The 115,987-nt window shown below is 39.1% G+C and overlaps 2 protein-coding genes and 2 long non-coding RNA genes across 6 annotated transcripts; 2 read left to right on the top strand and 2 right to left on the bottom strand.

Moving 5' to 3' along the window:
• Nucleotides 1-7,460: 7,460 nt before the first annotated feature.
• Nucleotides 7,461-8,945, bottom strand: LOC132106185 (uncharacterized). Its single transcript, XR_009424056.1, has 5 exons — nt 8,911-8,945; nt 8,593-8,654; nt 8,434-8,504; nt 7,642-7,783; nt 7,461-7,523 (listed from the first exon to the last, which is right to left on the bottom strand). It is a non-coding gene; the product is annotated as an uncharacterized LOC132106185 (long non-coding RNA).
• Nucleotides 8,946-21,519: 12,574 nt separating this feature from the next.
• Nucleotides 21,520-75,084, top strand: LOC132106017 (NACHT, LRR and PYD domains-containing protein 12-like). 3 transcript variants are annotated; one of them, XM_059511605.1, is made up of 9 exons: nt 21,520-21,794; nt 21,899-21,967; nt 22,276-24,022; nt 24,275-24,448; nt 25,547-25,720; nt 25,837-26,010; nt 34,985-35,158; nt 73,811-73,857; nt 74,205-75,084. In XM_059511605.1, exons 1-9 carry the CDS (start codon nt 21,536-21,538, stop codon nt 74,726-74,728), a joined length of 3,342 nt encoding a protein of 1,113 aa, XP_059367588.1. In that variant the 5' UTR covers nt 21,520-21,535; the 3' UTR covers nt 74,729-75,084. The 3 variants fall into 3 exon arrangements, with proteins under 3 accessions (XP_059367588.1, XP_059367587.1, XP_059367589.1); XM_059511604.1 differs by having other exon boundaries at nt 22,276-24,082; XM_059511606.1 differs by lacking the exon at nt 25,837-26,010 and having other exon boundaries at nt 22,276-24,082.
• LOC132106174 (uncharacterized) lies at nt 52,324-55,857 on the bottom strand. The gene is made up of 3 exons (XR_009424043.1): nt 55,721-55,857; nt 54,996-55,030; nt 52,324-53,107 (listed from the first exon to the last, which is right to left on the bottom strand). It is a non-coding gene; the product is annotated as an uncharacterized LOC132106174 (long non-coding RNA).
• A 3,118-nt stretch (nt 75,085-78,202) lies between the features above and the next one.
• LOC132106004 (macrophage mannose receptor 1-like) lies at nt 78,203-97,186 on the top strand. The gene is made up of 4 exons (XM_059511586.1): nt 78,203-78,230; nt 78,881-79,171; nt 80,081-80,428; nt 96,746-97,186. The coding sequence occupies exons 1-4, from the start codon at nt 78,203-78,205 to the stop codon at nt 97,105-97,107; spliced, it is 1,029 nt and encodes a 342-aa protein (XP_059367569.1). The 3' UTR covers nt 97,108-97,186.
• Nucleotides 97,187-115,987: the final 18,801 nt, after the last annotated feature.

Raw genomic sequence — 115,987 nt, 5'->3', positions numbered from 1 at the left:
TGGGGCAGCTTAACCTACACGTGGTTAGCTAAGTTTGAGACAGACAGAACATCTGACTCAATCAAGTACTTTTGCCTCTCAAAATAAATTATTGACCCATCTTTTGAATTGATATCGCATCAATCGTTTATAAATAATAAATGTTGCATCTTTACAATACAATCAACAATAATATCATTGGCAGGAAGTCACGAAGTTACCAGTATATTACCAATAAAGTACCTATCTGGGACGTGCTTGGTAACATTAAAATGTTAGGACGACATACTGACAACGTTGTGAGTTAATAATGTGATGGTAATAAAATTACAGGCATGCGACGTCGTAGTTACATTGTCAATTGGTAAGTCACGGAATTACCAAAAATTACCAATACGTTACATAACTGATACGTTATGTGTTAGCAGGGAAGTCATGGTAACGGATTTTGACTTTATTTATTCAAAGGTGGCGTATGGAAGTATCTTTACAGAAGCAGAGCGCCGCGTTTGTCACAATCATTGTCCAGAGTGGCCGTGCGCAGCTTCAGAGCCACACTGCACTGCAGACATGTGCAGTGTAAATTGACTAAGCATTAATGGTAGGGAAAGCCCTTTTAATGGAGAACGTATGAAGGTTATAGTTTGGTTATATTTTTTGGAGGTTATAGTACACTGAAGAATTATATGACTTTTTTTTTGTATACATGTGACCTTTTAAATGCGAAAACACAGTTTCCACTGCAGTTTTGCAAATTATTCATTTTTCTCATTGACTGTTTTTGCGAGATTGGTGTGTTTCCATTAGGCATATTTTCAATACGCAATGTCAGTATGTGCAATCAGAAGGGAAATGGAAGAACGCCTATATGTCTGTAACCAACAAAGCCAAAATTAGGACTGTAGCTTACTCATTAGAGGGACAACAATGTATAGATCAGAAATGAAAACTGTATTTAGATGATTTGCCTGAATTATTTTAGGACATTTGAGTTAAGTATTGCTTCTGAAAAGTTAAAGGCCAGTTTATATGAACAGAGGGAGCCACAAGGGAATTATATTGATGAATAAACAAATACTGTTATGTTAAATAGATGTTTTCAGAGAGATGGTTTGCATTACATCTTATCTTTACGAGCATGAAGTTTGTGTCTGTTATACATGGGGGACAGCCTGAAATATTGTGGAGATTGAGACTATAGTTTTTGTGTTAACTAAAATAACTTGTGCATTGTGATCAATGGGAACAAGATTGAGTGACTATATGGTTGTTATATTTGGTAGACTATTTACAAGATTTCAGTCTGAAGTTATAATACAATGCATCATGCTGATGTATTTATAAGAATTATAGTTATAGGAAATGCTCATATCAGACAGAATAGGTTACTGCTCTTTTCTGCATCCTGCAAAGAAAGAATTGCGTGCTCTTTTTCCAGCAAAGAAGAACTTGCTTATTAAAATAAACTAAATAACGGTTGTTAACTGGAAGAGATTCCTTAGATTTTGACAATTGCACAAGATGACTGACCATATCAGAGATTGCTTTATGCAGTTGTGGTCAAAGTTTATAATGCGCTTCCCTTTAGTGTTCATTTTATGGAAGAAACAAGTCGATATCTTGGGCAGCTGCCAAAGGGCGAGACAACACGAAGAAAGAGACATTATGGCTGTGGAGAACAGGAAAGGCTGAGGAGCGATCAGCTACACCCCCTGAAAGAGTAATCCGACACTTCTAGGAGGGGCTGGAATGGAGAAGTCTGAAAACATTGCTTGATTTCTCAATCAGCTAAAACTTGGACTGGATTTAATATAGAGAGGACTTACTGTGAAATATAGGGAGAGTTTAGACTCTGGTGTAAACAGCTTCTTGTAAAACTGATAAACATAGATGTTCCAATATTTCTATTAGAGGGAGTAGAGGGACACAAAGCGTCCAAGATCAAAATATGACTTGTAAAGAAATGATACTAGTCACTCCATTTCTTGAGGCTTGTCAAATCACAAATGCTGTCAAACCAAGAGGCTGTGGACCATGGCCATGGATCCAAGATTACGTGGAGATCTCCAATCTTTTAGAGCAGCTCATTAGCAATAGAAAAACTAGAAAAGTCAAAACTAAAAAGTACACAGGTAATTTGTATCTAAGAAATTTAAACTGGTTCTTTCAATAATGGCATATATATTATGTATAAAATTTTGGGGTTATGCACAATAAGAAATTCTACCCCCTTGTGATGGACATCGTCCAACTATTTTAGTCCAACGTTTAGACACTGTTGCAAGGTGAATGCCACAGTGCCTACGTTGAGCAGCTTCTGTTGTTACCGAAATTGTTTCTTTTGAGAAAGACTTGGTGGTTTGATTTGGCCAATTATCCTGGCCTGGGATATTGTTTTTGTGGCAGAAAGAAAAGAAAACCAGTGCCCCACCTGTGCAGGAACGCAGAGCAACAAGGCTTGCCCTGTCCACCCCACACTCAACTTTTTATTTTTCCTTTTCAGGATGTCATGATAGACTTCATCAATCTGTCTATGTGTCATATTTATGAAATACATTGTGCTTGTTAACATGTTACATGTGGGCTGAGTGTTCCACAGGAAAACAGATATTGATAGGTTAAAAGCCTGAATAAAAAGTTCATGTTTAAGAAATTATTTGAGGATAGTGAGATTATTTGAAACAAAAAAACAAATAGTTGAGTTGAATTGAAATTTAGTGTATACCACTTCAACGTGGTATACAGGGGGAAGAGGAAAGAAATCAGATGAAAAATAAATAAATAAATAATTAATATTGTTTGAAATTGGAATGATATGGGTTCTAGTCCTCTCACTTTACTGCTGTTATTGGGAAAATGGACAGCCGCAGTCCACACGATTTTTTCCTCACAGGTAAAGCATTTTAAGATCTCCTATCACAGGTAGTTCTTCTGATATCAAGGATGGTTTACTCCACCAATCTGGACTGTCCGAGTGACAGTGAGAAACATGGCTTCGGTGTTCCTCAATGTCGTTGTAATGAGGACAGAAGAGTCCCTTATGGGGACCAGCGAGGAGAATGAGCAAATTCAACTGGTGGATTAAAAGCCCGCTGTGTGCTCCAACTGATCAAGAGCCTGCTGGAATCAAGGAAAGATTGAGGAGCAACTCTTAGCAGGAAAAAGAGACTGATTAAATCATCCTGACCTCACTCTGATACAGCATGGAACGAACAGATTACCACGTGGTTTAGATGTATCAGAAGATGTATTTTTGTGTATTTGTTTGACATTACTGATAATGTTGTTGTTTTAGTTGACTCGAGTTACTGCATAGGTCTATAGCACTGATAAAGACTTTAAAAGTTATTTTTTTTAGATTAACTTGATTTTTACAATATAATTATTAATAAGACAAGCTAAAATTAAAAGTGTAGCACAAATGAGATGAGTTGAAAAATTGGCCCACATCAAGAAGTCCACCTGACATTAAAAATCTAAGAGCTGTAGCAAGTCCTCAACCCAGCAGACATCCAGGTGACATTAGGGGTTAGTTCTTATATTAGCCCGAATCTGACTGTCCTTGTTAAGGTCTCATACATTAAGCATATCCGGTTGGGGATAAAGAGGTATTTAAAAAAAAAACAAATATGTGAACAGTGAAATGCAAACCATTTAATTTGTTCGCAGACTAAGATCTTATGTTTTGATAGAGAATTATGTGAAGGAAACTAGAACTTGTAAGAACAGTTGTGGTAAATCACAACTTAAAACATGTTTTCATAAAAATATTAATTGCTAATGAACTTTAGTAATTGTATAAGGCAGCGTGAACACAGATTTTGGATCAAATATTTGTCATTGTTTGCAGACAGTAACACCATGCAAATAGTGAAACCACATACTAAATAATCGATCTACAAACATTTCTAAATTCATGTAAAACACACAATTTTTTTTATTATTATTATTGGTAAGTTCATTTATTTTATATAGTCTATTGTTAATTCTACAGTAGCCTATTGAATAATGCAATCATTTAAATTAGTTGTTTATTTGCTTCACTTAGGCACTATATTTGTATTATTAAATATATCTCTCTTGTCTCTTATTAAAATAATGCTTATGTGTCTGACTGTACACCTTAACCATAATAAACAAATCGGTAACACGTTAACTACATTAATTAACATTAACTAATAATGATCTGCACTTATACAGCAATTGTTCAACTTTGTTCATGTTAATTTCCACATTTAATAATACTTAAATTAAATTAAAATCTTGTTAATATTAGTTAATGCACTGAACTAACATGAACAAACAATGAACAGCTTTTTTTCTATTAACTAACATTAACAAAGATAAATAAAAATTAAATAAATAAACTAATGTTTAATAAATGAACCTTATTGTAAAGTGTATGAATATTGTTCTCCCGAGGAATGCTGTCGCACATCTGACAAGCCACCGTGCATAACAGAGAACACTCGCCAACAAATTGTGCTTGATACTCAGTTCCGCTGACACTTTCCAACCAAGTATTTGATTCTTCCCACTTTCGTTGGTACTTCTGCTTCCGCTTTCGTTTCAGCGCTGGACGCGGAGTGTATCTGGAGCAGCCTCCGCGTAGTAGCCCAGAGTGCAGTCTGGACGATGGGGCGGGGCGACACGTTGGGGCGGAGCAAACGGTTATTGGTTTATGATTAAGATGAGCTTATTGGTGTACAGATGAGTGACGATTTTACAGCTTATTGGTATAGAGAATTATGACGCTGTGAGCAAGATTGGAATGCGGAAGTAGACACTCAGATGAATAAAGTTTTAATATAAATTAAAAAGCAAATATAAATGTTGTGTTTTTGCATTTATTGTTGCGTTTCCACAACATCCCGTATAAATACAAAGAGTTTTGGATTACGACGAACAGAACAGAAATAAATGGTCTAATTTACAATTACTCCCTCAACGGCTGTAGGCGCTACCTCGGCATTACTCGCTGGTTTTTTAAAATGTCACGGCAATATAATGCGAAGTATGGTTATGTAGATAGTCATGGAGTACCTTGATTTATATATTCAAATTATATATATATGTATGTATGTGTGTGTGTGTGTGTGTGTGTGTGTAACAAATTGTCACCAGTCTCTGAACGTCACCAATAATATACTGAACATTCCCTTAGCCCCTACGAAAATTAACCATGGTTCTGCTACAAAAACTATAGTTAAACTATGGTGTTTTTATAATTACAGCACATGGTAAATAATATGCCAACAAATATTTTTACTACAATAAGTCCATGGTTACTTTTTGCAAGGAAGGAACTATACAGGTTCTAAAGAACTTGCCCAAAAACACTCGTCACTTTCTGTTATTTGTTTTCTGAACTGCACTACTGAAAACCTCATTAATCCTGAATTTATTTAGTTACCCGCTTCTATATAAAAACATAATACATTTAATCACCCCTTTAAACACTTCATTGTTTATCAAAATCATTGGTAATTGAAAAATTACACCGAATTGTCACAACTAAATTAATAATTCATTATGAGCAATGCATAGCAAATGATGTTACCATCAAATATGAGAAACCTTAAAGAATGATAGACTGATGTAAATGACTGAAACCTGTTGTCATGCACGTGTTTGCCATAGCTTTTTTATTAAAACATTATACACTGCAAAGTTAAACTTTGAATGACATCAATTAATACATCAAAACCAGTTGATCTCAGTTCATTCTATATTTCCCTTCAATGAACACACAAATATGTTTCATGCCGCAAAAAAACAAAACAAAAAAACAGTCCTTAGAACAAAATCCTGTGTAAACAAAAGCCCAGAAGATCACCACGACGGCCTCTTCCCTGTACCCTGGTGGGTTAAACTTGAAAAGGGCTCTGCACTGCAAGCATTCCCTGATGCTGTACAACCCGAATTCCGGAAAAGTTGGGACGTTTTTTAAATTTTAATAAAATGAAAACTAAAAGACTTTCAAATCACATGAGCCAATATTTTATTCACAATAGAACATAGATAACATAGCAAATGTTTAAACTGAGAAAGTTTACAATTTTATGCACAAAATGAGCTCATTTCCATTTTGATTTCTGCTACAGGTCTCAAAATAGTTGGGACGGGGCATGTTTACCATGGTGTAGCATCTCCTTTTCTTTTCAAAACAGTTTGAAGACGTCTGGGCATTGAGGCTATGAGTTGCTGGAGTTTTGCTGTTGGAATTTGGTCCCATTCTTGCCTTATATAGATTTCCAGCTGCTGAAGAGTTCGTGGTCGTCTTTGACGTATTTTTCGTTTAATGATGCGCCAAATGTTCTCTATAGGTGAAAGATCTGGACTGCAGGCAGGCCAGGTTAGCACCCGGACTGTTCTACGACGAAGCCATGCTGTTGTTATAGCTGCAGTATGTGGTTTTGCATTGTCCTGCTAAAATAGACGTTGTTTGGAGGGAAGCATATGTTGCTCTAAAACCTTTATATACCTTTCAGCATTCACAGAGCCTTCCAAAACATGCAAGCTGCCCATACCGTATGCACTTATGCACCCCCATACCATCAGAGATGCTGGCTTTTGAACTGAACGCTGATAACATGCTGGAAGGTCTCCCTCCTCTTTAGCCCGGAGGACACGGCGTCCGTGATTTCCAACAAGAATGTCAAATTTGGACTCGTCTGACCATAAAACACTATTCCACTTTGAAATAGTCCATTTTAAATGAGCCTTGGCCCACAGGACACGACGGCGCTTCTGGACCATGTTCACATATGGCTTCCTTTTTGCATGATAGAGCTTTAGTTGGCATCTGCTGATGGCACGGCGGATTGTGTTTACCGACAGTGGTTTCTGAAAGTATTCCTGGGCCCATTTAGTAATGTCATTGACACAATCATGCCGATGAGTGATGCAGTGTCGTCTGAGAGCCCGAAGACCACGGGCATCCAATAAAGGTCTCCGGCCTTGTCCCTTACGCACAGAGATTTCTCCAGTTTCTCTGAATCTTTTGATGATGTTATGCACTGTAGATGATGAGATTTGCAAAGCCTTTGCAATTTGACGTTGAGGAACATTGTTTTTAAAGTTTTCCACAAATTTTTTACGCAGTCTTTCACAGATTGGAGAGCCTCTGCCCATCTTTACTTCTGAGAGACTCTGCTTCTCTAAGACAAAGCTTTTATAGCTAATCATGTTACAGACCTGATATCAATTAACTTAATTAATCACTAGATGTTCTCCCAGCTGAATCTTTTCAAAACTGCTTGCTTTTTTAGCCATTTGTTGCCCCCGTGCCAACTTTTTTGAGACCTGTAGCAGGCATTAAATTTTAAATGAGCTAATTAAGTGGATAAAAGTGTAAAATTAAACATTTGCTACGTTATCTATGTTCTATTGTGAATAAAATATTGGCTCATGTGATTTGAAATTCCTTTAGTTTTCATTTTATTAAAATTTAAAAAACGTCCCAACTTTTCCGGAATTTGGGTTGTACATCTGTCTGAACTCGTTCTGGTAGACAGGAGGACAATTCTTCCAGCTGGCCACAACTTATAGTGTAAAGACAAAATACAGGAAAGATAATAATAATAATAATAATAAAAGTTTAACAGCCTCATACTACAAAGTTCAATTGGAGAATGAGCATTAAACAGGGGGAAATCTTACTGTCTAGCCAGGCAAAGTGTGCCGCTTTCCGGAAAACTTCTTGAGTGACCACATCCCTAAACCATCTGCAAACCAGAGAAAGTGTCAAATATGCAGAGTCACCCACTGACAAAATAACTTCACTGAGGATTTCCAGGGGAAGCTGTTGATTCGAAAACATACATAGGTTTATTTATACAAGTATATAAAAGTTATTAAACATTATATAAACACTGACTACAGACAACCTTGCTTTAAACAAACTCTATAGATTGTTGTCACAACTGCATACTCATTCTTTTATAATACCACTAATAAAATGTTAATATATACAGTACTGTGCAGAAGTATTAGGCATGTTAGTATTTTCACATTGAAAAAAATTGTTTTAAGCCAATTATTTATATCTTTTGCTGTAGTGTGTCAGTAGGATATATTAGTTTACATTTCCACACATTCATTTTGCCATTAATTGTAATAATCCAGTGAGATATTTGTATATATTTGTATGCATGATCCACATGAAGATCTTTTACATTGAATATAAATATTTCTGTCTTATATGGTGAACAAAATCCACATTAGATCGCAAACAGAAGTTATTTAAAACACTCGCTGCTGTCTGAAAATGAATTAAGATGAAATGTTAACTGATAGCTATATATAAAATAATACACGATGTTGACCAATATAGTACTTGTACATAATCCCAATTTCATATCTGAACAACTATGTAGCTGTAATAAATAAAATACCTCTGCATGTACACACATGTAATGATTAGTTCTTAATAAATGTATGTGCACAAATAACCTGCTTTGCTGGACTCTGCCTGAAGACATTGTCTTTTGAATGGTGAAGTTCCTCCCCTCAGTGGTTGAGCTCTAAAAGAACAAATGTCAAGAGCTAGGTATATTGCTAGATATAGTACAGAGTAATGTTTCATGTAGCAACATTCAAACAGCTACATACATTTGCGGAGTGAAGCTGTCCAGGAGGAGAACAGAACACCACCACCTCCTGATCATGTCATCCTGAAAAATAATAATATACACACAATAATCATGCATGTCTGTTCAAATAACTTGACAAATGTAATGGCATACCTCTGTAAAATCAAACCTAAGAACTAAAGCCATGTACAGAGTGTACTGTTACAATCCACAAAGAACAATAAAATGAGCAATTTATAACAATTATTAACAATAATTATTCAAATTGAACGTACAATGGATAAATATCACATCACATTTAATATTATAAGATATTTACACAGCCACTTTTACTCACCTCATGCAATCAACGTGGAATAGCGTTATTACTCTGCTGCTGCAGTTGGCACCATTCTGTTTATTTCTACGCAAACTGCCCCCTGCTGGCTCGGAGCAAAATGTCAAAGGCGGGGAAAAGTGTCGCCCCACCCCATCGTCCAGACTGCACTCTGGGGTTACTCGCCTCCGCTATTCTTTGAAATCAACTCTCTGCCAAGAGACCCGCCTTCCTCCGACTCTGATTGGCCGTGAACCTGAAACAAACCAATCAATCCAACGATGGCAGCGGGTATTACCCAATCAGGGGCAGAATAGGACGAGTCTTCACAGAATGCCGATGGGATGATTTGCATGAGATGCTGCATTGAAGACAACTCCGATAATATGGGACAAACCCCGTCCCGCATTGATTCAAAACGGACGCGCTATTTTATTCTCAAATACGGGACGATTCCGTATTTTAAGGGATGGGTGGCAACCCTAGAAGTAGCGACTACACAGAATGATTTTTGCCTTGGTTCACAACTTGGTAAAGGATGCTCGAAAGTGCCTTGATGAATAGAATTGTTGAATGTGCTGATCTTAAGTGGAATGAGAAAAATGCTAATTTAATGTTAAGAGAAGGGGAATTAGAGAGCCTTTATGTTGTCTATTATATAAACAAATTGGGGAACTGTTATATTATATCATGATCTCTGTCAGATATTACTGTGAGTTTGCCTCTTTGCAATCCCTTCTCCCATCTGGGTGCTCTCTCTTTAATTCTTTAATTTTATGCAAAGCTACCCACCGCCAGCAGAATGTCTAAAACAGACCACCAAAACAAACTGCATTTTCAAGTGCTCTTACTCATCCTTTGTGGATATCAAAATATCAATGTAAACTGTATTTCTGATCAATTTTCCAAAATTGCATTTTGAAATAATAATCTTTGATTAACTTCTGTTTTCATCTTTTACTTTCTTTTTGTTTGACTTCCTCTTTTTCTACACTTACTTCTGCTTTTCAGTCTTTTACCCTGCCTATTCTTGTTTCGGGTCTGCTTTTTAGTCTCTCTCACATGAATGTAATCTTCTGTGCTACTTTATCTGTATCTGATTTATGACGAGCTGAAATCTGTGAGAAATATAGTGACCCAAAGACAAAAATGAGCTGTTACAGGAGCAAAAAGACATTTCAGAGCTGCTGTTCAACACAATGGTTTCAGAGGAGGAAATAGAAAGACCTACAAATATTATTTGAGGTGAGTGTTTCATCTTTAGCTGTTTTCATGTACTGTCATCTTATGATGGTCATTGTTCATTTTGTGCTTCTGAGACTTTAATACTGTGCCTTGAATTTTATTTTAACATTTTTATTCCATAATCAAACAGATGCTCAAGTGAGTTGTTATCCTGGCTGAAGAAATATACATAAAACCTCTATGCACATCTTTGTTTTCCAAGAGCAAAAGCAACATAAACCATCGCTCTTATCTTTGTTGTTCTCTCTGAGGTAGTACAGATTTACTCATAATAAATTACTCAGAGACTTGTTTAAAAGATTTTGAACGCATCACCATTTGAAATGGTTTCGCTTTATTTAAACAATAACTCATAAGCAAATAATAACAAAAAGTAAATAGCGTAAGTCTTCACCCAGGGAAGCGGTGAGGGATGTGTTCAAACCATAACATTATATAGTCTCAAAAACAACATCCTTTTTTCCAGATGCCTTTTTCGGTGAAAAAACACTCACACTCACAGTCACACGCATACACACGTTTCTATGGATACAGGAAGTGTGACATTTTCTTTTGTAGCATCCCCTCATCAGCAGATGTTCATATTAAGTAATTGCTGCTTTATTTTCTTTCATTAAAGCAAATTAATCTATCTCTAGCTTTAATATTAAACCGTTACAAGCTAAGTAAAAATAACTATTTCTAAACTGCATAGCCTCATTTCTTTTATGATAGGATAAAACATATCACAATACAGCATTTAGAAAGAAAGTCCATACTGCAACATAGCTGCAAAATGCACTTCCTCGCACAATCATCATTCAGCTAGCAAAAAAGCAGGAATACGTGACTGGTTTAACTGTTGAGCAAATTTTAACATCATGCATTCCTTATTACTGCCTTTTAAGTGTCCCATCTAACAAATTGTACATCTCACTGTTAGCTTTTAAGGCTTTTCTGGTTTTGCAACAGAAGTTTGCAATCTCAAAGCTTTGATATAATTAGCAAGAGACTGCAACTCCAAATTAAAGTTAACCAATTCAATCACTTCTTTCAGCATCTTCATCATTTTTGTGATAGCAATCCGTCAAATTTTTATCCTTCTTGCTTCTTCCTCATGTATAAGCGTGATTTGAACTCGAATAACATTCCGTAGTCCAGAAACTTTCTTTAGGTAAAGTTTAATAACAAAATTAACTGGAAAAATGTTACACGGTCAAAAAACTGTTTTGCTTCAATATTGCATCACAAAAAAAACTAACGGTCCTGGCCGGAAATGACATCATTGTCAATATGAAATATAATGCACATATTCAATTATTTACTTTTATAATTATTTTCCAATTCTTAACACACAATTATTTATTTATTCCACATCTATATAAAAAACAAATAAAATGAATAACATATGGCTCTTACACATCCGGCCCCTAATTGGTTGGGCAGGAGAACAAACAATTATTATAGACATTAATACTAAGAGCCCTTATACTTGGACATTTATGCATAAGAAATAGCTACTTAGTTCTTCCACATGTTTCTTTAGTTATCTTTACTCTTGATAGTTCCTTGTTAGTCCTCATGCTTAAATTGCTTCTTGAATTAAGCACAACTTATTTACAGGTCTCTCCAGTACATTTGTTTTGTCTTTAGCTTTACACGGCGTACAGTTCCACTGGAGTCTGGTATGGTTTGAATTACTCTTCCCATTATCCATGAATTGCGAGGGGAAGAACTGTCCACAATTAGAACCACATCACCAGTTTCAAAGTTCCTTTTTAATTTTGACCATTTACTGCGTTCTTGTAGAATGGGCAGGTACTCATGAGTCCATCTGCTCCAGAACAAATCAGCAAGGTATTGGATCCTCCTTATTAAAGACACCTGGTGGTAAGCTGGGTTGAGTTTTCAGCAACAGTAAGTGGTTAGGTGTCAGAGGCTCAAGGTCATTTGGATCTTCTGAGGTACTAGTTATCGGTCTGTTGTTGATAATGCTTTCCACCTCGCACATGATGGTATGAAGACTGTCATCATTAATAGTCTGTTCCTTTAAGAGAGCGTTGAGTATCTTTCTTACAGTATGGATTTGACGCTCCCAAACCCCACCTTGATGAAAAGCAGCTGGACTGTTGAAGATCCATTTAATCCCCTTCTGTAGCATGGTGTTTTCAATTTTGTTATGGTCCAGGTTCCTCAGTGCTTCTCGCAATTCTCTTTCTGCGCCGACAAAATGTGTTCCATTGTCTGAGCGCATGACTGACACCTGTCCTCTTCTACTTATAAAACGTCTCATAGCGTTTATGCATGAATCAGTGTTCAAACTATCCGCTATCTCAATGTGTACTGCTCTGATTGTTAGGCAAGTGAACAACACTCCATACCTTTTTACTGTACTCCGACCCCGTTTTATGTCGAAGGGTCCAAAGTAATCTACGCCCACGTTCGTGAAAGGGGGTTTATTAGGTAGCAAGCGGTCTTCTGGCAAGCTTGCCATTTTTTGCTCACCAACTCTTCCATTGAGTCTGCGACAAATTGCACATTTGTGGATAAGTTGAGCCTACCTCCCACTCTTAGTATCCCATCCTGAAGTACAGGGTCAAGCTTGAACAACTTACTTCGTTTCTTAACAGGAATATTCTTTCTCAGAGCCTCAATTTCATCCTGAAAATGTTGTTTTTGACTGAATTGAATGAGCTGAATTTCTGCTTGGTTCAGGTTTTCCAGGCTCAATGACCTTTTCTCCATTGTTGATCTGTATTTTTGCATTTGCTCCTGTAGAAGATATGCTTGTTTTTCTGGGTCTTTCTCTGATTGTGCAATGGACTCTTGAAATTGTCTCCTTACTTTACATAATTGTAAAAGTGTTTCTTTTAGTCTTATCATCCATGCCACTGCCTTTTTCAGACGAAACCAGCTTCAGTAGAAATCAGTTAGCTTGCTTACAATGTCCTTGCCTTCTTTAATGTTAAGAACATTGACTTTGATTTCACCTTTGATTTCAGGGTCTTGTTGTGTTCCTTGATTAATTTGATCTCGGCTTTGTGGCCATTCTTCTTCTGGTTTCCACAAAAATTTGGGCCCTTTAAACCATCTTTCTTTTTGCACAAAGTCCTTTGCTTTAAGACCTCTAGTAGCTTGATCTACAGGATTATGTGCTGATTTGACAAACCTCCATTGTAATGAAGTAGTAGCATCCCGTATGAGTGAGATCCTGTTTGCTACAAATGTTTTGAAGCGTGCACTATCATTGCCAATGTAGCTGAGCACTGTAGTGCTATCTGTCCAAAAAACCGACTGCTGTAGTGGAATTTGAAGCTCTTGTCTTAGTATTTTGTCTACTTTGACGGCTATGGTTGCTGCTGTCAGCTCAAGTCTAGGGATTGTGATTTGTTTGAGATGGCTAACTCTTGACTTTCCTATCAACAAGGAACAATGTTTCTGATTTTGTTCATTTGTAAGTACCAGATAAGTTGCTGTGCCATACGCACTCTCACTTGCATCAGAGAAATGATGCAGTTGCACTTCTGTTGTGTTACCAAACTTTTCTGGTTTTACACACCTTTTGATCCGAAAGTCTGAGAGGTGATTTAAATCTTCAAGCCATTTGACCCATTGATCAGCTCGTTTACCCTCAATCTCTTCGTCCCATCCATATCCTTGTTTGCACATATCCCTCAGAAGAAGCTTGACTGGTAAGATGAGTGGCACCAGAAACCCAAGAGGGTCATAAGTTGAGTTAACAACCGAGAGAATACCTCTCCTACTGAATGGCTTCTCTTGTACCTTGATCTTATATGTGAAAGCGTCATTTTCTGTACACCACTGGATGCCAAGTGCTCTCTCGATAGGCAGAAAATCCTGATCTAAGTCAAGGTCCTTTATTCCACTGGCCCTTTGTTCTTCTGGAATAGACAATAGTACTTTCCTACTATTGCTTACCCACTTGGTTAGGCAGAAACCTCCTTCAGCGCACAACTTCCGAACATCACTTGCTAAGTCAATAGCTTCTTGTTCTGTAGACACAGATTTCAGGCAGTCATCCACATAAAAATTGTGTATAACTGTCTCAACAGCCTTCGGAGATGCTACTTCTTTTCTGTCCTCAGCAGTCCTTTTCAGTGCATAAGAGGCGCAGCTAGGTGACGACGTGGCTCCGAATAGGTGCACCATCATCCTAAATTCTTCTATAGGTGCATTCAAATTGCCCTCTGGCCACCAAAGAAAACGAAGCAGATCTGCATCCTCAGGAACCCTCACCTGATAGAACATCGACTCCACATCTGCCATCATGGCTATTGGTTCTTCCCTAAATCTGGTAAGGACACCAATGAGTGTGTTTGTGAGGTTCGGACCTTGTAGCAATTGGCTGTTCAAGGACATGCCTTGAAATGAAGCAGTACAATCAAAAACCACTCTTATTTTCTTTTTCTTTGGGTGGTACACCCCGTGGTGTGGTATGTACCAGACTCTGTTGTCATTGCAAACAAGCTGTTCGGGGGGAACTTTAACTGCATATCCTTTGTCTATTATACTTTTCATGAAGCTACAGTAATCTTCAAGCAAACTTGAGTTCTTTTGAAGCTTTCTTTTCATGTTAGCAGCTCGCAGTTCAGCAACACATCGATTATTTGGCATTTTGATTGCTTCATTTCTCAGGGGTAGTCTTACACAGTAATGCCCATTCTCAAACTTAGTCTTTTCCTGCACTGACTGCATGAACTGTTTGTCCTCCATTGACATTTCCTCTTTCTCCTCATAGTGTCGCTCTGGGAAATCTGTGTTGTACTGTTGAATCAACAATTTCTCTATCTCCACCACTGAGAGACGATTAACTGTATGATGTGGCAGTTTGGACTTTTCTGCAGTGTTTCTTTCTTTCTTGATGGGTCCATTCACCACCCAACCCAGTGCCGTTTTCACAGCATAAGGTCCACCCTGTTGACTGTTTATGATGTACCATGGCTCCATCGCTTTTGCATTGTTGGCTCCAATCAGAAGGTCTACATTTGCATCAATATTAGGTATGCTTACTTCGCTTAAGTATGGCCATTTTTTTTATGTGTTCTTGTTTGGGAATGTTCTCGCTTTGAACAGGGATACTGCTGTGTGTGAAGACTTTAGGTAACTCGTAATATTTTGTGTCTTCCAGTGCACACACTTCCAAGTCTGTGAGAATGAAACTGTTTACTAACTTCTGCTCACCTGTTTTATTTTGACACATAGTGCTCAGTAGAATTTGAGTTGGCTTCCCTTTCAGGTTCAGTTTCCTTTGCAGTTCACCAGTACAAAATGTAGCTGTGCTTCCTGCATCCAAGAAAGCATATGTTTCTACATATCTGTCACTCTTCTTCGACTTGACTTTTACTGGCACTATTGAAAGCACACAGTTATCTCCTCCACACTCTGTGTTCTCACTTGATTGGTGGTTAAGGGAGACTTGGGCACATGAGATCTTCTGTTCTTGTGTTTAAACATCTTTTATACCTTTTTGGTTATCTTTAATGTGTAGAATGTCTGGGTGTTTTTGAGAACATTCTTTACATTCCATTCTCTTTTTGCAAGTCTTGCTAAGATGGCCTTGTGTTAAGCATCCAAAACATAAGCCTTTAGACTTCAGGAAATCCACACGTACATTATGTGGCTGCTCTTTTATTTCACTACATGACTCTAGAGCGTGATCCTTGGTGCAAAACATACATGGTTTTTCAAAGGCGTTGAGGCTCTTCGGGGGACTGACTTGTTTCCTGGACACAATTTGAGGCATCCTTTCCTCCTTGCAAATGTTGGTTGCAAAGCTGCTCTTTATTACTCCTTTTTTAGTAGGATACTTTTCTTTCTGATTCCCCTTTGCTATTACAACATTGCGATGGTCCAGTATGTCACCAAAGAGAGGGTCCATGGCCACTTTAGCTTGACGATCAATGAAGTCAACTAAATGAGTGAATCTTGCTCTGACTCCTTGTCTCTCTTTGATGTCGTAAGCTTCTGATCGCCACCTTTCTTTCATCTTGAATGGTAGTTTTGAAAGTATAACTCTCATATTGCTAGGATTGTCCATTTCCTCCATGAACTCTCCATCTTCCATTGTATTCCGACAACCAATCAGGAACAGAGCATATGCACTCAAAGCTTTACCATCATCAGACTTGATCTGAGGCCACTCAGAGCTGTTTCTATTTCAAATTCCTACATTTTTGCTCTGAGCTGCATTTTTTCAATTTCAAGTTGTTGTTTCTTCTTAAGGGATGCTGCCCTTGCTAGCAGAGCTGCACGTTTTGATTCAACTCGTGCGCAAGCTGATGATACTGAGGAGGAAACTGATCCACTTCCAACATCTGAATCATGTTTTTTAGATTCACTCTTGTTTGCAGATACCTGTGAGGCACTGTCGTGAGGACTAACATCATCCTCCATATCAACATTGTCTTTTTGGCCTTTTTTATCACCAACAGCAGCTATCCAGTTTTCTGTTTTCTTTTCAAAATCTCTCAGGGAGTCCAATTTAGGCTGAAACCAATTTTTGTTGATCTGCAATCTTTTCATCTTCAGGCAAAAGATCTTGAACTTGCAAATTTATCTCAGTAAATTCATTTAGCAATTGTGCAAAGTCAAGTTGCATCAACTCTTGTACATTCTGCAGATTTTCTTCATCAATCATCAACTTTTCAATGGCTTTGCTTTTACTGGTAAGAGCAGATAATTTCGCCCTTCTTAGTCCAATGCGTCGGTGAAGCTGCTCTTCCAACGCTCTTTCAGTAGGTTTAGGCGCCCTCTTGTGTTCAGAAAGTGCAACGTCCTCTCCCTCTTCAGCCATCTTAATTCCATCAATGCACAAACTGCTTGCAGACGATTAAAAGTATGCAAAACACCTTTCTGTATCAATCGTATACATTTCAGTTTCTTCAAACATGCATTGCCTTTTTTATAGCTGATTTAAAGTCCGTTACCTCAATCAAAGAACCGAACTTTAACAAGTAGCGACGTTCTTCTCTGTGACGCAGTTTTAAATCCACTGGAGAATAAAGCACTGTCCACTATTCATACTCCACAATCTTTAAACATTTCAGTGTTCAAACACCGACGTTGATTCCTTGATGATGTCTTTACCGTCGATTCAAGTGCGCACCTTCCGCACAATTTCACTTTAGTTTTCCATTTTCACTGCGAGTTTTTTGACTTTCTTTGTGATAGCAATCCGTCAAATTTTTATACTTCTTGCTTCTTCCTCATGTATAAGCGTGATTTGAACTTGAATAACATTCCGTAGTCCAGAAACTTTCTTTAGGTAAAGTTTAATAACAAAATTAACTGGAAAAATGTTACACGGTCAAAAAACTGTTTCGCTTCAATATTGCATCACAAAAAAAACTAACGGTCCTGGCTGGAAATGACATCATTGTCAATATGAAATATAATGCACATATTCAATTATTTACTTTTATAATTATTTTCCAATTCTTAACACACAATTATTTATTTATTAACAATTTCCTGCTGCTCCATCAGTTAATCTTTTCTGTTTTTTTTCGACATTTGTCTTTCTTCTTTTGTTGTTTGACTTTCTTGCTCCAGCTTCTTTTTGAATCCCTTCTACAAGGAGGTCACCCAAATCAATCTTTAATTTACCTGGTTCATTATCCCATTTACCCAGTGACAAACGATTGTGAATATTGTAAGTGGGAAATCTCATTTCTAAATTGGTAGTTCCAACAAACCCGACAGTGTCTAAGTGAATCACAGAAAGCGGGTCAGTCTGATTGTTGTCAAATGCTGTAAAACCTGTTTCTTATTTTACTGTTTAATAGTGAGTCTATGATTTTTAAAGGGCTGCTCCACCCCAAAATGATAATTGTAATTTATTACTCACCTTCATGTCATTCAGAGATCTCTCTGACCCTCCATAGACAGCAGTGTTCATGATACGATCAAGGTTCAGAACTGTAGCAAGGAGATTGTAAAAATAATTTATGTGACATCAGGGTCTCCACCATAATTTTACAAAGATACAAGAATACTTTTTGTACACAAAGAAAACAAAAATAACGACTTTATTCAACAATTTGTCTCCTCCGCATCACCCTAGTGCCATTTAAGAAAATATCCACTGAATGCAAACAGCATATGTTGTCCTGTGTCAGCCGCACCACACACTACATTTATTTATGCTTTGATTTGAACAAAAACAATGTATCCGTGTGGTATTATTACACTATTGCAGCAGTTAACAAACCATTCGTGTTAGGTACGTGGTTTGTAAAGACCTGAATATGTACTCATGATTGACGAAACATTCAAACATTTAAAGGTTAACCCATCAGCACAGGTCTAAAAACGTTTTAAGTAAATTAAGAAATGCAGCTGCATGAATCACACAGATACAATTACTCATTTGACCATTAGAGGTTCACACAATTCAAATAACTAGTAGGGTAAGATGGGGAAAGAGGCCCCTGAAAGAACAGCGAGGCTTTACTTTTAAATTATAACATTTATATACAGGCTTTAACTGACTAAATCTCACCTGTGTTAATATACAGATGAAATGTGACCTGGACCACAAAACTAGTCATAATCTCAAAATTGAGATTTATACATCATCTGAAAGCTAAGTAAATAAGCTTTCCATTGATGTATGTTTCGTTATGATAGTTATGAAAATCTGGAGTCTGAGGGTGCAAAAAAAATCTAAATATTCAGAAAATCACCTTTAAAGTTGTCCAAATGAAGTTCTAAGCAATGCATATTAAATTCAAATTAAAATTAAATTTATGCATTTAGCAGACGCTTTTATCCAAAGCAACTTACAGTGCATTCAGGCTATCAATTTTCACCTATCATGTGATCCCGGGGAATCGAACCCACAACCTTGCGCTTGATAACGCAATGCTCGAACACTTGAGCTACAGGAACACTATATTACTAATCAAAAATTAAGTTTTGATATGTTTACAGTAGGAATTTCAAAATATCTTCATGGAACATGATCTTTACTTAATTTTCTAATGATTTTTGGCATAAAAGAAAATATATCATTTTGACTCATACAATGTATTGTTCGCAATTGCTACAAATATACCCCAGAGACATAAGAGTGCTTTTTTGCTCCAGGGTAACAAATGACAATTAAAAATAGTGTAGTCATTCATGAAAAGTGTTAAGATGGAGAGAAAAATTAAGGTGGGGCTGCTTACCGCTCATCTTTCAAAAGTAACAGAAAGAAAACCAATTCTTAATAAAATAGACAACTCTACTACTACCTCTACTAAAAGACTTAAACACTTTCTCACAGCCTCCAGAATAACCACAGAATCCATTATACTCTGCCTCCTCTTAAAACCACTCTGATATTGGGAAATTAAGATCTGTTACCGCTGAACATGAAGCGGATCTGACAGGCATCATATTTTCTCACAACTCTTTATCTTTTCTGACCCACTTCAGGTTTAAAGTCTCTACTAAGGAGCTGATGAGTTAAATTGGGCGAGTTAGATCAGGGAGTTTTAAAAAACCATTGCATTTTAGAGACATGTTCCAAAATGTGACTCATATGTAACAAATACGTACATGCATGTACAGTTTAAGGCAGCTTTAATTGCTTTTATAATAACTTCATGAAGTTGGAGTGCACGTCTACCTTTAGATGAGGTCTTAAGACATTCGGCGTCAAAATAAATGCAATTCTTCTCAAGAAAAAAGAGCAAGAAGAAGCAGTTAGGAGTGGGGTGGCCAACTCTACCTCTGCCCCTGCGTTAATTGTGTTGTGTAAAATACTTTTAACATGTTAAACTGGAAAAATTTAATAATTGCATACGTTAACATTGAATTTGACAGCACTAGTAATAAAATATATAATACATAGACGATTTTCAAATCTTAAATGATTTTAAAACCATGGGAGACGATGGACATGAAGATAGTTCAAATGATTTTCAGCCTTATAATCTTCTGAACGCACACACTAGATGATTTGGCCTTAAAATCGTCTACCTATAGAATTATAGACCTGTGTATTTATGGCGCAAATAGTAATATCAAGATTGGTGCATAAGGGGATTTAAAGCAGCCAAAATAACATAATAACCAGCAGCTGTTATATCTGTTCATCAAAGAACAAAAGAAAGAAGAGGAAATCAATAACTTCTGTAGCTTTAAAGATTCATCTATATTTAATATAGAATTTAGTGTTTGATAACTTAATTAAATGTATTTTTCATTTCCTACTTGGTGAAGAGTACAGGTAAATATGACGTATATTAAAATGGGGTTTAAAAGTTGTCATTCTTTAAAGTTTAATAAATGTTCGGATTGATAGCTCTCAATTATATTATAAAGTTGAATGGCTCTAGCGAATGGTTCAATATTAGGGGAAAAAATCATAGAGACATCAGTAGTATTGATATCAGTGCTACTTAACTTCAGTCATAAAGAAATTTGCGTTTAAACAAACATTTGAAGAATATACTTTATATTGTCTTAATATTGTTTCTACATCAATTTGAAAATTGTGAAATTATTGCAATAAAAAAGTATATTTAAAAACTTTAATATTAGGTAGATTTAATCTTACTCATGATTAATTTCAGGGGAAAAAAGTGTGGTAAGTTAATTTCTTAACTCTTTCCCTGTAAGCATTTTTGAAGTTTTATTCCATCTTCAAGCATTCTTTTTTTTTTTTAATCAACACTTCAATGTGGGTAGATTTAAAAAAAAAAAAATTAAACATATTGAGCAACAGGATGAGAACATCGCCTTTTAATCAAGCACTACATTTAGATCATTTTCAGTACAATGATACAGTAGATGGCTTCCATCAGCATATTCAAAGCTTACACAGTCCTTTACCACTTCCTGGATCAACATTTCACTGGGTAACAGCACCCTCAGTGTATGAACACCTCCAGGAACATTCTGTGTTTACGGGGAAAGAGTTAATCAGTACTAGTTAATACATATTTTATTAAACAAACCAAGTGTTGTCTTGCCCATACTTAATGTGTGTGGTATATTTGTTTGTATCCTGATTAAACTTTATGGCCAGTTCGACTTGTTATAAGGCAAATTCTGGTTTAACAAGTTTAAGTTCTGAAGATAACACCCCCATCCAGAGTCCTAAAAATGCACAATTTTAAACTTTTCTGTCAGACACAGTTAACTGGAGAAACAAGAAATAACTACATTATCATTTATGGTTGGCAAATATTACTTCATAAGTTACTGACATATAGATTTAAAAGTGTCATGTACTACATTTATTCTACACTTACGGTATCATATACATTTCTATTTTTTTGCTAACAAAAATAAATCATTTAATAATGTTCAATTTGCCTCTGCTCACAGCTTTATAATCCTAATAACATTTGCACTTATATCACAATATTTCAGATCTTCTTGTTCTGCAGCTGTTAATTGGTGAAGGACGATGGCGTCTTTTAAAGATCTGCTCATGGAATCACTGAAGGAACTGGTAGAAGATGAACTGGAGGAGTTTCAGTGGCACTTAGAGAAAGATCATGAGGGTATATCAAAGTCTGAAATTAAGAATGCAAATAGGTTAAAAACAGTGGATAAGATAGTGGCGTGTTTTGGACCAGAAGAAGCTGTGAAGATCATGGTTGACACCCTGAGGAAGATGAATCAGAATGAACTGGCTGAACAGTTAGAGAACAAACACAAGAAAGGTAATGTTTCAATCACTGACTGTAATGTGATTGATTGTTTACCAGTCTGACGGTTTGACTAACTTTCCTCTTGCTGATGTGATTGTGTGATTCATGTTTCTCAGCAAGTGTTTCTCTCACGGCTCAGGCTGATGGCAATACGAACACATCTGTCCGTTTTGGAGCTAACTCAGGTCAGATCTGAAGTAAATAACAATCACTGTCTGTAAATGGAAACGAGAAAATATAACTCCAGCATTCATCTGCTTTTGTTAACATTGGTCACCATGGTCTGAATAAATCCAACAAGTCATCTGGCAAGAACATAAACATATTCAGAAGTTGTAAAATTCAAAATCAAGTTGTTAGGGGTAGTCTGTGCAGTATAAATTTAATCTGTCTGCAACAGTTATTTATAACGATCATGTTGGTAGGAAAAAGTATGTATACATTTTGTTTAATGCTTTTTTTGTCAATCGTATTTAATTGTTTTTAATCATAGAGCTGCAAAACTTCTTGAGAACTCACAAAAACAAGAAGAAGAAGAAAGCAAAATATATTTTTGAGGGCAACCAAGAAAATAACACGGATCTCAAGGCTGTTTACACAAAAGTGTTTATCACAGAGGGAGATATGAAAGATGTCAATCAGGAACATGAGATTCATAAGATTGATGATGCTTTCAAGAAGAGAAAAACACAGGATAAACCAATTCAATGCAATGATATATTTATTGAACTAAGGAAAATCGATGAGGAGAAGATTGTGCTGACCAAGGGAGTCGCTGGCATCGGAAAAACTGTCTCTGTGCAAAAATTCATCCTGGACTGGGCAGAAGGAAACACCAATCAGGATATAGACTGTATGTTCCTGCTTCCATTCAGAGATATCAACAAGATTAAAGACAGAGAGGTCAATCTCCATGAGTTTCTGCTGAAATTTTATCCTGGATTAAAGGACCTGGAGAAATCAAAGCTATATGAGGAATGTAAGCTTGTATTTATATTTGATGGACTTGATGAGAGTCAATTGCCATTGGACTTTAAAAGCGAAACACTGGACACTGTTGAGGAAAGAGCATCTGTAGATGTGCTGTTTACAAGTCTGGTCAAAGGGACTCTGCTTCCATCAGCTCTTGTGTGGGTGACATCACGACCAGCAGCGGCCAATCAGATCCCTCCTCGGTATGTGGGTTTGTTCACAGAGGTGCGAGGATTCACAGACCAACAGAAGGAGGAGTACTTCAGAAAGAGAATAACAGATGAGAGTCTGGTCTCCAGAATCATCTCACACATTAAGACGTCTCGTAGTCTCTATATCATGTGCCACATTCCTGTGTTCTGCTGGATCACAGCCACAGTACTTCAAGATATTCTCATCAACAACGATGCAGAGAACATCAGCACAACACTCACTGAAATGTACATTCACTTCCTGCTGATACAGATGAACATGAAGAACAGGAAGTACGATGAAAAAGAACAAAGACAACGCACAAAGCTCTTACATTCAAATAGAAAAATGATTCTTAAATTAGCTAAGCTAGCATTTAAACAGCTACAGAAGGAAAACATTGTGTTCTATGAGAAAGATCTGGAAGAATGTGGTATTGATGTGAGTAAAGACACTGAGTTCACAGGAATGATTGCTGAGATCTTTAAGAAGGAAAATGGACTTTATGAGACAAATGTCTTCTGCTTTGTGCATCTGAGTGTTCAAGAGTTCCTCGCTGCAGTGCATGTGTTCATCTGCTACCTGAACAAGAACATGCAGGAGCTTCAGTTTTTCTTTGAAGATTCACAAACTACACTCAAACAAAAGCTTCAATTCTTCTTTAGACATGTCACATTTCATGACTTAACAAAGAGGGCCACTGAAAAAGCAATGCAGAGTAAGAGAGGACATCTGGACCTGTTCCTGCGGTTTCTGATGGGAATTTCACTGAAATCCAGTCAAAATCTGCTCAAAGGCCTGATCACACACTCTAAAGACACTAATGTGAGCATCAGAAAAATAAGTGCACACATTAAAGAATTACAAAAAGACATCAACTACATCTCAGATGAAACTTCAGTAAACCTATTTTACTGCTTACTTGAGCTCAAAGATAATTCACTCTATGAGGAAATAAAGAGCTACTTCAGTTCAGAGGAACATCCAGGAAGAAACCTCTCATCTTCAATGTGCACAGTAATGATCTACATACTGCTGATGTCAGAGATGGTGCTGGACGAGTTCAACCCAAAGAGGTTTGTATATTCAAACTTCAGGAGACTCCTCCCAGCTGTGAAGTGCTGCAGAAAAGCACTGTGAGTAATTTAACTTTAACTTGATTGCTGTTCAAGCAAATATTTTGTTCTGTCACAAAATAATATATGTCAAAATGCTATATTTTCCTGCTCTGATTTTAAATAAAGGCTATATTAAGTTATCGCAGGAATTAAAAACACAATAAATATCAGAAAATAACTGACTAAACTGAACATTGGTTTATTTTCTAGATTTGATGGCTGTGATCTCAATGAAACATGCTGTGAAACTGTGTGTTCAGCTCTACAACTGTTAAACTCCCATCTGACAGAGCTGGACCTAAGTAGCAATGACCTGCAGGATTCAGGAGTGAAGCTGATTTATGATGGAGTGAAGAGTCCATACTGTAGACTAAACATACTGAGGTTTGCAAATCACATTCACCAAATCACTATTAGGGGTGTGCCTGAACCATGAATCTGTAATAAGAAAGACACCGACCCGGTTTGTGGGTGGGGTCTTGAGCTCCTGCCCCTTTGAGGTCCGACCACTAAAGTGCGCTTGCGGTCCAGTCTGTCCTCGGCCTGCGATTTCTGCGAAGGGTAGGGATGTGCAATATTAAGATTTTTGATCGTGGATGATAAAATGTCTCCACAATCTGCTTTTGAAGAAATATTGTTGTATTGTGCTACAGTTCACATTCTATCAGCTGCAGTTCTGGTGACACGGAATAAATATACTGCGACTAAATTAACATAAGTGTTAATTCAGCGGTAGAGTTATTCTCACGGGACACTGCTTATTCACAAAAGTTAATTTTTTTTGCATATTATTTTGCTTTAACCCCATAACTGTCACTGTCCCACCTGTGGGACGCTTGGCACTCTTTTTTGTTGTTGTCTTTTTCTCTATAAAATCTTTTAGTAATCATCATAAATCATATATCATTTGAAAGCTTAGAAGCCCAAGATCCATCCCGTGAAAACCATTTTGAAATCGGACATTGCTTTACCATGGAAATGGTACTTTAAAATCTAATGGCGGTCACCTCACCCCTTAGTGGGCAGGGCCAAGTGTCATAAAACATAATGCATTACGGTCTTCTAGAACCAAAACTTTTTATAATCTTGGCAACAAACATATCATTGGAAAGGTCTGAGTCTCAGGATTTCATATTTTGAGATAGAAGTAAAATTCACAGAGAAATCTAGAGAAAAATTAATTAAGCAAAAATCGAAAGTTTATATAAATCTAATTCTTTACATTTGTGCTAACTAAACAGTAACACTGTGCTTATTACATTGACAACGAATGACAAACTCACTATTTGTGTATTGTCTCTTTATCTATTAACTAGAGTTTATAAACTACTAATGAACTAAAGTAGTTTTTAAATTAGTTATGTGTTGTATACTTAATATAAAGTGTCATCAAAAAGTCTAATTACACTACACTGCAGATTATAAACTTTATAAACTGTTAGATTTACAATAACATCATTGTTTTTTGTATTATTTACACAGGCTGTGTGGGTGTAGTCTCACTGGTCATTCCTGTGAAAGCCTATCTTCAGCTCTACAATCCCCAAACTGTGTCCTGAGAGAGCTGGACCTGAGTAACAATGACCTACAGGATTCTGGAGTGAAGCTTCTTTCTGAAGGACTGAAGAGTCCAAACTGTCAGCTGAAGACACTGAGGTTTGAGTTTTAAATACTTGATTAATTCTTTATAATTCTTTTGGAAGTTCATTACAAAAAAACATGCACTTTAAAAAATGTATTCTACATGTAATTACTCTATTCTTCTTGTTCAGATTTTCCATATGTAATCTCACTGCTCAGTCTTGTGAGAATTTGTCTTCAGCTCTACAATCCTCAAAGTCTGTTCTGAGAGAGCTGGATCTGAGTAACAGTGACCTGCAGGATTCTGGAGTGAAGCTTCTTTCTGAAGGACTAAAGAGTCTAAACTGTCACCTTGGTATATTGAGGTAAATAGATTTCCATAAAATAACTAACAAAATACTACCACAATTAATGGCCAGGTGGCAGGTAACTTTTTTTATAAATTCTATCAATGCATGGTTGTGAGAATGTCACATGGCTTAGTGTGATTATCAGATTGTGAAGTTTGTAATGTAATTATAGAAATGCATGATTACATAGATGGTGTCATCGGGCACATGCCCCTGGCCCAAAGTTAACTTCCGTTCTCTTTTTGTTTATCATCTGGCTAGTGGCGCTGGCTACAAATGCAGTTAAATTTGAAGTGATGAGTAATGAAGTTGGGTTCAGGTTGATATGTTGTGGGATGTGTTTCCCATAAATTTATTTAATTGTGGGGACCCGCCACAATATCAAAACTGATTGATTTTCCAAAACACTTTGTTGAATAAACATGAGCATGTACTGCACATTTAAAATTCAAAATAAGGCACGGCTGTTTTTATATCACTAAATCTCTGAAGGAAGACTGTCTTTAAAATATTTTTGATGTCATCTTGCAAGATATATGCCTGATCAAGCAGCATTTGTAAGCTAAGCACTGCTTTGTGTTCAGCTGACACCGGGGAAACCTCTTTTTTTCCTGCTTTAAAGCACCTCCTGTTGGCAGAGAATGATTTAGCATTTTCAATAAGTCCGTCTGCTTTACAATGAAAACATATTTTACTTATCAAACATAATATATTCTAGAGGGACTAACCTGTTTTTACTGATTCTATTTGGAAGTCTACCGGAAGTTAAGTTAGGGCCACAAACACATGAATACACAGTAACATTTATTTATGTTGTTGCAGTTAATGCCATCTACACATATTCAATATAGGAGTGAAGTTTGATGCCTGTCTCACACATACTCTGTTTGCAGTGCTTAAGTGGTGTGTGTTTTTCCCCTCAACCAAGTTAACAGATTAGAGCTTTCACACTGCATGTGTTTGCGGTCCAGCAGTGCGTTCCAGGAGCAGTATGCCTGCAGCAGAGCAATGTTTCTGCACAAGTCTATGTTTGCTGTGCTGCACATACTGAAATAAAGTGACAGCTCATTGATTGTGGTAAAATATAGATATACAGATAGGTGTACTATGAACATGCTATACAGATGGATTATGTAAAAGTGTAAACTATAGGCAGAACTATGAACATATGAACATCATTTAGACTATTGCAATGGACAGTAAAGTGCATAGAAAATATTTCAGTGTGCAAATGGATTACTCAGTGTTTCTGGATGAACAGACAGTAGTGCAAGTAATAACAAGTTTACTGTTTTTAGCTTGTTGTAAATAAATAAATGAATCAGTCAGATGTAGTAATGAGAAGCGGTGAGGAGTTAGTGTGTTTATTGTGGGGGATGTCAGAGGGCAGAGTTCAGGAAGGAGACCACTGTAGGGAAAAGCTGTTCCTGAATCTTGTGGTCCTTGTCCGTAGGCTCCTGAAGCGCCTCCCAGAGGACAGGAAGTTAAACAGTCATAGACAGCGTTTCCTCTGAATGTCCTCAATAGCAGGAAGTGGTGTCCTTGTTATGCATTGGACAGTTTTCACCACCCTCTGCGGTGCCTTGCAGTCAGCAACTGAGCAGTTCCCATGCTAGACTATAATACAACTGGTCAGGATGCTATCGATCACACACGGTAAAAGTTCACCATGATGGCTTAAAACAGCTGGTTCTTCTTCAGTGTCCTGAGGAAGAAGAGGCGCTGGTGAGCCTTCTTGACCAGTTTGTTGTCCAGGACAGGTCCTCCAAGATGGTGGTTCCCATGAACTTGAACCTGGAGACACGTTCAGCAATCATCCCGTTAATGTGTCAATGTCAATGTCAATGTCACCTTTATTTATATAGCGCTTTAAACAAAATACATTGCGTCAAAGCAACTGAACAACATTCATTAGGAAAACAGTGTCAATAATGCAAAAATGATAGTTAAAGGCAGTTCATCATTGGATTCAGTTATGTCATCTCTGTTCAGTTAAATAGTGTCTGTGCATTTATTTGCAATCAAGTCAACGATATCGCCGTAGATGAAGTGTCCCCAACTAAGCAAGCCAGAGGCGACAGCGGCAAGGAACCGAAACTCCATCGGTGACAGAATGGAGAAAAAAACCTTGGGAGAAACCAGGCTCAGTTTGGGGGGCCAGTTCTCCTCTGACCAGACGAAACCAGTAGTTCAATTCCAGACTGCAGCAAAGTCAGATTGTGCAGAAGAATCATCTGTTTCCTGTGGTCTTGTCCTGGTGCTCCTCTGAGACAAGGGGTTGTGGATGGGGTTGTGCATGCTTTCTTTCTTCCTGAAGTCCACAATGAGCTCCTTTGTCTTACTGGTGTTAAGGAGCAGGTTATTGTCAGCGCACCATGTGGCCAGGTGCTGTACCTCTTCCCCGTAGGCAGTCTCATTGTTGTCATTAATGAGGCCAATCACTGTGGTGTCATCTGCAAACTTAATGATGTAGTTGGATCCATGCACAGGGTTGCAGTTGTGGGTGTAAAGGGAGTAAAGGAATGGGCTCAGCACTCAGCCCTGAGGTACGCCAGTGTTAAGTGTGATGGTAGTGGAGTGGGTGTGGCCTGACCTAACATGCTGAGGTCTGTTGGTCAGAAAGTCAATAACCCAGTTGCAGAGGGAGGTGTTAATTTCCAGGTCTCCAAGTTTTGTGGTCAGCTTGGAGGGACTGACAGTGTCAAATGCTGAACTGAAGTCAACAAACAACATCCTAACATACGTCTTGGTATTGTCCAAGTGTGTGGGTACACAGTGCAGCACTGTGCATACTGCATCCTCTGTGCTTCTATTCCTATGGTAGGCAAATTGGTGTGGGTCCAGTGTGAGTTGGAGGCAGTCCTTGAGGTGTGCTAGGACCAGTCGCTCGAAGCACTTCATGATGGGTGTGAGTGCTACAGGGCAAAAGTCATTCAGGGATATCGGGCAGGAGTGTTTCGGCACTGGCACAATGGATGTGGACTTAAAACATGATGGCACAGTTGCTTGGATGAGGGACAGGTTAAAATGTCTGTGAATACCCCTGCAAGCTGCTCTGCACATGCCCTAAGCACATGTCCAGGAATGTTGTCCAGGCCAGCAGCCTTGTGTGCATTAATTTGGCTCAGTGCAGTGTGGACATCTGTGGAGGTGAGTTTAAGGGGTTGGTGGTCTGAGGGTGTGATTTTGGTGGCCGTCTCCTTGCTGTCGCTGTAAGAAGCGAGCATTAAAGTAATTTAGCTTGTTAAGGAAGGAGACGTCCATTATCGTTGGAGCAGAGTTGCTTGACTTGTAGTCACTGATGATCTGTATGTCCTGCCACATGCGTCGGGGGTCAGAGTTGGAAAAGTGTTCCTGCCACTTTAGCTTGTAGCAGTACTTGTGGTGGTACAATGGTGGTTTTGATGAAGTCCAGTACAGAGGATGTATAGATATTAATGTCCGTGTGAGAGCCACAGGCAGCCTGAGAAGCAAACATACTCGAGGCCGTGTATTGAAATCTGTCCTGAAGTAAAGAGTCTGCTCCAGTTGGCCACACTTTGATGGTCTTCACTGATGGCTTCACACGGTTAATGAGGGGTGAATATTTAGGGGTGAGAAACAAAGAAAGGTGATCAAACTGTCTGTTACATCCTATATTATCAGGACGGGCTTGGCAAGCATTTTGTTGATAATAACAGGAAATCAGCCCCAGCCGAAAGATCACCAACGACACCAAAACTAAGTTCCACAAAAGTATAATTTTGTCACGCTGTCAGTCTCTGTTTTCCTGGGTGTCCACTAGTGAGCTCACTTCTCCTTAGGCACTTCACCATAGGCACTATAATTCCTCCAGTCTGGTCCTGTCTTCACAGTAATTGCACTCCAGTTAATTGCACAGGTGCAGGCAATCTATTGTCATTAATCTCCTTATAAATAGCTGTCTTTCCCTGTTGTTTGTATGGAGTCCTTACCCTTCGTGTACCTTTGTTCTCGTCTCCCGAGACTTCCCCTTACCTTCTCGTTCCTCCGAGTTCCCGTTCCGTTTCATCCGGTTACCTCTTTTGTTTTGTTTGTCTACTTGGACTGTTTGTTTTGTATTACCTTTTTGTGCAATAAATTACCAGCAATTGGATCTTCCCCTCTCCTCGTGTATTCCTGATACACAATCATCACAGAAGGACTCCATCTACCAAGATCCAGCGGTATGTCTGCTACAATTTCCTACTCAGCCAGCAAGCAGGAGAGAAATGGGTTTGAGGGCACTCGCCAAGTTGTTTTCCGTGGAACCAGGGGAGGACGCTCCGGAGCAAGCAGTCGAGAGGAGGTCCGGCAGCGATCTCCACTGTGGATTCCCATTGACCCGGGGTTCAGTTGGGAGCCACCATTTCCCCATTATGTCCAGAGAGGGGAGAGGAGACGCAAATCGGCTGAGTCAGCGCTGCTGTGCAAGATGGCTGCCAGTCCTGTGCTGCTGCACAAAATGGCCGCCAACCCAGCGCCGCTGCGCGGCATGGCCGCCAACCCAGCACCACGAGACAAGATGGCCGCCAACACAGCGCCAAAGCACAAAGTGGTCACCAGTCCAGCGCCACAGTGCAGGATGGCCGACAGCTCAGCACCAACGCACAAGATGGCTGCCAACCCAGCGCCAAGGGGCAAGATGGAAGCCAGCACAGCGCCAAAGCACAAAGTGGCCACCAGTCCAGTGCCACCGAGCAGGATGGCCGACAGCTCAGTGCCAACACACAAGATGGCCGCCAGTCCAGCGCCACAGCACAAGATGGCTGCCAACCCAGCGCCAAGGGGCAAGATGGAGGCCAGCACAGCACCAAAGCACAAAGTGGCCACCAGTCCAGCGCCACCGTGCAGGATGGCTGCCAGCTCAGCACCAAAGAACAAGATGGCCGCCAATCCAGCGCCACAGCACGATATGGCTGCCAACCCAGCGCCAGGAGGCAAGATGGACGCTAACATAGCGCCACAGCACAAGGTGGCCACCAGTCCAGCGCCACAGTACAGGATGGCTGCCAGCTCAGCGCCTACGCCCAAGATGGCAGCAGTGACATTTTTGGATTATTTCTTCAGGCTGTCAAAAATCCTAGAGATTCCCAAGACTGTTCATGTCCCATCTGCGGAGCCAGCACCACTGCACAAGATGGCCGCCAGCCCGGAGCCACTGCAGAGGAAGGCAGTTACAGTGGGCTTTCCTGAGTTGAGTCAGATTCCTGTTGACCCTCCAGAGTCAAGTCAGGTGTTCATGGACCCTCCAGAGTCAGGGTTAGTCACTGTCAACCTTCCTGAATCAGGGTTAGTTCCTGTTGACCCTCCAGAGTCTGGGCTAGTTCCTGTTGACCTTCCAGAGTCGAGTCAAATTCCAGTTGACTGTCCAGAGTCAAGTCAGGCTCCTGTTGACCATCCAGAGTCGAGTCAGGTTCCAGTTGATCCTCCTGAATCAAGTCGGATTCCTGTTGACCTTCCCGAGTCGAGTCAGATGCCCGTTGACTTTCCAGAGTTGAGTCAGTTTCCGGTTGACCCTCCAGAGTCGAGTCAGGTGTTCATGGACCCTCCAGAGTCAGGGTTAGTCACTGTCGACCTTCCTGAGTCAGGGTTAGTTACCGTTGACCCTCCAGAGTCAGGGCTAGTTCCTGTTGATCTTCCAGGGTCGAGTCAAATTCCAGTTGACTGTCCAGAGTCAAGTCAGGCTCCTGTTGACCATCCAGAGTCAAGTCATGTTCCAGTTGATTCCCCAGAATCAAGTCAGATACCTGTTGACCGTCCAGAGTCGGGTCAGGTGCCCACTGGCTTTCCAGTGTTGTGTCAGTTTCCGGTTGACCCTCCAGAGTCGAGTCAGGTGTTCATGGACCCTCCAGAGTCAGGGTTAGTCACCATTGACCTTCCAGAGTCAGGGTTAGTTACCGTTGACCATCCAGAGTCAGGGCTAGTTCCTGTTGACCTTCCAGAGGTTAGTCAGGTTCCGGTCGACCCTTCAGAGTCGAGTCAGGTGCTCGTGGACCCTCCAGAGTCAGGGTTTGTCACCATTGACCTTCCTGAGTCAGGGTTAGTCACCTTTGACCTTCCAGAGTCAGGATTAGCTACCATGGACTTTCCAGAGACAAGGCTAGTTACTGCTGACCTTTCACAGTCAAGTCAAGTCACTGGTGATCTTCGAGGACAGAGTCAGGTCACTGGTGATTTTCGAGGACAGAGTCAAGTCACTGGTGATCCTCAAGGACTGAGTCAAGTCACCGGGGATTTTCAAGGACTGAGTCAAGTCACCGGTGATCTTCGAGGACTGAGTCAAGTCACCGGGGATCTTCAAAGACTGAGTCAAGTCACCAGGGATCTTCATGACCAAATGCAAGTCACCAATTATCTTCGTCCTCCCGTTGGTTTGGCCAAAAGGACGTGGTGTTCTTCTGCTCCGCCCTGGGGGACTCCGGCATCGACCACTAGGATGTGGTGGTCTTCCGCTCCGCCCTGGGGGACTCCGGCATCGACCACCAGGATGTGGTGGTTTTCTGCTCCGCCCTGGGGGGGCTTCTTCCTTGACCACATGGGTGTGGTGGTCCTCTGTTCCGCCCGGGTGGGCATCACGTGATGTCCTTTATGGACCCATGTTTTTGTGTTTTTGTTTTCTTTTGTTTTTCTGTCTGTTTCCTTCTTTGGACTTGGCCCTCCGTCCCTCCCCCTGATTCTCCGCCGGTCCACCACCCTCCTGGACTCCTTGTTTTGTGTTACACTTCTCCTGTCTCTATCTTTCCATCTTACCTGGTTGTTCTGTCTTTGTCTCCCCATTCTACCTGGTTCTCCTGTCTCTGTTGTCCCATTCTACCTGGTTCTCCTGTCTCTGTATACTATGTTTTCTGACCCTCCGTCCCTCCCCCTAGTCCGCCGCCGCTCCACCTCCCTCCTACTTCTTTATCTGTTGGGTTTTCCTGGGTTTCAGGTGGAGCATCTGGAAGCTGCTCCGTAGGGGAGGGGGTAATGTCACGCTGTCAGTCTTTGTTTTCCTGTGTGTCCACTAGTGAGCTCACTTCTCCTTAGGCACTTCACCATAGGCACTATAATTCCTCCAGTCTGGTCCTGTCTTCACAGTAATTGCACTCCAGTTAATTGCACAGGTGCAGGCAATCTATTGTCATTAATCTCCTTATAAATAGCTGTCTTTCCCTGTTGTTTGTATGGAGTCCTTACCCTTCGTGTACCTTTGTTCTCATCTCCCGAGACTTCCCCTTACCTTCTCGTTCCTCCGAGTTCCCGTTCCGTTTCATCCGGTTACCTCTTTTGTTTTGTTTGTCTACTTGGACTGTTTGTTTTGTATTACCTTTTTGTGCAATAAATTACCAACAATTGGATCTTCCCCTCTCCTCGTGTTTTCCTGATACACAATCGTCACATAATTTATTTAAAGTGGAAAGAATAATTAAATTTAGGAGCCATGACTTCAGGGTGCCCTAAGGCCAAAATAATAAACTAAATAAACTTATAACCAAACATATATAAATTACCTAATCAGGGAATAAACAAAATTACACAGTAACTTCCCTAACTCCCTATATATAAACAATTCACAAACAAGATCTAAATAAATGGCAGGACACTCCTACGCTCCTAAAACAGAACCAAATTAAATCATCATAAACAAACGAACGCAATAAACTGAAGGTTATGGGATCCAAGTAGATCCACCAATCAGACTCCACCGGCGACAGCCAATCTCTGCACATATATACAAAACAACACCCACACAAAACAAATAGCTAGGATCATAACACTGTCTGAGGTGGGGGAGGGGGGTCGTGATGTAAGCTCCATCAATGTTTGTGTAAACATGATCCAAAGTTTTGTCTTTTCTGGTGTTGCAGGAAGCATGTTGATGGAATTTGGGGAGCACTGTCTTTAATTTGCAGTGATTAAAATCACCCACGACAATAAAAGCAGCCCCTGGGTGAGCAGTCTGTTGTTTAATAATGGCTACATGAAACTCGTTCAAAGCAAGCTTAGCATCCGGTGGAATATAGACTGCAGTTATTATGGTGGAAGTGAACTCCCGCGGCAGATAGGTCTACATTTAACCATGAGAAACTCTAGGTTAGCTGAGTAGTGTCTTCCAATAATGACAGTGTTTGTACACCAAGCTTTGTTGACATAAATACACTATCCACTACCTCTTGTCTTGCCAGAGTCATCTGCTGTCCTATCTGCCCAGAGCGTGTAGGGTCGGACTAGCTCAATAGCATTATTGGGTATGTCGCTTTGTAGCCATGTTTTTGTGAAAACCGCACATTAGCGAGGAAAATGCTGGGTAAAGAGAGCCGGAGCGCTGTTAGCTTTAGCTTCCCTCTTAGACCTCCGTGCTTACCCCGGATCTCGACGCCACCTGCGAGCACTTCCGCCCGGCCAGGTAGAGTGCGTAGCCTTGGGTGTTCTGGCGATCTCAGGGATGAGTCGAAGATTGGTGATACAACTGTTGGAAAAGTCTTCACCGATATCCAAAAGCTCCTGTCAGGTGTCATCTTGGTCTATATATGCATCTTACTGGAATGACGGCCGTTGTAGTATACATATGGCTTTTTGGCTAGGTTTAAAACAAGAAAAAGTGTTTCAGATGAACAAGGCAATATGGCATTCATGGAGGTAGGAAAACGAAAGTTTTTTCTGAACCACAAAATTCCTTTCATCAAATATTGAAATGCAAAAGAAAAGGCAAGAGGGTGTGACTTTGTGTCAGTGGTAAGTTTTAATTTAATAATTTTGATAGCTTAATACTCTAAAACATAAAGCAAGTAGACTGTAGGCTTTATTTAAATGTTTTGCCACTTGCTTGAGCAATTGTATATATAAATGCTCATTGAAAAACTCATGGAATAAAACATTGCTTATATTGATTGCATTTAAACGTGAATAAAGCAATGAAAGATTGTATTTCTGTACTGTGTAAAAAGACAATCACAATGCTGTAGAACTACTGCAATGTGATGTGGACTGTTGCTGTATATTTTTGTAGGTTGTCTGGCTGTATGGTGACAGAGGAAGGCTGTGGTTATGTGTCTTCAGCTCTGAGTTCAAACCCATCACATCTGAGAGAGCTTGATCTGAGCTACAATCACCCAGGAGATTCAGGAGTCAGGCTACTCTCTGAAAAACTGGAGGATCCAAAATGCTCATTGGAAAAACTCAAGTATGTTGAGCAGGAGGAGTTTTTAGTGGGGATGTAACTATCAAAATCTCACTATACAATAATATCGCAATATGAAGTCAATGCACATTTAGAGTTCAAAATTAAGAGCTCCAACTCATGTTCTTAACTAAGAAAACTTAAGTCAGAAAAACAAACAAATTAGAATAAAATAATAATAATAATAAAAAAATGAGAGTAATAGACATATATTGTAAGCCATTTGCACTGTAAAATAAATTAAATAAAATATTTTATAGTTGTATTACTTTTGCTATGCACTACAGTAGGAAAATTACAATTATTCTTTCCTAATTTTTACACTTGAAAGATATATTTTGAATTTGGACTGCAGTAACATTACCCATTTAAACCACTAGCTGTCAGCAATTCATACTGCATTTTTAAGCTTTTATTTTGAATGAGAACTCCAGCTTCAGTGAAAACATGCTTACAAAAATGTGTCTTACTACAAATCTAGTAAAATGCTGTAATCTACCATAAAATGAAGCCAAATTGGTAGCTGTTGCATTCCCAAATGCATGCTAAACTCACAGCATATGCAATAAACAAGATCACTGCATTTATTCACTTTAATGGAGGCGTTCTGCAGCGCAGAAAACACCAGATCACAAGCTGATGAAACAATGTGTGCACTTCGCTTTGAAACACGCAGCGAAAACTGACTTGATGAAGGGATTAAGCCATATTGTGCTTTCAGTTTTAGTTCTTTTTTTACAGATTCTGTGACAACGCATAATGGCCCAAAAACAACTTTAAATATTGTTTATTTTAGAATAATAAGATGTTATAATATATTTAACAAACTATACTTTTGCCTGGAAGACCTATTGTTTCATATAGTCTTGTGACCACAGTTTTGCTATCGCAATACCATGGTGGCTAGCCAAAATGAGCCTTCTGTGCCGGGATTGCCGCAGCCGGCATGTCTGCAAAATGCTTTATCAGATTTTAACCGTTGAGTTGCACTTTAACCACAAGTTATCAAACAAGCGCATTAAAGCACATTTTTGCAAACAGCCGTCAGCTTTGCCTCAACGATGTGTTACCTTTGATGGCTGCAGTCGGGGAAAATTAAAGAAAAACACTGTAGTTAAAATATTTAATATTCATCAGAGATGCTCACAAGTCTCTGAGCTAGAGTCCAAGTCAAGTCTCAAGTCTCTGAGCTAGAGTCCAAGTCAAGTCTCTTTATTATTTTAAGTCTCTGGTTATAATAAATGTTGCATCACGTACAGCGACCCATCCAAGCTGCTTAGAACACTGCATAGCTATATATAAGGAATTCAAAGCATGTAATATGTTATTATGACACCTCTATCTATTAGCATACAGTATCAGCTTTGGTTTTGGTATATAATCAGTGTAAACAGGCTATTGCAACATGACAAAAACACCAAGAATGCTTTACTTTTAAGTTAATATCTGTATTTTGCATTGTAGCATGAACATACAGTACAGTACAGACTAAAAATTAAGAAAGCCCAAATATGGTCAAACATCACATTGTAGCTAAATGCAAAACGCAATTGCAATGCACCAAACAATGTGAAATATATGAAGAGTTCAGATGCAAAAGCCTCTAAGTGCAATCTGAAATTTTCTTCTAGAATGATAATTTTTATCAAGCTCGTATATTTAAGTTCAATAATTTCACTTAACCCTCTGGAGTCTAAGGGTATTTTTGGGGCCTGGAGAAGTTTTGTCATGCCCTGACATTTGTGCTTTTTCCAGTTTCTTATAAATATCTAAATGGGTAAAGTCTAATCTCACTGTAATCAGCACAAACTAGGCTGTTATAATATGTGAAATGCATGTATGTGCATGATTGTGTTTTTGAGAAAAAAAACACTAGCTGTCAGCAATTCATACTGCATTTTTAAGCTTTTATTTTGAATGAGAACTCCAGCTTCAGTGAAAACATGCTTACAAAAATGTGTCTTACTACAAATCTAGTAAAATGCTGTAATCTATCATAAAATGAAGGCACATTGGTAGCTGTTGCATTCCCAAATGCATGCTAAACTCACAGCATATGCAATAAACAAGATCACTGCATTTATTCACTTTATTGGAGGCGTTCTGCAGCGCAGAAAACACCGGATCACAAGCTGATGAAACAATGTGTGCACTTCGCTTTGAAACACGATGTGAAAATCATCTTGTTTACTCACACTTGTTTAGACACTTTTTGTTGGTAAAAGTCATATGCGAGTAGGCGTCAACTACCATGAATATCATTGTGATTTACAGTACACCTGAGAAGACAAAGGGCCGCATAATGAGCCTTTCAGTCAGCTGTGCCACTGTGAGTGAGGAGTTACAAGAAAGAATGTGAGAACAAAATAAAAGTATATAATTTTATGTTTGTAGTCTATTAAGAATATTTTTAATTATCTCACAACATAATTTAATATCCACTTGGGGGAGCAGTTAAACAGTTTATTAGAAACAATCAAAGCTGACTTTCAAACAAATTGTTTGGCATCCTTACTCCAGTCACACAATCCTTCAGAAATCCTTTTAACAATCTTATTTTCTACAAAAAAACATTTATTGTTATTATTATTATCATTATTATTAATGTTGAAAAGAGCTGAGAATATTTTTCTGGGTTTTTAGGGGGAATAAATTGAAAGAAAAGCATTGTTTTTACATTTGTTACAGTTATCTATTTGTTACATTTATATTATTTACATCAAGCTTTTGAATGGTATAGTATTGTATATTGTTATTGAAACTTCATAATGTTTCACTTGATTATACATTTAGTCAGGAATTATAGTTTGGAAAAAGTATTTGGAAAAAGTCTTAACTAGTAAAATGTTTACACGTTATGTGAAAACTAGTACAAGTATATAAATAAATAAAAAGAGACTTACTCATGTTTATGATCTCTGCTGAATAAAGTGCTTCATTCTTTTTTTTCTGAGGAAAACCATTTCTCAAATCCTCAACCCCATCACATCTTTTTGGGGTGATTTATGTCTTATTCCTCTCATCGCAAAGCAAACAGTAAAGTAAAAAAAACTTGAACAGTCTGGCTGCTTTTTCTTCTGTTAATGGCGTATTCAAGCCGCGCGCTTCAGTTTGAATCTGAATAGCGCGTTCAGCGCGGGGGTGTGGTCACATTAGATATAATGAAGGGAGACATGAAAAACAGACATCGCGTTGTTTTCATATGGATTACTTTATCATAGAATATCTGTTTTCGGCGGCACTTGTTTAGTTTAAAAATAGACATGTTAAGCTTTCTATAGATATCTCTCTCATGTATTTTCGTTTAGTATTCACGGAGTTACAGTTCATTTAAATGACGTGTTTGTAAATTAAGATCAGCGCAGACAAAGGCTGCAGACAGCACACCTTGTTTGTTATCTTTATTTTATAAGTGCACAAAGTTTTGTTGTTATTATGTCTGTATCCAAAGTAGACCCTTTAGAGATTCGATTGATGTATTGCTCTTATCTGTACGATTAAAACTGAAAGTGTAATTTAAGTTCTTTTCGGGGTTATCAGGAGAAAATGACTCAAAACGCGTATCCGCGTTAATCGACTCGAGAGGGTTAAATCACAATGCAAATTAATTGTCATTTAAGTGAAATAACTGAACTTAAATATACAAGCTTTATAAAAATTAAATTATAAATTATTTTTTTTAAAAAGAAAATTTCAGATTGCACTTAGAGGCTTTTGCATCTGAACTCTTCATACTATCCACAAAAGTTAACACACTACAGGGAGTGCAGAAGTGCAGGCAGGCAAGACTTACCCACTCGATGCATGTGCTCCCATCGAATGCCAGCGAGAGCCTCCTGGCCACACAACTTTGCCTTTCCTTCTACGCCCGGAGAGGTTTACCCATTTGATGCCGTGAGTAGGAAGCTCCCATCAGATGTCGGCGAGGACCTCCCTGCTAGACAACCTTACCTTTTTGGCCATCCTTCGGCCAGCGAAGCTTACCCATTCGATGCGTGTGCTCCCATTCGATGCTGGCTAGAGCCTCCTAGCCAGACAACTTTTCATTTCCTTTTTACAGTTGCCAAGCTGACCTATCCATTTTGTGAATATCCAGCTCCCACGGGAGGCTGGCGAGAACATCCTTTACCATTCTACGGTCATTGAGGCTTACCCGTCCGAAGCAGTGAGTACAAGCTCCCATCAGATGTTGGCGAGAGCCTCACAGCCACCCAAACTTACCTCTTCCATCCTACGGCCTGCAACACTGACCCAGCCGATATAGCGAACATGTTTTTCCTGTTGGATGTTGGTGAAAGCCTCCTGGCCACACAACTTCACCTTTCCGATTTACATCCGGAGTGGCTTACCCTTTCGATGCTGTGAGTACAAGCTCCTGTTGGACGTTGGCGAAAGTCTCCCGGCTAGACAAACTTACTTTTTCCATTTCTATGGTCAGAGAGGCTTACCCGTTCGATCGTGTGTGCTCCCGCCAGACGTCGACGAGAGCCTCCTGGCCAGACAATCTTACTTTTCCAATCTATGGTCGGCGAGACTTACCCGTTCGATTGTGTGTGCTTCCGTCGGACGTCGGCAAGAGTCTCCTGGCCACATAACTTTAATTTTCCATTCGACAGTAGGCGAGGCTTACCCATTTGATGTTCCAAGTTGATACCCCATCGTATGCAGTGAGAGCCTCCCAGCACGGGCTTTCTTTTCCTCTCCCTTTCCGGCGAGGCTTACCCGTCTGACGCGTGTGGTCCCCCTCAGACAACGCGAGAGTTCTCCCTGTCGGGTTCCATACTTGCTGCACGCGAGAGTCTTATCCATCCGATGCTATGAGTATTGACCTTCCGTCGGATGTTGCAAGAGTCTCCTTGTCGGTCAGCCCAAAAACCTTTTTATCTGCCAAACTGAGAGGACCCAGACGTCCGTCATCCTGAGTCTTAATCTCAAGTCGGAGGGTTCATGGGCCCTCTCAGTCAGCCATTGCCCTTTGCCCACTGAATAGCAGGGGCTTTTCAGCCAGTAGGGCACGTACACCAACACCGTGACCTATTCCAGTCGAGGCAACTTGGGCCCTCCCGGTCAGGCTATACAATCATGCTGCTCCTCCTCATCAACCGGATGCCCCTAACCACATAGTCCCTGCAGCCGGTAGGGCCTACCCTTCCAACGCTTAAGTCGCTCCCACTGGAGTACATAGGCTCTTTCGGCCTGCCAACGAGATGACTTCTCAGAAAAATAAAATCAGCCCAATAAAGGCTGATCAATAAAGGGGATGCGATACAACTTATTAGGGCTGTAGCTATCGAATATTTTAGTAATCGAGTGTTCTATCAAAAATTCAATTGATTAATCGAGTAATCGGATAAAGTGTGTTTTTGCTTAATTAAAGTGCAATATTAACATACAAGACCAAATAAGACTCTTGGGTCTCTTAAAATGAATAAATAATTTTCCTTTTTTTTAGAAAAAAGATTTTTTATTTTTTAAATGCATAGAATGCAATGCATACATCAAAAATAAACAATAAAAATAAAATAATTATTACCCATTGTTTTTCTGTCTGTACTTGTACTTTGAACAATGACTGTAAAGTTGAAAGATGAATTAAGTGCATTTAAGTGCCATTTATTTGCGGGTTTAAATAAAGCATTTTCTGAGATGCAAAACTTAATAAAATTAAATAAATAATAATACAAAAACACTGCCTTTTAGTCATGCAACTTAAGATTCAGAAATAAAAGTTAACTAAAAGTTGTTAACATAAGGCCATCCTTAAAAACATTCTTGTTTGCCGTAACCCGACCGACCCTGTCAATTTAGGACAGACTCAAAGTGTTTTTTTTTTTTTTTGCTTTTAGTCCGACTGACTTGTCGGTTGTAAATTTGCGTTAAGACCGACCAATTTTTTTTTTACTCTTCAAACAACTAATACAAAGCAATGAAATAATATAAATTCTATTTTAGTAAGTATTGTAAATATATAAATTGCCTAGGCATACATACAAACGGAGGCTACGTTCTTTCTTAAAAAAAAAAAAAACCTGTGACGTCATCTATGTTTACACTATTGGTTACGGGATGTCACACTATGGCCTGTGCGTTCGTTTCGTCTCATACTCTCATTCACTGTCAGAGTCAATGGTTTGCGCTTGGTAATGATGGCTGAGGCTGCAGTAAACAAAATGTTTGCGGTCACCGCTCAAAGTCATACGGGTTCGGGAACCATAATACATCTGAAAAATTAATTAAAACAGCTCGACACCGCTTTAACTTGGCACAAAGTTCTGGAAAAACTGTGCCCAGATCTTTTCCCATCCCTTATCCCGTCTAGTCTAACTTAGACCGTGTCGACTGTCACTTTATGTTCGAAAGTCTATTGCACGAATCGATTGGACCAACCAACACAAGGTTCGAAAACTAACTTCTCTCGGAGCGCATCCAGGTTTCTTTTTTTTTTGGAACATGTGTCACACAGCAACTGCAGCTTCGGACACACGTACAACAGCAACTAATACTTCTGCACAATGTTTCTCTTTTTACAACAGAAATGTGAATTCTGCCAGTATTCAGACAGTCTCATGCATACAGATAAAGATTCGGGGTATAATCGCCTACGTATGCGTTTTTTTTGTTTGTTTGTTTTTTACATTTCTAATCGTACACACAGCCATGTTGAAGCCTGCAGTAAATGTTTTGCATTGTTATGGCAGTCCACTCTGCTTATTGTTTTTCGAGAATGTTCCACTCCTGTTTGTCATTGTGCACGAAACTTCACACCAATCAGTCATTAGAAATATTGGTCTTTACCAATATATTTAATCTTTACATTCGTCCTGCCTGTTGTCCATGGATTTGCCTATATTTGGTGTTATTTGCCATATAAAACGTATTTAGACATGCAAAATCGATTTTACAATTGATTCATTGAACAATTGTCTCTCAAATCAAACAGATTTTTTTTTCACAAAAGTGACAACCCAAGAAACAAGCAAAGTAAATGATCTATCATTTGTAGGTTGCAATGACATCTAGGGGTGGATGCAAGTAAAACAGAACCTAATTTTTTTCTTCAAATGAATGCACCTGAAATTCATGCAATAAACACGTTTTTGACAAAGATTTCAATTTGTTTGTGGTCTATATAGCCTGCATCAAAATCAGGTTTGCAATGATGCGCCCGAAGGCACGGGTTGAAGACCCAGTCAGTGACGTCATGATATGCTAATTTGTTTAAATTAATACCTACGTAATCACCATAACCAAAATGTTACATTGAAACTTGAAAAAAAAAATATAGACCTACCTACCAACCCATTATTATTTATTTTTTTACTGTTACTTCAAACCAAAATATTTTTAAGTATGCCCTAAGCCTTTACTGTCTTGGAATGCTTTGTAGCATTTAGGAGGCAAAAACACATGGACAGGAACTTGGAACAAGAGAATCATGTTTAAAATACTCTCTGAAAACTCAGCTGCTTGCTCAGTGGAACGTAAAGTAGCTGTCCGCACATATCTGTCCATACGAAGCGGTTTTGATTTACTGAAAAATAGGTGAAAAACAAAGATCTAAAAGCAGTTTAGCAGCAAACTTTTCAAAAAGTTTGCTGCTAAACTGCTTTTAGATCTTTGTTTCAGTTGTTTCTGTGATGTACTGAAATATAATTACAAGCACTTCATACGTTTCAAAGGCTTTTATCGACAATTACATGACATTTATGCAAAGAGTCAGTATTTGCAGTGTTGGCCCTTCTTTTTCAGGACCTCTGCAATTCGAGTGGGCATGCTCTCAATCAACTTCTGGGCCAAATGCTGACTGATAGCAACCCATTCTTTCATAATCAGTTCTTGGAGTTTGTCAGAATTAGTGGGTTTTTGTTTGTCCACCTGCCTCTTGAGGATTGACCACAAGTTCTCAATGGGATTAAGATCTGGGGAGTTTCCAGGCCATGGACCCAAAATTTCAACATTCCGGTCCCCGAGCCACTTAGTTATCACTTTTGCCTTATGGCACGGTGCTCCATCGTGCTGGAAAATGCATTGTTCTTCATCAAACTGTTGTTGGATTGTTGGAAGAAGTTGCTGTTGGATGGTGTTTTGGTACCATTCTTTATTCATGGCTGCGTTTTTGGACAGAATTGTGAGTGAGCCCACTCCCTTGGATGAGAAGCAACCCCACACATGAATGGTGTCAGGATGCTTTACTGTTGGCATGACACAGGACTGATGGTAGCGCTCACCTTTTCTTCTCCGGACAAGCCTTTTTCCAGATCCCCCAAACAATCGGAAAGGAGCTTCATCGGAGAATATGACTTTGCCCCAGTCTTCAGCAATCCATTCACTATACTTTCTGCAGAAGATCAATCTGTCCCTGATGTTTTTTTTGGAGAGAAGTGGCTTCTTTGCTGCCCTTCTTGACACCAGGCCATCTTCCAAAAGTCTTCGCCTCACTGTGCGTGCAGACGCGCTCACACCTGCCTGCTGCCATTCCTGAGCAAGCTCTGCACTGGTGGCACTCCGATCCCGCAGCTGAATCCTCTTTAGGAGACGATCCTGGCGCTTGCAGGACTTTCTTGGACACCCTGAAGCCTTCTTTACAAGAATTGAACCTCTTTCCTTGAAGTTCTTGATGATCCTATAAATTGTTGATTTAGGTGCAATCTTAGTAGCCACAATATCCTTGCCTGTGAAGCCATTTTTATGCAATGCAATGATGGCTGCACGCGTTTCTTTGCAGGTCACCATGGTTATCAATGGAAGAACAATGATTTCAATCATCACCCTCCTTTTAACATGTCAAGTCTGCCATTCTAACCCAATCAGCCTGACATAATGATCTCCAGCCTTGTGCTCGTCAACATTCTCACCTGAGTTAACAAGACGATTACTGAAATGATCTCAGCAGGTCCTTTAATAACAGCAATGAAATGCAGTCGAAAGGTTTTTTTGGGATTAAGTTAATTTTCATGGCAAAGAAGGACTATGCAATTCAGCTGATAACTCTTCATAACATTCTGGAGTATATGCAAATTGCTATTATAAAAACTTAAGCAGCAACTTTTCCAATTTCCAATATTTATGTAATTCTCAAAACTTTTGGCCAAGACTGTAATAGCCATGCAGTTACACTGTGTTATTGAAAAGGCTTTAATCATCAGAGAAAAATTAGTTTTTTCTCCATAGTGTCTGGGAAGCAGGACAAGTGAAGTATAATAGGGTATAATATAATATAATATAATATAAAGTATAATAGCTACGTCACAATTCAATAACCAATTACATAAAGGGATAGATTCCTATCATTAACATTCAAAATATACCAATAGGATTACCAGTACAAAACCAAAAATAAAATGGAGCAAAAAAATAAAAAATTAAGACTTGGTTTAACGGCAATTTAGCTGCGGCAACCGTGTAAAAGTAGTCCAGAGTCAGACTCACCTTTCCCGCATTGGCGTCTGTACTTCACAAGCGTATGCTCGGAGGCGTGAATTGGAATCACAAATGGTTGTATTTGAATCTTCCAAGGCAGTCTGAGGACACAACATTGTCAAGTCAGTTACTTTGACAAATGTTACATTATCCACTTTAGTTGTCCGCTAGTAAAAACATAGTTTTATCAATCAGTACCCATGGATCAGGAGGCCCTGGCTAGTGTGACTAAGTAGAGGTGGGGCTAATTTGCATATTCATAGATCTGCATATAGTAAACGAGGCAAAAGTGTAGAGTTACATTCAAGCTATTCAAATCTGTGAATAGCTTGTGTATATCTATTCAAGTCTGAAACGGAAGTTGCTGCGGACTTTACTTTAGTATGTTGACATATTTCCTCCTGAAACAGAGGGCAGGGTTTTATTTTTGCTCTTCTCCTCTCATGTCATTCACAGCAACGGTTGGAGGTGCATTGCTAAGAAAATTCTGCCCAAATCATGGCCCAAGCCCTCAAACTTACATCCTCAGAGCAGGTGTGCCATTCCAAATGGAAGCAATTGATCAGATTTTCATTAAAGATTTCATTAAAGCTTTGGTCAATTCACCAAAGCAAACATTTTTTTCAGAGGATTAATTTTGGATTAACGGATTAATTGTTCATTTTAAGACTAACACTGTGCACTAATCATATAAATGTTTTACATTTTGATTTCATGCAGATATTGACATAAGGCATTGGAAAATCATTCTCAAATGAAAAAAACACTTAAAGGGATACTCCACCCCGAAATAAAAATTTCTCAAAATCAGCGTAGTGCCATTTTGGTGAATCTGAGCATTACGCAGGTGGCGTACATTCTTCTGTGTCAGCCGCGCTGTGCTGATACACTGTTTTCTTTCAAACCAAAGCGTAAATATACATAGAAAACGTATCCTTGTGATGCAGCTGACATGATAGAGCATTGTCTGCCTGCATACTGCTCAGATCCGCCAAAATGGTGCTACACTGATTTGGAGAGAAACAGACGAGAGGAATTGTTGAACAAAGTTGTAATTTTCTTTTTTCGTGTACAAAGAGTATTCTTGTTGATTCATAACGTTACAGTTGAATCACTGATGGCAGATGGACTATTCTGATGATGCTTTTCATACTTTTCTGGACTTTGACAGTGGTATTTACTTGGCAGTCTATGGGACAATCACAAGCCTCCTGGTTTCCATCCAAAATATCTTAAATTGTGTTCCAAAGATGAACAAAGCTGGTTGAAGATGAACAAATTACCATTTCGGGTGGAGTACCCCTTCAAGTATGTAATTTTGATGATTAAAGATGAGTTTTAAGGGATAACATTTTTGACTACAAGGGGAGTTTAATGAAACTGAAAGTCGTGACATTTGCCAAGTATGGTATCCCATACTCGGAATTGGTGCTCTGCATTTAACCCATCCAAGTGCACACACACAGCAGTGAGAAGTGAACACACTGTGAACACACACCCAGAGCAGTGGGCAGCTATAGATCCAGCCCCCGGGGAGCAACTGGGGATTCAGTGCCTTGCTTAAGGGCACTTCAGTCATGGGTATTGAGGGTGGAAGAGAGTGCTGTTCATTAACTCTCTCACTCACCTACAACTCCTGCCAGCACCGAGACTCAAACCTGCGACCTTCGGATAACTAGTATTTTGCTCTCCTTTTCCCTTTTTTGAAAGTTTGATGCACTGTTCATTCAATCAAACAAGTGATAAATATTTAAAGGATAACTTATCTTCCAGAATAAAAAAAACTGATAATTTACTCACCCTCAAACCCTCATGTCATTCAAGATGTTCATGTCTGTCTTTCTTCTGTCGCAGCGAAATTGTTTTTTGAGAAAAACATTTTCTCCATATAGTGGACTTTAATGATGGCCAATGAATGACCAAAATGCAGTTCAGATCTCAGCTAGCATTAGCTCTGCATGTTATATATGGGCTTAAAAACACAACGAGGCAAACACAATCAGAATATCAATGTAACCTACGTTCACTCTCACACTCCCGGCTATCTGCTATGGTTTCATCTTTACTTCCTTCCCCTAAACTGTTTGCATATTTTGATGCTAACAGTGCTACTGATACTTTCTGCTCCACTCTTACATCTTGTTTAGACACTGTTTGGCCCTTGTCTTCCAAGACTGCCCGTAATAACCCTTCTTCCCCTTGGTTATCTGATGTTTTACGTGAAGACCGTTCTAAGCTCAGGGCTACTGAAAGGGTGTGGAGCAAATCCAAAAAATACTACTGACCTTAATGTGTATTAGTCACTCCTATATTCTTTCTCTGCTAATGTCTCCACTGCTAAAAGGACATACAGTACTAGCATAAAATTAACAATTCGTCTCGCATGATCTTTAAAACATTTTCCTCCTCCTTCATCAACTCGACTGTCGACTTTGATATGTTCTTCATTAATAAAATGAATAGCCAATAATAGTATTCATTAAAGGTACATATGAAGCTGGTACCAATGCGATGCAATACGATTTTTATCATGTGTAAGGAATCAGCTCAAAGGGGAAATATGAATAATCAATCATAAGTAGTTATGAGTAATTATAAATATTTAGATCCGCTGTAAGTTTTTACTTCACCTCTCAGTGTCAATTTTAAGAACGTTACATTCGTGTTTAAGGAAAAAAAATTCTTACTGTACAATATTCCTCAGAGCATGTAGCTAAAATTTGCATGATTAGGGACTTCAGTTATGAGCAAACAACGAACAACTCAAGTGTGATACGAGTAAGACTTTATTAACCACATAAACACTTAAACACACATGTTTGTTTTTGTGAAAAGTGGGTTCATCCCATAGTTGTAATGGTTTTTATACTGTACAAACTGTATATTCTATGGCCCTTCACCAACCCTACACCTAACCCTAACCGGAAACTTTGTGCATTTTTACTTTCTCAAAAAAACTAACTCTGTATGATTTATAAGTGTTTTGAAAAATGGGGAAATTGGTTATGATACTTAATGTATCAATTAATAAGACTAAGTTTGATTCTTGCAAGTCTCGTCTGTTTGAAAATTAGTCCTGATGCACTTTGGGGCTCCAGTTGGTCTCTGCTCAAGTGGACAGATGAGACCGGTTCGAATCAGAGGATCTTGATGAATGAACAGTCAAGGCCAAAGCCTTGCACAAGCTTAGGGTGGTTTTGAAGGCTCTTATCTCAGCATCTTCTCCTGGAATTCCTGAATCTAGAAGAACCGCCCTGATCTGGTGATCAGTGATCTATATAGGGGGATGATGTCACACCCTCAGGATTTGAATGAGCCAATGAGGAATGTTCCCCACTGAAGGGAAGTTTTACAACTCTTTGTTTCTAGTCTGATGTCTTGCATATGAAATTAGATTTGGGGTTTTAAGAGAAGAATCTTCAAGATTCTTATAAAACTAATGAGTTGCATAGGCATCAACATATAATATACACTCTCATTTAGATCATGAAAATACAAACTCATAGATAACAAACATCATATAGATTAGGTTATATTAACTAGTGATCCATCATAACCATGTGTAAAACATATACAATACACAAAACACAATATACAAGTACAGTAACAGCATACACAATGCCCTAAAGTATATGTGAATTAATTTAAAGAAAGGTTTTTCTATGAATTAGAGAAGAGTCCCTTTTTATGTGCATTATGTGTCTGTTTCTGAGAGACTGGAGTTAAGAGTGGTTAAGCCACTTTTTTGGGTGTCGGACACCTAGTGTTATCAGAGACTGGGCCTTTGGTTGCAAACCAGAGGCCTGGTCAGTACATTTTGAGGTGATAGCTTCCTTTTGGGGAAGGGTAAATAGACCCTTTGGTTAGATGAGGAGGCGTTAGATATTATTTGTTAAATGTAACAAATAGTTGTGTGTCTGATTGGTCCAAATGCTACATATGATGCAGTGCAATCTGCACACAATTTAAATTCGTTTCAATTTAACCCTATGTGATTCGATGCAATGGAAAAATAATGAAAAATTGAAAAATTATCACTTTTTTTTCTTTGGTTCAGACAGACAGCAAATTATAAGTTAACTTAAGTGTCTTTTGACTTCTAATGCCTCGAAGCCTTGTTCATAAAATAAATTTACTTAAGTCTGACTCATTGACAAAAGATTTGGTTTCATAAAGCAAATTTAACATAGATCAAGCTCAGTCAGTCTGGCAAATTAATCTGGGAAACTAACCTGGTCTGAGGCAGGCTAACTGTCAGGCTACGATGAACTCCTCTATTACTGACCAATAGGAACGCAATGATGTTACCTCTGACTCTCTCTCATACTATTCTATTATAGCCGTTCAGCCTTCAAATCACTAAACTAAAGTGTTAAAACACTTAAATCAAAATAAATAATAAAGAAAAACACTACATTTTAACAGCTATAAGAAAAACATATTAACTCATTTAAGCTTAGAAATTAGGACTGTAGTTTACATTCTACAATTCTACAATTTCATTCTACTACTGAACACGGTAAGAACCCAACCGGCATTTCAATGTTGTTTCAATGTTGAATTACCTTTCGATTTTGCAAATTGGATCAACGCTGAAATCCTGACGTTGATTCACCGTTGAAATCCCGATGTTGATTCACTGTTGAAATCGCGACGCTCTTTCACCGTCTTACCTAAATCACGGGTGAATTATTGTCGTTCTGCAGACCTTGGATTAACGCTGAATGAGGTGTTGATTTTGAAAAGTTAATCAACGTTGATAACACAACGTTGTTTCACCGTCGTACTTTGCACCGTGTATAAAAACACAATTGTATGTTCAATTAGATCCTAGTTTGCATTTAGATCAACACTGTACATGCAAGGCTAAAAATCAAATGACTGGCAGCAATGGCTTTACAATCAACTTCAATAAACTACCACATGCTCAAAATTGTAAAACAGCAGTTTTATTTTGGAAACATACTGTATAAAACAGATGAAAATAATCCCAAACTTTATTATGCAGAGTATGCATGGATGTATTGTTAAAAACATGTAGTAGAACAATCCAAATACAATAATATTTAAAGGTTTTTGTAAAATATTTTTGCATATAAATGCATATTTTTTGCAGCACTGGCAAGACAAACCCTTGTTCCTTTATGACTGAAACCAGTGGATCTTTTATTTTGGTGGAAAACTGTCTCAGGTTAAATATGTAACCATAGTTCCCTGAGTAGGGAACGAGACACTGTGTCCTCTAGGGGATGCTTTGGGGAACACCTCGTCGTGACCCGTGTCTGAAGCATACATTGAAAAAACACCAACTTGTTGGCCGGCGACAGCCTCCGACGTCACTACCGGCGCGGCTATAAATCAGCACCGGGAGAGCACGTCATTATCTTCTTCATCTGAAGCTTGCGTCCGTAGCATGGCAGGGAGCTAGAGGACGCAGTGTCTCGTTCCATACTCAGGGAACTATGGTTACATATGTAACCTGAGACAGTTCTCTTTCGAGGGAACTTCGAACTGTGTCCTCTAGGGGGCGCTTTGGGGACCAGTATACCCACGCTGCCATGCTGAGGGGAGTGCAGGCCAGAATCATGGCGAGCACTAAGTACCAACTCTACCATTTCCATGGGAGTTGCCCCTGGGACGTTTAGAAGGCTGTCTGTGACAGTACCCCTTACGGCCAAAAGGCCTAAGCTACATACCCAACTTAATTGTTAGGGCCTCGGCCCAGGGTAGAGCTGAAGGCTTGGAATCAGGAAAGATTCCTTTAAAGGGATACGTCTAAGAACCTAGAATTTGTACCAAGTCTTGCCTGTCACACAGGGGGCTACTGCTAGCTTACGCATAAGCTTACTGAAAGAGCTGTCTCGACAGTTCTTTAGTAACAACACCCTGTTTAGATAGGTATTCGAGGATACATAGGTGGAGTGGCGCCCAAGATAAACAGGGCTTTTACCAATTCAAGAAAGGGCATGAAGCAACCGCACGAAGCCCTCACCATATAGGATTTTAGAAAGAACGCAGAATACTACCGTGCGAACTTACCACAGTGTGGATTTCAGAAAGTGTGCAAAGACTTCACTTGCACACTTACCATAGCATGGATTTTCAAATACTGTTCTAAGTAGGGGCTTTCGTGGCACTCTGATAGAGCAGCTCATAGATGGAATGTTGCATCTCAAAACAGTATGATTGAGAGTCATCAACTCGATCTATGGAAACAATACTGGAGCGCTCTGGGGAAAAAACAGAACTCAGTCTCATATGAGAGGAGAACTCCGGCCTCAGTAGCGCGCTCATAGGCGACCCTTTTTTGGAAAAAGGGGAGCGCTGCTAAATTACTACTAGAATCACCCAAATAGCCCCTCATGTTGAGGGAAGCGATGCTTGAGGTGTATAAACAAATACAGACTGGCTGAATGGAGCCCAAGGAACCAAGGTCTAATCATCTCAAGAAAGGGAACGAAGCGGAGCGCGTAACCCTTATCGTACAATATAATATAAAGCTCTATAAAGCTCAGCTACCAGATCAGAAAAAGGCCCCTGAATCTATCCAGGTCTCTAAGCAGATCAGTCTGATATGCTTGAAGCACCAGCATCGTGCTGTAATAAAGCCACAGCCTGACCTGCTATTGCGTATGCCTTGCCAATTAAGCAAGATGATTTTCTGAAGGGGCTTAGATGGCAAGGAGGGAGATTAAGAGAGGATGTTTCCCCTGCAGAAAGAAAAAAAATTCACAGATAAAAATTATTTATAAATTATTTATAAAATTTTTAGCTCTTTCTACAGGGGGCATTCCCTCATATCCGCTTTCGCGCATCACCTCGATGTCGGCAGATTACTTTCATGCCGAAACCGATGGTTGCGAGAAGTAAACCGCATTTTTCATTTGTTTTTAATCTCTGTTTGGAGATCATGCACAAATGAAAGGCTCACCTGAGCTGCAGGGCTATGGTCAAAAGGTAATTTTTGCTCAATAACCTCCAACAGCTCTACATATGCAGGGCAGGAGAATTGAGAAGGCTCAGCCTCAGCTTCTTCACCATCCTCAAATATCTCCTGCTTTTCCTGGGTAAAAACCCAGCAGAGCACTAACCTCAGTATCAGAAAGTGTTAAAGATATAAAATCATCCTCCCGAGGTTTTCTCTCGTCCGCCGCTCTTTTTTTTTTTTTTAACGAGCGCAAAAGGGAAACTCCCTCTTTAAACCATTCAGACAGATCCACTTGTATTCTCACGAGCTCATTCTCTTCCACACCTCGGCGCGGACAGATCCTGAACCGCGGGAAACAGATGGCTGCCTTTTTTTCCCCGAACGTGAGCGGAGCCTTTTCCATTGAAAAAACGCTCAAAATGCACGCAGATGGCCTCCTCAAAGACATCGCGTGCGTGCTCTTCACCCAAACAAATGACGCAAAGATCGCGTGCGTTATCGGGTGTCAAATAACGCAGACACGGATGCACACATCATCTAAACGCTTGCTAGTTGTCGCCATGATAAACAGAGAAAGATCGCCCTTACCGGTTCTTTCAGATGCACGCTTCAAATCAAAACAGTCAGATGAAGAAGATAATGAGGTGCTCTCCCGTTGCTTATTTATAGTCGCACCGGTAGTGACATCGGAGGCTGTCGCGGGCCAACAAGTTGGTGTTTTTTCAATGTATGCTTCAGACATGGGTCACGACGAGGTGTTCCCCATAGCGACCCCTAGAGGACGCAGTTCCAAGTTCCCTTGAAAGGGAACTACAGTTTCTATAAAAAACATGTTTTAGTAATGTGTCTCATTACAAGAGATGTGTACATTTGTGCAGTGAAAATATGCTGCACAGTTTGAGAAGGGAACCTTCAACCAGGACCGCTGTAAGGGGAGGGAAGATTAGGACAATTACAAGGGCCCAGCGTTAGAGGGGGCACACCGAGGGTGGGGGGTTGATTTCTAATGGGAACCCCCCCGGACTGTGTCTTCTTTACCGTGGAGCATGCAGAATGAGATTTATACCGAAGGGGACTCTAAAATGTTAGAACCAACAGCCTCGTGCATACAGTGTGGTTGTGCTTCGGGTGATCCTTGAAAGTGTCCCAGTGCTAGGTCCTTTCTGACGCCATCCCCTCCACTCTCTCCCACTTGTGCACTCTCTGTACTGTCCTGTATAAACATTAAATTTAATCATTTAACAGACGATGTTATCCAAAGCGACTTACAAATGAGAACAATAGAAGCAGTCAGGTCAACAAGAGAACAACAACAGTTTACAAGTGCCATGACAAGTCTCAGTTAGTCTAGTACAGAACGCATAGCCAGGTTTTTTTTTTTTGTTCAATATGAAGGACAAGTGCTAGTATTAGTTGGTTAAGTTCTGGTGAAAAAGATGAGTCTTTAGATGTTTCTTGAAAATGAGTAAAGACTCGCTGTTCGGATTGAGATTGGGAGGTCATTCCACCAGCTGGGCACAGTCCAGGAAAAGGTCCTTGAGAGTGATTTTGAACTTCTTTGGGATGGCACCACAAAGCGTCGTTCACTTGCAGAGTGCAAACTTCTGGAGGACACATAATATGTAACCAGTGAGTTTAGGTATGTTCACAATGTTTCACAATAACTTTGATATTGTGAAATATATTTAACTGAAAACTGAATACAAAATAAAATCACACAATATTTTCACTTTACAGTTCAGCAACAGTGAGGTTGGAAACAAAGTGGACAACACTATTCATTAAACACTTATTTAATGTATTCAGATGAAAATTTACAATATTAACAAATATTCACAAGCAGTGTTTTCAGAGCCCCCAGTTACACTGTTTTATTCAGAACACTAGCAATACAGTGTAGTAAAATAAGTAAAATCTAATCAGAGGTCTCATCAGAGTACCCAAAAACTGTACTCAAGTAAAAGTAAAAGTACTTATTAGATAAGTAACAGCTGATGAAAATTCGGATTTGCATCACGAAATAAATTAAATTTTAAAGTATGCATTATATATGTATAAATAACCTCTGACACAGAGAACAGTGAAAACTCCTCACATGACCGTTAAGTTACAGAACATCTGTCTGTTTACTTAACAGATATAGGTGTCATGCCATTACATATTTTTAATATGACTGACTTTATATTAAATGTGAATTTAACATTGAAAGTCAATGTGATATAAAAACTGCTACTAATTTTTCATTGTTCATAAAGAGAGCAAATAACATTTACATTATCAAAAATCATTTTCACTGACAGCCTAGAGTTCAATCACTCTCAAAAACTCCCATTAAAATCACTGAAACTGTTAACAAAAAACTGAAATCAATATCTTATTTCCCGATTCGTACACACACATCTGCACTTTGTTGTTTCTGATGAGAGAATTTGCCAGAAAGAGGTATTCAGTTAGTGAGCGAGTGAAGGAAGAACCGGAATTTTAGTGATGACTCATCTAAACACCTCTGATTGGTCATTGCATTCATAAGCTCAACAGAATCGTGTGTGATTGGTTATAATGCGCAGTGCTGTAAAAATGCGTCTGTCTCTGGCTCAGCGCCAGCAAGCGATCACAGATCTGAATTTAGCAGCTGATGATATGACTCGCTGAACGTTCTCACGCCGGTGTGATTGTATTAATATTAATAAAATATTAATCGGCTATTTTTTGTCTTTTGGAAGCTGCATTCAACTTGGTTCCCTTCTGTTATAAGTCACATGTACAACAAACTAATGTCACAGTGGTATTGTGTACTGTAATCGAATGCAGCCCAAGTTATTACCTCTTGAACAGTAGACAGCACACGCGGTGTTCATCTAATAAAGATCTTCATCGCTAGCAAATAGCCTTTGCAGATTTGCTTTCAATTTAGTGCAGTTCCATAGCCACGTTTTCAACGCTGCTCATGTTAAACGTTACAACTCTGAGTGAACCGCTTCAGAAGCTCAGCGCGTGCGGCAGGGAACTGAATGAATCATTCAAACTGATTCATGAACCAATTCACTCGTTTGCCAACTGGTTTGATCAAGCCTTTGAACAGAGTTGACTCAAAAGAATGAATCATTCGCGAATGAGCATCGCTCATTGCCCAGAGAAAAGTAGACGGCGCGTTTGGAATAAACTGAAGCATTTATAACATTTATTGCATTAAGATAAAGTAACGAGAGGAGCGTCGCCCACAGTAATAAAGTAAAAGTACAGATTTTTTCCAAAAAATTTACTCAAGTAAGAGTAAAAGTACCCATCTTTAAATATACTCAAAAAAGTATTAGTTACCCAAAAAATGTACTCAAGTAAATGTAACGAAGTAAATGTAACTCGTTACTACCCACCTCTGAATCTAATTCAGTACATTTTTTTTAAACTAAGCACAATCAAAACCTATCACAAAAGGTCAATGTATCTCTAGCAGAAGTGACAGTGCAATGTAGCAGATGAACAATTTCTTACCAATGTTTCAAGAACAAGCTGGATCCTTGATGAGTCTACGAGGGGAAAGAAGAAATGATTTACTGAAAAGTTCTTAAAAAGCAGGATTTCATTTTATACCATTTCTTTAAATAAGTGGTTCTCAAACTTTTTATACCAAGTACAACTTCAGAAAATATTTGTTATTAAATATTAAGTTCCACCATAATGACCAACATTAAATTTCAGCAGCGTAGTAGGCCAAACTATTCAGCTACAGCTCTACGGTTAAAAAAATGAGGCAGTTTTATTCTGATAAGAATATTAATTGTTTTCAGCCACTTTACCATGGGAAATACAGTTTGAACATTAACACTACACTGTGCTTACATAAAGGTATATTAAAACTTAAAGTTTAAATCAAAATGTAATTTTAAATGTAATTATGTAACAAAAGTTACAAAACTGTACTGTACATTAACTGTAACATACTTAAATGTGCAAAAAAAAAAACCTTACTCAATTTAATTCACCTGCATAACAACTAGAGGGGGCCTGACACTTTGAGAACCATGGCTTTAAACAATCCTACTCTTTTTTTAATTCATTTTCATTAATTCATTAAAATTGTACCGACATTTGCACTTTTATGTTTCAGAAAACACTTTGAAACTATTATAAGAATAAAAACATATATAACACAACATGGGATTCATATCAGGAAAATGTGGAAAAATCTGTAAAACACACATAAACACATATTATACCAGCAACACATTAGGTGAGCATCTAACTTGATCATCTGTGATAAAGCAACGCAAAAATACACAGACAGGTATTTATTTATCTGCAGGTTACATGTCCTTTAAGCTACCCTTTTGTAAACTCTGGTCATACTTGACTATTTTCAAAAGGTAATAAAGATAGCGATTTTCTTACCTCATTTTGCCAGTATGTTTGCAGGACCTCGCAGAACACATCTGACCCTTCTTGTGTTCACACTTTTTGTTCTCCATTGACATGTCACGACTCAAATTCGCTCAAAATAATAAAAAAAAATTAACAGAAAAATATTTAATAATTCGCGACCGACTGACCGACCAGTCAGTTATAACGAGCAGCAGCTCACAGTCAGGCGCCTCACTCATAGAAAGACGACAATAACGGTCATATTTTTAAATGTAGACAGGCGCGAACCGATTCATTGTCCTGAATGACAGCCAGATTAACCAATCATGATCAAAGTAATAAAATAAAACTACCAATGGGAGTTGTTGCAGTGTGATAAAGCAGCGAAATGTATATAGTCTTATTGTTGTTAATGATGATAATATTTAGAATAGGTATCATGACTAAAATATTGTAAAATGCTATTAAAATAATAATAATCTTAAATAATTTAATATAAATAATTTTAAAGTTTGTTAACCTTTTTCAACAATTTAGCATTAAACATTTTTTACATTGTTTCATTAAAAAAAACTGACCTTATTTCAACCATATTTCAACGTTGAAAGTTGGTCATGTGCTGGAAGTTTTTCAACCGTTCAGCTTTAAACATTGAATCAACGTTTTTTCAACATTGATACCACAACTGACCTTATTTCAACCATATTTCAACGTTGAAAGTTGGTCATGTGCTGGAAGTTTTTCAACCATTCAGCTTTAAACATTGAATCAACGTTTTTTCAACGTTGATACCACAACTGACCTTATTTCAACCATTTTTTTAACGTTGAAGGTCGGTCATGTGCCAGCTGGGAATATTAATAAAATATGCTTTATTTGTAAAGTTTCCAGTAAAATTATAATTAATAAAGTAGTTAATTTCTTTGCTGGCAGTTTTTAATTCTGAAATAGCCTTGTGGAACAGTTAGCTCCTCTGCACATTAGCCAGTCCCTCCAAGATTTAGCGACTTTGCAATCGCTGAATTTATTGCAAAATCAAGCAAACTCGCAAAAGCTCGCAAATTTTCATGCACGAATTTGGGCTTAGACGGGTCCCGTGACGTCATCGCAATGCTTAGTCAGTCAAAGAAAGGTTGTTTCTCAGTTCCAAAAATGGAATGAACAGCCTTGTGTTCTCATCATGACTGATGTACATCAATGTAAGCAACACTGGATAAACAAACCGAAAGCAGAACAAATCCGCACTAGTTTGGGCTGTGCAGCGCAGACCATTTATCTGCTTGATCCTCTGGCTGATCTGGATCACGAGACACCTTTATACACAGCACTGGGAGATACAGTGAAGAAAGCAGTCGAAATCACCACAGAATCAGTAACATCTCTGTGAAATCTTGTGAGAAGCATTCAAATTCAGTGAAGAATTCTGTTAAAGCTGATATCAGAACAAACGCCACTGATGTGGAGACCAGGAAAAACATTGTTCAGTAAACACAAATCAACACCTCCGCTCACCATTAATTTAACAGTAAACTACAGGAATTTGTGGCAGAAATGGTTTAATGTTTTCGAGTGTTAAATGCTTCACACAACTTTTCCCAGCACTTCAATGCTTTAAGTTTTACAGAATATGAAAGTAGGACTATTTTTAATGTGACACTACTTGTTCATCCTTCATAGGTTTCCCCCATGTATAAAACTACAAGTTTCATATTGTAGGAAAGCAAACAATAATTAAAAAATATATTAAATTACCCTTACTAGAAGGCTGCAGAGATGTACTTATAGGCCACTCCCTAATATATATATTTTTGTATTCATTAAATTATATTTAGACATTATTAACGACTCTACATTTTATCAGATGTAATATATTTATTAAACATGTAAGACGTCTGCTAAAGATCTGGGAATCATCTGCTGTGTACTCTAAAGTCTCAGAAACAGTTTTACATCCATTCTAATAAATGTCTATTTGACATCTGACAGGAAACATCTTAGAGACGTACTGCAGATGAACACGCACTCTTAAAAATACATCTTGCATATGTAAATGCAGACATTAGATGTCTCCGAGATGTACATGTGTGAAAGATCTGCAGCAGAAATCATTATCTGTCTATAAGCATGTATATTTTTATGATTTATTTAGCATTAATTATCTGATAAAACAAATATTAAAATTAGTCATGTATTAGTTGTATCATTTTACAGGCCATTTTTTTATTATTTAAAAAAAAACACAATTTTAACTGTAAAATATTCAAATATGTTGTGAAAATAATGATGAAACAAACTGATGTATGTGTACAATTGAGAAGTGGACATCCTTCCATCTTCTTCCGCTTATCCGGGGCCGGGCCGCGGGGGCAGCAGTCTAAGCAGAGAACCCCAGACTTCCCTCTCCCTAGACACTTCCTCCAGCTCTTCTGGGGGGACACCGAGGCGTTCCCAGGCCAGCCGGGAGACGTAGTCTCTCCAGCGTGTCCTAGGTCTTCCCCGTGGTCTCCTCCCAGTGGGACGCGCCCGGAACACCTTCCCGGGAAGGCGTCCAGGAGGCATCCGGAACAGATGCCTGAGCCACCTCAGCTGACCCCTCTCGATGTGGAGGAGCAGCGGCTCTACTCTGAGCTCCTCCTGGGTGACTGAGCTTCTCACCCTATCTCTAAGGGATCGCCCAGCCACCCTGCGGAGAAAGCTCATTTTGGCCGCCTGTATCCAAGATCTTGTCCTTTCGGTCATGACCCAAAGCTCATGACCATAGGTGAGAGTAGGAACGTAGATTGACCGGTAAATCGAGAGCTTCGCCTTGCGGCTCAGCTCTTTCTTCACCACGACAGACCGGTACATCGACCGCATTACTGCAGAAGCTGCACCGATCCATCTGTCAATCTCCCGTTCCATCCTTCCCTCACTCGTGAACAAGACCCCAAGATACTTAAACTCCTCCACTTGAGGCAGGAACTCTCCACTAACCTGAAGAGGGCAAGCCACCCTTTTCCGACTGAGGACCATGGCCTCGGATTTGGAGGTGCTGATTCTCATCCCAGCTGCTTCACACTCGGCTGCAAACCGTCCCAGTGCATGCTGAAGGTCCTGGCTTGATGAGGCCAACACGACAACATCATCCGCAAAGAGACGAAATCGTGTTGTCACCAAACCTGACCCCCTCCGGCCCCTGGCTGCGCCTAGAAATTCTGTCCATAAAAATCATTAACAGAACCGGCGACAAAGGGCAGCCCTCTCGTTCACCGGGGTAAACTCCAACACATGGCAGCTGAGCTGGGGGGCTATAAGCAAACCAACACCAGCCCGCCACCTCTCACCATGGGCAACTCCAGAGTGGTGAAGAGTCCATCCTCACTCGAGGAGTGTGGTTCCAGAGCCCAAGCTGTGTGTAGAGGTGAGCCCGACTATCGCTAGTCGGAACCTCTCAACCTCACGCACAATCTCGGGCTCTTTCCCCGCCAGTGAGGTGACGTTCCACGTCCCTAGAGCTAGTTTCTGTGTCCAGGGATCGGGCTGTCGAGGCCCCCGCCTTCGACTGCCGCCCGATTTTCTAAGCACCGGCCCCTTACGGTCCCTCCTGTAGGTGGTGAGCCCACGGGAAGGCGGTCCCACGTCGCTCCTTTGGGCTGAGCCCGGCCGGACCCCTTGGGGGGAGGCCCGGCCACCAGGCGCTCGCATACGAGCCCCAACCCCGGGCCTGGCTCCAGGGTGGGGCCCCGGCTACGCCATACCGGGCGACGTCACGGTCCTATGATTTGTTCTCTTCATAAGGGTTTTCTGAACCGCTCTTAGTCTGACCCGTCAGAAGTGGACATTTTTGAAGATAAATCACAGTCCACGTCTCACAAGGTAAATATTTCATAAAAATAAAAATCAATGCAATACAAACATTTTCAAGAAATAAATAATTTGTACATTTACATAATTGTTAAGGGAAAAAGACATTATGTAGCTGTGAGTACTCACCATGAGTTTAACTTTCATTTCGCTAACAGTAGGGATTAACATCAGTGTATTTAATTAATTCACCAGACCCAAGCATATGCAAGTTTCAAATTGTGACGATCGTGTACCCAGAAACACAGACACAGGGAGAGCGAGAGATCCAATTGCAGGTATTTAATATATGGTAATCCAAATCGTAGTCGAATACAGCCAAGGTCAAAACCAAAAAGAGCGTCCAAACAAAACAAACAAATGAAAGGGACAGGAAAAGGGAACTCGGAATGCGAGATGACTCGGAGGACGAGCAGACAGGGAGAATCTCGGGGGACGAGAAAGCTGGACACACGAAGGGTAAGGACTCCATACAAACAACAGGGAAAGACTGGTATTTATAGGGAGGCTAATGACAATAAAGTGACTGCACCTAGTGCAATTAACAGGAGTGCAATTACTGTGAAGACAGGACCAGACTAGAGGAATTCTAGTGCCTACGGTGAAGTGCCTAAGGGGAAGTGAGCCCACTAGTGGACACCACGGGAAACAGAGACTAGACAGCGTGACATTACCCCCTCCTCCACGGAGCAGCTGCCAGATGCTCCACCCGAACCCAAGGAAAAAACCAAAAACACAGAGACCAGGAGGGAGGTGGAGCGGCGGAGGACTAGGGTGAGGGACGGAGGGCCAGGTAAAATGGGGAAAACAGAGACAAGAGGACGAGGTAGAACGGGGAAAACAGAGACAAGAGGACCAGGTAGAATGGGGAAACAGAGACGAGACGACCAGGTAAAATGGGAAAACAGAGACAAGGGAAGTGCAACACAAAACAAGGAGTCCAATCAGGGGGAGGGACGGAGGGCCAGGTCCTTAGAGGGAAACAGAACAAAAGACACAGACAAGAAACCCAGGAGGGAGGTGGACCAGCGGAGGACCAGGGGGAGGGACGGAGGGCCAGGTCAATAGGAGGAAACAGAAAGAAAGACACAGACAGAAACCCAGGAGGGAGGTGGACCGGCGGAGGATCAGGGGGAGGGACGGAGGGCCAGGTCCATAGGAGGAAGACAGACAGAAAAAAAAAAAAAAAAAAACATTAAGTCCAAGAAAGACATCAGGTGACGCCCACCGAGGCGGAGCAGACGACCACCATAACCGTCTGGTCGCGACGGATGCCCCCCAGGGCGGAGCAGAAGACCACCACAACCGTGTGGACGGGACGGACACCCCCCAGGGCGGAGCAGAAGACCACCACAACCGTGTGGTCGGGTCGGAAGATCCCCAGGATGGTGTTGATGAAGACCACCACATCTGTGCGGCCGGACCAACAGGAGGACAAATCTGGTTGGGCAAGTCTGAAACATAGAACATGAACATGTTAAGGGTAGCCTCCGTGGCCACAACCGGATCAGTCGGGTGCTCAGAGAGTTCAACTTGAATGTGACGAGGCTCTGGAAGTTCCACAGAGGCGAGGAGAGATTCTGGTAGTTCAGCAGAGACGTGGAACGGTTCTGGTAGTTCATCAGAGACGTGGAGAGGCTCTGATAGTTCAGCAGAAACGTGGAATGACTCCGGCAGTTCAGCAGAGACGTGGAGAGGCTCTGGCAGTTCCACAGAGAAGTGACGAGACTCTGGTAATCCCATGGTGTTTATACTGGATTTCCAGAAGACAAATGCTGACTTGACTCTGCTCATGAAGATTATTGGTGACTTGCCTTTGTTCATGAAGATCATTGGTGACTTGTATTTGTTCATGAAGATCAATGGTGACTTGCCTTTGTGCATGAAGATCACTAGTGACTTGAATTCTCCCATGAAGAACCCCGGTGACTTGACTCTGTTCTTGAAGATCACCAGTGACTTGACTCTGTCCTTGAAGATCACCAGTGACTGGACTTGACTCTGGAAGATTAACGGTAACTAGTCCAGACTCTGGAAGGTCAACGGTGACTAACCCTGACTCTGGAGGGTCAACGGTAACTATTCCTGACTCAGGAAAGTCGACAATGACTAGCCCTGATTTTGGAAGGTCGACGGTGACTAACCCTGACTCTGGAAGGTCGACGGTGACTAACCCTGACTCTGGAAGGTCAACGGTGACTAGCCCTGACTCTGGAGGGTCCACGAGCACCTGACTCGACTTTGGAAGGTTCACTGGAACCTGAATCGACTCTGGAGGGTCCACTGGAACCTGACTCGACTCTGGAGATTCAACGGGCACCTGACTCGACTCTGGAAGGTCAACAGGAACTAGCCCTGACTCTGGAAGGTAAACGGTGACTAACCCTGACTCTGGAGGGTCCATGAACACCTGACTCGACTCTGGAGGGTCAACCGGAACCTGACTCAACTCTGGAAAGTCAACGGGCACCTGACTCGACTCTGGAAGGTCAACAGGAATCTGACTTGATTCTGGAGGATCAACTGGAACGTGACTCGACTCTGGATGGTCAACAGGATCCTGACTCGACTCTGGATGGTCCACTGGAACCTGACTCAACTCTGGAGGGTCAACCGGAACCTGACTCAACTCTGGAGGGTCCACTGTAGCTGCCATCCTCTGCAGTGGCTCCGGGCTGGCTGCCATCTTGTGCAGTGGCGCTGGGTTGGTGACCATCTTGTACTGTGGTGCTGGCTCAGCAGACGTGCCGTTAACAGTCTCTGGATCAGCAGACGTGACGTGAACACTCCTGGGAATCTCTAGAATCTTTGACAGCATGGAGAAATAATCCAAAAACGTCTCGGCGGCCATCTTGGGCGTTGGCATTGAGCTGGCGGCCATCTTGCACTGTGGCGCTGGGCTGGTGATCACTTTGTGCTGTGGCGCTGTGCTGGCATCCATCTTGCCTCGTGGCGCTGACCTGACAGCCATCTTGTGCAGTGATTAAAAATCAATTATACTTGTGCACTGGACCTGCGGCCATCATGGGCAGTGGTGCTGGGCCGGCGGCCATTCTGCGCAGTGGCTCTGGGCTGGCGGCCATCTTGTGCTGTGGCGCTGGGCTGGCGTCCATCTTGGCTCGTGGTGCTGGGTTGGCAGCCATCCTGTGCAATGGTGCTGGGTCTGCGGCCATCTTGTGCAGCGCCACTGGACTGGCGGCCATCTTGTGCAGCGGCGCTGGCTCGGCAGACTTCTCCTTTCCCCTGGTCCCACGAAACACAACCAGGCGAGTACCCTCGAAACCATTCCTCACTCGCTCGGTGACTGGGGAGGAAATATGAATAGATATACCACTGGATCTCTTTTGGATGGAGTCCTTCTGTGACGATCGTGTACCCAGAAAGACACAGGGTGAGCGAGAGATCCAATTGCAGGTATTTAATATATGGTAATCCAAATCGTACACAGCCAAGGTCAAAACCCAAAAGACCGTCCAAACAAAAGAAACAAATGAAAGGGACAGGAAAAGGGAATTCGGAATGCGAGATGACTCGGAGGACGAGCAGACAAGGGAGAATCTCGGGGGACGAGAAAGCTGGACACACGAAGGGTAAGGACTCCATACAAACAACAGGGAAAGACTAGTATTTATAGGGAGGCTAATGACAATAAAGTGACTGCACCAGGTGCAATTAACAGGAGTGCAATTACTGTGAAGACAGGACCAGACTAGAGGAATTCTAGTGCCTACGGTGAAGTGCCTAAGGGGAAGTGAGCCCACTAGTGGACCCCCAGGGAAACAGAGACTAGACAGCGTGACACAAATGCACTTTCTCAGTTCAGAGGTGTAAAAAGTGAAAAAAAAAATTACTCAAGTGAAAGTACAATTACTCTGTAAAAGTTTTACTCAATTAAAAGTACAAGTATCTGGTCAAAATTATACTTGAGTAAAAGTAAAAAAGTACAACTTTAAATTGTACTCAAGTATTAAAAAAGTAGAAATAGACAATACAGAAGAATGGTTAAAGGGAGAGAATGAAAAAAAATGCATTGGCAAAGGTCAAACATGTATATTTAGTTCAACAACAACAATTAAAATGAAACACCAACAAAAATAAAAATACAGGGAAAGGGAAACTCCATCCTTTCCACCCTCATGCCATCCTATATGACTTTCATTTATCAGATGAACACTAAGAGTTTTAGAAAAAAATTATATTTTCTCTTTATATAATGAAAGTGTATGGGACATCCAAAAATGACACTTCAAAAACTATACATGAAGAGAATATGACAGTAACTCATGCAACCCCTGTTAATGAATCACTGTCTTCTTAAAGGGTTAGTTCACCCAAAAAGGAAAATTATGTCATTAATAACTCACCCTCATGTCGTTCCAAACCAGTAAAACCTCCGTTCAACTTCGGGACACAGTTTAAGATATTTTAGATTTAGTCCGAGAGCTCTCAGTCCCTCCATTGAAGCTGTGTGTACGGTATACTGTCCATGTCCAGAAAGGTAAGAAAAACATCATCAAAGTAGTCCATGTGAAATCAGAGGGTCAGTTAGAATTTTTTGAAGCATCGAAAATACATTTTGGTTCAAAAATAGCAAAAACTACGACTTATTCAGCATTGTCTTCTCTTCCAGGTCTGTTTTGAGCCCGTTCACAACACTGCAGTGTAGTGATATCCGGTTCGCGAACGAATCATTCGATGTAACCGGATCTTCTTGAAACCGGTTGCATCGGTTGTCAGCCAAGATCAAACAGTGCCATCATCAGTTTTTCCACAGTTTCACGAGGCAGAATAATAGTCCTCCACTACTGCAGATGTACGGACTCTTGATGTATTTATTGTAACTACATTTCATCTTTTTCTCATCAAACAACCAGATTAATGAATAGCTCAACATAGCTCATACCGAGGCAGAGTGTAGACAGGGCTTTCTTCTGTGCAGACCAGCGGTTCTCAAAGTGCCAGAGGGTCTGTGAAAAAAGTCATACTTATAATAATAATAATAATAATAATTTGATACTTGCTGTGATTTATTCCAGAGTGATTTATATGATGTATTTAACTTCTTCTTCTCCGAAATGAATCGCCTTTTTGGGGCCTAAACATGCTCCAAAACTCACAAAACTTTGCACACGCATCAGAACTGGTGAAAATTTACATCTGATATAGGTTTCAGAAGTGGGTGTGGCAAAATGGCTCAATAGCGCCACCTGTTATATTTGAATGGAGTGCACCTCGAGCTACGTTTCATGTACATGCATGAAAATCGGTAAACACTAGTAGCACACCATTATCTACAAAAAAGTATCTTGGTACAAAATCCTAAACCCAACAGGTAGGTTTTTGTGCAGTTTTTGCCATTTCCATGCCTCCTACATTGACGAACTCCTCCTACAGTTTTAATCGGATTGTCTTCAAATTTAGTGAGGGTCATCATAAGACCTTTGTGATGTTAAATTGCAAAGGTTTTGAGTTTTCGTCAAGGGGTGTGTCCCTGGCGGCCTGACAAAGTTTGATGTTTCGCCATGAAACAGGAAGTTGCTGTAACTCAGGCAAGCAATGTCGGATCTTCCCCAAACTTCACACGTGTGATAGGTGTTCTGTCCTGAACAAACACTCATGACCAAATTCAGTTATAGTCATAGCGCCACCTGCTGGTAACAGGAAGTTACATGGTTAACACTCTTATGGACTCCTAGGAACATATTAAAAAGTGTCAACAAGTGTTAAATAAGCTGCCATCATGTTATATACATACTAATACATGCTAGCAACACTTAGCTAAGTGCTAAAGCATGCTACTAATGCAGTGAAAAAGGAAGTTGCTGTAACTCAGGCAAGCAATGTCCGATCTTCCCCAAACTTCACACGTGTGATAGGTGTTCTGTTCCAAACAAATACTCCTTGACCAAATTCAGTTATAGTCATAGCACAACCTGCTGGTAACAGGAAGTGACAAGGTTAACACTGTTATGGACTCCTAGGAATAAATTAAAAAGTGTCAAAAAGTGTTAAATAGGCTGGCAACATGCTAGAAACATAATAAAACTTGCTAGCAATGCTTAGCTAAGTGCTAAAGCATTCAACTATTTCATTGAATAAGGAAGTTGCTCTAACTCAGGCTAGCAACGTCCGATCTGCCCCAAACTTCACACGTTTGACAAGCCTCCTGTACTGAACACATCAACATGCCCGTATTCGGTTATAGTCATAGCACCACCTGTTGGTAACAGGAAGTGTCATGTGTAACACTGTTATGGACTCCTAGCAACATATTCAAAAGTGCCAGCAAGTGATAAATACACTGGCAACATGCTAGAAACATACTAAATCATGTTAGCAACACTTAGCTAAATGCTAAAGCATCATATTACTGCAGTTAATCAGGAAGTTACTGTAATTCAGGCATACAGTGTCCAATCTGCCCCAAATTGAACGAGTTTGATAAGAGTCCTGTCCTGAACACATCAACATGCCCGTATTCGATGATAGTGCCACCTGCTGGAAACAGGAAGTGGCATTTTTAAAACTGTTATGGACTCCTTGCAAAAGAATAAAAGCATCAACAAGTGTTGAATAGGCTGGCAACATTCTAGAAGCATACTAAAACATTCAAGCAACACTTAGCTAAGTGCTTAAGCATGCTACTAATGCAGTGAAAAAGAAAATTGCTGTAACTGAGGCAAGCAATGTCCGATCTGCCCCAAACTTCACACGTTTGACAAGGGTTCTGTCCTAAATAAATCAACATGCCCATATTCGGTTATAGTCATAGCGCCACCTGCTGACAACAGGAAGTGTCATTTTTAACACTTTTATGCACTATTTGCATTACAGTAAAATATGCCATTGTGTGCTAATCATACTAGAAAATATTTTTAAACATTCTAACAACACTTAGTATGTGCAAAATTATGCTATTAATACTATAAAACAGGAAGTTGTTGTAACTCATGCATACAATTCCCAATCTGACCCAAACATCACGTTTTATAAGAGTACTGGCCTGAACACAACTAAAGGCCAATATTCAATTATAAGTATAGTGTCGCTTGCTGGCAACAGGAAATTACTTTATTTTATACTAACTTAAACATGACTTGTCTGATCTTGCAGAAACTTTGCATGTTTGGTAAGAGTCCTGGCCTGAAGACATTTACATGTTGATATTCAGTTATAATCATAGCGCCACCTGTTGGCAGCAGGAAATGTGGCACAAATATTTACTATTTTATAAGCATATGGCCCAACGTTCACTGTTCCTCCTATGTGGTGGTGAGGCCGAGTGCGAGGGCCCTTTCATCGCTGCTTGCAGCTTTAATTAGGGCCCGAGCACTGCAGTGCAAGGACCCTATTCGAATTGCTCCATTTATTCTTTTTCTTCTTCTTCTTCTTCTTCTTCTTCTCCGTAATGAATCACATTTTTGAGGGCCTAAACATGCTCCAAAACTCATGAAACTTTGCACACGCAACAGGACTGGCGAAAAATTACATCTGATATAGGTTTCAGAAGTGGGTGTGGCAAAATGGCTCGATAGCGCCACCTGTTAAATTTCAACGGGGTGCGCCTCGAGCTGTGTTTCATGTACATTCATGAAAATCGGTACACACATGTAACACACCATTACCTACAAAAAAAGTCTCTTGGTACAAAATCCAAAACCCAACAGGAAGTAAGTTATTTTGAATTTCCTATATGATTTTGTGCAGTTTTTGCCATTTCCATGCCTCGTACTTTGAAGAACTTCTCCTACAGTTTCAATCGGATTATCTTAAAATTTGGTGAGGGTCATCATAAGACCTTTGTGATGTTAAATTGCGAATGTTTTGAGTTTTCGTCAAGGGGTGTGTCCCTGGCGGCCTGACAAAATTTGATGTTTCGCCGTGAAACAGGAAGTTGCTGTAATTCAGGCAAACAATGTCCGATCTTCCCCAAACTTAACACATGTGATAGGTGTTCTGTCCTGAACAAAGACCCACGACCAAATTCAGTTATAGTCATAGCGCCACCTGCTGGTAACAGGAAGTGACAAGGTTAACACTGTTATGGACTACTAGGAACATATTAAAAAGCATCAACAAGTGTTAAATAGGCTGGCAACATACTAGATACATACTAATACATGCTAGCAACACTTAGCTAAGTGCTAAAGCATGCTACTAATGTAGTGATAAAGGAAGTTGCTGTAACTCAGGCAAGCAATGTCCGATCTTCCCCAAACTTCACACGTGTGATAGGTGTTCTGTCCTGAACAAACACCCATGACCAAATTCAGTTATAGTCATAGCGCCACCTGCTGGTAACAGGAAGTGACATGGTTAACACTATTACAGACTCCTAGGAACATATTAAAAAGTGTCAAAAAGTGTTAAATAGGCAGGCAACATGCTAGAAACGTAATAAAACATGCTAGCAACACTTAGCTAAGTGTTAAAGCATTCTACTAAGTCAGTGAAAAAGGAAGTTACTTTAACTAAGGCAAGCAATGTCCGATTTTCCCCAAACTTCACACGTGTGATAGGTGTTTTGTTCCAAACAAACACCCATGACCAAATTCAGTTATAGTCATAGCGCCAACTGCTGGTAACAGGAAGTGACAATGTTAACACCGTTATGATCTCCTAGGGACAAATTAAAACGTGTCAAAAAGAGTTAAATAGGCTGGCATAATTCTAGAAACATAATAAAACATGCACATCAACATGTGTCCCTGGCGGCCTGAAAAAGTTTGATGTTTCGCCATGAAACAGGAAGTTGCTGTAATTCAGGCAAGCAATGTCTGATCTTCTCCAAACTTCACACGTGTGATGACCAAATTCAGTTATAGTCATAGCGCCACCTGCTGGTAACAGGAAGTTACATGGTTAACAATCTTATGGACTCCTAGGACCATATTAAAAAGTGTCAAAAAGTGTGATGCTAAATGCTAAAGCATGCAACTATTGCATTGAATAAGGAAGTTGTTCTAACTGCCCCAAACTTCACACATTTGACAAGCCTCCTTGTACTGAACACATCAACATGCCCATATTCGGTTATAGTCATAGCATAACCTGTTGGTAACAGGAAGTGTCATGTGTAACAGTGTTATGGACTCCTAGTAACATATTAAAAAGTGCCAGCAAGTGCTAAATACACTGGCAACATGCTAGAAACATACTAAATCATGTTAGCAACACTTAGCTAAATGCTAAAGCATAATATTATTGCAGTTAATCAGGAAGTTACTCTAATTCAGGCATACAGTGTCCAATCTGCCCCAAATTGAACAAGTTTGATAAGAGTCCTGTCCTGAACACATCAACATGCCCGTTTTTGATTATAGTCATAGCGCCACCTAATGGCAACAGGAAGTGTAATGTTTAACACTGTTATGGACTCCTTGTAAAATAATAAAAAGCATCAACAAGTGTTAAATAGGCTGGCAACATTTTAGAAGCATACTAATACATGCTAGCAACACTTAGTTAAGTGCTAAAGCATGCTACTAATGCAGTGAAAAAGGAAGTTGCTGTAACTCAGGCAAGCAACGTCCGATCTTCCCCAAAGTTCACACGTGTGATAGCTGTTTTGTTCCGAACAAATGCCTATGACCAAATTCAGTTATAGTCATAGCGCCACCTGCTCGTAACAGGAAGTGACAAGGTTAACACTGTATGGACTCCTACCAACATATTAAAAAGTGCCAGCAAGTGCTAAATACACTGGCAACATGCTAGAAACATACTAATTCATGTTAGCAACACTTAGCTAAATGCTAAAGCATCATATTACTGCAATGAAATAGGAAGTTACTGTAATTCAGGCATACAGTGTCCAATCTGCCCCAAACTGAACAAGTTTGATAAGAGTCCTGTCCTATACACATCAACATGCCCGTATTTGGTTATAGCCATATCGCCATCTACTGGCAACAGGAAATGACATGTGTAACACTGTTATGGACTCCTAGCAACATAATAAAAAGCATCAACAAGTGCTAAATATTCTGACAACATGCTAGAAACATACTAAAACATGCTAGCAGCACTTATATAAATGCTAAAGCATCATATTAATGCAGTGAAACAGGAAATTACTGTAATTCAGGCATATAGTGTCCAATCTACCCCAAATTGAAAAAAATATTTTTTTTGTGTGGCAAGTCTAATCTAGAGGCCTGTGCAATGTTAAATTGTGGAGATCTTGAGTTTTTGTTAAAGGGCGTGTCCATGGCGCCATGACAAAATTGTAAGTCAAACCACAGCAAGAGAAGTTGTTGTAACTCAAGGCATAAAATGTTCGATCTTCCCCAAACTTCACATGTTTGATAAGAGTCCTGGCCTGAACACATCTGAAGGAAAATATTCCATTATAATGATAGCGCCACCTGCTGACAACAGGAAGATTGGCACATATATGGAATATACTTTAATATATTCCACTTATATTTATGACTTTAAATGCATATTTCTCAACGTTCACTTCTTTTATGGGAAGTCGTGGCCTAATGGTTAGAGAGTCGGACTCCCAATCGAAAGGTTGTGAGTTCGAGTCCCGGGCCGGCAGGAATTGTGGGTGGGGGGAGTGCATGTACAGTTCTCTCTCCACCCTCAATACCACGACTTAGGTGCCCTTGAGCAAGGCATCGAACCCCCAACTGCTCCCCGGGCGCCGCAGCATAAATGGCTGCCCACTGCTCCGGGTGTGTGCTCACAGTGTGTGTGTGTGTGTTCACTGCTCTGTGTGTGTGCATTTCGGATGGGTTAAATGCAGAGCACAAATTCTGAGTATGGGTCACCATACTTGGCTGAATGTCACTTCACTTTTTTTTCACTTCACTTTTCACTTTCACTTTCACTTCACTTTTCACTTTCACTTTCACTTTTTACTAAAGCCACTCGATGCCGGTGAGTCCGGGTGCGAGGGCCCGTTCATCGCTGCTTGCAGCTCTAATTATTATTATAATTATTATTATTACTTTTATAATGTACTTTAATGTGTACTTTGTAGAGAATTCAAATGTATAGCCACCTGGGCATTTTGTATTGGCTCAGATGTGCCAATTGTGTTTTAAACCATGTCAATGTGAAAAGCTTGAAAAAAAAACAAAGAATTAAAAAAATAAAAATTGTTCTGGCACTTCTAAGCTCTATCATTGCAGTGGTGGGTGTTTCTCTTCAAAAGTTCAAAGTGTGAGAAAAGTGTTTATTTCATTTGAAATATGGATATTTTTCTTACAAACGCATGGATTCACTACAGGAGGCCTTCCCTCCTGATGTTACGATGGAGAGTCAGAGACGTTTGGATCCAGTTGCAGTATTTATTTAAGAGTGGTCAGTCAGGCAGAAATCAGGAATGGCGTCAGGGATAACCAGAATCAAAACCAGAAACAAGCAGAGATCGGGGCAGGCAGCAGAGAATCAGAGTCGGAATATACAGTCCAAAGGTCAGACACGGGAAGAACAAACACAGGGAAAACCGCTCGGAAATGTAAGACAGCGCTAAACAAGACTTCACCCTGAGTTAGCATGAGTGTGCTGCTTATATGGGTGTGCGTGTATTAGCTGCAGGTATGTAATCAGATGCAGGTGTGTGTGTGTGTGTGTGTGCGCGCAATCAGTCCCACGAATGAGGCAGGATGGGAAATGGAGTCCTGAGTGAGTCCTGAGTGGAGTGCCCTCTACTGAAGCTCACAGGCACCCCAGCTAGAGATCGTGACACCCGGAGCCGTGTGAGGCATGATTTATTACAGATGTTAGCACTTTATTTAATGTGTTTTGGACTGTTAAAGAGAAACACCCACCTACTGCAATGATAACACTTAGAAGAGACAGGACAATGCTTAATATAACTCTGAATGGATTCGTATGAAAGAAAAGTGAAAGTGACATGACATTCAGCCAAATATGGTGACCCATACTCAGAATTTGTGCTCTGCATTTAACCCATCCAAAGTGCACACACACAGAGCAGTGAACACACACCCAGAGCCGCACTTCAGCATCCATTCCTGTCACCTCGAGACTCGAACTGGCAACCTTTGGATTACAAGTCTGACTCTCTAACCATTAGGCCATGACTTCCCACAAAAAGAAGTCAGTCATATACACCTAGGATTCCTCGAGAGTGAGTAAAACAGGCTAATTTTCATTTTTGGGTGAACCCTTTCATAATGTAGTTAACTGCTTTTTTGGCTGCTTTTAATTTTTAAATTGGTGTGGAACATTTTGTTAGTTCTTTCATCAAATTGACATTATCATAGATTTGAGCCCAGTTACAGGCCTATTTGGATGGGAATTACTTATTTTTGTGAGGGTAATTATTTGGATTTTAATCCAAAACATGTATGTAAGGTAATTTTTCACCCCTTTAACTGCAGGCAATATTAAGCTGTATTTTTCTCTGACATTTTTAACTGCAATATTAGTTCAAATCTATTTTTGTTTATATTTTGACAGATATATTCTCCACCTCTAGTATTGTTGTTTCAGATCATTTATATGAAATTAAATCATAAAGTTACTAAGATACTGTGTGTGTTTGTGTTCTGATGCAGCTTTACAGCTCATTCAAGTGCTCCAGTCTGGTTTTTGATTCTACTTCATCCTTCGACACTGGGATGCTGGTTTAAGCTGAACCTTTGGTGGTTTAAGACGATCCTGTCACGCTGTCTGGTCTCTGTTTCCCTGGGTGTCCACTAGTGGTCTCACTTCCCCATAGGCACTTCACCGCAGGCACTACATTTCCCACAAGCCTTGTCTCTTCATCACAGTAATTGCACTCCTGTTAATTGCACTCAGGTATCTTCACTTGTTAGTAATTATCCTCCCTATATTAACCAGTCCTTTTCTGTTTGTCTGTCTGGAGTCCTTACTTTCCGTCACCTAGTTTCCTCGCGTTTCCTAGTCCTTGAGTTCCTGTTCTTGTTCCTGTTTGTTTGTTTGTTTCTGTTTGGATTGATGTTGGTTACGACCCCGGCTTGTTTTTGACTCTAATTTGGATAACCCTTAATAAACCACACTGCACTTGGATCTTCCGTCTCCTGTGTTCCCGTATGTGACAGATCCTTTGCTGGTTTAAGCTGAACCTTTGGTGGTTTAAGCTGGTCATGTGGCTCAAACCTACTTTTACATCCTACATTTAATAGTAATCTTTGCTATGAGATATCATTAAATGTTGTATGAAAATGTGCTGTGAGAAAAAGTCAACACCGATACTTGTTACTCATTTCAGTGTTTCACTCTTGTCCTAAGCTTATTATTCCATTCATCTATTTTTATGCATATTTTCGAATATCGCATAAAAAACACTGGATGGAAACACCAAGATGCACATAACTTAAAAAAATGTGCATTAAAAAAAAACTTATGCACAGATTAAAGTAGGATAAACTTTTTATCTGATAAGAACAAATGCACATAAACTATGATGGAAACATATTTACTAAATAAATTCCATGGTGCGCATTGAAAAAGTCATGTGACTTTGCGCTATGAGACAGGATAACCGATCTCGTTCACAGCATCTATATGTTGTTATGGTCACTCTGAAATACCCGAGCAATGTCTGTCATCAAAGTATTTCTGTATAATTGTCTTACACTACTGCGTTCCCAGACAGCAGCATCCACCTACAAAAGCAATGACTGGATTTATTGTGTTTCTCCCAGTGTTTTTTCTTCGTTTCAGTCACCTGCTGGAGTTTGGGTTCCACTGTCACCTTAGCTGGGGTTTAAAAGACACCGAATATTCAGGAATAATATTGATTTGATTGTATTGACACTGTTGGATAATGACAAAACTGAATTGAGTTGAGTTGGAGTATCATGTCACTGTTTTCTCCAGAGCTGCTATATCACAGAATCGACTTTGTTTCATAATGTATTCATTTTCTTGCTATCTGTGTAGCATTGCTTGTGTTTTAAAGCATGTGCAGAAAATCCTGTAGTGTGAATAGAATCTATTTGCACTTAGTGTAAACAGCATATCACTAAGAAATACTGCTATATTCACTTAAAATGTAATTACCACTGCCTTTTTTTAGTCCTGTCAAAAAGTCAGTAACTTAAAAAGACTAAACTAAAACTGGTTTGCTGACTGAATGTGACTCTGTTTGTGTTTTCTAGTGTGGATCATGGAGGAGAATCCAGGATTACAGCCGGACTCAAGAAATGTATGTAAACACCAGACCGTTCTCATCCCAAGGCGTCATATACTGACCATTTTAACATTTCGTCAACATCCTACGCACATGGCACCCTCTAGCGTCAATATTAGACGCAGATAAAAATGGGCCAGAAGGCGCCTCCTAGCGGTCTAACCCTAACCCTAACCCTAACCCTAACCTTAACCCATAGTCTGTGTCTCATATTGACGCTAGAGGGTGCCATATGCGTAGGATGTTGACGAAATGTCAAAAGGGTCAGTATATGACGCCTTGGGATGAGAATGCGTTAGTAAACATACACACAGCTGTAGTGATTGTTGTTGTGTTATTAATGTCTCTGTTCTTGTGTTCAGATGCCTGTTCTCTCACACTGGATCCAAACACTGCATACCCTCGTCTCGGTCTGTCTGAGGAGGACAGAAAGGCGGAATGGGAGGAAGAGAAACACCCGTATCCTGATCATCCGGACAGATTTGATCATGTGTGTCAGGTGTTGTGTAGAGAGAGTGTGTGTGGACGCTGTTACTGGGAGATTGAGTGGAGTGGAGGTAGAGATTTGCATATATCAGTGTCATATAAGAGCATCGACAGGAAGGGAGGTGGTGAGTGTTGGTTTGGAGAAAATGATCAGTCCTGGAGTTTGTGCTGCATTCCGACGTATTATTCATTCACCCACAATAAAATGTTAACTAATTTCCTTGTAAACCCCTACAAAACCACTGGTAGAACAGGAGTGTATGTGGATCACAGCGCAGGAACTCTGTCCTTCTACGACGTCTCTAACTCAATGAGACACATCTACACAGAACAGACCACATTCACTCAGACGCTCTATCCTGGGTTTAGAGTTGAAGGTGGATCAGTGAAACTGTATTGATCAATCAGAAGAGACTGAGCAGAGATTCTACCCATAATGCTTTGAGCTGCATGATGAATCAGTAACAGTGAGATGTTATAAAGTGTCTTCATCTGAACTGAACTGCAGCTGAACTTCTGTCACTGAAATAACAGAATAAATGTGTTTCAGATATCCTCATTCACACAGTAATATCAGTGTGTGTGTGTGTGTGTGTGAGTCACAACAAAACAACCTACATTTGTGTTTTTATTATAGTGTTACATTATTTGTACTATTATCAAAATAAGCTTTCAATTTAAATGTATCTTTCATAAACATGTAATTCTCTGTTGTTTTTGTGCATTAATAATAAACCACAATGACAATCAGCTTGAGATCAGATTTTAATTTTAATTGATGTTTGAATCATGAATATAATCGATTCCTCACGAGACTGACATGAGCTTCATGAGAGTTTCTGACATTATAAAATATGACATTAATCACAGCATTTAACTACAGTAAAACTGTGTTCAATTATTATGGGATCTCTTTCAAACAGTGAAAACTGTCAAAATATGTGTTCAAATTAATATCTTTTAATTAAAGTTAATAATCAAGTAAATAAAAAAATATTTTTGTTTACATGTTTTATTTATTCAAATATGTAAAAATTTACCTTCGCTGAATTGCTTTGCTAAAACCTTTACTGAATTGATGATAATAATAGCAACCACAATATGATTTATTTGAATTATAACAAATCATTAAAGAAATATATGATTACACTAATACTATTGTACTCTTAAATAATAATATAATAATAATAATAATAATAATAAAATATTAATATAATAAAAATAACAACAACAATTATAATAGTAATAATAATTATAAAATATTAATTTAATTTAACTATTATTTTATATCAGTTAAGCAGATAAATAAAAAAGCTTTTATTATTGCAATAATCACATTGCACTGAAAATAAAATTCAGCATTTAATAATGAAATACAATTATTATTTTAGCTTTTATTATAATTTAAATTATAACAAATATTAAAAGAAACTAAAAAAGTTATAATTGCAATAATTATAAAATATCAATATTCTATTATTTAAATTACAACCATTAAACAAATACAAAACCTCTTATTATTGCAGTAATATAATTGCTATATTTATTCAAAAAGTTACTATTTATTATTATTATTAAAAACTAAAATGTGAATTTTATCTTATTTTATTTTATTATTACAAGAGGATAATAAACATGTTATAATTGCAATAGTAATACTATAGTAATACCAAAAAATGTAAAACTGAAAATACAACTAAATAAAACCTCAGTATTTATTATTAATTAATAATGGATTAGTTAATGTATAAATAATAATACAAAATACATATCAGTATTATTATTATTGATTAATAATGATTGTTATCATTTTATGAATTACTATTTTGGTTATTATTATTATTAAAAACTTTGTATTCACAGTACAGTTGGATTATTGCAATCATAATATATGTATTTTCTCATTTGTTAGAATTAAAATAATACAATTGTATAACATAAAATAATGTTAAATATTTGGTTAATTAATAATAGTAATAATAATAATTAATACTGGCATTTTGATTTACAGAGCAATATGGTTACTGCAATAGTAGGAGTTTTTATAGATTTTTTTTTTTTATACTTGAAAACAAATGACAAACAATGAACTAAAGATTCCTTGACAGCAGCAGTGACTCCCCACTGTGTGCACCGTGACAAACCCTGTGAGGTTTTGTTAAGCATTTTTAATAAAACCTATTCTGTGCTTCACTGTAGTTTGCCTTTTTGTCCAAAATAAATGTGCCATTTAAATAGATTAACCACCAGGTTTTGTTTTGCTCTTCCCAATTTAACATGCTCCTTGTTTTATGAAAGTTGCAGTGTCATTAAAAGAAAATAAAGTGGAAATTTTCCTTCTGTATATTACCTTTGGCCATGTATGGCTATTAGGGCTGTCAAAAAAAAAAAAACATTTGTAATATTTGTAGAATTTAAAATAAATATCTATTTAATATCTATTATATATTTGGGTTTCAGCACTGCAACTCCTATTTTTAAATGAAAAATGTGATTGGCTTTCGGCTCTTTGAATTAAACTATGAATAGATACATGATTCAGTTTTGTTATCTGTTATCTTATGCTCGATGCAGCATCTTGGGGCCTCAGGAGAAAAGCCAAAAGCTTTTCTTTACCCTAACTGAAATTATGCATTTTAAATTAAATATAATAAGAATCTTGATAATATAAGCACAAAATTCCAATTTCGTTTTTCAGCCATAAGTAAGGTGGATATCAATCTAGATTCAATATCAATCCATGTGTATATACTGTTAAAACTAGTGGATAAACATTTTGTTGAATGCAGTTGAAAGCCTTTTTAGCACCAATTTAAACTTGGTTTAAATTCACTATTTGTTTGCATTTGTTTGTAATTATGCAAGTATTATTAAAGAAGGATGGAGGTTTAAGTTATAAACCTTTTACATTTTTTCATTTAAATATTACCTGCAGTATTATATAAATATGTTTAGTAAAGATCCATACATGTAACTAGTGGGTTTTAAAAAAAAAATTCCTGACCACAAAATGACTCTAATTTGCCTCTTTTTACCTGAAATACTACACTAATAGTAATAGAAATATTAGAAAAAAACATTTAAAGTCATAAGTGGACCATAATTATTGCACACATATTTACTACCCTTGCGTTGTTAAAGTCTGTTTTTCCCCTGTTTTTCAAATGTTGAACTACGGCAACATTTGTTTATAACTTTGTTGATAACTTCTGCATGTTAACTATATTTGGATGGATTTTTTTTCTGTTTCACGTTGGCATGAAATAGAAGTTGCAGTTGATTTAACTGCAATATTAAGACATATTTCCAGTGGTGTATACCCATCAAGATGAATAAATTAGGTCAATTTACGTCAAGTTAATAATTTGTTGGTAGAAATTGTGATTATATTTTTCATAATCCTGATGATGCTATGTTGTCATACAATGAAAGTAGCATATGCCAAGTCAAATGAGTTTTAAGGATACATTTTTTTTGAAGAAAAGGCTATGGACCACAGTACTGTTTTTTTTTGCAACCACACCCAACAAACAAATTTATATAAAATGAGTTTTCATTAATTAAATGTTAATATGAGAATTTTTTTGCTGTCAAGTTATAATTAATTATCAACTTCTTTTATATACATTTTATTTTCACCTGTTTTATCTGTTTAAGTGTGCAGCTTTTATAATTCAAATACCAACATACCTTAACTTGACTAATAGATTACAGATGCACAACAAACCATGGAAACAAACTTTCCATTTACATTATTTGAACAAATAAATTATAAGCTTTTTTTAATAGTTTTATGAACTAATTTTAATCACGTTTCTTCATGTTTGTTGTTGTGACAGGTTTTAATTAACATTTTAATTTATCACACAGAAACATGCTGTTGGTCACTGACAGTATCAAAGGTGCAAGAACATTGAAAACAAACAAAAAGAGGAAAATGCAAATATTGAGGTGGATTTTTCCAGAGAGGCTTCTATGTAAATGCAATACATACAGACCCTCAGTCTTTACCACATTCGAATTAACACACTTCCAGAGAATTACAGAAAGAAAGACCAACAACAAATCAAAATGTCAGAAAAACACATGAATGAGAAAGATAACCTGAAAGTGCTATTGTTCAGGGTAATAAACAAATGATGTGATGCTGAATGAGGGATGAGAGCAGATATAATAATCACACAGATTAAAGCTGCAGACAGAAAGATCAGACTCCGGACAGAAACACATGACCTCTGAAGTAAGAGCAACTCATAATTTCAATCTTAATCTAGAATTAGACTTTGACATGCCACTACTGTCTCTATCATTGTGTATGTGCATTTATATTCCTTTTGAGATGGATTCTTATTTATCACTGAAATCATGTTTTACACCAAAATTAATCTGAGTTGATCTATATTTTTCTTCCTCAGAAATGGAGCAATCTCTATATTTCATTCTTCTTCTCATCGGGTGTGATGAGTGTGTTTGTGGTTTTATTTCTGGTTTCTACTTTCATTAGGTTTGATTCTGTTATGAAAAGCATTAAATCAAAGTCTCTCTTCCACAGCTCTCTGCTCTGTATCTGAATGTGTTCAGCATCAGTATCACTTTATAAATGAGAAGAAGAACTGGACTGAAGCTCAGAAATACTGCAGAGAGAAATACACAGATCTGGCCACCACTGATGACATGAACGACATGAAGGAGCTGAACAAGAGTGTGACTGATAGAAGTCTTCAGTATGTCTGGATTGGGCTGCAGAAGACGGGTCGTGAAGAATGGCATTGGTCTTCAGGTGAACCTGTGCTCTATCTGAACTGGGCTCCTGGACAACTAGAAGATAAAGGAGAAGAGTGTGGTATGATGACAAATTCAATTTTTTTTTTTTTTTTTTACATTTGTTTGTTTAATTTGATCTTTTTTGTCCCCATAATTTGTCACAATGGAAGCTTGCTATTAAAGAGCCTGAAAATCTTAGAGATCTAAATTGATCTTATGTTATTATTAATAAACCACTAGACATGTTTCAGCTTGATATTTTCAGTCTTAAGTATCTCAACACAAACCTACACGGGTTTTGTTTTTCATATGTAGATTAACTTGAGTCTGGTCCATAAAGGAATGATAGTCCATTATAACACAAACCCTCGTTTCAGAGAAATGTAATGTGATTCGATAGTGAAGCTATTTTAAGTCACAGCGCTGGGCTAACATCAAGTTTCTGTGCTTCTAAATGTTTCTCTGTGTGCCACTGATTGTCTGTATTTCTGTGTTTCACTTAATGGTTTGAATGCACATGTTCTAGACAATCAAAATTAAGTTTTTAGACAGATCACAGTATAATTTGAAATATCTGAGTATTTAATACATCATAATTACCAGCTGTAGAAGCAGCTCAAGTCTTTAATCTTTTTACAAGTGAGTTTAAAATATAACTTATAACCCACCCAATGTGTATATGATATCAATAAAATGTTGTCATGATATATTTCTAAGGATTGTTATTGCCACTTCCATAGACAATAGGTGTGTATTTTGCAAACTATAAATATATATTTTGCGAATGCTTATGTGTATTTAAATGGCTTAAACTTGAAATAAGCATATATGGTGGAAACACTGAATAGTTGTAATTAATATGACAACCTCATACACAGGGTTAAAAAGGGTTAAATGATGCGTTTCTACTGCTGCTTCTGTTCACATCCAAACCATAAAACAGCATAAGAATAATGAACAAATGGATTTTCATTTGTTTTTCTTAAAGCAAACACAGGACTCGTCCTTGTCAATCAGATGATGAATTGGAGAGACGCTCAGAGTTACTGCAGACAGAATCACATTGATCTGGTCAGTGTGAAAAACCAGAATGAGAATCAACAGGTTCAGAAGATCATCAGTGATAATAACTCATCTGGATTATGGATCTGGATCGGTCTGTTCAGAGACTCATGGCAGTGGCCAGATCAGAGTGACTCCTCATTCAGATACTGGAAAACTGGTCAACCTGATAATCATGGAGGTCGTGAAGGCTGTACAGTGGTTGAAATGAATGCTCAGGGCCAATGGCATGATGTCCCTTGCACCAACAAGTATACTTTTGTGTGTCATGAAGGTGATTAGATCCTCACAAAAAACTATTCATCTCCTCCAGATCTCGTAAAGTTCATGCTACAGTAGGTAGACAACCAGAATGGGTAATACCGCCATGTGTACCGCAGGGCCGCGGTGTTAACTGCAAGTCAGTCGTGTGTTAAAATCATTCGTGAAACTACCGCCCGATGGCACAAAGGGACGGATTGCGAACTGAATGAAATTGTAAAATGTTGGTTTGTTAATGGAGATGAAAGGAGGAAATAAAACAACAATAAAATTATAATATAACATTATAACATCCTTAGAAACCATTAGAAAATTTAGTTTCAAAATTTCAAAATGTAGGATAGTCTTAGGCTACAGTCTACTCATCAAAAATTATAACAAAAGACCTTTACACAAAGGTTCTTACTGCACACTATTGTTATTAAACAGCCATTACATAATAGGTTGAGCACAAGCATTAAGTTTACCACAAGGCACAGGCAGAAGTAGCTTAATAATTTTGAAAAAGGAGTCATTTTTATTATTTATTAATAAAGAAATGTTTTCTTGTCGGCTGCAAGGTGAAATTCACAGTGCTGACTCTCTCCACATGGACCTTTATAGAGAAATGCAACCTTCACAGATTAGGTAATGCTCTCGTTTAGAATTGATTAGTTTAAAAGAAGAAATTTCAAGCTTTCTGTAGATACATTTCTCATGTATGTGAGACACCCCAATTTTAAGTTATTTCATTATCAGGAAAAAATTCAAGTGATCGAGAGGGCGCCTCCCTGTCATGCTTGTGCATTAATAATTTTCGCACAAACACTTGAATATGAATAACAAAGTAAACAATTTAAACAATTATCCAAAATCGTAAAACCAAACAAGATTTGTAATGGCACCGTCGAGTTCAGACGCAATCAAGGTCGCTCCGCCTAGATTGTGATTTTATTTACTTTTTTTTACCTACTTTTGCTTTCTTTTTTAACACACATAACGTCTGCACTGATAATTTACGACAAAGAAACACTTTTGGAAATTGGACACCACTTCACTGACCTGTTTCAGGAAACTTTATCCTCTAATCCATCGTGGCCATCTGAGATTCTCCGGAATGCCAAGATAAACAATGGCCACCTGAATAACCACCCGAGGCGACAGATCAAGAAACACCGCGGGAAACGTGCTGGGATTCGCAACAGACTGAGGAAAAGAGCTCACAGTCCTCCTCTAATGAGCATTCTGCTCGCCAATGTGCAGTCTCTGGACAACAAGATGGACTTAGATCTTAGAGTCAGGATAAGTTTCAAACAGGACATTAGGGACTGTAACATCCTTTGCCTGAAGGACAAAAACACGCCCTCGGTCCCGGACGCTGCTGTAACGCCGTCTGATAACTTCTCTGTTCTACGGATGGACAGGACAGCCGAGGCTGGTAAATCCAAAGGTGGAGGAGTGTGTTTCATGATGAACAAGAAATGGTGTGACCCCAGGAATATCTCCACTCTATCGCGATCCTGCTTGCCTCTTCTGGAACATTTATAGATTATTTGCTGCCCATTCTATCTGCCCTGGGAGTTTCATTGATCATCGTTACTGCTGTTAACATCCCACTGCAAACAGACACCGGCTTGGCTTTGTCTAAGCTTCACAATGCACTCAGCAGCAACATCAACAAACATCCTGACGCTGTTATTATCATTGCTGGGGACTTTAACAAAGCCAACTTCAGGCAGGTTATGCCTAATTTTAATCAACATGTTTCCTGTCCATCAGGGGAATACACCGGATGATTGCTACTCTCAGTTCAAGAATGCCTACAAAGCTAGCTCACTACCAGCTGTCGGCAAATCGGACCATACCGCCATTTTCCTCACAACAGAATATAAACAAAGGCTCGTTCAAGAACCCCCGGTGCAAAGGTTAGTGACGCATTGGTCCGCTCACTCATAAGCCATGCTACAAGCGGTTCTTGATGACGTAGACTGGGACATGTTTCAGGTAAATTCATCTGCTGTCATTGAGTTCACGGATGTAGCATTAAGCTTAGTAAGCACGCTAGCCGAGCAAGCAACTGAAACAATAACTATAAGGACCTTCTCTAATCGGAAACCGTAGGTTGACAGAACAATCCGTGCAGCAGTAAACAAACGCACTGCTGCTAACAACGCCGGTCTTTTGTTGAGAAACAGGAGTGAGTACAAAGCATCATGCTATGCTCTCCAACGCGCAGTAAGAACCGGCAAACACCGATACAGAGAACGATTAGAGTCTCATTTTCTGATCAGTGACTCCGGACCCATGAGATAGGGACTAAGGACCATCTGTGCCTTTGGAAATAAATTCTCTGCAGAGGTGAGAGCAGATCTGTTGCAGGCTGACGAGCTAAACTCTTTCTACGGCTGCTTTGAAAATCTAAGCAATGCGATTCTGATGATCAGTGCGTCAGGAAGCAGCAGTTAGAGCAGCAATGATCATGTGATCACGGTGTCGAAGGATGAGGTTCGGAGGGCCCTAAAGCGAGTGAATGTAAGGAAAGCAGCCGGACCTGATGGAATTTTCTTCATTATGAGGTCCTGTGCTGATCAACTCACTGGTTTGTCTCTTGCTGCCTCGGTGGTTCCCACCTCCTTAAAAAATCTGTCATCATCCCTGTGCCTAAGAACAATAAACCCTCTTGTCTGAATGACTATCATCCAGTTGCCCTCACATCAACAGTCATGAAGGTCTTCGAAGGACTGTTTAAAAACTATTTATGCTCCTCCATCCCGGTTACTTTTGACCCTCTTCAGTTTGCTTATTGACCCAAACAGATCCACTGATGATGCCATCTCTCACATGCTGCACTCTTCCCTCATGCATAATGACAGCAATAACAGGAACTATGTAAGACTGCTATTTATTGACTATAGCTCAGCTTTCAATACTATAGTCCCCATAAAGCTTGCTTCTAAAGTCATAGACCTCAGCCTGAATTCTTCACTCTGCAACTGGATTCAAGACTTCCTCACCGGCAGACCTCAAGTGGTGAAAGTAGGCCAGTACACCTCTAACTCCATCAAAGTCAAAGTCACCTTTATTTATATAGCGCTTTAAACAAAATACATTGCGTCAAAGCAACTGAACAACATTCATTAGGAAAACAGTGTCAATAATGCAAAAATGATAGTTAAAGGCAGTTCATCATTGAATTCAGTTATGTCATCTCTGTTCAGTTAAATAGTGTCTGTGCATTTATTTGCAATCAAGTCAACGATATCGCTGTAGATGAAGTGTCCCCAACTAAGCAAGCCAGAGGCGACAGCGGCAAGGAACCGAAACTCCATCGGTGACAGAATGGAGAAAAAAACCTTGGGAGAAACCAGGCTCAGTTGGGGGGCCAGTTCTTCTCTGACCAGACGAAACCAGTAGTTTAATTCCAGGCTGCAGCAAAGTCAGATTGTGCAGAAGTATCATCTGTTTCCTGTGGTCTTGTCCTGGTGCTCCTCTGAGACAAGGTCTTTACAGGGGATCTGTATCTGGGGCTCTAGTTGTCCTGGTCTCCGCTGTCTTTCAGGGATGTAGAGGTCCTTTCTAGGTGCTGATCCAGCATCTGGTCTGGATACGTACCTTATCCGGGTGACTGCAGTGACCCTCTGATCTGGACACAGACTGGATCTGGTGGCCACGGTGACCTCGGAACAAGAGAGAAACAGACAAATATTAGCGTAGATGCCATTCTTCTAATGATGTAGCAAGTACATAGGGTGTTATGGGAAGTGTTTCCGGTTCCGGTTTACCTAATTAATGCAGCCTACAAATCTTTTAACGGATTTGGATAAAAAAAGCATATTAGTATGTTATGTGTATGCCAGGTTAAAGAGATGGTTCTTTAATCTAGATTTAAACTGCAAGAGTGTGTCTGCCTCCCGAACAATGTTAGGTAGGTTATTCCAGAGTTTAGGCGCCAAATAGGAAAAGGATCTGCCGCCCGCAGTTGATTTTGATATTCTTGGTATTATCAAACTGCCTGAGTTTTGAGAACGTAGCGGACGTAGAGGATTATAATGTAAAAGGAGCTCATTCAAATACTGAGGTGCTAAACCATTCAGGGCTTTATAGGTAATAAGCATTATTTTAAAATCTATACGATGCTTGATAGGGAGCCAGTGCAGTGTTGACAGGACCGGGCTAATATGGTCATACTTCCTGGTTCTAGTAAGAACTCTTGCTGCTGCATTTTGGACTAGCTGTAGTTTGTTTACTAAGCGTGCCGAACAACCACCCAATAAAGCATTACAATAATCTAACCTTGAGGTCATAAAAGCATGGATTAACATTTCTGCATTTGACATTGAGAGCATAGGCCGTAATTTAGATATATTTTTGAGATGGAAAAATGCAGTTTTACAAATGCTAGAGACTTGGCTTTCTAAGGAAAGATTGCGATCAAATAGCACACCTAGGTTCCTAACTGATGACAAAGAATTGACAGAGCAACCATCAAGTCTTAGACAGTGTTCTAGATTATTACGAGCGGAGTTTTTAGGTCCTATAATTAACAGTAAGAAATTACTTGTCATCCAGTTTTTTATATCGACTATGCAATCCATTAGTTTTTCAAATTGGTGTGTTTCACCGGGCTGCGAAGAAATATAGAGTTGAGTATCATCAGCATAACAGTGAAACTAACACCATGTTTCCTGATGATATCTCCCAAGGGTAACATATAAAGCGTGAAGAGTAGCGGCCCTAGTACTGAGCCTTGAGGTACTCCATACTGCACTTGTGATCGATAGGATACATCTTCATTCACTGCTACGAACTGATGGCGGTCATATAAGTACGATTTAAACCATTCTAATGCACTTCCACTGATGCCAACAAAGTGTTCAAGTCTATGCAAAAGAATGTTGTGGTCAATTGTGTCAAACGCAGCACTAAGATCCAATAAAACTAATAGAGAGATACACCCACGATCAGATGATAAGAGCAGATCATTTGTAACTCTAAGGAGAGCAGTCTCAGTACTATGATACGGTCTAAATCCTGACTGGAAATCCTCACATATACCATTTTTCTCTAAGAAGGAATATAATTGTGTGGATACCACCTTTTCTAGTATCTTGGACAGAAAAGGGAGATTCGAGATTGGTCTATAATTAACTAGTTCTTTGGGGTCAAGCTGTGGTTTTTTGAGGAGAGGCTTAATAACAGCCAGTTTGAAGGTTTTGGGGACATATCCTAATGACAATGAGGAATTAATAATAGTCAGAAGAGGATCTATTACTTCTGGAAGCACCTCTTTTAGGAGCTTAGATGGTATAGGGTCTAACATACATGTTGTTAGTTTAGATGATTTAACAAGTTTATACAATTCTTCCTCTCCTATAGTAGAGAATGAGTGGAACTGTTCCTCAGCTATAGTGCACTGTCTGATGTGATACTGTATCTGACAGCTGAATGGTTGCAATTTTATCTCTAATGGTATCGATTTTAGAAGTAAAGTAGTTCATAAAGTCATTACTGCTGTGATGTTGGGAAATGTCAACACTTGTTGAGGCTTTATTTTTCGTTAATTTAGCCACTGTATTGAATAAATACCTGGGGTTATGTTTGTTTTCTTCTAAAAGAGAAGAAAAGTAATTGGATCTAGCAGTTTTTAATGCTTTTCTGTAGGATATGTTACTTTCCCGCCAAGCAATACGAAATACCTCTAGTTTTGTTTTCCTCCAGCTGCGCTCCATTTTACGGGCTGCTCTCTTTAGGGTGCGAGTATGCTCATTATACCATGGTGTCAAACTGTTTTCCTTAACCTTCCTTAAGCGTAAAGGAGCAACTGTATTTAAAGTGCTAGAAAAGAGAGAGTCCATAGTTTCTGTTACATCATCAAGTTCTGAGATTTTGGATATGCTAAGGAATTTGGTTACATCAGGAAGATAACTTAAAAAGCAGTCTTTTGTGTTAGAAGTGATGGTTCTTCCATACTTGTAACAAGAAGTAGGATTTACAATTTTGACTATATGAAGTTTGCACAGAACTAAATAATGATCTGAGATATCATCACTTGGCTGAATAATTTCAACACCATCAACACCAATTCCATGTGACAGTATTAAATCTAGAGTATGATTTCGACAATGAGTAGGTCCTGAAACGTGTTGTCTAACACCAATAGCGTTCAGAATGTCTATAAATGCTGATCTCAATGCATCTTTCTCATTATCAACATGGATATTAAAATTACCAACTATTAAGACTTTATCTGCAGCCAGAAATAACTCGGATGTAAAATCACCATACTCTTTAATAAAGTCTGTATGGTGCCCTGGTGGCCTGTATACAGTAGCCTTTAAAAACATAACAGGGGATTTATCATTAACATTTCTTTCTCTGGATAATGTTATATGAAGCACAATTACTTCAAACGAGTTATACTTGTAGCCTGCCCTCTGAGAGATCCTGAAAACGTTGTTAAAAATTGAAGCAACACCTCCACCTTTGCCTTTTAGACGCGGCTCATGTTTATAACAGTAATCTTGGGGGGTGGACTCATTTAAAATAATGTAATCATCAGGTTTTAGCCAGGTTTCTGTCAAACAGAGTACATCTATATTATGATCAGTGATCATATTATTTACAAAAAGTGTTTTCGTAGAAAGGGATCTGATATTCAATAAGCCAAGCTTTATCATTTGTTTATCCATATTGCTTCTGTTTTTTATTTGTTGAACCTCAATTAAATTGTTAATCTTAACTTGGTTTGGACGTTTTTTGTTTTTTCTAGTTCGGGGAACAGACACAGTCTCTATAATGTGATATCTAGGTGAAAGAGTCTCTATGTGCTGAGAATTAACTGACCTTTGTGACGGGAGGCAGCTAGCAGACGATCGGTTTAGCCAGTCTGTCTGCTTCCTGACCTGGGCCCCAGTTAGTCAAGTATAAACACGAAGACTATTTGCCAAATTTCTAGAGAGAAGAGTGGCGCCACTCCAGGAGGGATGAAGACCATCTCTTTTAAACAGGTCAGGTCTGCCCCAAAAGCTTGTCCAATTGTCTATGAAACCTATGTTATTCTGTGGGCACCACTTAGACATCCAGCCATTGAGTGATGACAATCTGCTATGCATCTCATCACCACGGTAAGCAGGGAGGGGCCCAGAGCATATTACAGTGTCTGACATCGTGCTTGCAAGTTCACACACCTCTTTAATGTTATTTTTAGTGTTCTCCGACTGGCGAAGTCGAACATCATTAGCGCCGGCATGAATAACAATCTTACTGTATTTACGTTTAGCATTAGCCAGCACTTTTAAATTTGCCAAGATGTCAGGCGCTCTGGCTCCCGGTAAACATTTGACTATGGTGGCTGGTGTCTCTATATTCACGTTCCGTACAATAGAATCACCAATAACTAGAGCACTTTCATCAGGTTTCTCAGTGGGTGCATCACTGAGTGGGGAGAACCTGTTTAATGTTTTGATCGGAACAGAAGAGCGGTGATTTGACCCACGACTACGCTGCCTCACCGTCACCCAGTTGCCCTGCTGCAAGGGCTCTGTTTCCGGAACCGAACAATGTACAGGAATCCCTGAGCTAGACGCATCCAAAGCCGTATCTAGAGCCCTAACATTCTTACTGTCCTCAATTAAAGTTTGGATGCGTGTCTCTAATTCTAAAATCTTCTCTGTCAGCCTAACTATTTCCCTGCATTTATCACATGTGAATCCCTCATCAGCGACAGAGATAGATAAACTGTACATGTGGCAAGAGGTGCAAGAAACAATGACAGGAGAAGCCATTACTCACCGTGCTTGATAAATTCTTACTGCGGTTGTTTGATGAACTTGTGAAAAACACTTTAAAAAGCAGAGAGTGATAGTAAGATAAAGATTCTAGAGAAAAAATAAAATAAAAACAGCTACACAGAGCTACGATTTGCTACAGAAAGGCCAACAGGAAGTAGAGAAAACACAGTCCAACAGGGCTGTGTCCCGAGTCCCCTGCTCTATTTTCTCTACACACATGGCTGCGTGTCTCCGCACAGCTCCACATCTTTAATCAAATTTGCTGATGATACTGTGGTTCTGGGCCTCATTTCCAACAATAATGAGACCGGATACTTGGATGAGGTAGAGAAACTAACATGGTGCCAGGACAACTGTCTCTTTCTGAATGTGAGCAAAACTAAAGAACTGATTGTGGACTTAAGGAAGAGACAGCAGCAGCCCTATACTCCTCTTATGATCAGCGGGACCCCTGTGGAGAGGGTGAGCAGCTTCAAGTACCTTGGTGTAAACATCTCAGAGGACCTGACTTGGACTACACACATTCAAACTCAGGTTAATAAAGCCAGGCAAAGACTGTACCATCTGCAACAGCTGAGGAAATTCAGGGTCTTACCAGCAATCCTGTAAACTTTCTATTCAGGGGCCATAGAAAGTGTGTTGACACAGTGTATCTCAGTGTGGTATGGAAACAGCTCCAGTCAAGACTGCAAAGCCCTGTAGAGAGTTGTGCGCTTAGCTGAGCGCATCTCAGGGTCTGCTTTCCTTTCTCTGCAGGACATCTACCTCAAACGCTGCAAAAGCAGAGCTGTTAAAATCATCAAGGACTCCATCCACCCCAGTAACCATCTTTTCACTTTGCTGCCATGTGGTAAGTGCTTCCATAGCCTGATGGCAAAAACCGAGAGACTCAGGAGGAGTTTCTTCCCCCAGACCTAAATTCAAAACCAGCCTCTTAACATCTTCATGTCTCCACTTAATGTTCACATTATCAGTAAGATATTCATCATTCAATACCTCACATTAACATACTGACAGTCTCAACCTGTTTGCACATTTGCCTCTTGTACATTCCTGTGTATCTTAATATTTAAGACTACAGTATAATGCACATATACACATTGCCTCTTGTACATCCTGGTTATCTTAATATTTAAGACCTCAGTGTACTTTCATGCACATTATTCTCTATTATCTATTTAATTTTACAGTATACATTTTTTTTTTTAATATTTTATTCTTATATTTTTATGGTTTACTTTTATTGAATTCTTTCATAACTAGATTTATGTATATTTTAATCTGTGATGTATTTTTTAATAAATGCACTGTCCATGGAGCAGACCTGATTCACATTTCACTACTGGTTATGTATGCTCTATATAATTGTGTATGTGACAAATAAAGTTCTTGAATCTTGAATCTTAACCCTTGTGCATCAATTAAAAAAAGTTACACATAGATTCATAAGGGACAAAAATGTCCATGTCCAAAAAGTGTCATAAAAATATTACAGATTTATATTTTTTTCCACTTTCACTGATGCCATTTTTTTAACCAGCATCAGCTCTAATCATAATGACCAAACACTCATTAATTTTCAGAATTTTAACCCTTTAAATGCTGGTTTGTTTACATAATGCCACTGCTGTTTTTTTATGAAAAAAAGAAAAATTTAATTATTTTCAATTTACTAAATGCTAAGCAGTTTTTTTTCTTTATTACTTGGTTATGTCAATGATTAACAACAACATAAATTTTTATGCATTCATATTTTTTATGCAGTATCAGATTTAACAAAAAGCTACCTCTCAGGTCCATAAAGGACAAAAATGTCCATGTCAAAAAAGTGTCATAAATATATTATAGATTCATATTTTTCTCCACTTTCACTGACTTTTTTACTAGCATCAGTTCTATTCATAATTACCAAACATTCATTAATTTTCAGAATTTTAACCCTTTAAATGCTGGTTTCTCTACATAATGCCACTGTTGTTTTAAATAAAAATAATAATTTTTATTATTATTTTCCATATAATGAATGCTAAGCAGATTTTTTTTCTTTGATTATTACAGTCTTTGATATGTTAATTATTAACAACAATATTAATTTGGATGCATTTATATTTTTTGTGCAGTGTACATATTTTTTGTGCACTCAGGCCCATAAAGGACAAAAATGTCCTTGTCAAAAAAAGTGTCATAAAAATATTATAGATTAATATTTCTTTCCACTTTCACTGACTTAGATTTTTTCCAGCATCAGTTCTAATCATAATTACCAAAGATTCATTAATATTCAGAATTTTAACACCTTAAACGTCGGTTTCTTTACATAATGCCACTGTTGATTTTTATACAAATTATTATAATAAAACATTTCCATATACTAAATGCTAAGCAGTTTTTTTTTCTTTAAATATTACATCCTTGGATATTTCAGTGGTTAACAACAACATTCATTTTTATGCTTTCATATTTTTATGCAGTATTAGATTTAAAATAAAAACTACCACTCAGGTCCATAAAGGACAAAAATGTCATTGTCAAAAAAAGTATCATAAAAATATTATAGATTAATTTTTCTTTCCACTTTCACTGACTTAGATTTTTTTCCAGCATCAGTTCTAATCATAATTACCAAAGATTCATTAATATTCAGAATTTTAACACCTTAAACGCCGGTTTCTTTACATAATGCCACTGTTGATTTTTATAAAAATTATTATAATAAAACATTTCCATATACTAAATGCTAAGCAGTTTTTTTTTCTTTAAATATTACATCCTTGGATATGTCCGTGATTAACAACAACATTCATTTTTATGCTTTCATATTTTTATGCAGTATTAGATTTAAAATAAAAACTACCACTCAGGTCCATAAAGGACAAAAATGTCCAAGTCAAATCATTGTTTTATTACTCCTATTATCCTCCAAAGTTTTTACTTTTTGAAAGAATATATCTTATATTAATCTATAAATCAAGCAAAAATACAAGATCACTCTGAACAAGAACAAGATTTATTGTGCAAAACTCGAGAACACTCAGAACAGAAATAGTAGACATTTATGCAAAGGGAATTAGTAGAGAACAGATGGCAGAAATAGTACGCATTTGCCTACTATGAGGGAATTCACTCACAGCAGGAGCTGCAGTATGTGATTGTGTGGACTTTGCAGATATGCTTGCCACACTTGTTGCAGGTGGAAGCACTTTTTTTCTTTTTGTCAGTGCAGAACGTGCAGACCTTCCTCTTTTTGGTGTTTGGGTCTCCCCGCTGTTGATCCTCCATCATGGTGGACGTAGATGGTGTGCGGGGGATGCGGTGTCTTCGTGACATTTGCGTCATCACAAGTGCTTTCCCCAGTTCCTACAAAAACAGCCTCCGTCTAAATTTTTTGCCCTGGTTCCAGGAGGGATCCACGGCTGACCACAGTATAAAGGAGTTGAAGGAAGACACATCTACAAGGTTGTAGAAGAGAACCACTGGCCACCGACATGTTCTTCTCCTACAGCTGTAGGTGCCAACAACCTGCAAAAGAAGAAATAAACTAAATATTCTTCTCATCATTCACAAAAATATAATATTGTGTATAGAAATGCAAGAAATACTACATTATAAAGGAACTATGCAGTAAGAATAAAAAATAAACAAAATTCTCCTCTTTCGCACAACTACAACACTGAATATATAGAGTCGTGGCCAAAAGTTTTGAGAATTACATAAATATTGGAAATTGGAAAAGTTGCTGCTTAAGTTTTTATAATAGCAATTTGCATATACTCCAGAATGTTATGAAGAGTGATCAGATGAATTGCATAGTCCTTCTTTGCCATGAAAATTAACTTAATCCCCAAAAAACCTTTCCACTGCATTTCATTGCTGTCATTAAAGGACCTGCTGAGATCATTTCAGTAATCATCTTGTTAACTCAGGTGAGAATGTTGACGAGCACAAGGCTGGAGATCATTATGTCAGGCTGATTGGGTTAGAATGGCAGACTTGACATGTTAAAAGGAGGGTGATGCTTGAAATAATTGTTCTTCCATTGTTAACCATGGTGACCTGCAAAGAAACGCATGCAGCCATCATTGCGTTGCATAAAAATGGCTTCACAGGCAAGGATATTGTGGCTACTAAGATTGCACCTAAATCAACAATTTATAGGATCATCAAGAACTTCAAGGAACGAGGTTCAATTCTTGTAAAGAAGGCTTCAGGGCGTCCAAGAAAGTCCAGCAAGCGCCAGGATCGTCTCCTAAAGAGGATTCAGCTGCGGGATCGGAGGGCCACCAGTGCAGAGCTTACTCAGGAATGGCAGCAGGCAGGTGTGAGCGCATCTGCACGCACAGTGAGGAGAAGACTTTTGGAAGATGGCCTGGTGTCAAGAAGGGCAGCAAAGAAGCCACTTCTCTCCAAAAAAAAACATCAGGGACAGATTGATCTTCTGCAGAAAGTATAGTGAATGGACTGCTGAGGACTGGGGCAAAGTCATATTCTCCGATGAAGCCCCTTTCCGATTGTTAGGGGCATCTGGAAAAAGGCTTGTCCAGAGAAGAAAAGGTGAGCGCTACCATCAGTCCTGTGTCATGCCAACAGTAAAGCATCCTGACACCATTCATGTGTGGGGTTGCTTCTCATCCAAGGGAGTGGGCTCACTCACAATTCTGCCCAAAAACACAGCCATGAATAAAGAATGGTACCAAAACACCCTCCAATAGCAACTTCTTCCAACAATCCAACAACAGTTTGGTGAAGAACAATGCATTTTCCAGTGATAACTAAGTGGCTCGGGGACCAGAATGTTGAAATTTTGGGTCCATGGTCTGGAAACTCCCCAGATCTTAATCCCATTGAGAACTTGTGGTCAATCCTCAAGAGTCGGGTGGACAAACAAAAACCCACTAATTCTGACAAACTCCAAGAAGTGATTATGAAAGAATGGGTTTGCTATCAGTCAGGATTTGGCCCAGAAGTTGATTGAGGGCATGCCCAGTCGAATTGCAGAGGTCCTGAAAAAGAAGGGCCAACACTGCAAATACTGACTCTTTGCATAAATGTCATGTAATTGTCGATAGAAGCCTTTGAAACGGATGAAATGCTTGTAATTATATTTCAGTACATCACAGAAACAACTGAAACAAAGATCTAAAAGCAGTTTAGCAGCAAACTTTTTGAAAACTAATATTTATGTAATTCTCAAAACTTTTGGCCACGACTGTAGATACAAAAAATACTGAATAATAAAAGCATTATGCAGTAAGAATAAATATGTGTGTAACTGAAGCATAATGACACATACCTTGTCCAGGTTGTCGACACCTCCTTTGCAGCGGTTGTAGTCTGTGATGATCACTGGCTTCTTTTTTTCAGTGTCGGTCACAGCTAGCTCGCGGTGCTTGGTGCTAAGGAGCAGCTCACTCTTCCCTCGTTTGGGTACGTAAGACACAGCTGTGTGCGTCTTAGTAAAAGCAAAGAGGGAGGACAGAAGTGCTCTATGCTTTATTTGCAGCAGCTGTGGGGGAAGTTCTGGCTTGTTCCTGCGAATTGTGCCGACTAGGGCCATCTTCCTCTTTAGAAGCTCCTCCGCCAGTCCATAGGAGGTGAAAATATTGTCGCAGGTCACAGTGTTCCCCTGGAGCCCCTCCGTCATTTCCAGAATGACCCTTTTTCCTTGGTTCACCTCCGCAGGACTTCCAGGAGACTTCCCCGTGTAAATTTGCAACTTCCATGCATAGGATGTGGTGACATCACAGGTGACCCAAATTTTTATGCCATACTTGGCAGGCTTGCTGGGCATGTACTGGCGAAATCTGCATCGGCCTTTGAAAGGGACGAGCTGCTCATTCACACAGACATCCTGGCCTGGGTTGAACAGCAGGGGAAGGCGATGTGTCCACTTCTCCCAGATGGTCTGAAATGCAGCCAGCTTGTCATGCATGTAACGTGCAGGTCGTGTCATCCTGTCATCGAACCTCAGGGTGGAGCTCAGGAGCTTGAATTTACGGTGGGACATGGTGGCTCGGAAAATGGAACGTCCGTTTTCCACATCCCACAGGCTTCTTGTTGATTCATTTCGGGACTTGTACACGCCGGACAGAATCAGCAGCCCGATGTATGCCTGAATGTCAGTAAAATCGAAATCAATCCAATCCGTCACAAAATGCCTCCTGTGTAAATTAGTGTTCTCCAGAAGAAGCTGAATGATTTCTTCGGTGATGAAGAGGTCGAAGTAGGACTGCAAACTTGTGATGCGGGCAGTTGCATAGTGTGTGGGACCCGGGGTCATACCCTTGGCAGGATTGTAGCACAGCGTCTCGGTGTGAGTGGAAGACCAGAGAATCTGCCCATTTTTTGAATTCCACTGAAGATCTGCAGTCTCTTCTGTGTCCTCACTCTCAGTGATGTCATCAGAGGAACAAGAGCTATCAGAGTCAGACTCTAATGCAAACTCGACTTCATCCTCTGAAGTCAATGCTCACTTTCACATGTACCCGGGTGCTCACTGTTGGTGGCCACAACTAGATCCAGAGCTTCCCTTGCTGTGAAACGTCTCTTCATCTTGCAAACTATGAAATGACAAGGCCCTCAAGCCACTGATATTTATAGGTTTGGCTGTGAAAGCACTCGTCTCAACTAAAATCTACCAGACAAAACAATCACCATTTTATCGAGGATGAAAACAAAAACAAGGGTTTGAGGGGCTTCTGAACTACTACATCAAAATCAAGCTCACCTTTTATCTTTGAACAAAAACAATAACAAATGTAAAAAGTGCAAAGAAGTAATAAGAAATGTATTTGAATGAAAAAAAATCTTCAAAGCTCAGTAACTTTTTCACCATATTCAGTTTTCACATGACAGGGTCTATGACTCTGTATGACTCATTTACATGGGGTGGGATTTGTGATTTCCAGTACAATATATATATATTTTTCATTCAAACTGTTCACACACATAAAATTTTCAGTACACACATACAACCCACACTCAGACATCCATACCATCACACCCACACAATTATAGCTTCATAATATATCTAATTGGCTCTATAATATGCATAAGCCGAAAACAGCAGAAAACAACAATAAAGCGATAATTTGCTTTATATGCCAAACCTGAAAAAAAATTGCCCAAATTGGTAAAAAATAGTAAAAATGTAAATTTTGAAGCCTTGCCAACACAATCATAGCCTGTTAACAAAGATTGCATCATTTTATAGTTGAATGGCACCGGGATTAAAAATTGCAGTTTTAATGGGTTTCAATGGGGACATTTTGGTCCAAAAGGTCCTGAGAGGAAGTATTTTGTGTACCTAGTAGAAAATAGATTTTTTTAAAGGAAATGAAGGTGAAATATAAAAATTCCAATAAAAATACACACCTGAGGCAAATTTTATGCAGTTGGCATTAACACAGGCAAAGTTATAAAAAAAACAAAACTGAAAAAGCCAAAAATGTCCTCAAGGATGGACAAGGGTTAAGAAGAATATTGAGACAAATAAGAATAAATGCTGCGCATGCACTCAGCATCACAAGTGCCGTGCAAATCATGCACTCTGATATTTTACACACCTGCATTTAAATGCGGATGCAATTTATTTATTTTAATTTTTACTTTACTTAAATTAAATGAAAGCAAGTAAACAAGGCTCCCTTTAAAATCACTGCAGTTGTCAATTAATGAAGCTCTTATCATGCAGGTTTAATTTATTCATTTCTTGTTTTAATTAGGCCTCAATAATGGGAGTGAAATTATACAGTGCCTCACGTTTTACTAAAATAAAGAAAATAATTTATAGAACACACAACAAGTTTTTAATCAGTGTACAGACAGATATCTGTCAAAATAAAGCACAGGTAACGAATAACAAAGTAGTGCCTAACAAAAATGCATGCTGTTTTATTGAAGGAATTTTTAAATATAAATTAAAATATAGGCCTAATATGTGAGAATGTTGACATTTTGCATATTAATCCATGCAGGCTAGCTCACTAAAATAGGCTACCACTTTTAATGCTTCGATGCAAAGTAAACCACAATTTCTTTAGGATAATATAACATAATTCATATTATATAAATAACACTCCACACCTATTAAATGTGTCAAATCTAATATATTTTGTAATACTGTGCAGCTTAGAGAAAATATAAGAAAAGGCTCATAGGCTTGACATTTATCCTACTTGAATTTGTTCTAAAGAAACGCACATAACTCCATAAGTACTAAACTTTCATCTGTGAATATTAAATATTTTAACTACAGTGTTTCTCTTTCATTTTCCCCGACTGCAGCCGTCAAATGTAACACATCGGTGAAGCAAAAGCTGATGGCTATTTGCGAAAAATGTGCTTTAATGCGCTTGTTTGTTAACTTGTGGTTAAATCGCCACTCAGCGGTCAAAAGCTGCAAATGCATTTTGCAGACTGGCTGGCGGCGGTACCCGCGGCGGTAGAACCATTATTTTGATTGGCCACCTACTGTACATGTCCGACATGACAAATTCCTCCACAGTGTTTGTTCTGCATGTTGTTTCTCTCTAGTTTCTGCTTGTGGTTTGTTTGGTTTCCAGATAAGCTGATTCTGATCAAGGAGAATCTGACGTGGTCTGAAGCTCTGAGATACTGCAGACAGAATCATGTGGATCTGCTCTCGGTTCATTCAGAAGAGATTCAGCGTTGTGTGATGAACGTGGTTAAACGAGCGTCTACTGCGGCGGTGTGGATGGGTTTACACAACTACTGCGTCATGAACATGTGGCTCTGGCTGAGTGGAGAGGTCGTGTGCTATCAGAACTGGGCTCCAGGGAACGGAACGACACCCGAAAACTGCAAACTAGAGAACAGAAAAGGAGCAGTTCAGTCTGGAGGAGATCAGCGCTGGATCAGCCTTCCTGAATCTCACAAACTCAACTTCATCTGCAGCAGAAATTAAGAGCTAATGTGTTTACTTTAACAGTTTTCATAGGCCACTTCATTATCTTTCTGATTTACTTTTATGTTTTTTATTTTTATTTAGTAAGTTCTGAGTGAATCTCCTTATTGGGTTTTAAAAGTGGAAAAAAATCTGTTTTATTTCTGTTATGATATATGTGTATTTCTGGTTTGGTTATGACTCTGTATGTTTTGCACTAATAATTTCTTTTGAACACAAACATGAAAACACAACATCAGCTCAAATAAACTCACGTACAGCTAGATTTGTCTCATTTTTTTTATTTCCCTTCAACATTGCATTAAACTAAAAGTTATTAGTAACAAATAGGTAAAATTTTAATTTGATTGTATAATAATCCTGTGAATTATAATATGGATTCTCTTCACTAATAGTCTGATGAAATAAACATGATAAAACTTCCACTTTTAAATCAAAACATAAGTTCATTTACTGCTTTAAATTAGTCGAACTGGCTGCACAAATTATTTAAATAAATGTTAACTATTAAAACGACTTAAATCACATCTTGTATAACAAAACATGTTGCCTCCATTTTTGAGCATGCCTCTTACAGCTGGCTCGTAGTTGCAACATTAACAAGAGGCAACACTGGCGGGCAAGTAGGAAAAAGAAATAATTTATTTAACAAAATAATATATTTAACAAAAGATATCCAAACAATCAGTAGTCAGTATATAGACGTTAGTAGTGAAGAATGCATGAGAGAGGACTGGAAGCTGAAGGTCTGCATGAATAGTAACACAAAAAAACAGAAAACCAAAAGAAGCCGCTCATTCATGTCACCGTCACATCGTCGCACCCTCTCGCAAATCCACCGTGCTGGAGCTCTTACAGGCCCGATGATGAGCCACAGGTGGAAAGACCACCCCCCCACAAACGACATACCTAAAACTTAACAAAAAACAAAGAAAGACAGGCCCAGCACTAACTGGGACCTAACAAAAACCTTTATATATTTGTGTGTGCATTTTTATGAGGACACGGGTATGACATGGGTTTTACAATGTGAAAGTGATTTATGAGGACACTTCCTGTGTTCCCCTTGATTCAAAAGGCTCTAAAACAAAAAGGGTGTTTTTTTGAAAATCTAAAAAATGCAGTTTCCATTGATGGATCGTTTTAGGTGTAGGGTTGGTTTATGGTAATAGTAAATACAGTTTGTGCAGTATAAAAACCATTTAACCTATGGAAATTCCATATAAACCATAAAAAACAAAGTGTGTGCCTGTGTATATGACTCATTAATTAAATGAGCTGAGATTACATTTTGTGCCATCTGTAATCTAAATAAATAAAATTGTAACAAGGAGTCAGAGGCGTTTGGATCCATGTGCAGAACTTTATTCAGAGAATGGTCGGCCAGGCAGAAATCAGGAATGGCGTCAGGTGTGCGGGGATAACCAGAATCGTAACCAGAAACAAGCAGAGATCGGGGCAGGCAGCAGAGAATTTAAATACACAATCCAAGATCAGACACGGGAATATCAAACATAAGGGAAAATGCTCGGAAATGCTAGACAGGCTTAACAAGACTTCACAGTGAGTGAGAGTGATTGTGGTGCTTATATGTGTGTGTGTAAATGAGGTGCAGGTGTGGCAAGGAAATTGGCTGATGAATGAGGTGCAGGTGTGGCAAGGTGATTGTGATGCAGTGATTTATGGGAGATGTAGTTTGGGTGTGGTGCAACAGTATGAGAGGTGCTAGTGTCCAAGTGATGATATGGTGACATCTGGTGGTTGATGGGTGGAATGGTCCTAAGTGGAGTGCCCTCTACTAAAGTTCATGGGCACTCCAGCTAATGATCGTGACAAAAATAAGGGTTGTGGGGATCATCTGATTCTGATGAAGAAACGGATGTAAAACCAGCCACTGTATCTGACTGTATCTGAAACTCTAAGAATCATGAACCTGATTTAAATGTTTTATTGTTAAAATTTACTTGAAATTAGGGCTGGTAATTTAACGTATTAATTAGATTAATTAATTATGGAGAAAAAATAACACATTAAAATTATTAATGCATTTAACGCACTTGGCCCACCCCAGATCTATGTGGATCATCTGCCATTTCATACAGTTGATTACTAATGACTAATATAACAACTTACTGCATGATGGAGCCTAGAGAATATCCCTAAAATTCAAGATATGAGGCAAAATGGCCATTTAAGATTGTGTCTCATATGTACATAATATTGTTAAGAAATATCACACAAGCTGTAGGCTGAGTGCAATATCACACGAGTGCAAATGTGATACTCATCTTCTACAACAATTCCTTAAGAAGTTAAAATTGTTACTTTAGACACAATGTTGTCTTTTTTTGCTCAATTTTGCCAACAAATCAGAACTGTTCATCCCCGAGCAACATACAGCAGCATTTAATTTCTTAATCCAGGTTTTGAACGAATTGGCTGAATCATTAGGGCATGTTGAACCATTGAACATCAGAACGATCGGTGTATGACATCAAAGTACTGTGAGAGCAATTCAAAAGCACAAGGAGTCATCTGCTCTCTAAGCTCTTGCGGTTCTTTGATGTCACACACCAGTCGTTCTGATGGTGATGATCATCTTTTCCTAAATTCCACTAGATTTCTCTTTCTAGTGCAGGGATAATCAACCCCTGCTCCTCGCAATCGACTGTCCTGCAAAGTTCAGCTCCAATCCTAATCAAACACAACTGAAGCAACTAATTTAGGTCTTCAGGATCACTTAAAAATTAAGCAGGGGTTGGTTACCCCGTTCTATAGGAATCCAATTTTGGTTTCAAATATGTATTTAAATCTCCCCCACAAATCAAAAATCCCTCCGCTTCCAGTGTCATGATATTAGTAATTTTCTACTTCCTTGGGGTGCATATATATTTAAAAGAGTATCTGATGATTTCTCATATATTTTACCTTTTACTATGATATTTCTGCCCTCCTTGTCTCCCATTTCTGATGTACTAAAAATTTAGTTTATTCAAAATAAGAATAGCAACTCCCATCCTAGGCCCTGTTTTATATGAAGAGAAGAACACCCTAGAAAAGCCACATTTCCTAAATTTTTCATGCTCTTTATCATTTAATTAGTTTCCTATAAGTATACTATATGGGCTTGCTCTTTCTTAATTTTAGATAAAACTTTATTACATTTAATTGGATTCAAAATCCTATTGACATTAAATTATATAAATTTTAACTTTGTCTCTAACCATATTTATCTAAAGATCCTGTTCAATTCAATTCAATTCAAGTTTATTTGTATAGCGCTTTTTACAATACAAATCGTTACAAAGCAACTTTACAGAAAATTATGTTTCTACAATATTTAGTAGTAGCTAGTAGTTTGTGCACGTTTGACAGGATTTTAGAAAAATAAAAATAATAATAATAATACAAGACGTAGTCAGCTAGATGATGAACTATCAATATTATTAATTAATAGTAATTATATGATGCAGTCACACATGTAGCAATAATTGTTAGTTCTGTTTGTTGATTCAAGGTTAGGATCATCTGGGGTCCTCTGAGGGTCAGCATCATCTCTTCTCAGGTGTTCTGGATCCAGACTGGAGCTTGTGTAAATCCTAGTTACCACGGGATGTAAATCCCGTGGCAAAACATAGAAACAAAATAGAGACATCATTAGCATAGCTGCTGATCCAACAAAGTAAAATTAGTTTAACCCAAGCTAAAGAATAAAAATGCAGATGCAACTACACTCACAATTTAAGAGATACATTATTCGAATGCTTGGCGAAAGAGATGCGTTTTTAATCTAGATTTAAACAGAGAGAGTGTGTCTGAACCCCGAACATTATCAGGAAGGCTATTCCAGAGTTTGGGAGCCAAATGTGAAAAAGCTCTACCTCCTTTAGTGGACTTTGCTATCCTAGGAACTACCAAAAGTCCAGCGTTTTGTGACCTTAGGGTGCGTGATGGGTTGTAGCGTGGTAGAAGGCTAGTTAGGTACGCAGGAGCTAAACCATTTAGGGCCTTATAGGTAAGTAATGATAATTTGTAACAGATACGGAACTTAATAGGTAGCCAGTGCAGAGACTGTAAAATTGGGGTAATATGATCATATTTTCTTGACCTGGTAAGGACTCTAGCTGCTGCATTTTGGACTACCTGTAGCTTGTTTATTGACGAAGCAGGACAACCACCTAGAAGTGCATTACAATAGTCCAGTCTAGAGGTCATGAATGCATGAACTAGCTTTTCTGCATCAGAAACAGATAACATGTTTCGTAGCTTGGCAATGTTTCTAAGATGGAAGAATGCAGTTTTTGTAACATTGGAAATATGATTTTCAAAAGACAAATTGCTGTCTAATATAACACCCAGATTTCTGACTGTAGAGGAAGTAACTGTACATCCGTCTAGTTGCAGATTGTAATCTACAAGATTCTGTGTGGTGTTTTTTGGTCCAATAATTAATATCTCTGTCTTATCCGAATTTAATTGGAGAAAATTATTTGTCATCCAATCTTTTACATTTTTAACACACTCTGTTAGCTTAGATAATTGGGAAGTTTCATCTGGTCTCGTTGAAATATATAGCTGAGTATCATCAGCATAACAGTGGAAGCTTATTCCGTATTTTCTAATAATATTACCAAGGGGCAACATGTATATTGAAAATAGAAGGGGACCTAGGACGGATCCTTGTGGCACTCCATATTTTACTGATGATAAATGAGATGACACCCCATTTAAGTAAACAAAATGGTAGCGATCGGACAGGTAGGATCTAAACCATCTTAGAGCCTGCCCTTGAATACCTGTATAGTTTTGTAATCGATCTATGAGTATGTCATGATCTATGGTGTCGAACGCAGCACTAAGATCAAGTAAGACTAGAAATGAGATGCAGCCTTGATCTGACGCAAGAAGCAGGTCATTTGTAATTTTACCTGCTTCTTGCGTCAGATCAAGGCTGATAAAGGCAGATAAAGATCCTGTGTTAATAAACTTCGCTAGATAGAACTTGTTCAGGGAGTGGACCGTCCAAGTATGAACAAGAAAACACATAGCATGAAAACAAATAACAGTGATATGATTCCAAGGCTGGGGTCGCTAACAGATGACCCTGAACTAAGCTAGAAGAAACGTCTAGCTATTGGGGAAAATCTCTGTCCCAAATGGTTATGGGGCCCCCATTGTAGAATATAAAAAATTAAAGTCTTTAAGTCTGTGTACATTTTACCAAATTTACTATCTTACATATTCCTCCCTTGTATATATTCTCCTTTAAATAGGGGAAAAGGATGTATATAGATCACCATCTCTTTCATCGTTTGCTTAGCTCACCAGAAATTTGAAATTAGTTAAGGTTTTTTCTGGAGGAGAAAGGGGCCGTCTTCTGAAAACTTGCAACCTCTCTCTAATGTTCCTCTCACATTCTTCTTCCATTCCCTGTTGTCTCAGTCCTCTCAACTTCTCCCAAGCCATACGGGATAGTTGCTCAGTTAGGCTCTCTCTTGGTGTAATTACCCTGATTGGCAATCCTCTATCCTTCATGTCTGCAGTCGCATCCTCTGCTGCTTGATACAGCCGTGTCCCGTCATCATAAAACACCTGTAGTTTTGCTGGGAATGGGGTCTGGAAGCACATCTGTTTTTGTGTTAGTACCCATTTGGCTTCAGAGTATTTAGTTTCTGTAGTATTGTCGGAGAATAATATTGGTAAAAGTATATTGGTCTTTCATTCAAAAACACTTTCTTTCCCCAGGCTTTGCGCAGAATCTCTTTGATTTTGTAGTGGTGGAATTTGATTATTATTGATCACGGTCTGTCTTCCCTGTTGCCAGAGGGTTTCGGTGCGAGCACCTGGTGAGCTTTCTCGATATCAAGGTCTGTAGTTGGGGGGGATCTCCAGCTTGTCCCGTAGCAATTTTTCCACAAACAGCATCATGGACCTCCCCTCTGCTCCTTTGGGAACATTATAGATCCTTATATTTTCCCGTCATGATCTCCCTTCTTGATCAAGGAGTTTATTTTCTTGTTGGTTCATCACTAATAATTTTGCTCATCATCTGTTCTACATTTTGAACGTGGTCTTCTACTTTCCAATTCACGTTTCCACCTTTGCAATCTTTTGATTAACACTGGTGAGTTCAGTAATAATCCTGTTTAGTTGTTGTTTTGTGTCTTTGCATAAGTCCTTTATCTCCTCCAGAACTTTTGTCAAAATTGTTTGATCGCTCAAATGAGTATTAACATTAGCATTAGCATCACCATCTTTGGCCTGTGATGGAGAGCTGTTGTTTACATTTTCTTCATCCATGGATTCTCCAGTGGTGCATTTTTTCGTGTCGGGGGTGATGAAGCTGTTTGAATTTTTTTTATAAATCATGGTTTATCACTATTGAATGAAAATAATGTTCTGGTGGGGTTGCACATATCCTCACAGAAACAGAAATATGAAGTTACAGTCTCCATATATTCATCCAGATCAGTGGCAGCAAGTCCAAAAACACTCCAATCAGTCGAAACAGGCTTGTAAATCCTGCTCTGCTTCATTAGTTCATCTTTTTGCAGTCCTTAACCCTCTGGAGTCTAAGGGTATTTTTGGGGCCTGGAGAAGTTTGTCATGCCCTGACATTAGCGCTTTTTTCAGTTTTTCATCTAAATGACTAAAGTCTAGTCTCACTGTAATCAGCACAAACTGGGCTATAATAATAATAATAATAATATGTGAGCAGCATCTTTGTACATAATTGTGTTTTTGAGAAAAAAAATTGTATGCGTGGTTAGTGAAAGACTAAAAATGTTAAATTACTTGAATAAGGCAATAAAACACATACAGAACTGAGAACTGGACCTTGTAGCATGGAATTTTTCTTTCTAAATTACATGAAAATCTTCTTGTTTACTCACAGAAAACAATATATTGATAAAAATTTTCTAAGACACTTTTTGTTGGTAAAAGTCATATGCGAGTAGGCGTCAGCTATCATGAATATCATTGTGATTTACACCTGAGAAGACAAATGCCTGCATAATGAGCTGCATAATGAGCCTTTCAGTCAGCTGTGACACTGAGAGGGAGGAGTTACAAGAAAGAATGTAAGGACAAAATAAATATATGTTTGTAGTTTATTTAGAATATATTTAATTATCCCACAACATAATTTAATATCCACTTGGGAGTGCAGTTAAACAGTTTTTTAGGAACAATCAAAGCTGACTTTCAAACTGAATTTTTTGCATCATTACTCCAGTCACATAATCCTTCTGAAATCCTTTCAACACTGATTTTCTACAAAAAAAACCCTGTTTTTTATTATCATTATTATTATTATTATTATTATTAATAATAATAATAATAATAATAATAATAATAATAATAATAATAATAATAATGTTGAAAAGAACCGATTATTTTTTTAGGTTCTTTAGGGTGGATAAATGGAAAAAACAGTATTTTTTGTTTCATTTGTTACAGTTAGCCTACATTTATTTATTGCATTTATAGTACTTACAGGTGAAAACGAAAGTGGAGACAGCTGAGTGCAAATAACAGGTGTGCAATTAACCTGATAAAAGGGACAAAGGCTTTGTGCGAAATGTAGTGCCTGCAGTGGGGTGACTATGGGGAAGTGAGACCACTAGTGGACACCCAGGGAAACACAGACCAGACACTGTGACACTATTAAAGAGCCTAAAAATCTTAGACATCTAAATTGATCTTATGTTATTATTAATAAACCACTAGACATGTTCTCAAGTATCTCAACACAAACATAAAAGGGTTTTGTTTTTCATATGTAGATTAACTTGAGTCTGGTCCATGAAGGAATGATAGACCATTATAACATAGACCCTCGTTTCAGAGAAATGTAATGTGATTCAATAGTGAAGCTATTTTAAGTCACAGCGCTGGGTTAACATAGAGCTGAAGATCTTTGCCCAAACCCGACGGGACCCGATGGCTAAAGTGAGTAAAGGTTTTTCAAATGATAACGAAATATTCATTAAGTCTTAAATGCATAATGTAGACAGAGTATATAGGATAATGTTGGCATTATTCTTTTATTAAATGTCAGCTGCTAGTGGTGAAGCAAATCTGGCGGAGCCTTTATCTTAATTTCATTATTGCCAAATACCCATCTTAATTTAAAATTTATCTTAATTTAAATAGTTAAAAAAAGACTATTTATTGGCTAAATGAGCATATGTCTGTTTGGAGTGCTGAGATGTTACAGAGGACTTATTTTATTTCTTTATTAAAACTTCCAAGTGCTCTAGTCTACGTTAGTTATGAATAAATTATGTTAAAACATGTATAAATGACGTCATTCTTGACAAAAGGCAAAAGAGCTGTGTGTGTGCGCACATTTGAATAATGTCGGGCTGTAAACTGGTTCGGGCTTTTAAAAAGCTGTCAATCAAAATGTACTTGTCGGGCTCGGGACAGGATCTTTTTAGACAGATTTTATAATTTAAAATATATTGAACATTGTGAATATTCAATATATCACCACTTGTAGAAGCAGCTCAAGTCTTTGAATGTGGTTTGGGTGTAAACAGAAGAAGCAGTGGAAACGCCAGAAACACATCAAAGCAGCATAAAAATGCGAATGCATACACTTCCTGTTTGTTGTTGGTGTCTGTACTGCATTTGAGCTCCGTTACTGTATTCTTTTTATCGACTATTGTTATCTTTTTTTATATTTTTATCAATTTTACACCATTGTTCCCATTTATATATTGTGTGAATATATCCTCTATTGTATTCTACAACAAAAACAATTATAGCGCCTCGTTATCACTAGTTTTATTTTGATCTCCTGGGTCCGCTATTAGCTTATAGCCAGTTAGCATCAGCAAGCGTGGTTGCTGCTAACTGCGCTTACATTGCTAATACTCTATTCACACACATTACCATTGCTGTACTCACTGTTACTTGCTTTAATGGTGGATGAATGTCTACCATTGATTGCAGGTGAGGACACGTTCAAGCTGCATTCTGTGCAGCTCGAACTGGAGGCCATGGAGAATCAGATAACTCGTCGTTATCTTTAGGTCACATCCCAAAACCATTCAAGCTGGCGGTTATTAAGCCTCTTTTTAAGAAACCAAAACTAGATCCTAGTGAACTGGCAAATTATAGGCCTATTTCAAATCTTCCATTTATGTCTAAAATTTTTGAAAAAGTTGTGTCTGCTCAATTGAGCACCTTCCTGCACAAAAATGATCTGTATCTAGAATTTCAGTCAGGTTTCAGGCCCCACCATAGCCCAAAAACTGCACTTGTTAGAATTACAAATGACCTGCTTCTTGCGTCAGATCAAGGCTGCATCTCATTGCTAGTTTTACTTGATCTTAGTGCTGCATTCGACACCATACATCATGACATACTCATAGATCGATTACAAAACTATACAGGTATTCAAGGACAGGCTCTAAGATGGTTTAGATCCTACCTGTCCGATCGCTACCATTTTGTTTATTTAAATGGGGAGAAATTTACTCATTTATCATCAGTAAAATATGGAGTCCCACAAGGATCCGTCCTAGGTCCCCTTCTATTTTCAATATACATGTTGCCCTTTGGTAATATTATTAGAAAATACAGAATTAGCTTCCACTGTTATGCTGATGATACTCAGCTATATATCTCAACGATACCAGATTCAACTTATAAAACTCTACTTCATCAGTGAGGTTACATCAATAGAGAAAAGCAGTTCAGTCATTTTCTAATGCAAAATGATGTGTATTGTTTCACCACCCATTTTATATATATATATATATATATATATATATATATTTATATATATATATATATCCTAAATAGACCACATGAACAAAGTCCACCGAATGTAATTAAAATAGTCCCCATAGTCATTTGAGTGCTGCATAACCAGTGAATTGTTATATGAATCGCGTAGCTCTTACCGCAAACCTGCTCAGTCCCAGACACACATACCCCAGTCCCCGGTGCAGTGTGGTAATACAGGGTCCAAACAGTCACGAAACACTCCTTTAAACACAAGTAAATCCTGCCAGCGAGGCATTCGCTGCAAACGAGGATTTCCATCTGGAAACCTAGAGGAAGATGAGGGGTTGATGGGGTACTAAACAGAAAATTATACATGAGTCCAGCACAGCATCATAGGAAAGAGAGTCAAAAGAACATCATGGTATTAGCAATCAAGATATACAACTTAACCATCTTAATACAATTTCCATTCTTAAATAACACACTGACATAAATTCAATATTAATATGTAGTGGTGCTACATAGTTAATCTAAACCAACAACATGTATGTTAGACCCTATACCATCTAAGCTCCTAAAAGAGGTGCTTCCAGAAGTCATAGATCATCTTCTGACTATTATTAATTTCTCATTGGCCTTAGGATATGTCCCCAATACCTTCAAACTGGCTGTTATTAAGACTCTCATCTAAAAACCACAACTTTACCCCAAAGAACTAGTTAATTATAGACCAATCTTGAATCCCCCTTTTCTGTCCAAGAAACTAGAAAAGGTGGTAGCCTCATCCTCATTCCAGTCAGGATTTAGACCGTATCAGAGTACTGAGACTGCTCTCCTTAGAGTTACAAACGACCTGCTCTTATCATCTGATCGTGGTTGTATCTTACTATTAGTTCTATTGGATTGGCTGCATTTGACACAATTGAGCTAGAGGACACAGTGTCTCGTTCCCTACTCAGGGAACCAAGTTTACATTCGTAACCTGAGACGTTCCCTTTCAAGGGAATTTCGAACTGCATCCTCTAGGGGTCGTTATGGGGGACAGTATACCCACGCTGCCATGCTGAGGGGAGTGGAGGCCAGAATCATGGCGAATTACTCAGACTGTTATGATAATAGAGATATATATAGGCTCAAACATAAAAAATAAAAATGTTAAAAAAATATATTTTTAAATATATATATATATATATATGTGTGTGTGTGTATATATATTATTTTAGAAACCTAGTGTAGCTAAAGCCAAAAGTCTACCAATTCTTCAATTGAAATTTCATAATATAATCTGTAAAACTGAATTTTATGAAATATTTTCTAAGCCCATGTCATGTGTGTTTTTAGAGAAAGATAATCTGATTGATTTATGGCACTTGTCATCTCTGTATAGCCTAGAAATGTAGACGCACCCTAGCGGCAGCAAAATGTATTTCGCAGCCTAGAATACAGTCTAGCAACTCTCAATACACCTTCTAGCAGCAAAAACCCAGATTGGGTCAGGCCAATCACGTCGTGTATAGAGCAGGCGGGGCGGGCTTAACATATGACGATAGAGAGTTGCGACGGCTGCCACTTGAAAACAAAGAATGGCGGCTGCAGCTGTCGAACAACGATCTTTTGAATCGGCTTTGGCCGCGACTCTGGGGGACTTGGAGTTAAGTTTCTCTTTAAGAAAAGAGCAAAGAACGGCACTTAAGTCATTTTTAAAAAACTTATGAAGTTATGTGCATTTCTTAGAACGAATTCAAGCAGGATAAATGTCAAGCCTGTGCCTGAACCTTTTTTCTCTAAGCTACATGGTATTAAACCATATTTTAGATTTGATACATTTAAAAGGTGTGCAGTATTATTTATATTATATGAATTATGTGTTATATTATTCAAAAGAAATTGTGGTCTACTTTGCATATTAATCCATGTAGCCTACCCCCCTAAAATAGGATACCACTTTTAATGCTCAGATGCAATGTCAATATTTTCATATATTATGCCTATATTTTAATTTATATTTTAAAATTCCTTTAATAAAACAACATGCATTTTTGTTATTCATTACCTCTCCTTTATTTTGACAGATAACTTCTTGGGGAAAAAAACATTTGTCTGTAAACTGATTAAGAAATTGTTGCATGTTTAAACGTGAAGCACTGTATAATTTCGTTCCCATTATTTATGCTTAATTAGCCTAAAACAAGAAACAAATAAATTAAACCTGCACGATTTAGCTAAATCTTTGAAACTCTAAAGAATGGACGGATTAATAAACCGCCCTCATGATTAAAATCAAGTTCTCTCATTATAATCAACAAATTGCACACGATGTAAAAAAGAGCTTCATTAACTGACAACATAAGTGATTTTAAAGGGAGCCTTCTTTACTTGCATTTAGTGTTGGGCGATAGCATATGGTCTAAAAAAATCCGATTTATGATTTAAATCGATTTTAAAATCAATATTTAAATGACAAAGAAATTTTTCTAAATAAGTTTTAATATAGTTATAAACTTATAACTGAGACAAGATGATAAAAAACTGTAATGTTATTACCTTAATGCTGGAAAGATCTTTATTTTATTATTATTTTTTATTATATATTATTTTTGTTAATACTAGCCCATCATCTGTGCAAATTTTGTTTGTGAGGAAAATAACAGTACATTTTTGTCAGTTATTTTATCTAAACAGATCGATTAATTTCTTCAAGATTTCAAAATCAAATAGCCTACTGATAATGTAGTAGCACTGTAAGATCACATTTGTTTGAATGCATTATTGCTAAAGCGATTGCGTGTGAATGTGCTTTATCTGTTTAAATCATGCTTTAACCCGAAAATAATCAGTAAAAGAAACAGACAAACTCATATAGCCGTTAACATCCCGCTCGACTATTGCAGTCATTATAACCTGATTAAGCCACAGCTAAATATGTTTAACATAAATTATTGCTGAATATGCAGTTATATTACGGGCTGTTGGCATGAATTGTACTTGTGATGGAGGCTCCAGTCAGAATCACACCGCTCAGCTCATCCTTTGCTCGGAGGCGTGTTTCTGTCAGACTCGCAAGGAGGGTTGAGCCATTCGGAACTACAGGAGAACTGGTGAGTCGGTGGATGTTAAAAAGAAAACCGATTTTCATTCAAACAAACCTATGTAAATTACAAATTCGATGATATATGATGATGATATACCTCATAACAGTGGCTTCATTAATCACTTACCCTCATGTCATTCCAAACCCATAAAAGCTTTGTTCTTCTTCGGAACACAACTGAAGATACTTTGGATGAAAACCGAGAGGCTTGAGACTGTCTCATAGACTGCCAAGTAACTTACACTGTCAAGGTACAGAAAGTATGAAAGACGTCGGAGAGAGCCAGCACTGTGAATTTCATCTTGCAGCAGACAAGAAAACATTTGTTTATTAATAAATATTAAAAATGTCTCATTTTTCACAATTATTAGGCTACTTATGCATGTACTTTGTGGCAAACTTAATGCATGTGCTTGAGCGCAGAATATATTAAGATTTGATTATGTAAATTCAATATAAACCTTTGATTAGTTGAATATAACAAATGAACGACTAGAATCTTACGTGGGGACAGACCATTTTTTAATCTATAACCAAAACAGTCCAATATAAACCGGTTCAGCAACTTTGAAAGCCTCATAAGACACTGTCCATATGAAAAAGCAAGAGATTCACACCTTTCTCTCGACCCCCACAAGCCATACATAACTACCCCCAAAAACCCAACCCCCTCCAGCTGAACAGAATTCAGTCTGTGTTTTGGCTCCGAGGAACGGTGTGTTACTGGGCTGAAACATGCCTGCACTCAGCAGCACTACTCTTTGTATTCATTATATTCTCGCAGCCCATATTATTATTTTCACAAGACCATAATGATAATAACAAATCATCAATTAATAATTAATCATTATTTTACGAAAATCATTGTTATTTGTGATCATGGATGTTTGCGGAAGGCTTTAATCAAGGCTTAGATCAAGCAGAATCCTCTGTTCCCGCCTCACAGCGCGCGAGACTCGCGCTCAGTGATGCAGCTTCACTGTCTGCGGTTTGACTTTACTAAATCAGATTGAGGCGAATACAACTTATTGATCATGAGACCAACATTTAGCAAGCAGGAAAACATTCATTATACCTGAAGGAAGACGTATTTTATTGAGCTAATGCTGTTAAATAGAGAGAGAGAGAGAGAGAGAGAGAGAGAGAACCAGTCTAGGGCTATTCTTAAACTTGGAGCTCATTATATTGAAGTGCAAATCCAAACACCAGAAATGTTATGCATTTTATAAATAATGAAATGTTATGAAAAGTATGCATTTTATTTATTCACATGCAGTATGGTTGTAGGTATTTAGCAATTAAAACCTTTTTTTAAACTTGAATTTAAATACTATTAAACTAACTTTAAAATATCAAGGAGTTTATACATTAAAAATGGTAAAATGTGACAGTGCATGTTAAATAGCCTAAGTTTGTGAGAGAAAAAAAAAATACGAGTCATGTATAGGTTTCATTTTAACGTATTATTCACCTATTATATAATTCATGTATAAATTGGATTTTATTACATTTAGAAATAATAACGGCTGGCTTAATAATGTTATCATGTACAAACAGGATATATTTAATTCCCTTCACTTTACAACAAATCCTTTAAATTTAACAAATATATCAGAACAAAACAAGAATTAAAAATATAGAATTCTAATGGATAAATATAATTGCAGTATATAATAATATAGGCTTAGCTATAAACAAACAAAAAATAATAATAATTTAAAGCTAAGCATAAGGTAAGGTTGGGCTTTCTCATTCTCTCACTCGGGAGAAATCCGTTTCCATATTCATGATGTTGCCCATTTGAAGCTTAAGTATTATTTGTGAGGTAAAATAGGCTTTGTTGTTCACACGTGTTTCAGTATTGATGGAATAAAAATCTTAATTAACAATATGTGGAGTAAGTGGACCGCTGCTAATGCTGAATGTCTGGTGAACGACTGCTGTTTCCAGTGAATATGTGCGCGAGGCACCAGCGCGATCAAACAGCTGAAACAGAAAATACTCAATTTTTGGTCACACATAAGGCATAATACAAAAATGCAAAGTGTTAGTAGTTTGAAAAAATCAAGAATAAAAACAGAGTTAATAATAATTATTGCTAAATGCTGGACCGTTCCCATTTCGCTCTGCATATGGAACCTGAAGGTTTTTTTTAAACCAAGAATGAACCAAAATGAAAATGAAATGAAAACATTTAGCTTTTTATCCGTATATATATATATATATATATATATATATATATATATATATTCACAAGACCATAATGATAATAACAAATCATCAATTAATAATTAATCATTATTTTACAAAAATCATTGTTATTTGTTTTCGTGGATGTTTGTAGAAGGCTTTAAGACCAAGTGGAATCCTCTGTTCCCGCCTCACAGCGCGCGGTACTCCGCTAACTGAAGCAGCTTCACCATCTGCTGTTTGACTTTACTGAATCAGATTGAGGCGAATACAACTTATTGATCATGAGCCCAACATTTAGCAAGGCAGAAAAACATTAATTCTTCCTGAAGGAAGACGTATTTTATTGAGCTAATGCTGTTAAATATATATATATAGAGAGAGAGAGAACCGGTCTAGGGCTATTCTTAAATAGTAGCATGGTTGTTGGTATTTAGCAGTTAAAACCTATTTTTAAACTTGAATTTAAATACTATTAAACTAACTTTAAAATATCAAGGAGTTTATAAATTTAAAAGAATTTACCGTTGGCGTGTCACGCTGTCTGGTCTCTGTTTCCCTTGGTGTCCACTATTGGGTTCACTTCCCCTTAGGCACCTCACCGTAGGCACTACAATTCCCACTAGCCTTGTCCCTTCATCACAGTCATTAGCCTCCCTATATTAACCAGTCTTTTCCTGTTTTCTGCATGGAGTCCTTTCCTTCCGTTTCTTTCTGTACCCAGTCTTCTCGTCTTCCGAGATTCCTCGCATTCCGAGTTCCTGTTCCTGTTCCTTCCCTGTTCGTTATTTTTTTTGATTGTTTTCTGGTTTTGACCCCGGCTTGTTTGGATTACGATTTGGATTACCCTAAATAAACATACCTGCGATTGGATCTCACTCTCCCTGTGTTTCACTGGGTCACGATCGTCACAGAAGGACTCCATCCACTAAGATCCAGTGGTATGTTCTTTGATGTTTCCTCCCCAGCCACCGAGCGGGATAGAAGGAGTGGTTTTGAGGGACCCCGTCTGGTCGTTTTCGTGGGACCAGGGGAGGTCGCAGAGGAGTTAGTGGTCGAGAGGAGGTCCGGCATCGCTCTCCACCATGGCCCCCCTTTGATCCTGGGCCCGTGTGGGACGGATCGGCGCCGCCGTCTCACCATGGCGGATGGAGAGGGGAGAGGAAGCGCACGTCTGCCGAGCCAGCACCATTTCACAAGATGGCCGCCAGCCCAGCTCCACTGCTCAAGATGGCCGCCAGCCAAGCGCTGCTGCCCAGGATGGCCGCCAGCCCAGCGCCACTGCCCATGATGGCCGCCAGCCCAGCACCACTGCCCATGATGGCCGCAAGTCCAGCACCACTGCACAAGATGGCCGCCAGCCCAGTACCACGAGGCAAGATGGACGCCAGCCCAGCACCACAGCACAAGGTGGTCCCCAGCCCAGCGCCACAGCACAAGATGGCCGCAAGCCCAGCGCCACTGCCCAGGATGGCCGCCGGCCCAGCACCACTGCCCAAAATGACCACCGGTCCAGCGCCACAGCCCAAGAGGGCCGCCGGTCCAGAATCATGGCACAAGATGGCTGCTTGTCCAGCGCCTCTGCACAGAATGACAGCCACAGTTGACTCACCAGAGTCAAGTCAGGTGCTCGTGGACCCTCCAGAGTCAGGGCTAGTCACCGTTGACCCTCCAGAGTCAGGGCTAGTCACCGTTGACCTTCCAGAGTCAGGGCTAGTCACCGTTGACCTTCCAGAGTCAGGGCTAGTCACCGTCGACCCTCCAGAGTCAGGGCTAGTCACCGTTGACCTTCCAGAGTCAAGGTTAGTCACCGTTGACCTTCCAGAGTCAGGGCTAGTCACCGTTGACACTCCGGAGTCAAGTCAAGTCACCGGTGAAATTCATGGACAAAGGCAAGTCACCAATAATCTTCATGGGCAAAGTCCAGTCACCAGTATTCTTCATGAACAAAGTAAAGTCACCATTGATCTTTGTGGGCAAGGTCAAGTCACCAGTGTTCTTCATGGGCAAGGTCAAGTCACTGACTATCTTCATGGGCAAAGGCAAGTCACCAATGATCTTCATGAACAAATTCAAGTCGCCAATGATCTTCATGAACAAATGCAAGTCACCAATGATCTTAATGAGCAGAATCAGGCCACCAATGATCTTCATGAGCAGAGTCAAGTCAGCATTGATCTTCTGGAATCCAGTCTAAACACCATGGGATTACCAGAGTCTCTCCACGTCTCTGTGGAACTACCAGAGCCTCCCCACGTCTCTGCTGAACTAACAGAGCCTTTCCACGCCTCTGCGGAACTACCAGAGCCTCTCCACGTCTCTACTGAACTACTAGAGCCTCTCCTTGTCTCGGTTGAACTACCAGAGTTTCTCCTTGACTCTGAGGAACTTCCAGAGCCTCGTCACGTCTCAGCCGAACTCTCTGAGCGCTCGACTGATCCTGTCGTGGCCATGGAGGCTACACTGTGGTGGTCTTCTGCGCCGCCCCGGTGGGCTTCTTTCCTGACCGCACGGATGTGGTGGTCTTCTGCACCGCCCTGGTGGTCTTCTGTCTCGACCGCACGGATGTGGTGGTCTTCTGCGCCGCCTGGGTGGGCTTCTGTCCCGACCGCACGGAGGTGGTGGTCTTCTGCGCCGCCTGGGTGGGCTTCTGTCCCAACCACATGGATGTGGTGGTCTTCTGCTCCGCCCTGGTGGGCTTCTGTCTGGACCACACAGATGTGGTGTTCTGCGCCGCCCTGGTGTGCTTCTGTCTTGACCACACGGATGTGGTGGTCCTCTGCTCTGCCCTGGTGGGCTTCACGTTATGTCCTTCCTGGACTTGTGTTTGGTGTTGTTTTGTTTTTGTTTCTCCTCTGTCTGTTTCCATCTATGGACCTGGCCCTCCGTCCCTCCCCCTGATCCTCCACCGGTCCACCTCCCTCCTGGGTTCCTTGTTTTTGTGTTTGCACTTCTTGTCACTGTTTCCTCATTTTACCTGGTCCTCTTGTCTCTGTTTCCCCATTTTACCTGGTCCTCTTGTCTCTGTTTCCCCATTCTACCTGGCCCTCCGTCCCTCCCCCTGGTCCTCCGCCGCTCCACCTCCCTCCTGGTCTCTGTGTGTCTTTGGCCTCTTCTTGGGTTCGGGTGGAGTATCTGGTAGCTGCTCCGTGGAGGAGGGGGTAATGTCACGCTGTCTGGTCTCTGTTTCCCTGGGTGTCCACTAGTGGGCTCACTTCCCCATAGGCACCTCACCGTAGGCACTACAATTCCCACTAGCCTTGTCCCTTCATCACAGTAATTGCACTCCTGTTAATTGCACCAGGTGCCTTCACTTATTAGTCATTAGCCTCCCTATATTAACCAGTCTTTTCCTGTTTTCTGCATGGAGTCCTTTCCTTCCATTTCTTTCTGTACCCAGTCTTCTCGTCTTCCGAGATTCCTCGCATTCCGAGTTCCTGTTCCCTTCCAGTTCATTCCCTGTTTGTTATTTTTGGATTGTTTTCTGGTTTTGACCCCGGCTTGTTTGGATTACGATTTGGATTACCCTAAATAAACATACCTGCAATTGAATCTCTCTCTCCCTGTGTTTCACTGGGTCACGATCATCACACAGCGGCGGTACACGCAGCGGTAATGCCCAATTAGGCTGTCTACCTACTGTACATCAGACTATTTATGAAATTATCAGTACACTTTTACTCAAAACTCACTCTAAACCCCAATCAAGTGTTTGTAATAAATTCCTTTTGCGATCGGAATTTGGTCATTTACTGTTGTAAAAATATGCTATTTATAGCCTTTTACATCGCTGCACAAGTTTGCATTTCAGATGTACATTTTCAATATTTTCTATGAAAATGTCCTAGATCTCAAGAA

This window comes from Carassius carassius, chromosome 26, assembly GCF_963082965.1.
Source record: "Carassius carassius chromosome 26, fCarCar2.1, whole genome shotgun sequence".
Taxonomy (NCBI): domain Eukaryota; kingdom Metazoa; phylum Chordata; class Actinopteri; order Cypriniformes; family Cyprinidae; genus Carassius; species Carassius carassius.
This window is presented reverse-complemented; position numbering and strand designations above follow the sequence as displayed.

What these genes read in the sequence shown, in the direction of transcription:
- LOC132106004 (XM_059511586.1), top strand. Translation starts at nt 78,203, where the DNA reads ATGCTGTTGGTCACTGACAGTATCAAAG. An exon ending in GGTCACTGACAGTATCAAAG is followed by an intron (nt 78,231 to 78,880) that starts GTGCAAGAACAT and finishes TCTCTTCCACAG; the next exon opens with CTCTCTGCTCTGTATCTGAA. An exon ending in TACTTTTGTGTGTCATGAAG is followed by an intron (nt 80,429 to 96,745) that starts GTGATTAGATCC and finishes TTTGGTTTCCAG; the next exon opens with ATAAGCTGATTCTGATCAAG.
- LOC132106017 (XM_059511604.1), top strand. Translation starts at nt 21,536, where the DNA reads ATGGCGTCTTTTAAAGATCTGCTCATGGAATCACTGAAGGAACTGGTA. An exon ending in TGTAGACTAAACATACTGAG is followed by an intron (nt 24,449 to 25,546) that starts GTTTGCAAATCA and finishes TTATTTACACAG; the next exon opens with GCTGTGTGGGTGTAGTCTCA. An exon ending in TGTCACCTTGGTATATTGAG is followed by an intron (nt 26,011 to 34,984) that starts GTAAATAGATTT and finishes ATATTTTTGTAG; the next exon opens with GTTGTCTGGCTGTATGGTGA.